The sequence below is a fragment of the Mobula birostris genome, chromosome 23 (assembly GCF_030028105.1).
Source record: "Mobula birostris isolate sMobBir1 chromosome 23, sMobBir1.hap1, whole genome shotgun sequence".
Lineage (NCBI taxonomy): Eukaryota > Metazoa > Chordata > Chondrichthyes > Myliobatiformes > Myliobatidae > Mobula > Mobula birostris.
In genome coordinates, this window is record NC_092392.1 from 47263794 (window position 1) to 47407972 (window position 144179).

The following is a 144179-nucleotide window of genomic DNA, read 5'->3' on the forward strand; positions in this document are numbered from 1 at the left end:
CTCTCAAGACAGGGCCGGGAAAAACCTAGGACAGGCCTGTTGCTCTCAAGACAGGACTGGGAAAACCTGGGACAGGCCTGATGCTCTTGAGACAGAGATGGAAAAACATGGGACAGTCCTGATGTTCTCAAGACAGGGCTGGGAAAAACCTGGGACAGTCCTGATGTTCTCAAGACAGGGCTGGGAAAAACCTGGGACAGTCCTGATGTTCTCAAGACAGGGCTGGAAAAACCTGGGATAGGCCTGACGCTCTCGAGACAGGGCTGGGAAAAACCTGGGACAGGCCTGATGCTCTCGAGAGAGAGGGATGAAAAAAAGGCTGGGAAAATCTAATGCTCTTGGGACAGGTCCAGAAAAAAAACCTGGGACAGGCCTGATGCTCTCGAGACAGATCTTGAAAAACCCTGGAGCAGACCTGATGTTCTCGAGACAGAGCTGGAAAAATCCTGGGGCAGGCCTGATATTCTGGAGACAGGGCTGAGGATAACCTGGGCAGATCTTATGATCTCCAGACAGGGCAGGGAAAAGATCTGATACTCTCTTGACAGGGCAGGAGCAGATCTGATACTCTCTTGACAGGGTAGAGAACAACCCGGGGCAGACCTGAATCTCTCGAGTCAGATCTGCAAAAGAACATGGGCAGACCTGATACTCTTGAGACAGGACTGGGACAGACCTGGAACCGGCCTGATGCTCTTGAGACAGGTCTGCGAAAAACCCAGGGAAGATCTGGTGCTCTCAAACCCCAGGGCACAACTAATGCTCACGAGACAGATCTTGGAAATACCCAAAGCAGACGGGGCTGGGACAATCCAGGGCAGACTATGTGCTCTCGAGACAGGGCTGGAAAAATGCAAGGTAGACCTGATACTTTCAAAACAGATCTGGGAAAAAACTGGGGCAGACCTTTACATTGTATGTCAATGATATGGATGAAGGAATTCATAGCTTTATAGCCAAGTTTGTGGATGATAGGTGGAGGGGCAGGTAGTGTTGAGGAAGCAGGGAGGCTGGAGAAGGACTTAGACCAATTATGAGAATGGGCAAATAAGTGGCAGATGCAATACAATGATAGGAAGGATATCACTTTAGTAGAAGGAATACAAGCAAAGACTATTTTCTTAATGGGGAGAAAATTCAGAAGTCCAAGGTACAAAGGGGCTTGGGAGTCCTTGTGCCGGATTCCCTAAGGTTAACTTACAAGTTGAGGAGGTTGTAAGGAAGGGAAGTGCAATGTTAGCGTTCATTTCGAGAAGACTAGAATAGAAAAGCAAAGATGTAAAAGTTGAAATTGTGCAGAGAAGGTTTAAAAGGACATTGCCGGGACTTGAAAAACTCAGTTACAGAGAAAGGTTGAATAGGTTAGGACTTTATTCCCTGGAGCGTAGAAGAATGAGGGGAGATTTGATAGAGGTATATAAAATTATGATGGGTATAGATAGAGTGAATGCAAGCAGGCTTTTTCCACTGAGGCAAGGGGACAAAAACACCAGAGGACATGGGTTAAGGGTGAAGGGGGAAAAGTTTAAAGGGAACATTGGGGGGGGGGGCGCTTCTTCACACAGAGAGTGGTGGGAGTGTGGAATGAGCTGCCAGACGAGGTGGTAAATATAGGTTCTTTTTTAACATTTAAGAATAAATTGGACAGATACATGGATGGGAGGTGTATGGAGGGATATGGTCCGTGTGCAGGTCAGTGGGACTAGGCAGAAAATGGTTCGGCACAGCCAAGAAGGGCCAAAAGACCTGTTTCTGTGCTGTAGTTTTTCTATGGTTTCTATGGTTTCTATGTAATACTAAGGGTTTAAACGGCACTGGTGAAGCTTCACTTCGAGTACTGTGAGCAGTTTTGGGCCCCTTTTTTTAAGAAAGGATGTGCTGACATTGGAGAGAATTCAGAGAAAGTTCACGAGAATGATTCCTGGAATTAAAGATTTATCGTATGAGGAAATTTTGATGGCTCTGGTCCTGTACTCACTGTACTTTAGGACTTAGAAGGATCTCATTGAAAACTTTTGAATGTTGAAAGGCCTTGAAAGAGTAGGTGTAGATACGATGTTTTCTATAGTGGAGGAGTCACCATGGAGGATAAACTACTCTTTGAAGATTGGGTAGTTACAGTATAAACCCTTTGAGTGTACCCATAACTATTTATATCGGATAGATTAAATAGGATTGAAGGTCTTTATGTTTAGAACTTTGTGGTCAGCAAGCCCAATACCATCACAATTGCTGCTACAAAACAACAAATTTTTCAATATATGCCACAATATAATCAGTTTTAAACCTGATTGTGTTTATGATTCTGATTTTGGTAGTCCTAGCTTGTAGCCTCCTCCCTGAAGACGGTGGGACAAACAGTCCATGACCAGGGCTGGTGGGGTCCCTCATGATATTCCTGGCCTTTTCCAGCACCTTTCTGCATACCAGTCCTTCATGGCAGGTCAGCTGGTGCTGGTGAAGCTCTGGGCAGTATTAATTACCCATTGCAGAGCTCACCCTGTCGACTGCAGTGCAGTTTCTGTACCACACAGTGATCCAGCATGTTAGGATGCTCTCAGTTGCACATCTGTAGAGGGCTGTGAGCATTGAAATGCATAGTTAAACTGTGAGCTATACACATACATAGCTGGACCATACTCATGGGCTGGGCTGCCATTGTGGTCCCCTGGATATATATGTGAACAGTGGGCAAAGAAGGAATGGTTAATCACCGCAATCCTGCATGATTTCTACATGACAGAACATATTTCAACCTTCACATCTGGCCCCATCAATTCTTCTGCAGCCATGTTGCTGGCTGTCTTAAACCCCAGAGTTTCCTCCCTGTGATACTTTCTTTAAATTGTTTCATAAATCTCACCTGTCTTGATGAGATGCTCACCTGTATGCTCACTTGCTTCATTAACTCCCATGTGTGAAGTGTTGTCCACAGGGGCTCCTGTGATGTTAATGGAAATTTACAAATGCAAGCTTGTATATTCCATCTTGCTGCTGTGTTAGAATCCTGGAACTCTCTCGTTCTTGAACTTCTGAACCCCTCTGAACTGCTGAGTTTATTTATTTACTTAGTTTATATACATATAAATTTTTACTTGCGAAGATTGTCTTTTGCACATTGGTTCATCGGATTTTGTTTGTGTGTAGTTTTTCATCGATTCTATTGTACTTCTTTGTTCTACTGTGAATGCCTGCTGGAAGATTAATCTCAGATTAGTATATGGTGAAATTACATACTTTGAGAACAAATTAACTTTGAACTTTTTGAACTTTGCCAGTATTTTGCTTGCATTGCTCAAGATTTCCAGCATCTGCAGAATCTTTTGTACCTATGTGGAGTACAGAATGTTTATAAGGATATGATAAGATCATTACAAAATCCAAGCACAGCATTCCCCATGAGGACACTGGGATTTAGAGCCAATGAATACAATATAATTCAGTGATCAGGCTGTCTACAGCACAATGAATCAATTATATTTAACCAACTCCAAGATAATTCTAGCCCTTCCATCTCAGTAAGCCCTCCATTTTTTCTGTTGTCCATGTGCTCATCTAAGAGTCTCTTAAATGTCCCTAATGTATCTGCCTCTACCACCAACTCTGTCAGTGTTTTCCGTGCACTTACCACTCTCTGTGTAAAATAGCTACTCTGATATCTCACTATATATTCCTCCAATCACTTTTAAATGACCTATTCATTTTATTTAGTGATACAGCGCACAGTTGGTCCTTCAGACCCTTCTAGCCGTGCTGCCCAGCAACCCCACAACGCCAATTAACCCTAACCTAACCACGGGACAATTTACAATGACCAATTAACCTACGCAATGTGTCTTTGGACTGCGGGAGGAAACCGGAGCACCCGGGGAAGAGCCTTGCATTCTTCGAGAGGATGTTCAGAGAATCCTTACAGAATGGCGCCGGAATTGAACTCCAGGTTTCCGAACTCCCCAAGCTGTAATACCATTTTGATAACCGCGATGCTACCATGGCACCAAAATTATCCCCCTCGTATTAGTCATTTCTGCCCTGGGAGAAAGGCGCTGGCTGTCCACTCTATCTATGCTTCTTATTATCTTATACACCTCTATCAAGTCACCTCTCATCCCCCAGATTCAACACACTTTTCATTCCTCTTCCCTCTGGGAGAAGGCTCAGGAGCTTGAAGACTCATATGGCCAGATTTGGGAACAGCTTCTTTCCAACTGTGATAAGACTGCTGAATGGATCCTGATCCAGATCTGGGCCATACCCTCCAAATATCCAGACCTGCCTCTCAGTTTTTTTGCACTACCTTACTTCCCATTTTTCTATTTTCTATTTATGATTTATAATTTAAATTTTTAATATGTACTAATTTTAACTATTTTCAGTATTTTTAATATTAAATCATCACAATTGCTGTGATGATTGTACGTTCTAGTACCAATTGTTTGGCGACAATAAAGTGTAAAGTATAAAGTATCAACATAACCCCACCCACCCCATCACCCAATATTCTAACATTCTCCCATACCTCTTGACCTCATGCCATCTTTTTGGTGAAATGTCCCCACTATTGGCCATGCAGTGCCAGGATATTGATCCAGAAACAACAATAGTTGGGCATCATTGTAGCATTGTGATTAACACAACGCCAGTGATCAGGGTTCAATTCCACCCGCCGTCTGTAAGAAGTTTGTATATTTTACCTGTGGCCATGTGGGTTTCTGGGGCAGCTTCGAATCAGAATCAGATTCAGATTTATTATCACTGATGCACGCCAGGAAATCTGTTTGGAGGCAGTAGTGCAGTGCAATACTTAAATTATATTATAATAAATATGTAATGCAGAAAGAAACAGTGAGGTAGCGTTCATGGGCTGATGGACCATTCAGAAATCTGATTGTGGAGGAAATGAAGCTGTTTGTGAATCATTGACTGTGGGCCTTCAGGCTCCTGTGCTCCTCCCTGATTGTAGTAATGAGAAGAGGCTATTTCTCAGATGTTGAGGATCCTTAGTAATGACAGTTGCCTTCCTGAGGTACTGACTATTGAACATGGTCAAGATGGCGCCAGCAAACAATGATTTCTCGGGTGACACCTTCCAGATAGTCAGCTACTTCACTTCTTTTATGTCTTCTACTTATCTGCTTTATCTTAATTGTGTTTCTGAAACTGTTGGAACCCGTGAGCTACAGTTCAAATTTTGATCGTGTGCCCCTGTGCTCTGCTGTCCCTGAGAAAATTCCAGGAGAGGAGCGCAAGCAGGAGCTTCCTTGAGGTGAAGTTCAGAGATGGGGCGCGGGGTCATGATCGACTCTATTTGTCTCCGATTACAGCATCAAGGAAGATTGAAACATCGAGGCGAATGCAGAGGAGAGCCGCTGTCTATGGGAGGTCGCACCTCTCTTTTCAGTGGTTGCTGTCTACGGAAAACCATGCTGCTGTGTTCAGTGGTCACTCTCTACAGAAACCCGCACCGCTGTGTCAAGTGGTGGCTCTCTGTAGAAGAGCTGTGTTCGAGCATAGGTCTTGTAGTTGATGGACGATGTTACAGAAATTGTAAGATTTATGTGTTTATTGATGTGGACTGTAGTGGTCTCCTTAAGTTTTCTGTATTTTCTTCCTTGCTGCTGATTGGCATGTTGGGAGTTGAGTGTTGGGTTTTGATGTCCTTGTTGTGGATTTCCAGGTGGGTGATATGTTAATTTGTTGTGTGAGGGAGGGTTTGGGGATTTGGGGTTTGCGAGTTTTTGTTTCTTTTTCTTTTTTGTGTGATGGTGGGGGTGGTTAATATCTTTTCTTTCAATGACTTCCATGGTTTTTCTATTACACAAAATAATCTGCAGATGCTGAGGTCAAAGCAACACTCACAACACGCTGGAGGAACTCAGCAGGTTGGGCAGCATCCGTGGAGATGATGATTCAACATTTCGGGCCGGAGCCCTTCGTCAGGACTGTAGAGGGAAGGAGCGGAGGCCCTTCGGTGGTGATGTCTGTTATTTGTCAAGTAGGGGACTATGCACAATTCTAATTTGATGGAGACAGACGTGAGAATACGGAGGAAAATCTGGAGAAACTTCTGACGTGCCCACTTCACTGCCGCTGTTACAGTGTGGTCCGGAATCTCCAGAGGAGAAGGCTTTGCTTGTTTCAGCGGCTGGGCAAAGTCACAGGCTTTGGTGGGGGATGGCGCTCGGGGGGGCTGTATCGGAGGGGCTGGTCAGAGGCTTGAAGTTTTCGGATGGACAGACGCAGTGTCGGCTGTGGTCAGGTGCTTCCAATGCATCGGAAGTTGTCGGTGCCTGGAGGTTTATGGCAGGGAGTTTCTCCCTTTGCAGCCTGCTATCTGGGACTCGTGAGTTGGTGGACTTGGGACTTTGAGACTGTTTTTTTACCGTGCCCATGGTCTGTTCTTTATCAAATTATGGTATTGTTTTGCACTGCTGTAACTATATGTTATAATTATGTGGTTCTATCAGTGTCAGTCTTTGGTTTGTCCTGTTTATCTGTGATATCACTCTGGAGGAACATTGTATCATTTCTTAATGCATGCATTTCTAAATGACTATAAACGAGGACTGAGTGCTCTCATAATCTAATCTAATCTAATCATGGCTTCCCTATAGCATTTCACTCCTGATCCGTCTAATTCCCTTTAACTGATGGCAACAAAGACTAGAGAGAAAGAGCGCAGAATGAAACCACCAGAGACGACCATGCAAACATGGGTGTGACAACTATTTCAAGGAGTTCATATTCATTTTTCTCAGAAAGCCAACAACCACTTGATATTCCTATCTCAACCCTGATTCTGAATGGATTGTAATTTGATGGGTGGGATCACACATGAGCACAGGATATACAACTGAGGAGCTGAGAATGATCCCAGTAACCCATAGCACACCTAAATAGTAGGTGTCAGTTTGCATCATTTTCTTTGGACGTTCGTCAAATCCCCCATGCCGCAAACCTCTAATGCTCCAGGCACTGGAAATGTTGGTATGCATTCTGAGGGCAAATCTACTCCAGGAATGGATATAGAACTAAATGTCGAAGAGGCGACAGATGGCAGTAGTGGGTTAAGTCAGGATGTCACAACTTCATCAGACCAAGATAATCACAATAGCAAAAACCCAAGCACGGTTAAATATAAAGGCTAAGCATCAGAGAGAGCCAGATTGAAACTGTTACTGTTGTCCATATATTTAAAAATATCATTACATAGGCATTTGTATGTTAATATGAAAAAGTTTTGAGTATATAATGGAATAATTTGAGTACAAGTGTTACATATTGTAGAGTGGCATAAAGTGTACACACATTCCAAAATTCCTGCTCTCTCCGAGAAATTATTATGGACAGTGCTAACCAGAAATATAAAGTTGGCTCATTGATACCTCCAAATGCATTATAATAAATGAAACAGAACTTAAAATTAATACAAACAAGAGAAACCCTGCAGGTGCTGGAAATCCAAGCAGTGTGCATAAGATGCTGGAGGAACTCAGCAGGCCAGGCAGCGTCTATGGAAAAGAGTACAGTCAATGTTTTGGGCCAAGACCTCTCAGCAGGACTGGAGAAAAAAAATCTTGAGGCAACTTTGTGTTGACAGTAATAGTACACAAGGTTTCATTCATTCCTCAGCTAACTCTAAATACCAGCTGTTTTTATGCAATGGGCTTGATATTTCTGGAAATCATTGAACACTGATAGACAGAGCTACAATAATTACATTGGAATTAGGCTCATAAATCTACAACAGAAGCTTGATTTAGTTTTTCTATGCTTCACATATTGGGACACATTCTGCAATTTTACATTCTTCATCCACTCTCCTGCTCTTTCTGGTGATCTGGGTGTTAATATGCTTATTAAGTTACATTTCCCCATCACCCTGTTTCACATTGTCTACTCACACTTGGTATACATACTAACTTATTGCCCATTATGCCATTGGCATTTAGGGCAGCAATGAAGGTCCTCCATCTTTGTCTGTCCTTGGCCACTGAGATGTAGAAGGATTCTTCATTGTCACTTCTGTAACAATTTTGTTTTACCAGTCAGGGTTGTCAGCCCTAGACTGAACCCCTGAACCTGGGGGACCAGGGGACCTCTTAGTCTGGCCTCTAGCCTTTGACCAGTTTGGCGTGGCTGGCCTAACCAAGAGCCAACACCTAAAGCCCTAATTCCAGCTAACATAGCTCTATGGGTCATTGAAGCACACAAGGTTGTGGACCCCTTGGAGGTGCACTTAGTATAGAATAAGTTATTTTAGTATTGGTTACTCAAACTTCGTTTAGAATAAGATATGGGAAATTGCATTGGATAAGGAAGCTACAGTCTGAAACAAGAACTTTACTAATGGAAGTTGTCAATAGCCTTTTGCTTTATTGCTTTATATTATGCAGCCTGTTTGAAGGATTTTTAAAAAAATATAATTCATGGCTTCCCGATAGCATTTCACTCCTTGAATCTGTTTACATTACAGTTTAGGGATGAAAAATTATAGTTTTGAAAAAACCCAATATATCAAACTTTGCTTAATGGAATATTAAAGGTATTACAGGATTTATTAAAAGTTACAATGATTTGGAAAAGCTTTAGGAGTCCAACAATATAATTGTTGATTATGATTTCCAATCTAATTGTTTTATGAAAAAAAAATTAGTTTCATGAAAGGACACTGCTTGGAATCTTTCTTTCAAAGTTTGGTGTAAGGCCCAGTTGGGATAATAGACAGCCTTCACACAGTGTGCCAAAAATGAGATAAAAAGTATACAAAGTATGCATTGTACAACAAGACTGTTATTTTTGGATGAGATGTGACTGATGCAGTTTCTTGGTGGCTAAAAAAGCAAGGCAAAAAAATTAATTCTAGAATCTCCTGGATTTGAGAATTACTTTCAGAAGTTCACAACAAAGCTGTAAACACATGTCAGTCCTTCAACATTTGGCAAATGTACTTTCCTTCAGTGCTGAGTTGAGGAATGACACTGGATTCCTGCTGGCTGAATTAAACCAAAACCATATAATTCACCTTCAAGCATTTGTGGTGGTAGCTTATGTTGAGGGCCACACAAAGAGCAACTAGGACCTTCCTCTTTGATGACTAAGTAAGGTCTGTGAGTGTACATGAATAAGACAGTTCTTATTTCAGTTGGGTACTCAATGGAAAACTTCTCACAAGAATGAAATTCTTAAACAGAAACATCACCTGGGTGTATAATACATGCTACTTTGCCAAGGAATATTCCAGGAGACGCAAATGTGGACTTGCCTGTTATTAAAGAAAGATATCCATTCCTGCATTATTTTCCAACTACCACAAACACTTTGGTGTCAGCAAAATACTAATGAAAGGTGCTCACCACCTTTAAGTAGAAAACCTAGCAACCAATTATACACAATTCAAGCCCATACAAGAGGCAGTGTAATCATCAGTTATTGTAATGTTGATTGGGAGGCAGGTATTGACCTGGATCCAGAGATTATTCCTCATCTCTTTTTAAAAGCAGCCAGGGCCAAAGTTCGACCTCATATCTGCAAGATGGCAATCCCTTCAGTGCAGAATTCCCTGTGCACCTCACTGGTGTGTCAGTGCCATTGCAGCAACACAAGATGTAGCACTATCGGAATGGGTGATGGCAGTGTGTCAAACAAAAGAAAGGGGGAAAAAGCATGAAATCAAAGTTAACGGGCTGGAAAGAATCCTCTGTAGCATCCACTATGCAATCTTCCACATCGCTTCCTTTTCTGTGCCAGACTCATTAGGCAATGTGTACAAATCCAGCAAGTCTTCGAAAGTACTGAACCTGAGCAGAAGTGAAAAGTTTGAAAACTAAGGTGGAATGATGTGTGAGTTTAAGTGATTCGTGGTACCTAAACACACGGCGTCATTTTAGTTGAGTTTAGTAAAGACAGCATAAGACAGTAAAGACATTGTTGCTGTTTCAGTAAGACCAGCCAGTCTGATGGATGTGTACAATAAAGGAGAAAACTATGGAAGCATCCATGGTCAATTCCTATCACAAGAACAAACCTACAAAGTCATGAGGACAAGGGAACGTGATTAGTCATCAATCCTCACAGCATAGCCAGGCTGCCTTCAAGTCTACGCTCGCTTTCAGCTCATTTCCAAAAATTCCATTCCCACAGTTATTCTCTCTCAGGTGCCCATTAACTCTTCCAATGCTCCAACCAATCTACTACACTAGGACAACTTAGACTGGCCAACCTGCAAATCTTTGGAATGTGGGAGCGCCCAGGGGAAACCCAGTTAAGCAATTAGAAGACAAATTATTAACCTATGAATTATCCTTAGCTTAACCAACCTAAACACAGAACGTATTTTCAAATGTTTTAATTCTCAGAATTTATGTTGTTATGTTTTCAGTTATTAAGAAGATAAGCAACTTGTTAAAATTAATGTTATGTGTCTTTCTCTTTCTTCATTTGCCTTGAATGTAAGATACATTCTCCAATTTTCCAGTGTTATTTATGAAAACACGTCCTTGTAAGATAATTGAAACCTAACTGACAGAAGCTATCTTGTAAGGAGAAGGGCATTAACTCATTTATAAATTATCATCAAAATTAGTTTTGTCTTTCTAACAGTGGAAAAAAAGTCAAGCCATAAATTTATTCCTTGAATAAAAATTTAGTCGGTCTACAGGGAGAAAGCTGAAAGGCCATTACAAAACTATTTGGACAAAGTTCTTGCAAAGAATCAAACTGTTGCTTAATGATTGTCTTTGCATATCTAAAGTCTACTTTCTAAAGCAAGTAGAATACTGGGTTAGGTTCATTTCCCTTTCCAAATAGTTCTAATGCCGAGAATAAATCATCTTATTCCAAAGGCAGAAGGGGAAAAAGAAACAGACTTTGTACGTTGATATAAAACAAATAAATTCAGGGCAGCAGTGTTGGAGCAGTTAGTGGAGTTGTTGTTTCACAATGCAATTGCGTTCAATCCTGTTCTTGGGTGTTGTCTGTCTTGAGTTTCTTTGTGGAGTTTGCATCTAACTACATGGGATCTTTCTGGGTGAAACGGCTTCCTCTTATGTCCCAAATACATGCGAGTTGGCAGGTTAACTGTTCACTGTAAGTTGCCCCCAATCTGGTAGGAAATGGGTGAAAATTGAAGAATCAGGGGGAGAGTTGAAGAGAACGTAACGTGAGGGAGAATTTTAAAAATGGGATGGAAGTAGAATTATTGTGATTGCGTATTATGGCATGGACTTGGTGGTCCAGACATCCAGCTTCCATGCTATATTTCACAATAAAACATAATCTAGCTAATCAATCATTTTGAGTTGGTCACCTGCTTGACTAAAAAAAACCTTCGTGACTCTAAAGAGGACGACTACTGCCTGGTGTCTCTGACATCCTCTATTATAAAGTGCTGTGAGAGGCTTGCACACATTAACTCCAGTCTCCCAGACAAACTTGAACCATTGCAATGTGTCTACCACCGAAACAGTTCTAAGGCAGACACCATCTTCCTGGCCTCACACTCATCACTCAAGCATCTGGACAGTTAGGACACTGATATTAGACTAGTATGTGACCACCTCAGATATCCTGTCTTTTACCCCCTCCAATTGGGCAGAAGATACATAAGCCTGAAAGTATATACCACCAGACTCAAGGACAACTTCTATCCAGCTGTCATAAAACTATTGAACAATCCCCTAGTATAATAAGATAGTCTCTTGATCTCACAATCTATCTCCATTCAGAAAGAGGGTAGATTTAGAAAACAATCAGGAGCCATAGGTGGGGTAATACAGTATGTGTTGTGATTTATATAAGGCCCATAAAGATGGGGCTTAAGAGCATATGAGCCGCAAGACCATGCTAGTCAATAATCATGGCAAGTGAGTCTCAAGGAATGGCCCTGGTAGGCAGGTTTACGAAGAGTTCAAATGTGTAATATTGGAACAATAGATAAGTCAATTTCTGAAGCTTGCTCTGCTCCTCACTTAGATCCTGGGTGATTTTTACCTTAGTTTCATTTATCACTCAAGGTCTCTTCTGAACTATGTACAGTTGCTGTTCATCATTTGTATGAAGAAATTCTTCTTGCTACTTTTCCAGAAAATTCCATTTTTAAAGTGCTTTTAATCAGTGACCTGTTTCCCAGCGTGTTTATCATGCAGGGTTTGGTAATTCGAGATATAAATGTTTTATTACAATCAGACAGGCTTCCTGCCAAATCTGCTGAACCCATGTCCTGCCCTACATACTCAACATTCTGCTACCTAAATCACAATTTGCATTTCCGGTCCTTTGTTACTCAATACAGTACTTACTCCCCAGTTTTGCAGGGGAAATGACTACACGACATAGTGCATTTTTAAGATTCAGTTCAAAATTTCTCACTTTTCTTTTGACCTGTATTGAACTGATTCAATTAAAGGTTTGAAATCTACCAGACCAAGCCACAAAGATCAGTTAACAAGATCCAGACTCTTCTTGATAGTGAACTCCATATGATGCATTTTAATTTCTTTCATTCTGATTGGACTCGATTGAATCAAATTAAAACGGTAATGGAATCTGAGTCATCCCTGTGTATGACCCAACATGACAAATTTCATTCAAGCCTATTAGCCATCACCAGAACACAGTGATAAGCAGAATTCCTAAACCCAAACAAATATAAAAAAAGAACAATTAATAAAACTATCTTAACTAGAAATAATGTTGATATGGATGGCAACTTTCCAGAAAATGTCCTGAAATGATGTAGATGTAAACAAATACTAAAAACCTGTGAATGATTATTACTTATTGTGTTTTGTAAAGCTGAAAAATGCACAGAAAAGATAACTCAAGAATCTCAATTTCCATTTGTTGTGAATCGGGTGGAATTCAGTAACGTTCCCAGGAACCCTACTAAGTTGGAACTTTGATATCAGGAATATCTGGAACAGAAGGAAGATCTAATAACAACTGGATCCTGAGGATCACAGAAGTTATCCAGTTTACAGCCCGTTTGCAGCATGGGTATTTTTTGCTAACTTTTTTATTAGTAATTTATTATTTGTCCATATAATGGACCAGCAGAGATGGAAAGGAGGGCTTTGATTTAATGCCCTGTTAAAAGACCTCACCTCAGACAGTGCAGCATTTCTTCAAGCCGCTGCTTTCAGTACAACATGCTAATTCTTCTATGTTCATTATGATATCTAAGCAAACAAATATAGGGATTGTTCCATAAAAAGGAATATTTCAACAAGAAACTCTTTCCAAACATACAAACTTTGCAAACTTTATGTCAAATGTGACAATGAGCAAGAATTATGTGCAAGTAGGACTGCTTTCCTTCATCCCTGAAACGGAGTATGAAAGAGCCATACTGAATTTGCCTGCCCAAAGCACATGAGGGTTTAACACTAAATGTCAAGCCCCGGAACAAAACAACGCATTACAGTAAAATGATACCCTAATATAACTGCTACCAGGCTATGTACAAAACCAAAGCTCAATTTGACAAAATGAGTCGTATACAGAAGAGATTTATGCCTTATTCTGCATATATTGGGAAACATATATTCCTGGACTCCAAGCCCTTATATTTACTCAGAATCAAAATTGGGTTTATTATTATGTTTGTGCATGACATGTTTTTTTTTGCTTTGCAGTCACAGCACAGTGTAAAGACATAAAATCACTATAAATTACGAAATAAAAAAATAATGCAACAAAAGAAGAATAAAGAGTTAGTGTTCATAAGTTTATCGACTGCTGAGAAATCTGGAGAGGAAGAAGTTGTTTCTGACTCATTAAGTGTGGGTGTTCAGGCTCCTGTACATCCTTCCTGATGATTGTAACAACAAGAGGGCATGTCCTGGTTGGTGAGTGTCCTTCTTATGGATGCTGCATTTTTTTCAGGCCCCGCCTCTTGATGATGTCCTTGGTGATGGGCGATGGCAGGGGAAGGGTGTGCCCATAATGCAGCTGGCTGAGTCTACAATCTTCTGCATTTTCTTGAAACCCTGTGCAATTGAACCTGCATACCAGGCTGTGACGTAATCAGTCAGAATACTCTCTACGTACTTCGACAGAAATTTGCGAGGGTCTTTGGTGACATCTGAATTTTAAGGTTTCAAGGTGCATTTATTATCAAAGAATTATACCACCTAGAGATTTGCTTGCTGACAGGTAGTCGCAAGGAACCCGACAGAACCCAATTAAAAAAATATATGACCAATCCCCCAGTGCCCACAGAGAAAGAGAAAATAAAACACAAAACAAATTATGCAAACAATAGAAGCAAGCAACAATAACAGCTTTTTGAACCAAATTGAGTCAGATCCAATTCCCTGGAGTAGGCCCAAAGCCTTCGTATTCAGTTCATCATATTACCAGGACAAATCGCCACAAAATTCGTAGACACGAAGCACAGCAGCCGGGGGGCAATCTCACTGCCTTAGTGTCATGGGGAGAGAAGCCCTCAGACTATCTAGGCCGGTGGTTAAATAGGCCGAACCTTGCATAAGGACCCGGGCCCTGCCACCGGCGAATCGACCCTAGCCTAGATTATGCAGCCAAAGGAGCCATTCCCAACTTCGCCAAGTCGGCTCAGTCCATAGTGATCAAACCTTGCCCAACTCTCAACACGCTGCCTTTCCCACTCCATTTGGACCAACATCTAGACTGTCTAGACAGCAGATTGTAGCTCACATTAAGACCCAAGCCTCGAACATGCTGCCCATCAATTCATGTCAGACCTGGATTTCAGTGTTGAAGAAGCCATTCTCAACCTCTCCAATTCTGCTCGGCGTTTAGCATGATCCACTCTTGTAGGTTAGTTGGATGGGCATCAGAACCCTTCTCCTCCCATCTTATCCCCTCCAAATCTTTCACTCCAGCCAGCACGGCTCCAACTCCAAGTGTGTCGACTTTGCAGCGCATCAGCAGGGCTCATCCCACAAATTAGTTTTGTGTTCACTCACTTCTTCATTGCTTGCGGTGATAGTTTACCACAATTTACTTTAAAAAAAGTTATTAATAATGTTTTTCTTTTCTTTTGAACTGCTAGTAAGCTATCACTCGTCTTCAGTAGTGCTATCTTAAACTGGAATCCCTCAAACTCTTAATGAAGTAGAGCAGTGGCATGTCCTCTTTGTAACTGCAACAGGGTGTTGGGCTCAGGACAAAGCCTCAGAGATGTTGACATCTAACAACTTAAAACTGCCCACCTTTTCCACTCGTTGACCTCTCAATGAGGACCTTTTCCACTCGTTAACCTCTCAATGAGGACCAGTATGTATTCAACCAAACTCCCCTTCTTGAAGTCAGCAATCAATTTCTTGGTCTTTTTGACGTTGACTGTGATTTGTTGTGGCGACACCACTCAATCAGTTGATCTATCTCAGCGCTGTGATGCCGTCTCATTGCCATCAGAGATTTTAGCAGCAATACTGATGTTCATCTGTGAATTTATAAATGGCACTTGAGCCGTGCTTAGCCAAAAGTCATGAATATAAATAAAGCATGAATCCTTAAGGTTCTCCTATGTTGATTGTCAGTGAGGAGGAGATGTTATCACCAATCCACACTGACTATGGTCTTCCAAAAAGGATTAGATTAGATTAGATTATGAAGACACGCAGTCCTCTTTTATTGTCATTTAGTAATGCATTCATTAAGAAATGATACAAGATTTCCTCCGGTGTGATATCACAAAATACCGGACAGACCAAGACGGAAAAAAACTAACAATACCACATAATTATAACATATAGTTACAACAGTGCAACAATACCATAACTTGATGAAGAAGTCCATGAGCACAGTAAAAAGTTCAAAGTCTCTCAAATATCCCACATCTCACGCAGACTGGAGAAGGAAGAAAAACTCTCTCTGCTAGTTAAGGATCTAGCTACAGAAAGAGTATAGAGGGCCAGGCTTAGAAGCTTGGTGATTTATGCTGAGGGGATGATGCAATTGAATGCTGACACTGGGACAGCCCGGTAGCATAGTGGTTAGCACAACACTTTACAGTACCAGCGACTTTCACTTCTTTCACTGTCCGTAAGGAATTTGTACGTTCTCCCCATTACCATGTGGGTTTGCTCTGGGTTCCTCTCACAGTCCAAAGACGTACCTGTGGTAGGTTAATTAGTCATTGTAGGTTGTCCTGTGATTAGAGTTGCTGGGTGGTGCATCTTGAATGGCTGATCCTGCGCTGCACCTCAATAAATAAATATATGTATGTTATTGATAAACAGCAGCCTGATGTATGTTTTGATGTTGTCTAGGTGCCCTAGAGCAGAATTACTGCAGATGCTGGCAACAATCTGTACTGTCATGCACATTCTGTCAATCTTTCTGTGTTAACTTCCACCTGATGTAGTCCTTCCAGTGCATCCTGATAAGTCAAAGCCACTCTTTCATGCCTGCTGCTCCTTCTGGTGGTTAGAAACACAATCAAGGTGAGTTCAATTTTTGAGATGTTTTTGGATGCACATAATAGAATAGGTGGCATGGTTTTCTTAAAGGGGGAGCTTGCCTGACAAATCTGTTGGAATTCTTTGAAGGGAAAACAGGATAGACAAAGGAAATATCATTCACATGAATTCCCAGAATGCCTTTGGCAAGGTGCCACACATGAAACTGCTGAACAAAGGAGCCCATGGTATTACAGATAAGATACTAACATGGACACAAACTTAGCTAATTACCAGAAGGAAAGAGTGAGAATAAAGGGAGTCTTTTCTTTAGGCTGCCAGTGACTGATGATGCTCCACAGATTCAGAGTTGGGTCGGCTACCCTTCCACTTATATGTTAATGATGGAATTGATGGTGTTCTGGCCAGGTTTGTTGATGGTACCAAAACTGTGGGCAGGTAGTGTTGCAGAGGCAGGGGGTCTGCAGAAGGACCAGGATAGGTGGTGTTGGATCGAATGATTTTGTGATACAGAGGTTCTTCAGACGTCAATAATGAGGCATCAATTTAGTGTATATGACTGTTTATTACAAGAACAATGAAGTCATTGTCGTCTTAGACTAAAAAAACTGCTCAGACTAGAGAGATTCAGAGTTCAAAGTAAACTTATTATCAAAGTACATATAGAACCCTGAGATGAATTTTCCTGCGGGCATACTCAATAAATCTATATAGAATAATAACCATCAGTGCTTTAAAAAGGATAGAGAGGGAGGAAAGAGGGGAGGAGGGGTGGCATTACTAGTCAGGGATACTATTACAGCTACAGAAAGGGTGGGTAATGTAGCAGGATCCTCTTTTGAGTCAGTATGGATGGAAGTCAGGAACAGGAAGGGAGCAGTTACTCTATTGGGGGTATTCTATAGGCCCTCTGCTAGCAGCAGAGATACAGAGGAGCAGATTGGGAGGCAGATTTTGGAAAGGTGCAAAAATAACTGGTCGTTATCATGGGTGACTTTAACTTCCCTAATAGTGATTGGCACCTGATTAGTTCCAAGGGTTTAGATGGGGCAGAGTTTGTTAAGTGTGTCCAGGACGGATTCTGTCACAGTATGTGGACAGGCTGACTAGGGGGAATGCCATACTAGATCTAGTACTAGGTAATGAACCGGGTCAGGTCACAGATCTCTCAGTGGGTGAGCATCTGGGGGACAGTGACCACCACTCCCTGGCCTTTAGCATTATCATGGAAAAGGATAGAATCAGAGAGGACAGGAAAATTTTTAATTGGGGAAGGGCAAATTATGAGGCTATAAGGCTAGAACTTGTGGGTGTGAATTGGGATGATGTTTTTGCTGGGAAATGTACTATGGACATGTGGTCGATGTTTAGCGATCTCTTGCAGGAAGTTAGGGATAAATTTGTCCCAGTGAGGAAGATAAAGAATGGTAGGGTGAAGGAACCATGGGTGACAAGTGAGGTGGAACATCTAGTCAGGTGGAAGAAGGCAGTTTAGGAAGCAGGGATCAGATGGGTCTATTGAGAAATATAGGGAGGCAAGAAAGGAGCTTAAGAAGGGGCTGAGAAGAGCAAGAAGGGGGCATGAGAAGGCCTTGGCGAGTAGGATAAAGGAAAACCTCAAGGCATTCTTCAACTATCTGAAGAAAATAAGGATGACAGGAGTGAAGGAAGGACCGATTAGAGATAAAGGTGGGAAGATGTGTCTGGAGGCTGTGGAAGTGGGCGAGGTCCTCAATGAATACTTCTCTTCTGTATTCACCAATGAGAGGGAACGATGATGGTGAGGACAATATGAGTGAGGTTGATGTTCTGGAGCATGTTGATATTAAGGGAGAGGAGGTGTTGGAGTTGTTAAAATACATTAGGATGGATAAGTCCCTGGGGCCTGACGGAATATTCACCAGGCTGCTCCACGAGGCGAGGGAAGAGATTACTGAGCCTCTGGCTAGGATCTTTATGTCCTCGTTGTGCACGGGAATGGTACCGGAGGATTGGAGGGAGGCGAGTGTTGACCCCTTGTTCAAAAAAGGTAGTAGGGATAGTCTGGGTAATTATAGACCAGTGAGCCTTACGTCAGTGGTGGGAAAACTGTTGGAAAAGATTCTTAGAGCTAGGATCTCTGGGCATTTAGAGAATCATGGTCTGATCAGGGACAGACAGCATGGTTTTGTGAAGGGCAGATCATGTCTAACAAGCCTGATAGAGTTCTTTGAGGAGGTGACCATGCAGATAGATGAGGGTAGTGCAGTGGATGTGATCTATATGAATTTTAGTAAGGCATTTGACAAGGTTCCACATGGTAGGCTTATTCAGAAAGTCAGAAAGCATGGGATCCAGGGAAGTTTGGCCAGGTGGATTCAGAATTGGCTTGCCTGCAGAAGGCAGAGGGTCATGGTAGAGGGAGTACATTTAGATTGAAGGATTGTGACTAGTGGTGTCCCACAAGGATCTGTTCTTGGGCCTCTACTTTTCGTGATTTTTATTAACGACCTGGATGTAGGGGTAGAAGGGTGGGTTGGCAAGTTTGCAGATGACACAAAGGTTGGTGGTGTTGTAGGTAGTGTAGTGGATTGTCAAAGATTGCAGAGAGACATTGATAGGATGCCGAAGTGGGCTGAGAAGTGGCAGATGGAGTTCAACCCGGAGAAGTGTGAGGTGGTACACTTTGGAAGTTCAGACTCCAAGGCAGAGTACAAAGTAAATGGCAGAATACTTGGTAGTGTGGAGGAGCAGAGAGATCTGGGGGTACATGTCCACAGATCCCTGAAAGTTGCCTCACAGATGGATAGGGTAGTTAAGAAAGCTTATGGGGTGTTAGCTTTCATAAGTCAAGGGATAGAGTTTAAGAGTCGTGATGTAATGATGCAGCTCTATAAAACTCTGGTTAGGCCACACTTGGAGTACTGTGTGCAGTTCTCATCGCCTCACTATAGGAAGGATGCGGAATGTGACAAGAATACACATAGATTAAGATGTTAGCTGTCCTGTGCTGGCACCAGTGGAATCAGCAGTTGGTCTGCCACCTGTCTTCAGGAGAGAGAGAGATAAGGAAAACAATGGAGCAGCATTTGGAGATGTGTAATGAAGGGAAGGAGAGCTGTCAAGAGCGGCTCCCCCTTTGAACCCTGAACTGTTTGAAGTGATGGACAGGCGATACCCCAGCAGGGAGATAAAAAGGGACAGGTTCGCTAAGGCAGGACACACACGACACCCGAGGTAACAAGACCCTGGATGCGGTGCGCCTCTCACAAGTCGGTGGGAAGTACCGGGCCATAAACGCACAGGGTGGAAAGGCACAATCGGCGGGAACCTGGTGTGTGTCCACCCTTGCCTGGGTGCCAGGTTCAGCGCAGGGAAGCGATCGTATCTGGAAACGGAGGGGTCACGGTCGGTGACCTCAGATGACATCACAAAGGACTCGCCCGAAAGCTGACTGCAAAGGTCTGTCTGGAAACCTTGAATATTCATTCGTTTGCTCTCTCTCTCCTTCCCCCCACTGTCCATCGCCACGGCAGCGATTACTGCGAACTGAACTGAACTAAATTGAACTGAATTTTGCATCACTTTGAAACTGGTCATTTACCCCTAGACAACGATAGAGCTTGATTGATCCTGTTATCTTAATTCTGTGTACATGTGTGTTTATCATTGCTGAACTGTTGCATTTATTATCCTTTTGATTAGAGTACTGTGTTGCTTGTTTCTTTAATAAAACTTTCTTAGTTCTAGTAATCCAGACTCCAACTAAGTGATCCATTTCTGCTGGTTTGGCAACCCAGTTACGGGGTACGTAACAGGAAGCATTGGAAAGGGTACAGAGGAGATTTACCAGGATGTTGCCTGGTTTCGAGAGTATGCATTATGATCAGAGATTAAGGGAGCTAGGGCTTTACTCTTTGGAAAGAAGGAGGATGAGAGGAGACATGATAGAGGTGTACAAGATAATAAGAGGAATAGATAGAGTGGATAGCCAGCGCCTCTTCCCCAGGGCACCACTGCTCAATACAAGAGGACATGGCTTTAAGGTAAGGGGTGGGAAGTTCAAGGGGGATATTTGAGGAAGGTTTTTTACTCAGAGAGTGGTTGGTGCGTGGAATGCACTGCCTGAGTCAGTGGTGGAGGCAGATACACTAGTGAAGTTGAAGAGACTACTAGACAGGTATATGGAGGAATTTAAGGTGGGGGCTTATATGGGAGGCAAGGTTTGAGGGTCGGCACAACATTGTGGGCCGAAGGGCCTGTACTGTGCTGTACTTTTCTATATGTTCTATAATAGAATCAATGAAAGACTGCACCAACTGTGCGTTCAGTGTGCAAAAAAACAACAATGTGCAAATTTAAAAAGAAAGAATAATAATAATTAATAAATAAGCAATAAGTATCAAGAACACGAGGTGATGAGTGCTTGAAAGTGAGTCCATAGGTTGCACGATCACTTCTGTGAAGTTGAATGAAGTTATCCCTTTTGGTCCTAGAGCCTGATGGTTGAGAGAGAATAATTATTCTTGAACCTGGTGGTGTGAGGCTCCTGTACCTTCTTCCTAAAAGCAGCAGCAAGAAGAGAGCATGACCTGGGGTTCCCTGATGATGGATGGTTCTTTCCTGCGACAGTGCTTCGTGCAGTTGTGCCCAGTGGTGGGAAGGGTTTCACCCATGATGGACTGGGATGTATCCACTACTAAAACTACAACTAGTTAACAAGATGTTTCAGTGATAAGGAACAATCTATGAAGTAATCAGGTTCAGTGGTGTGACGCAGACTGAAGAAAAACTGCTGGAAAATACAGAATCATCTAACTGTACTACAATTACTGAAAATTCACTGCACAATTACATACATACATGTGATTATATAGGAATTATAAACAAGCATAGTAAAGAAACAGAAGAAAAGTAATAATTCTGCTCTCTAATCCAACAACTGGAAGAATTGGCAAAATAGCAAATGTAAGGAAGTATATGGTCATGCGTGTTGATAGAAGGAATAAAGGTGTAGACTATTTTCTAAAGGGGGAGAGAATTCAAAAATTGGAGATATAAAGGGACTTGGGAGCTGTCGTGCAGGATTCCCTAAAAGTTAATTTGCAGGCAAGTGTGTATTAAGGAAGGCAAATTCAATGTCAGCATTCACTTTGAGAGGACAAGAATATAAAAACAATGATGCAATGCTGAGACTTTAAAAGCATTAGTCAAACCACAGTTAGTATTGGATATGGCTCAGAGGAGGTTTACGAGAATGTCCCAAGAATGAAAGGGTTAGCCTACGAGAAGTGTTTGATGGCTCTGGGCCTACATCTACTAGAGTGCAGAAGAAGAGGAACTGTTGCTACTAAACCATACTGAGCATTGAAAGGCCTGGATAGAGTAGATGTGGAGAGGGTGTTTCCTATAGTAAAACAGTCTAGAACCAGAGGGCACAACCTTGGAATAAAGTGACATCACTTTAGAAAAGAGATGAAGAGGAATTTATTTAGCTAGAGGGTGGTGAATTTATGGAATTCAGTGCTACAGAGTACTGTGGAGATCAGGTCATACTGGTTGACAGGTTCTTGATTAGTAAGGTTTTTCTTGTGAATGCTGCTTATATGTGTTGGCAGGTGTGTCCATGATACTGCTACAAGCAAATATATCATTGCACCTGTACATGTGTATACAGTAGCTGTTCATATGATATAAACTCGACTTTGACTTTACCTGTTCTCTCTGTCAAGGCACTGTGGTATAGATCAATATAAGAAATAGCAAGAAATTGTTGCAACAACAACAAAAAAATCAAACATATGAACATAACAGAATAGGGGCAGGGGTAAATCCATTAGTCTTTCAGAGCTGCCCACCGGTCAGTTTGTCATGGCTGATAATCCCTAGGGCCTCAACTGCTTCTCTGTGTTAAATCTATTTTAGCCAACATTTCCCCAATCTTTCAAAAATCTGCCTACTTCATATTTCATATTGCTCTACCGATCTAACCACCATAACACTCTGTGACATTAAACTCTAAAGATTCATCACCCTTAGTAAGAAGTCATTCTATGTACCAACACACATCAAAGTTGCTGGTGAACGCAGCAGCAGGCCAGGCAGCATCTCTAGGAAGAGGTACAGTCGACGTTTTGGGCCGAGACCCTTCGTCAGGACTAACTGAAGGAAGAGTTAGTAAGAGATTTGAAAGTGGGAGGGGGAGGGGGAGATCCAAAATGATCATTCTATGTACCTTAGGTTTAAATAGCAGCCCCCTTAAATTTGATTGTCACCCAAGTGAAAACATCCCACCATTTTCCCTGTCATGCCCCTTGCTCGCTCAGGACCTTAGTCATAGTTATAGAAAACTACAGCACAGAAGTAGGACCTTCAGCCCATCTAGTCCAAACTGAACCATTTAAACTGCCTAGTCTCGTCAACTGCACCCTGACCATAGCTTTCCATACCCTTCCCATCTACATACCTATCCAAACCTCTCTTAAACATTGAAATTAAAATCGCATCCACTCCTTACACTCACAGCTCATTCCACACTCCCACCATCCTCTGTCGGAAAAAGTTTCCCCTCATGCTCCCCCTTAAACATTTCACCTTTCACCCTTAATCCATGACCTCCAGTTGTACTTTCACCCAACCTCAATGGAAAAAACCTGATATGCTTCAGTAAGATCATTCTTCTAAACAGTAAGAATACAGAGTATTAATATTATCCTTGTCAACAGAAGCATTGGTCTGTTCTAAAAAACTACCCGTTGCTGACAAAGAACTATGATCTACTCCTCAAGGAGAATTTTGTGTGATCACAAGGTGCAATTTTTTTGTCTGTGTGCCAGAGAGGGAACATTTTTATGGATAATGTATTTTGTTCTGTCGTATCAAAATGACAAATGGGCATGGCATATTGCTACTGACATAAGCTTCTGAGCAGCCATGTGTGTAGTCTGAGGTTTTCTAGCCAAAGTGACCGCAGCATTTGACATTGTATTCTCCATTGGTCCAACAGCCAAATGCTTTCTTGCAAAACTGTTGCTCCCCTGGATTGTTAAATGAAACTCCAATCCCTAAATCTTAAAAAAACAAGAAAGATCAAAATCAGCAATGTTCTAAAACACCACAACAGGTCTTAAAAGAATTTTAATGTTTCACTATTAAGGCTTTAAGAAGCTCATGATTTTGAATGGGTATCTTGCATTTTCCTCAAATATTTTTCTACTTCTCTGTGTTTTTGTGTCTTCACGTGTGCGTATGTGTGTGTTCAGATGTGTGTCTGTATGTATGTGTATACATAATTACTTCTTTTTGTACCTCTGTATTCAGATGTGTGTTTCTATGTGTGTCTGAGTGTATTTTTGTGTATGTGTACATGCACGTGTGTGTTGGGCGTCTTTGTGCAAGTGAGTGTGTAGACATACGCATGCGTGCGTTGGCTCGTGTGTGGGAGCAGTGAGAAAGAAAGGAGGGTGTCATGTGAATCAGTGCTGATTGAATGAATGTGCGGAGTTTGTGCATGCGTGGTTTGGATCTGCGAGGAAGATTGTGCAGATGGGATAGAACAAACGTGTGCTTTGGGTGGCTGTATGGAAGGAGTGGTGAGGGTGAGGTGAAGCTTGAGCAGGCTTGGTGAAGATGAATGTGGAGGTAAATTGAGTACAAAAGATTTTGGGGAGAATAATGCTTGTATGCAGAGTTATTCAATGTATTGATGACCTTAAATGTAACAGCTTAAACTGTAGGTCAGTGATCTATTAAATGGTGTTGACATAAATGTGAGGCCAATGCAGAGAATAGATAAGATATAGTAGTCCAAGTAGAATGCTTCTGTGCTTAAGAACAGAAGGTAAGGAGTTGAGGGAATCAACAGGCACTGGTTGCAGCTTGGTGCTGAGAGAGAAAGTAAGTGAGGAACTAGTAAGCCATGGACACTACTGAGGGACTAGCAGAGATGCATGAACTCCAGGCCACCCCCTCACCTTAAAAGAATGAATTCTCAGCTATAAAGACAGCCAGGAAGGTGTGGACAGATCATATATGACCACACTGTCAGTAGGACACAGAGGAGGAGTGGTTGAGTTTGGAGAGAGAGGGAGAGGGAGAGGAAGGGAGGGAGAAGGATGGAGAGGGAGGGAGGGAGGGAGAGGAAGAGAGAGAGACAGAGAGATTGTAGTGTCAGCCATCATATTATTGTTTCCATATGTGATTCAAGATCTCAATCTAAAACATACCGCTAACTGCTTCACAGACGCTGTTTGTCCTGCTGAGTTCTTTCAACGTTCTGCTTGTTATTCCAAATTGCAGCACCTGAAGTCTCTTGTTTGAAGTAAATTATGTGTTATATAATTTAGTGGATTCTGGTTAATTAGACCATCAGTTAATTGAGGTGACCACTTATTTGGAACATTTCTTAAAGAATAAAAACTAGTCGAGAAAACAGCCAGGATTCCCTTTGTTTATTTGGAACACTATGCCACTTAATCAGGACTGTTGTCAAACTGCTTCTAACTAGTGTCAGTCATGCGCATTTGCATTTGTGTGGCCATTAGACACTACACTGTGCTTTGAGCAAATAATTTTTAAATAGCATCAGTTGTGTTGTGTTCGAAAAGCAGTGATTTTTGTCACTGATAGTTGCTGAGAAATAAGCAATAAGACAATTCAGTGTTTTTTTACTCTCTGTGGGTTCAAGCATTCAGGCTTTGAGATGCTAGAAATGGCCGGGACTGAAAAGTAAACAATTTCACTATTTCAACAAATTAGGAACTACGAGGAACTTGAAGATGACAATCATTTCAAATGTTCAGATGAAAAGGAAGATTTGAAAGATGAAATGTTGAAAACATTGTATGGAGGCAGTCCATGATCTGCAGTAGATGTCTGTGCTGATTTAGTTCATTTATAGTCAATCAAAAGGACACAGCAATGTACACTGGATGAGTTCCTCTGTCGATAACTCTGAGGAACTAATGCACAGTTTGAAAGTACTGTAGTAGTATTATTAGTAGTATTCTAATTTGTTCTGTATTTTATTTAAATACATAATTTGTTACTCAGTTAAACTGTAGTTTGTCTTTCTTACACTTTTTAACCATTTCTCTGAACTTCGGCTAATTAGATCAGCCACATAATGGGGCCAAAATATACAGGTCTATATATCCCAATTAACCGGAATCCACTGCACATGTCTATAAAGCAATGTGCAAACCAAATAATATGAAAATAGATAGCTTTGGAATTTTTTCTAAAAAGTTCAAAAAACTACAACACACGAAAGGTTAATGTGAACTCTTTCCCAGCCAGGTTGTCCTGCTGAACATTATTTTGGAAGTTGTATTTTACAATGATGTCTGTAGGACCCTTTTGAACTTCATTATTAGTCACAGTATCCTGAATGAGAAGATAGGTCAAGAATGAAGAATGGCTTCAAGAAAAGCTGTACACAAACAGGAACTAGGTGGCTCTGTCTAATGAATTTAAGTGACTGTGAGTCATATGAAGGAACCCATCTTTGAAAAACTGCAAAGTGTTTTTGGACCTTGGGGAACTGCAAAATGGGTGTTAAGTTTATATTGTTTCACTCTGTATGTTGATTTAACCAAATTATCTTTAATTTGTTTTTCTAAATATAATAAGTCCTTGAAAATGTTCCTTGAAGCACATTCCAGACTTTAGCAGGTCTGTTGTTAGTGTAGTTTAACCATTGAGGCAATAATGCAATGTGGTATAGTAACTTATATTCTCATTGATTTCTGACTTCAAGTTCAGCATAATGCAGATAACCACAGTGTTATGACTCCAACCCTCCGTTACTGACCCAGCCATTTACATGGAGAACTATAACTATGTGAAGAAACTGAGTTTCTCTTTCCTATTTCCTGTTTCCCACATTTGAATAGAAGAGATCGGATAAAAAGACTTGAATTTCTGAAGTACTTATCCAAAGTACCCCAGAGTTCCAAGGCACTTTACAGCCAATGACGCGATTCAGAATTGTAGTTAACAGCTGCAGTGTAGGAAGCATGGCAGCCAATTTATACACAGGAACTGGCCATTTACAGGAACTTTAGAGTAAACAGATAAATGGAGAGATAAATATTGGCCAGGAAAACGAGAAAGAATGCACTGCTCTTATTAAATAGCACCAGGAAATCTGTGTTCCAGAAAGGTTACAACTTTACTTCAAGCATGCAAAACCTCGGAAGTGCAGCAGTCTCTCACTGTTGCGTGGAAGATCAGATTTTCCTCTCAAGTCCTCACACTGGTGGTATGTACACATCTGTGTCAGATGTGCAGGTCAGAAACCAAAGTCTGAAGGTCTGAAACCAAAGTTTGAAGGTCTGAAACCAGAACCTCAGTAAAATAAAACTAAAACGCCATTCTTTGTTTCTTTTTTAAAACCCTTCTATGAAAATAATGTAATTAATTAATCCTGTTTGATAATAAATTCAACAGTTAAATTTTCTTGTGAGGATGTAAAGGCAGCTTTTCATCATTTAGTAATCTGATGCCAGACAATCAAGTGAAATTATACTGAGTGTTTTAGGTAACACCTGTGTTAATTCAGACTTTGGACAGCTGCAGTGTTGCGAACATCCAACAAATTCAAGGCAGGTATTTTTAATCCTTAATGCTAACATAATTTAGAAACTGCTAACTTGTCAGTATATTAACTTCCTAAATCAGTTTGCAGGTTTTGGCATGACCAGCATTATTGTCCACCTCTAATTGCCTTGGAGATGGTGCTGAGAGGGACCTGGAGGAGGGAACAAAATGTAAGGCTTCCAAGGAGGCTAAAGTAATTGGAAGAGCAGGTTGTCATGAGGGCATGGTGATTCTGCAACAGATACAGACAGGTTGCATGCTTGGCCAAAAGGTTGGCAAATGGAGCTGAGTGTGGGGAAATGTGAGGTCATGTACTTTGATAAGAAGAATCAAAAGGCAGATCATTATCTGAGAGACATTGCAAATGAGTGAATTTCAGAGGAATCTGGAGCATGAATTCAAGGGGGGGGGCGGTTGACATGGTAGATGCAAAAATGGAGAGATAAAACTATAAGATAAAGGGGTCTGTGCTTTAAAACAGAGGTGCATATAATGTCATTACTCAGATAATGAATCTCTGGAAGTCTCTGCCCCTGAAGGTTACAGAGGCCAGATGACTAGATATATCTAATTTGGAGAAAGTATTTGGAAGATTGAAGGATTGTGGGTTATGGGGAACTGGAAAGGTCAGCACAGATCCCATTGAATGGAAGGGCAGGCCTGAGGAGTCTGATGGCCCAGTCCTGCTCCTAGATTCCTGTATGCCCTTGTGCAAAGTAAGAAATATGAGAAAAATAGAATAAATTTCTTTAGTCTCTTTCAACTGATGCCATGAGGTTTATAGGACCAAGAGTCAGGGTGATGATTCAAAGTGATACACCTTCCCACCTGTATGCCACCATGCCCTCCCAGCTGGTGGGTCTGACTTGCTGGTGGAACAAAACATGCAGTGTCTGGCATGTCCATAAAGTGCAATTTTGTGAAATTTACTAAGTCAAATTGTCACTTAAGTAGTCTGTGAGACAGTTGCCCCAATATAGACACCATCCCAGACGTTTATGAAAAAGGCTTTGGAAAGTTGATGGGCTGGGAGTGACAATTTTCAAACTCAACAGCTAGATCAATTTCGAGGGGTCTGTGTAGTTTCATTCTTCCTTTGTTTCTATATAATACAGCAAGACTCCATTAATCCAGCATCCATTTGTACAAAATTTGTAATAATACAACATCTGGTACATTACATAATCCATAATGTGTTCCAAGGTCCAAAGTTCAGGCGGAGCTGCAGCCAAATTCGTAGCTCCAGGTCATAGCCAAGCCAGAGTCTGCACTGTGGAGCCAGTGCTTGGCCAGAGCCAGGATTTGGATCCAGAACATCAAGGATCAGGAATATGGGTTGGGTTATAGCTGGAGCCTGTGTGCAGAAACGTATGTTTCCTGCTCCTTTTAAACACATGGGTTCACTGTAAAAAATGTTCATGCTACTGTGTAACATGTAAAAATATGTGAAATAGAAATATGTTTTGGTATTAATTTGAGTCTACAGTCTGGAACCACTAAAATGCCAAGGATGGATTATCAGAGCTTTAATTAATACAGTAGAACTGAATGGATTACTGCACCTATCAGGAGGCAGTCAGGGCCTCCTTTCCCTCACACCAGGTTAGGAGTGAACCAGCATAGTAGTTATACTGAAGTTGGTGTCACACAGTTTCCTTCAGAGAATCTCACCATACTCTCTTTGGAATCACATTGGGATTCTACTTCAATTATACTATTCATTGTTGCATTGTCACCCATTAGAAACTGCTTTTTAACAACTCAAATACCCTAATTGAAAAATATCACCTATGGGCTTTAAGATAATAAAAATGACATTTACAAGATAATTCAATTTTCACACAAGTATTTATATTCATTTTTGATTTTCAGACCTCAATTAAAAAGGCAGAGAACATTTTTTAAAAAAATTATCAATCTTTGGGAGGCAAATAAGTCTGAAGAGACTCTATGTCAAATTACATTTTCTCTGTGTCAAGTTGTGAACAGTGCAACACTCTCACACACGGTGCCACAAGAATAATCTACAATCACTTAACTAACCGGCATTTCCAGTTCCAGAGTAATATTATTTGACATTTTATACATCCAAGGAGTCTTTCCCTTGTTCCTACATACTAATCACACTGGATAATTTATCACCAGCTGGTTACTGATGAACTTTGCTGAGTTTGCCCAGTAATGCCAGTCCTTAGATAACTTCTAGCAGTTATTTATCAGTCACTCCTTTAGACACCATAACCCATTTGCGACATCAATAAATTCAAATAGCTGTTTCTAGTTAATGAAAACGCTTACAATGTCATTTGGTACATAGCTACATAAAAATTCATGGTGACATGGCAAGGTAGGAGACTCACGCAGAACATTAACACAGGACAAATAGTCTCTGTTTTGTTCTGCAAGAGTACCATGCCACACCAATAGAATATATTTTAGTATTGAAAGAAATTACAGCCTCCTTATTTGCTTATTAATTGAGATACAGCTCGGAGTAGGTCCTTCAAGCTGCACCACCAGCAACCCCCAATTTAACACTAGCTTAATCATGGAACAATTTATAATGACCAATTAACTTGCTGACCAGTACATCTTTGGACTGTGGGAGGAAACCAGGGCATCCAGAGAAAACTCACGTGGACAAGAGGAGAACATACAAAACTGCTTACAGGCAGCGGCGAGGACTGAACCCAGGTTGTCTGAACTGATGATATAGAACTTAGAGGGGAACCTGCAGGTTGCCCCAAACATCTGCTGTCCTTGTCTGTCTTGGAGGTGGAGTTCATGGGTTTGGAAGGAACTGCTGAAGGAGCCTTGGTGAGAAACTGCAATATATCATGTACCTAGTACAGACCGTAGCTGTAGTCTGCTTTTGGTCAAGGGAAGAATGCTTAGGCTGATGGTTAGGATACTGGTCAAATGGACTGCTTTTCCCTGAATGGTGTTGAGTTTCTTGTATGTTGTTGGAGCTGCACTCTTCCAAGTAGAAAGTATTCAATCAAGCTCCAGATTTGTCTCATGTGGATCAGAAGGTGAGCCACTTACGAGGTGCTACCACTTACTGTTCATCAATGCATCAAAGGAAACAACAGAAAAAGACCTCCAGCAGATTATCCTTTAACTTCTACTTTTTAAGGCAACAGGTTCTTATTTCATGCTCACAATTTGGATTATGAGGGGTATCAATAGGGTAAATGCAGGCATGGTTTTTCCACTAAGTTTGGATGGAACTACGACTAGAGGTTATGGATTAAGGGTGAAAGGTGAAAAGTTTAAAGGGAACATGAAGGGAAACTTCTTTACTCAGAGGGTCGTGAGAGTGTAAGACAAACTACCAGCACAAGTGGAGCATGCAAGCTCGATTTCAACATTTGGAAAGTTTGGATAGCTACATGGATGGTAGGGGTATGGAGGCTATGGTCCCAATGCAGTTCAATGGGAGTAGGCAGTTTAAATGGTTCAGCACAGAATAGATGGGCCAAAGGGTCTGTTTCTATGCTGCATTTTTCTATTAGCAAATTCACTATTGATAATAATATATTGTTTAATTATTTACTCTGTATTAAGTAATTTAGTATTTAAATTGAAAATAAGATTCTTTATATTGTAAAATGTGGGTTTGCTTTTGTCATTCAATTCAATATAAATGAACTTCTGATGCCACCTAGTGGTGTGGTTTGTAAATTATATTTTAAAAAATTGTAAGGTTACAGACTCAGGACATTGATTCATTTTACACTTAAGCAAAATATTTTAAGGCTCATTTAATGAAGGCAAATTTTAAAGTTTTAATCATCATCAAATCTAATATATGGTTACCATCTAGTCAAAACATAGCTTAATCAATACTTTTTGGAAACAGTCAAGGACCTTCACCAGGACTGTCCTGAGAGCCTGATGGTCTCGGCCTGAAGTTAACTGTCCATTTCCCTCCACAGTTGTGTGCTGCTTTGGATTTCTTGCTTCTGCAGTCTCTTTAGTATCTCAAAAACTTTTTTGTAGAGTGAGCTATTGAAATACGTCATCTTAACACTTAGGATGAGAACTTCACTGTTAAAATGTCAGTTTTCGAGTTACTCCCTTTGTCGACAAAATAGTGAGAATTCTGTTAAATTACAAAGCTGGAATGTCATGATATGCTACTGGAGAGCATTATATCATTGTCAGACCATCAATCAGTGCTTTTAAACAACAATGAGCTGTGTTGTACTGACAGGTAGCTGGAGGTTTTGTTGAATGCGAACATCATTGAGTTCTGGATTGACATTTTGGTGCACTGGAGCATGGAAGTACACAACATGCTGGACATCAGGTACTGACACATGTCATCTCCTACTCTACTCCTGGAGTCTTCATGAAATCCAGTAGCAACCTGTAACTTATGGAGCAGGGGACACAGATACCAACTCGCATCGGCTTTACATTAGCCATACCTATCATTTATTTTTCTGTATGTTTACATTTGTTTTAAATTAACAGTACTTTAATGTGCTTTAAATCTGTTTGATTTTTAACTTTTCAACTGTTTCTAAAATGTCACTGTGGATCACTGACATTTAAAAATTTGAGTCCCAATGGTAGCACAAGCTGAGTCTATCAGGACCATGTTTCACCCTCTTCCTCTCACCTCTTCATACTGGCCATCTCCCTTCCATTATTTCAGGCAGATAAAGGGTCTCAGCCTGAAACATTGACTGTCCATTTCCTTCTGCAGATGCTGCCTGAATGCAGAAAATTGTTACTTGTTTTGTACTTGTTGTTCACATAGAAATCAAAAGGATGGTTAACTGGCTGGGTGTACACAGCTAGTCAGTCATGGATAGCTAACCATACATAAAGGAACACGAAAAATTAAACCAAAGTTCAATGGATAATTCAGTTATGAATTTTGTCTATTTTATATATTATTTTAAAACCACATTAAGTTCTCTGAACTCAAATCTTTTGAACCAAGAGAACACTATCAACTGCTGTACAAGACCATAAGATATTGGAGCAGAATTCGGCCATTCAGCCCATGGAGTCTTCTCTGTCAATTAATCACGGCTGGACAAGATTAAATATTATTTAACAATTGCATTGTTTTGATGTACTTTTGCACATGAACATTCTCACACCTACTACTAACCATGTGATAACTTGTCATTTTAAGAAAATTGGAACTGCTATGTACAACGCACCAACACAGTGCATATTGACTTCCAGTAAGATGGCCACACAGGTCCAGCAATTGGTGCAAATGTGCCTCTTAAACAGTTTTCTTGTGATTGCAAGACCCTGGTGCAAATGGGTAATACAGAATACTGCAAGTCCAGCTCATCGGTGAGACTGATGGCAGGCATGACCTCAGTTGTTGCTCAGATCAGGCCCTCAAGCCGTGGTGCAGCCCGTTACAGCTACCTGGGGAGGACTTGCGGGAGAGAACAGAGGTGCAGTGGGCACATTGGAATCTGTGCTGGGTTGGGTGGGTGGTCCCTGTAGGCTGGCTTTCCCATAAGCACTGCTGCCTTGAAAATAAGTTGGATTGCCTATGTCTGTTACAACCAAAGCAAGATCTTGCAACTGCTGAGAGAGTTGTTCTTGCAGAAACATGGCTTCAGGACAACATCCTGGAGAATGCCTCGTCAATCTTCGGGCAATTCCCCTCAGGGACTTGGGCTAATGTTTTTGTGACTGTACATGTACTTGTAACTATATATGCTGTGTACAACTGCATCTTATGCATTTTGCACTTTGGCTACAGGAACTATATTTCCTCTAGCTGTATGTATGTGTGTGGTTGAATAACAATTAAAATTGAACCTGGGAACAATTATACAATCAATAGTGAATTGGTACAGATAATTTCAGCTCTGCTTTTGAACTGTGTGCCTATTTTGAAATACCTTTAAGTTTCATTATCTAAACCTCAATTTAAAAATTTTTATACTTGCACCCTTATGATTGACCAGCTTAAATTTAAGAGCTAGGTAATTTGTTATTACTTACAGTACCAGCATTACATCTGTTTCTCACTACAGGTTAGCATCACATTTTTTGACTGTTTTGTGGCACGCTTAAGACCTTGAAAGATATAATGCTACACTGATTCAGTGAGTACAAGAGGAAACCCTCTTCACTGGTTCAAATAGACAAAAATTTCATGACACATCTGAAAAGGTGAATTGTCCTAGCTTTCTTGTGAAGATTTAATCCCCATCAAAAAGAACTTTAGATTTATGCATATGATCATCACAAGTAATAAATTGATTGCCATACTTGCCTCCAAATGACCTTAAGGAGGCACTGATTGGGAATATCTATATACCTTGAGAATGGGTGCATTGCAAAAGAAAGCTATGACCACATTCAATTAACTCAAAAGGCCATCTTAATATCCCCATACAACACACACAAAATGCTGGTGGAACGCAGCAGGCCAGGCAGCATCTCTAGGAAGAGGTACAGTCGACGTTTCAGGCAGAGACCCTTCGTCAGGACTAACTGAAAGAAGAGATAGTAAGAGATTTGAAAGTGGGAGGGGGAGGGGTAGATCCGAATAGATAGGAGAAGACAGGAGGGGGAGGGATGGAGCTAAGAGCTGGAAAGTTGATTGGCAAAGGGATACAAGGCTGGAAAAGGGAGAGGGTCATGGGATGGGAGGCCGAGGGAGAAAGAAAGGGGGAGGGGAGCATCAGAGGAAGATATAGTGAGAGGGTCAGAGGGAGAAAAAAAGAGAGAAAGTAAGGAAAAGTAAAAAAAAGGGGTAAGAAGGGCAGAAGGGGCATTAATGGAAGTTAGAGAAGTCAATGTACACACCATCAGGTTGGAGGCTACCCAGACGGAATATAAGGTGTTTTTCCTCCAACCTGAGTGTGGCTTCATCTTGACAGTAGAGGCGGCCATGGATAGACATATCAGAATGGGAAAGCAACGTGGAATTAAAATGTGTGGCCACTGGGAAATCCTGCTTACTCTGGCGGACAGAGCGTAGGTGTTCAGCGAAATGGTCTCCCAGTCTGCGTCAGGTCTCGCCAATATACAGAAGGCCGCACCGGGAGCACCGAACACAGTATATCACACCAGCCGACTCACAGGTGAAGCGTCTCCTCACCTGGAAGGACTGTCTGGTGCCCTGAATGGTGGTGAGGGAGGAAGTGTAATGGCATGTATAGCACTTGTCCCGCTTACAAGGATAAGTGCCGGGAGGGAGATCGGTGGGAAGGGATTGCAGGGGGGGGGAATGAATGGACAAGGGAGTTGCATAGGGAGCAATCCCTGCAGAAAGCAGAAAGGGGGAGGGAGGGAAAGATGTGCTTGGTGGTGGGGTCCTGTTGGAGGTGGCGGAAGTTACGGAGAATTATATGTTGGGCCCGGAGGCTGGTGGGGTGGTAGGTGAGGACACGGGGAACCCTATCCCTAGTGGGGTGGCGGAAGGATGGGGTGAAAGCAGATGTGTGTGAAATGGGAGAGATGCGTTTGAGAGCAGTTGATGATGGAGGAAGGGAAGCCGCTTTCTTTAAAAAAAAAGGAAGACATCTCCTTCGTCCTGGAATGAAAAGCCTCATCCTGAGTGCAGGTGCGGCAGAGACGGAGGAATTACGAGAAACAGATGGCATTTTTGCAAGAGATAGGGAGGGAAAAGGAATAGTAAAGGTAGCTGTGAGAGTCCATAGGCTGATAGCAGACATCAGTAGATAAGCTGTCTCCAGAGACAGAGACAGAAAGATTAAGAAAGGGGAGGGAGGTGTCAGAGATGGACCAGGTAAATTTGAGGGCAGGGTGAAAGTTGGAGGCACAGTTAATGAGGTCAATGAGCTCAGCATGCGTGCAGGAAGCAGTGCCAATGTAGCAAAGGAAAAGTGGGGGACGGATACCAGTATAGGCTTGGAACATGGATTGTTCCACAAAGCCAACAAAAAGGCAGGCATAGCTGGGACCCATACAGGTGCCCATGGCTACACCTTTAGTTTGGAGGAAGTGAGAGGAGCCAAAGGAGAAATTATTAAGGGTAAGGCCTAATTCCGCTAGATGGAGGAGAGTGGTGGTAGAGGGGAACTGATTAGGTCTGGAATCCAAAAAGAAGCAGAGAGCTTTGAGACCTTCCTGGTGGGGGATGGAGGTATATAGGGTCTGGACATCCATGGTGAAAATAAAGCAGTGGGGGTCAGGAAACTTAAAATCATTGAAAAAATTCAGAGCGTGAGAAGTGTCACGAACATAGGTGGGAAGGGATTGAACAAGGGGGGATAAAACAGTGTTGAGGTATGCAGAAATGAGTTCAGTGGGGCAGGAACAAGCTGAAGCAATAGGTCTACTTGGACAGGCAGGTTTGTAGATCTTGGGTAGGAGGTAGAAATGGGAAGTGTGGGGTGTGGCAACTATGAGGTTGGTGGCAGTGGATGAGAGATCCCCAGAGCTGATAAGGTTGGTGATGGTGTGGGAGACAATGGCCTGGTGCTCCTTAGCCAGGTCATGATTGAGGGGTAAATACGGAGGTATCAGCGAGTTGTCACTGTGTCTTGGCAAGGTAGAGGTCAGTACACCAGACTATAACAACACCTCCCTTATCGGCAGGTTTTATAGTAAGGTTAGGATTGGTGCGGAGGGAGTGGAGAGCAGAGCGGTCGGAAGGAGTGAGGTTGGAATTGGAATAAGGTGTGGTGAAGTTGAGATGGTTGGTGTCCCGTCGGCAGTTAAAAATAAAGAGGTCCAGAGCAGGCAGAAGACCAGAGTGGCGTGTCCCCATAATATACCCATTATTGGATAGGTGAATAAAATAGTGCTCAAGAAGAATGAAGGACAGAAAAATATTTAGAAGTCATAAATAGTTCCAATGGGCAGTTACTGGATTCAGCACTATAGACATCCATTTTCTTTCTGATCCCTTCAGCATTAAGTTCAAGATGTATTCTTGCAGGTACAATATTTCTATTGCTAAAACTTGCAGAGTATACTGGTGGTCAATAGGCAGGATATCTCAAAGTTCAAAGTAAATTTATAATCAAAGTATGTATATATTAGAGATTTTTTTTTCATACATTCACAGTAGGTACCAAAAAAAAACCCCACAATGGAATCAATTAAAGCTATACACATGAACAAAGGAGGATGTGCAAAAGACAAGCTATACAATCGCTATCCATCTATGCTAACCCAACCTTACTGTTTTTCGAGGGAGGTTACCAGGGAAATGGATGAAGGCAAGACAATGGATGTTGTCTACATGGACTTTATTAAGGCATTTGAAAGGTCCCACATGGGAGGTTGGCCAAGAAGGTTCAGTCGCTCTGCATTCAGGATGAGGTAGCAAATTGGGTTCACCCACAAAACCAAGGTCTAATCTAGAGAGTAGTTGTAGATGGTTATCACTCTGATTGGAGACCTGTGACTAGTGGTGTGCTGCGGTTATTGATGTTTGTCAGCTACATCAATGATCCGATGATAATATGGTTAACTGTAACAGCAAATTTACCAATGACACCAAGATTGAGGTGACAGTGGACGGGGAGTAAGGCCATCATAGCTTGCAGAAGGATTTGCATCAGCTGGAATTTAATGCAGACAAGTGCAAAGTTTTGCATTTCAGTAGGACCAAGCAGGATAGGTCTTACACAGTGACTAGCAGGGCACTAAAGTGTGTGATAGAACAAACGGATCTGGGAATACAGGTACACAATTTGTTGAAAGTGGCATCACAGGTAGATTGGGTAATAAAGTAAGCTTTTGCACATTGGCCTTCATAAATCAAAGTATCGAGAACAGAAGATGGGATGTTCTGATGAAGATGTACAAGATGTTGGCGAGGCCTAATTCAGAGTATTGTTTGCAGTTATGTCATCTATGTAAACAAGGTTGAAAGAGCACAGAGACAACTTACAAGTTTGTTGCAAGGTCTGGAGGACCCGAATTATAAGGGAAGATTGAATTGGTTAAAACTGCATTCTTTAGAATGTAGAAAATTGAGAAGAAATTTGAGAGATATACAAATTGAGAAGAGATTTGAGATACACACAAAATTATGAGGGGTATAAACAGGGTAAATGCAAGCAGGCCTTTTGCGCTCTGGGTGGGTGAACCAGAGTTCATTGCTTAAGGGTGGATAGATGAGAACTTTAAGGGGAACATTCTTCAGTCAGAAGGTCATGAGAGTGTGGAATGAGCTGCCAGTACAAGTGGTCTATGTGAGCTCGATTTCAATGTTTAAGAGAAGTTTGGATAGGTACATGGATAGTAGGGACATGGTGGGCTATGGTCCTGGAGTAGGCTTTCAGCATGGACTAGATGGGCCAAAAGAGCCTGTTTCTCTGCTGTACTTCTGTATGACACCAAATAATAGTAACAAGTAATACTGAAACATGAATTGTAGAATCCATAAGTCGTGGAGTAAGTTCAGTGTCGAAGTGAGTTATCCACGCTAGTTCAGGAACCCAATGATTGGAGGGTTATCACTGCTCCTGAACCTGGTGGTGTGGAACCTAAAGATCCTGTACCTCCTTCCCAACAGCAGCAGCAAGGAGAGAGCATGGCCTGGATGGTATGGGTCCTTGATGATGAGTGCTTCCTGTGGTAGCTCTTATTGTAGCTGTGCTCACTGGTGAAAAGCTTCTTATATCAAAAATCCATTTCTGATCAACTTCAGTTTTTACAAGTAACAATACGATTTGGATTAACATACCTATCCTTAACTTGTATAAGCAATGAAAGCTTGTTCATTCTGTGTGCAATATAATTTTTTCATGTGAACAATAAAAATGAATGGCTTATTACAACAATAATGTGCATACAATATTCAAACAGTTTTCAATGTTATAAACACTATAACAGAGCCAACAACCTGTCTCTGAATGTGAACAAAAGAGATGGTTGTTGACTGCAGGGGAGCACGGAGCATTGACGGCCCCTCCGTAGAGATAATTAAGAGCACCAAATTTCTTGGTGTTCACCTGGCGGAGAATCTCACCTGGTCCCTCAGCACCAGCTCCATAGCAAAGAAAGCCCAGCAGCGTCTCTACTCTCTGCGAAGGCTGAGAAAAGTCCATCTCCCATCCTACAGAGGATGTATCGAGAGCATCCTGAGCAGATGCATCACTGCCTGGTGTGGGAATTGCACTGTCTCGGATCGCAAGACCCTGCAGCGGATAGTGAGGTCAGCTGAGAAGATCATCGGGGTCTCTCCTCCTGCCATTATAGACATTTACACCACACGCTGCACCCATAAAGCCAACAGCATTATGAAGGACCCCACGCACCCCTCATACAAACTCTTCTCCCTCCTGCCATCTGGCAAAAGGTACTAAAGCATTCGGGCTCTCATGACCAGACTGTGCAACAGTTTCTTCCCCCATGCCATCAGACTCCTTAATACCCAGAGTCTAGACTGACATCCACATCATTTATTATATTGTAATTTGTCCTCTTCTATGTCTTGTTCATTATTTATTGTACTGCCCTGCACTGTTTTGTGTACTTTATGTAGTCCTGTGTAGGTCTGTAGTCTAGTGTAGTTTTTGTGTTGTCTTATGTAGTCTAGTGTAGCCTTGTGTTGTCTCACTTAGACTCGTGTAGTTTTGTGTTGTTTCATGTAGCACCACGGTCCAGGAGGAACGTTGTTTTGTTTTTACTGTGTACTGTACCAGCAGTTTATGGGCAAAATGACAATAAAAAGCGACTTGACTATTGGTCAGCAAATTAACTCTGGCTAGTAGAGCTATAATGGAGATCCATTAAATGAAAAACCATGGGAAATCCAAGTATATTACACATACAAATATTACTATTCATCCCAGAAGATAAATTACTAATGCATTTATTACATCAAAATTACAGAGGAAAGTACACCAGCAAATCCACTGCACCAAGTCCAAACAGAATTTCTAGAAAACTAATTTGTTTCATTGAAAAAATTGTACAAAATACATCCAAGTATCACTGAAGTAGAACTTTCCAGAATTACATTAAGCCAATAATTTTGAATGACAACTTGAAAGCAGTTCCTTGAATTACTTATATTAATAAATATATGAGGTGCTGGATTCCGAAAAGAAACTGCAATTGTAAAGCCCATTTAGGAAAAATGAGATCTGCCTTGATTATTCTTTACAAACTGACCCTTGATATGCACAATACTTCTCAAAGTCAACTATAACAGCACATGTAGTTCTATGAATGAAAATATATCTATATCAAAGTCATAGCACCTGGGATAATTTCTCTCAAAATGAATACATTTCAGAGAAATATTGACCAATGTTGTTGAAAGTATTCACAAAAAACAAGATAAATTCAACTTAATCGAGCAAAGAAAAATCATAAGGTTGAAAATCCACTCTGAAAGCCTTGGCAAATCCTTCTTCATCTTCTCGGCTATATTTACACTCTCGCCAATTTGCTTTATCAGGTATATTCAGGACAGCTTCACTTGCCAAAACTTCCCTGTTAGAAATTCAAAAACATTAAGTAAACTAACATGGTACAAGCATTAACGCTTAAAGATATCACTAGTGGATGTTGCATAATGTGTTAAGAGAAACAAAAGATGCACACAATTATTCCTTATCACATGTTGATTTACAAGCTACATATCTCCATAAATACATGCAATTCACATTTACTTAAGTCAAAGTTCAAAGTAAATTTATCAGCAATGTCTACATATATGTTATCATTTACTGTGATTCAATTTCTTGCAGGCATTTACAGAAAAATACAATAGAATTTTATGAAAAATATAAACAGAGACTGACAAACCACCGAAGTGGGAAAAATATACTGAGTACATGAGTTGCAAGGAGTCCTTGAAAGCGAATCTGTAGGTCATAGAACCAGATCTGAGTAGTATTGAATGAAGTTATCCTTGCTGGTTCAGGAGCCTGACGGTTGTAGGGTATTAACTGTTCCTAAACTCCAAGGTATGAGATCTGAGGTTTCAGAACTTCTGCCAGGACATAGCCTGGATGGTGGGAGTCTTTGATGATGGATGCTGCTTTCTGTGTCAACACTCCATGTAAATATACTCAATGGTGAGAAGGGCTTTACCTGTGACAGACTGGGCTGTATCCACTACTTTCTGTAGCCTTTTCTGATCCTGAGCATTGGTGTTTCTATGATTAGGCCATGATGCAACCAGCTAGGATAGTTTACACTGTGCATCTATAAAAGATTTTGGTGACAATGCTGAATCTACACAAACTTAAAAAAAAAGACTATCTGCCTTCTTTCTGATAACACTTAAATGTGGTCCCAAGACAGATTGCCTGACACCAAGGAATCTAAAGCTACCAGCCTGCAATGATAAATATATTTGTAAAATTTAATCAATATTGGTTTCAGTAGGCACGGAATTGAAGTATAAAAGCTGACTTCATTATAATCTTCTTTCTAAAACTAAGAATTTTATTTAAAACAAATGAGATAAACTTGTTTGATACCTGCTCTTAGAAATTACACAGACAATTAAGTTAGTTCCCTCATGCTTCTGTCTAATCTGTATTTGGTGTAAACTGGTTGGCCAATAGTTGGAAAATATATAATTATGCAGTCAATAAAGATAACAATCTCTTCCACTAAGTCAGTGAATTAAGACTGCAGTCAACTGGAGCACTGCTATAATGAGTAACTCTACCAAATAAGGAAAATGATTTAAAGGCACCTCAATGGCCTGAATGTTATGAAAAAAATATTAATTTCTTGTATGAATATTTGGAAGTTCAGGACTCTAAGCAAGTATTTGCTTGACACAGCAAATTCATTAAAAAATCTGTGCCAGGAGGGAATAAGCTCAAGGACAACTTTCCAGTGCTCTCAATGCAAGAAAATGTCACTATTCTCATTTTAAGCACTAACAATATGCACCTTAACATCGTAGGGTTATGCTTACCAAAAAAAAAAATCAATTTAAGTTGATTGAATAGCTTTTAAAATGTTGTTAGTATTCACAGATATGTGGAGTTTCCTCCCAGGAGGCCAAAGGGACTGATTAAAAGGCTCTCTAAGCTTTTGAGTACCGGGCTCATACAGCACCAAGCTCTCACTCCACTTCGTGATTCCATTGCACCTTGGAAGGCTTGCCAGTGTACAAGATATGGGCTCAGGTCAGCTGGGGAAGCACTGGAGGCAAATCTGGGCCCAAATACAGTGACAACATTAACAGCTTGCCATCAACGTCAAATTTTGGACAAATCAGTTTATCTGTGCAAGAAACTCTGCCATCCAAAGTCAAATGCCAAGCCCACACATTTTATGCAGTTTCATTAAAACACATCTATTCTTTCATGAACATTTAGGATGTATTTCTTTGTTGGTTTCATTTCAAATTCCATTTGAATGTGATCTCAGAAGTTACCTAGACAATAGGTTATTTTCTGAAAAAAAGATAGCCCAAACCACTATTTTGGTTTGAGTCCACTCCTGTAGGTTTCATGATTAGGTACTGTACAGATATCACTGAAGTACATTAAGCAAAACATTCACCAAAACCATAGACGCTCGAGACCAACAATCTACTCATCTTACCTTCCAAATTGCAAAGGAAACTGCTTCTTTATTCTGTGGAATAACTTCTCTCCACTGTCTAGTTCAACATAGAAATATGCCAATCCAGGCTGAATTATCTATATAAAATAAAAGGAGGGGAGAGAAGTACTTAAAAAGTATCACTGCAAACATTTCCCCAAATTATTTTAGGTTTATAGAAACCATGACTTTTGACAAACAAGTAACAATTTGATGAATGATGAATCAAACATTTTATCACTGAAGCCCTTCAAATAATTCATATCGATGGGTGTAACGGGTCTTAATGAAATAAAATGGAAGCCAATTTATTTCACTAAAAAGCATATATATTATCCCCATCAAGGCTGAGGCTTTTAAAATACAAAACTGACAGAAAATTGCTTCAATGGGATTTGTTTGCATTTTATAATCACCACTGAACTGAACATAGGATTGTTCAGCTGCAAGCTGTAGTACAAAATGCATTTTAATCACACATACACAGTTTATGATTAATAATTTAAGCAATTTTTAAAAAGATGTTATTACTCCTATACCATCTGAAACACCACAATAAATGATGCCCTGGGCTCCTGGCCTACGTCTTTCCCATTAAATCATAATTCATGCTTGCATAAATATGGTTTAGTGTCATAGTCTTCAGCCACTAATGTTCATGGATCTTCAGGAAACATTAGCTGCATACATAAATGCAGCATTAATGTTCCACAAAAGGTGGTGACAATGAGTCTCACAAAGCCACAGGTGCATTGGTCACAAATCACTGATATACTATTTGCACCTTTCATGACAGGTTATGAACATGATATAGAAGCTTCAATCTGAAACAGCTGCAATGATATTTGTTGCAGGTTTCTAAGAAAATAATCACGGCGATCTTCCAATAATTGTCATAGCTTTTTCCATGACTACATATACGATCCCAGATTTAATAGTGATAGCATGCTTTCAAAGTTAGACTTCAATAATAAATGTAAGCGCTCAGGAACTTTCTTTTAACTTACCAAATGTTATACAGTAGTTGGAAACAATTCTCAGAATAACAAAAAAAAAACAAAATGTGTTTTACATGTATTGTTTGTATTTTAATTGATAACATTCCAACTTTTTTAAAACAGGGCACAAATAACCAGGATCAGAGAAATCAAAATCAAGGTGGAGAGAAACTAATGACAGGGAAGGGTATGGATGGAGTTCAGAAGATGCAAAGGTTCAAAGCATGGTTCGTCAAAATCCAAACATTGATGATGCAAATCTAAAATGAAAAAATACTGGAAATACTCAGCAGGTCAGGATGCTTTTGTGGGAAGGGAAGCAGTTAACGTTTCAGGTGAAGATCTTTCATCAGATCTGAGAGGGAGGCAAAAGAAGCTCATTAGGCAATGCGGAGGAGAGCATCGCTGACAAGGCAAAACCACAGTGACCATGGGGATAAACCATAAACAAGATTATCTAGCTAATATAAATAAAAACACAGGTAAAAGAATGCAACCAAAAGTATTTTGGAAGCTACAAAATACGCAGCATGAAGATGTGCTCAATCAGTCAAAATGGACAAACCCTGCACTTCTGGATTTTAAAAAATAGGAATAAAAACCAACAAATTGAAATAATATCAAGTTACCTGAAGTTATAGATTTCAATAGCAAGCCTAGAAGGGTGCAATGTTCCCAGGCAGAAAATGAGCTGCTGTTGCTCAGGCTTGTGTTTAGCCTCATTATAGAAGTACAGGAAGCCACAGACCCATCCGTCACAGTGAAAGTGGGATGAGGAATTAAAGTGGCGGACAATGGAAAGCTCAGGATCCTCCTTGAAGACTGAATGCAAGTGATCACCCCTTCTCTAATTTAAACACTGCCATATTGAGAACACTGAATACAGAAGTGCCAGTGAATCACAGTTTAACCTGGAAAGATAGTTTGGGTCATTTGATGATGGGGAGGGGAGAGAAGGGTGAAAGGACAAGTGTTGCTTGCCTGCATTTATAAAGGAAAGTGCTGCAACAAGGGAGAGTGGACCAGGAAGTCAAAGAGAATAGCCTCTGCAAAATGCTGAAAAGGGGGAAGCTAGCGGAAGATGTGTTTGGAGGTGCAATCCCTTTGAATATGATCACATTGTTTGTGAAATAAGCCAGAGTAGCCACTGGAACCACTAGAGTTCAATGCAAGGTTAATTCACAATCAGACAAGTGATGGAGTACAGACACAGGGCATTTAGTCCACTGTCTGCACTGATCATTAGCATCCATTTTTACACTAGTCCTACCCTAGCCCATTGTATTGACATTTTAAATGAGATGGTCTTCACTGCATATTGTATACATTGGAATTAAATGAGATTTTACAGTGGTCAATTAACCTACTAATCCTCACATCTTTAGGACGCAAGTACAAACAAAAGCACTCAAAGGAAACCCATATGATCACAAGAAGGACACGAGAACTCAAAGACAAGTTTGAAAGTGGGTTGCTGGATTTGAGAGGCAGAAGTTAGACTAACTGCAGAATTGTGTCCTATTGCGAGCACATGAGAAAAGTCAGTTGTAGAGGGACATTATAATTAGGGCCCAAACAGTGCACACTGGTTTACAAAGCAGAGAGAAAAAAAATGCAAAGCAAAGTAACTAGGGTTAAAAAGCTGCTTGTGAGTTTGACAGACTAGTGCAGTTGAGGTTGCTCTCCTTTGAAGAGGGGAAAGTCAAGGGGGTCTAACATAGATATTTAAAATAATGAGAAGTCTGGGAAAAAAAGAAAAATTGCTTCACTGATGAATTGGTCAAGAACCACAGAATATATAATAGTTATTTAACAGAACTGAAAAAAATGACACGAGAAATTTATTTTTTGTGTGGTTGGTCGTAAAAAAAAAAGCACTACCAGCAGGAGTACGGAAGGCAAATCCATTTTTTTATTTTAAAGTCTCAAACCAAAAAGGAATTGAAAATCTATACCTCACCACACTGTGATCACAGGCACTACAACCCTTTATAGTAACATACACAAAAGTTGCTGGTGAACGTAGCAGGCCAGGCAGCCCTTTATAGTAAAGACTTTCTGAAAACTATGGGCAAGTTTTGATGGACTGGTTATGTATTAAATACAATTTATTTCTCAATGAGAAATAAGATGTTGCTTTTAACTTTAATATTTTAGTAATTTGTTCTTGGATTTACAAAAATTCCCTAAACTCACTTGCTTGAGATCTGAATGTTCAGGGATTTCCAAGAGCTCCATGTGTTGTTCCTCTGCTTGTACAATATAAGCTTCTTTAATTTCATCAGTAGTACAACACTGAGCAGGGACAGGAACTACCTGAATGGAAGCGAGAGGAAATGGGATTCTTCAATAATATTCGTAGTAAATGTTAAAAATCAAATATTTATACTAAAAGGTTAAGCATTTCAAATTTATCCACTAACTAATCTACAGTTTCAGAAAAAAATACATCATTGGGATCTTGATTCCCTCAGGAAAGCTTGTCGTCATACCAGATATAAAATATCTGGGATTATTTCAGACTTAAACTAATGAAAACAAAATGTATGAGAGGTAAAAAAAAAAGCTGAAGGAAAATGCTGACTTTGCATTCCTCAACTGCATTTTTTTCCTTTCAATATTATTATGTGTGGTAACTTTAGGATTGGTCTGGTACTTTGAAAACCAATCAGGTTAAGAGCAACCACAAAAACTGTTTTTTAGTAAATGTTTTTAAACAGTGCTTAAACATGGAAATGATTTTAATTTGTTCAATTTTGAAAATTTACAACTGCTTGCTTTAAATACAAAAGCAAGCTTGTTTTATTTTGCAAAAGAGTAATGAAGCTTTCTTCAAATATACTGGAAATTACCTGCAGCTGCAAATGCTGACTCCTGTAGTTCCTTTCAAACATTACAAACCTTTTCCCAATGCTCTTGTAAAACCTCTTCAAAGCCAATTTACACTTTTCAACTTCTTCAATGGCTTCTGAAGGAAGCTCCACTACAGACTGATAATGTCCAATGGGCAAAATAAGTACATGATCAGGAGATAAGCCACCTTTGGCAAGGGCAATATAACACTAAAAGATAAGAATTATTAAAATATACTCTTAATAAAACATGTAGTTGCTACAAAGTATTAATTATGCAGGTTTCTTTGCAAACAGAATCATCTTACACATGTCTGAAGTAAAGAATGCATGAACATGCTACCCACAGGTAATTTAATTAAAACTCCACTAGTAACAATTCTAACAGCAGGCATACAAACAGAAAGCAAGTGGGAAAGGAAATATGATTAAGGAGACAATAAACATTTTAAAATATTTATAACAAAATAGTAAATATACTGTATTTAACTTGTAAACACAAAATACTCTGCAGATGCTGGGGTCAAAGCAACTCTCACAACACGCTGGAGGAACTCAGCCGGTCGGGTAGCATCCGTGGAAAAGATCGGTCGACGTTTCAGGCCGGAAGCGTCCTGACGAAGGGTTCCGGCCCGAAACGTCGACCAATCTTTTCTACGGATGCTGCCCGACCGGCTGAGTTCCTCCAGCGTGTTGTGAGTGCTGTATTTAACTTGAGCAGCTTGGTATTTTGTTACTGGGTTCACTGATTTGTAATTACATTTGATAAATCTTAACAAGTGCTTACAAGGCAGGATAGAAAAAGGAAGCAATGAACTTGAGGAAATTGCTCCAGACTTGAACATTAGTTTCTCTGATGATTATCCATAATATAATGCAACATATTTTATACAATTACACTGCAGTTAGTCAGAATATCAAGATAGAACTGAGTTTAAACAACTTATATTTTTTAAAATATGTAGTCAGTCCTCATTATCCATTAATTTGCTTCCAAAAGTGCAATATTTACAGATTTGTTTTTCCTCATACACAAGTGCACTTTATAAAATATCAAACCAACCTCAAAGCCAGCATATATCACACCCTATGCCTCTTTCCTGTAGCATTTGCTCCCAGCCGTTCTTTCTTAGCCCGTTTTCAAGGGGCAATAGGTATTGGACCAAAGGATTGACCAGATGTCATACTCTACTTCCACCACCCCAAAAATATCGCCAGCGTTTGAGAAGAAATTGAGCACCACATAATCCCCTTGAGATTATGTAGATTTCAAAATTATCCCTTTAAAAGTACGTATGTGCAATTTTATGATATTTTATGTATTGTTAACTAGCATCATTTCCTTTTAGGTATTTGAACTTTAAATGTTTATTAGGCTGTATTAATGCTTTTAAAACATTATGCAGCCCATTTATTTGGACAGTGAATGGGTAGGAAGAGAGGGCCTTAATGATTTTTTTTTGTTTTCTTTACAAAGTTTATGCTCTAACCATTAGAGATGATAAGGACTGAGCATGCGCTACTTGAAAGAACTCTCCACCGGGTTTGCTTGTTGTGGAATCAAAGCATTTAAACTATCAGTAATATAACTGCAACTACAAGGCCAGCCCAAAATCACAATTCTATTTTGGTTGCTAGTGTATACTAGTAGTTCCAATGCCAAGTTTGCGCCTGAAGATTTGACGAATTGTACTATTAAATGGAAAAATGGTCTGAGCAAATATGGAAGCTCTTTACCAGACTGTAGAGTTAAAGAGATCAAATTGTTTTAAAACAAATGCAGGATTTTTTTTAAATCAGGGCAGGTATTCTAGTAACTGATGATTTTTGTTTCAGTGGCAGCTAAACCCAAAAGATTTGGGCAAAGGGCGTTGAAGCACTTTTGTAGTACTTACGTGCGTACCAATACTGATTATCAAGTGCTTTTCTACCTCAGGACTAGCAAGGCAAAACCAGCAAGGGCTTGTTGGCTTAGCTAAAAGAAAAAAAAAGAAAAATTTAACACTACCACATTAAGAACACATGCAAATGTATACACAGAGGGCATTTAGAAACTCAATGACAGACATCTTAATTACAAAGTTTATAAAATATACCATAATTCAGAGTGTTACAAAATCTTTATTGCTTCCCAAACATCTTTCACTGTCCTAATTATTTACCTATTTGAGAACACTGAAAGTGTTTAAAATGAGCTTTCATTAAAATTTGTAAATTTAATGTGCTATGGATAATCATCCTCAAGAGTACTAGGGCTTCACTATAGTTGCAATGAAGAATTTATCTGTGCAACACTTCCTCTTGTGATTACAACAATGAAGCCAAAAGGATTTAAAAAAAAACTTAGACCAGCTGCTATGTTGCATGTCACTTACTTTCCATGCTGGCTAAATATTGAACTAAGTGTACATGCCCTCCTGCTATAACATTATGAAGCTGCACCCAAGTCAGCAATGATTACCACTATAAGAATGTGGTCTAGCTATTCCTTTTAAGAATTTTGTCAGAAGGGGAAAAAAATGGATTTGGCAACCTTGTCTTTATGATTTAATTTTGGAGAACACAAGTTACAGTAAATACCCAATACTTTTTTTTAAAAATAAAGATGTAGACTACAAAGCATGTTTGGAAAAAAAAGATTTTTATTACTGCCAATGGATGAGATGAAAGAAAAAGTTTTGGATAAAAGCAGCAGATGTTAAGCATATCTTTCTTTGGAAAGTGTACCATTTTGATACTTCAAAATATTTTCCAACTTTAAAAGAAAACTATTAGCCTCGCTTATCAGTGGAACATCATGTTTTGCACATGCACAAGAGATAAAAATACCTCAGTCTCAGTATTTTATGTAGTCATTAATGTCCCCAATGGAGTAGACGAAGAAACTCCAACTCAAGGTCAAAATTTACACTTACGTGTCTTTCGGGGGTGTTTCGATTGATGAAATGGAGGCCCTCCTTCTCCAGAGGATCTTTTCTTTCCTTCTTGTTTGCCCAAGTCAAAGAAGAACTGAGCATCCTCCTATAAAATTAGGACAAGGATAGTAAGGATAATCAGGCAACATGGATAGCAAACTTTAAATTCAAGATCAGATAGAAATCAATACAAATCAATACAGTAAAGAAATAATGAGCCAGTGGAGTTTGGTCTTCCCAGTCTCGTCCTATGTTTCTCCATCACTCTGCAAAAATACTCAATAGTCAACTACTTTGAGAAAGCAGGGATATAATATTTTTGATGTCTGTAAAACAACATCTTAGCATTCACTTTCTACTAGCATATTTCACTATCCATCAGAAGACCACAAGAAAAAGGAGCAGAATTAGGCCAGTCAGCCCATTGAGTCTGCTCCAGCATTTCATCATTGCTGATCCATTTCCCTGTAACCACATTCACCTGCCTTCTCCCCATTGCCTTCATACCCTGACTAATCCAAAAATTATGAACCCCTGCCTTAAGTAAAGATTTGGCCTCCACAACCACTTGTGGCAACCAGTTCCACAGATTCACCACCCTCTAGCTAAGGAAATTCCACATCTGTTCTAAATGGACATCCCTCTATTCTGAGGCTGTGCCCTCTGGTCCTAGACTCTTCCACTACAGGAAACATCCTCTCCACATCTACTCTATCTATCCCTTTCAATATTCAATAGGTTTTAATGAAATCACCTCTCATTCTAAATTCCATCAATCGCTCCTCATACAATAAGCCCTTCATTCCCAGAATCATTCTTGTAAAACACATCTGAATCCTCTCCAATGTCAGAACATCCGAGTCTCGGCCCGAAACATCGACTATACCTCTTCCTAGAGATGTTGCCTGGCCTGCTGCGTTCACCAGCAACTTTTATGTGTGTTGCTGGAAATTCCAGCATCTGCAGATTTCCTCGTGTTTACACTACATCCAATGATTCTCCTTTGTCTATCCTGCTTGTCATTTCCTCAAAGAATTCGAGTAGATTTGTCAGGCAAGATTTGCCCAAGGAAACCATGCTGACTACAGCCTATTTTAACATACGTCTCCAAGTACCCCAAAACCACATCCTTAACAATTGACTCCAACATCTTCCCAACCACCAAGGTCAGGCCAACTGGCCTATAATTTCCTTTCTCCAGTCTTTCCTCCCTTCTTCAAGAATGGAGTGACATTTGCAATTTTCCAGTCCTCTGGAACCATTCCAGAATCTAGTGATTCTTGAAAGATCATTAGTAATGCCTTCACAATCTCTTCAGCCACCCTCCTTCAGAACCAGAAACTGCATCCAAAAACAGAAATCAGCAATCACTGACTGACCCTTCACTTCCTTCTGAGGTGGAGAAATCCAAAGATTAAACACACTAAAATTTTCTTCATTTCACCTCCAGGTGGCTAACTTTGGTGCTTCACAGACTGATTTAAGATTCCTTAGCCAAGGGAAATAGCCATTTTACCAAGTCCTTTAAGAATCTTGTATGCTTTAACTAAATTCACCTTTTTCTAAATTCCAGAAAATTGAGGCTCAAGTCTAACCAATTTCTCCTCAAATAACAGACCTGTCATGTTGGCTATAATCTGGTGTACTTTCACTGTACTCTATTGCAAGTATACCTAAAAAGGAGACCAAAACTGAATAATTATGTTTGGTGTGATTTTAGAGCCCTATATTGCAGCAAGCCATTTTTCCCCCCTCAAATTCCTACATTGGAATAAGAAGCAGCACATCGTTTCTTGTGCATGCTGTATCTTCCCGCTAGCTTTCAGCGATGGTGCACAAGGACACCAGAGTCACTTAAGTATCATTATCCCCAATCACCACTCAAAACAATTTTTTTCTACCTAATTTCCTCACACTTTTCCACATTATATTCCGCACGCCTCATTGTTTCCCATTCAGTCTGTCTAAAAGTTGCTGTAGTGCCTGCATCCTTACTACTAATCTTGTTCCCAAATCAGGGGTTTGCAACCTTTTTTGTACCACGGACCCTTACTATTAACCGAGCGATCTGGACCACTGTTCCCAATCAATTTTCTGCCACTTAGAAATATTACATCTGATTCCCTCAGTTAAATCACTGCTGCATGTAGATTGTTAATAGTGGAAACCCAAGAGCCAAATCCTGTGATAACACATTAGTCACAACCTGCTAACCTGAGACACATCCTTTTATTCCTGTTGTTCTCTCTCGGTTCACTCTCAATTTCTGCTTGCAATTGCTCAGAATTCCATGTATTCCAATTTTGTGCATCAATCTCTTCTGTAGGACCAAATCAAAGGTCTTCTGAAAATTCAAACATACCACATCTACTGGTTTGCCTACATCTTTACTACTAGATATATCCAAAAGGAACTACAATAAGTATTTCAAGCACGAGTTCCCCTTTTCTTATCTCCATGCTCATCCATTTTACAAAAAATTCCAGCATCTTCCCTATTATATCATCAGGCTACCAAATCACTAATTTCTTGATTTTGCTGGGACCATATTTCCTACACTTCAATCTTCAGGAATCATCCCCGAAACTATAGAATGGCGGCCACAACAAATATATCAGCTACTTGATTATTACAGAAAATTATAAAACCTTCACAACAAAGCTTTAGGAAACAGAATTCAACTTCTGACAAGCCTTCAATCACAGATATAGGCTCTAATCTTAAAACACATCAAGAGATCACCAGTCACATAATTTCTGAAACATTGACACTAATTCTATCCTGCAGCCATTACTTTAGCCAATTACAAAATGGGTCTGGATTTTTAGAACTCTTATTGGTCATGGCACATTTATAAAGCTGCAATTTTATTACATTCATTGCATTCCAATTGACTTTATAAATATGCAGCACAGATGCCTGAATTTTAGACAATTTTCTGTAACATTAACCTGTGTACAGTATCGTTGTGTGATTTTTGGGTTTAGGACATGCATATAGCAATTAACTTTGACTACCAGTCTTCATACCTGAAAATGCATTGCAGACTTAATTTGGAGTGCAGCTCTGAACAATGGGTTCCTAAAAGTTGTGAATCTCAGTCCAGACCATCCAATTTAAAATTAATTTGGATGTCTGTGGTGTGGGTGCTAATCAGGAGGTGTGAAGGTTTGAATGGAGTTTCAAAGAAAGCAATGCCCATATGTTGTAAATATGGAGCTGTCCTTTGATGTTTGGCACATAAAATATCAAGCCCCACATTGGGCAAGCGGGACCTGTCAACAGAAAGTGCCTCCACATGATGCCTGCTGTACCTCGTTTTGTCAAATAAAGAAGCAACTTTCTATCAGTAATTTTCTCTTGTTTTTTTCTTGTTTCATTCACGCAACAACGATCACATTAAAAACATTTTTCATGTATTGAATCATTTCCATTTTAAATGAACTTTAAAAAAAACTAATTTGATGCCAAAGATGGATTAAACTAATCAGCAATTTGCTCATGCATTACATTATAATAGGAAAAATCTATTAAAAATGACAAGAAAAACGCCAAGATCTAAAAAGATGAAATAATGGAATTTCACATCTGCATTCCAAGTAAATGAAGTTTGAGCAAGTTGAAAACAATTTTAACTCAAAATACAGAGAAGTCAGTAAACTATTATGATGCTAGAGTATGTAGCAAACTATAAATATATAAAGAAAGAATATATAGCCTTAGGGTTTTGAGGATGAGAAAAGTTTTAATTGCCACTAAAAGTAGGAACACATTTCACTGCCAAGAAGTTGTTTTTTAAACCACTGACAACTAAATACTTGATGTCTTTCAGGGCCTGCTACAGGGGAAACTGAAACTTATAGAGCTTAAGTTCTGGCAAAGGATAGAATAGATTATTTTTTTTCTATTGATACTGCCTGGCATGTTGTTCTTTTTTCCAGCATATTTTTGTTGTTTTTAACCTCAAGACCAGTTAATAGAACATTATTAGAAATAAAATGCTAAGAAGTATTTTCCCTATATACTTACTGGTGCAGGTTCCCCCAATTTTGCTTTTTGAAATTCTTTTGTCATTTTCTTGTATGGACTTTCTGTGACATCTTGAGGTTGTTTCACTAATTCAGTTGGATCCATGGAACTTAAGGGTATTATATTAAATGCATACAAGTACTGTGAAAGTAAAAATAAATAAGTAGTATGTTAATGCACTTTTGAGTATGTATAACCAAAAGATCAAATAGGTCACAAAAACAATTCAAACTAAAACCTATTCTAGCAATATTTTAACATTTAGGACAGTGATTTCTTTAAAGGATGCATTTATCACCCATACTCCGTCGCTTTAATGTCACCCCTCTGCAACTTCAATTCTCTATACTGATTATACTAAGCCCTTTTCATGCTTAGACAAATGATGACAGGACAATTTATTCTTTAACTTGACTAAAACCCATGAGTTTCCTTATTTTTGTCATCAGGATCATTATTTTCAGCCTCGCATGGCCAAGCCCATGATTCCTAACATGTGGAATGTGGCATTACGTTTATTAGAATTAAATACTATACATCCACTAATTTAGAAAAACAATGGGAAATGAACTTGCTGAAAACATTAAAAATATAACTGATAGTTTAGAAGTTTTCTATTAAAATTTAATTGTGCTAGTAAGTCAAGACCGAGTTTACTTGCCTTTTTCTTACTAGAATTGCTGATATTTGCCAGTGCTATGAACCTGGTAACGTGCTGTGCATTTTCTTGCAGTACCACATGGTTTCTAAATTAAAAAATAAAAAGTCCATTTGATCATAATTACTTTAAATACATGGAGAGCAAGTTCCAATTCCAAGTCATACAGACCAAGCTGTTTTTAGATTCAAGCATTGCTGTTTGCAGTGGATTACATTGGTTCAGGTCCTACAAGTTTCATTTACGCCACAAAACAAAAAGGAGCAGAATTACACATAGAAGTTGCTGGTGAACGCAGCAGGCCAGGCAGCATCTCTAGGAAGGGGTCTTCTTCCTCTTCCTAGAGATGCTGCCTGGCCTGCTGCGTTCACCAGCAACTTTTATGTGTGTTGCTTGAAATTCCAGCATCTGCAGATTTCTTCATGTAAGGAGCAGAGTTAGACCATTTAGCCTATTAAACCTGTTCCTCTATTCCAACATAGCTGATTTCCTACTCAACCTTGTACTTCTTGCTAATAAAGAACCTATCAATCTTCATTTAAAATATACTTGATGACTTGGCCTCCACAGCAGTCTGTGGCAACAAATTCCACAGAATCACCACATTCTGGCTAAAGTAATTCTTCCTGATCTCTGTTCTAAAGGGACATCCACTACCCTGGTCCTAAACGCTCCACTGTAGAAAGAATCTTCTCCACATCACTCTTTCTCTATGAGATCAATGAGATCTTCTAAACTCATTCTTCTAAACTTCAGCAAGTACAGGCTCAGAGCCATCAAATGCTCCTCACACATTAACCCTTTCACTCTTGGAATCATTCTCATGAACCTCTTCTGAACCTTTTCCAATGCCAGGACATCTTTTTTTTGGATAAGAGTCCCAAAACTGTCCACATACAGACTAGAAAAGACAAAAAAAAAAAGTTGTTCCATCACCCAACTACAAAGCTCAAAAAGATAGATGATTGAAAGTCAAGATCAGATACAGCAGTATTAATGCTACAATGCAAACTCGCAGCAATCTTTGACACTCAAAATGTTCATATAGCTAAAGGACCTGTATTGTTTTATTTCAGGCAGCAATGCACCAGGCTATTTGCCTTTAAGGATATGCACTGAATGTCAGGACAACCTTTTTGGCTACAATTGATAATCTGCAAATTTTATTCAAAATGCTAAATTTATGACTCACAGTTATGAGCTAATTTACATATTAGCAAATGGGAAACCCTCCCACAATGCATTGCACCTGTATGTTTTAGAACGTAATGAGTCCCGTTTCCCCCCCTCCCCCCACTTTCATTCTGCAGCTCTTTTAAATAGTGTAGTCGATGCAGTCATACTATCAGGACCTGGGTTTAATTAAAAGCTATACTCATTTGCAAGAATCCCTATTACCTTTGAATAACCCAATTTTAAATAATTTAAAACAATTTAGAAACTCATATCTAATAATTCACTGAACAAAGGGGTAATGGCGGTTAATTCAAAGTTGAAATAGTTTCATAAAGTACTACAGAACAGATGTTACAATATTTACACAAAAAGTTCTACTAGTTCGAACAAACAAAAAAAAAGTACACGTGATAAGTGATTATACCTGTAAGGTAATCTTTCATAATTAGCTCCTTCCAATGCAGCAAAATGATATCTGGGTTTTAGGGTAGATGCAAGATCTGCTATGGCAATGGAGCCGCATGATTTTGTGTCAATATCTTCCTGCAAAGATATTGACATAGTTACTCATTTTTTGTAAGAATCCCACATTATATTGACAGTTTACAAAACTTATATTAACATGTTTAAATTATTCTAACTTCGCTCAAATGTAACTCCAAAAATGTGAAAAAACTTGAAGGACATAAAAAAAAATTACTTGCTATAGTAAATACGATAATGTAGCATGCTCAGGACTTTGGTGGTGCAGAAATAGGCAAATTTTCCAGATAATTGGGTGTCATTCCTATTAAAATCAAAATACATTTTAAATTCACCTTTTTAAGACATTCCATATTATAGAATTATATATATATATATATTATATGGGGCATCCAGGGAGGGGCAGCAGGCTTGTCGTGTGCTGCCCACAGGCAGCTTGTCCACCTTTCTTCCCCACCAGCTCTCGCCTGTGGCTCCAAGTAACCGTTTGCATGCAACAGTGGCCACACCCAGGTACACCACTTCGACAGGCACACTAAACCAAGTGAGGGTAGAGGAGAAGGTCCAACCCCAGTGAGATAGGGATATCCCTACCTCAGCATGGGAAACCAGTTCTGGCAGACAGGGCGGATAAGATCAGCTACAAGATCCAACGGCCAAGGAGGTAGTGCTGCAACACTTCGCGGAGAACGAAGGGCATGACAAGGCACAGAAGGTGTCATGGCTATCCCCTGCAGCTGAGGAAGTCTCCAGTTGTGACAATTTTTGTACAATTGAACCAAGATTTTTGAGGCCAAGAGTGGAAATGCCCCAGTGCAACAGCTTTTTCCACTATAAAACTGTTCCTGCACAGGTTTACGTCATAGTTGAAAAACAATGGACAACGAACACATTATAAAACTGCACTCATGTAAACCTGGCAAGTTTCCCACACTACTATCAAATATCACAACCAAGCTAAACGTCAAAACATAAGCATTTTTCTATTACCAGAATCATGTGGCACAAAAACAGGCCTTTTGGCTCACCATGTCTATGCTGACCATTTGGTACACATGGAGTAACATGTACTATCACCATTTAATTGGACGTAGCCTATTTGACTTTAAGTGCTTGTCCAAATGCTTAAATGGTGTAAGATGACTTAAATTAGATTCCCATTGATTATCTTCGATCAATTCCTGCCTCTTCAATTTTACTAGTGCTGTGCCTCAAAATTTATGTTTGAATAATTTTCTTACTTAGGACAATACATTAACTGGCCTATAATAATCTGGTTAATTGCTGCTACATTTGCTGTCATCCAGTCAACTGAAACCTCACCGGTAGTCATAGATTTAGTTATATCCAGCAGGGTCCCAGCTATTGCACCACCCCCCCCCGCCCCTTGCAGCTTGAGATGCATGTAATTAGATCCTGAGAATTTATCCAACTTTTTGCAGCTAAAATATCCAATATTTAATCTTAACATGTTCTCTAGAATTTCACTATTTTAACTGAAATGTCCAACTAAAACGTCTTTTCACATGCACTTTCTAATTAAGTTCATTTAACATTATACCCCTGCATAGACTGCCCCTTTGGACCCTAAAGATACCCTTTCTTTTCCTGGTTACAGTCTTGCTCTCATCTCAGTCTCATCTGCCAAAGAAATTTTGTAGTTCAATTAGTATTTCTACTTCTATGCTCCTAGAGTGGTTCCTAAGGTTGTCATAGCTGGGGTGGTAGTGGGGATAAGCTCCCACTACCTATAAAGTGTTCCCAATGATGTGCAACTTGAACAGCCTCTGACAACCAAGTCCACCTCTTGCCCTTCACGTGTGGCTTAGCTACTAGGCCCGGCGGAACTGTTTCTACTGACAAAAGAAGGGGCAAAGGTGGACCACTGGCGCCTCAAAACCAGTTGCTTCGGGCAGGTGGGACTCGTCAGCCTGGGACAGCAGCCCACCTAGGAAAAGGAAAACTCTGAATTTAAACCTCTGCTGCCTTATGGCCATACCCACCAATAGGAAAGGCTTTTAGAGTAACCCCCCTGCCCCCCCCCAACCCAGGAAGAAAAGAACTCGGAGCCAGGGTCTCTAAAGCAGCTTGATGCTGATTACAACTTCACTATGGCGACCCCTGCAACGTCACTGGTGCCAAGTTGTACTGGCGCTTGTCCTTCTCATGGACTACAGCAGTGACGTGGAGAGGGGGAGCCTGCTACATTGATAACAGCCGGTTCTTCAAATCTTCCTGCCCAGGTTTGCGCCCTGGAGAGGACACAGTCCACCAGAGGCGCAAACCCACGATCCCCTGGGATCGACGGCTGCCTATTACTCCCAGAGCCTTCCCCATTTTCAGCACTCTATTCTTACAATGCTTCCTCTTTTATATGAGACCCTTTATATCCCTTGACATCCAGGGCTCCTTGGTCTTGCTATCTTTACCCTTCACAGGAATAGTTTAGCCCTAAATTCACACTATTTCACTTTTCAAAGGCTCACAATTCCCTAGTAGTAGATTTACTTGCAAGTAGTCACTCCCCATTTACATTTCTAGATTACACAAAATTGCTGAAATTTGTTTTCTTCCAATTTAGACTCAATTTCCTGACTACCTTTTCCCTTTCCATTATTAGTCTGGAATTTAAATAGTTATTGTCAAAGTCTTAAGCCACTGACTCTTCAATCACTTGTCCACTTCTGCCTGGGAATAGACGTGGCACTGGGCCATCCCTATTGTCTCATTTGAACAGCTTCTTAATTATCATCCCTCATCATCAGAATTTTACTGTTGGTATGAAATTTTCCTTAAATGTGAATTTGTCTAACGGTTTGAATCCACAAATTTAAAAACTAATTTTTACATGTACACCAAACAATTTTTAAAAAATAATTTATTATATTGTAAAAGCAATACTCGGTGCTGCTATGAAAATACTAAGTACACAAATACAACACAGGTTGACCACCAATTTTCCAGCACATTTGGTTCCTGAACCTTGCTGGACTAAAAGTCACACAATTACAATGGCAAAAATCGACCTTAGAAGCACAAAAAGATTATTAATTAAACAAAAATTAAGTGTAAATTTGTTAATTACGGTGCTTACAAAGACTGTTGCTTCTTAGTTACCTTTTTAAACGTTTCATCCAGGCAAAGTTCCAAGGAGGACCGATATTCTTGAGCAAACACGAGAAAATCTACATTTGCTGGAAATTCAAGCAACACACACAAAATGCTGGTGGAACGCAGCAGGTCAGGCAGCACTCAGGTTGGAGGAACAACACCTTATATTCTGTCTGAGTAGCCTCCAACCTGATGGTATGAACACTGATTTCTCTAACTTCCATTAATGCCCCTCCTCCCCTTCTTACCCCATCCCTATTTATTATTTATTTTTTCTTTTCTCTCTTTCCTTCTTACAATAACTCCTTGCCTGTTCTCCATCTTCCTCTGGTGCTCCTCTCCCCTTTTCTTTCTTCCAAGGCCTTCCGTCCCATGATACTCTCCCTTCTCCAGCCTTGTATCCCTTTTGCCAATCAACTTCCCAGCTCTTGGCTTCATCCCTCCCCCTCTTGTCTTCTCCTATCATTTCAGGTCTCCCCCCCGCCCCCTCAAATCTCTTACTATCTCTTCTTTCCGTTAGTCCTGATGAAAGGTCCCGACCCAAAACGTTGACTATACTTCTTCCCATAGAAGCTGCCTGGCCTGCTGCGTTCCACCAGCATTTTGTGCCAATATTCTAGCGGGCAGGTTTACTAGAGCTATTGGGGGTAGTTTAAATTAATATGGTAGGGGAACGGGAACCAGTATGATAAAGCTAAGGATGAGCCAGCAGGTTTACAAGTAGATGGTGGATGTAACATAAAGGCAAGGATGGACAAGCCGATGACAGGGTACAAATGCAGAAAGAGCAAAGAGGCAAATTGTACTACAAAGTCAAAATTCAAAAGGGCAAAAAAAATGCAGGACTAAAGGTGCTGTACTTAAATATGTGTAGCATTTGGAATAAGGTGGACGAACTCATGGCACAATTAGAGACTGGTCTGTATGATGTTGTGGACATCACTGAGTCACAGCTGAAAGGCGGCCATAGTTGGGAGCTTAGCATCAAAGGATATACTTTGTATTGAAAGAACAGGTAGGAAGGCATAGGCGGCGGTGTGGTTCTGCTGGTAAGAGATGGAACTACATCTTTAGAAAGAGGTGAGATAGGGTCAGAAAACAATGAATCTTTGTGTGTGGAGTTAGGAAGTACAAGGGCAAAACAAAAATTACGAAAGTCATATATAGGCCTCCAAACAGTAACCAAGGCATGGGGTTGAGATTGCAAAGGGAGCTGGAAACAGCACGTAAATAAGGGCAATGTCTCAACTGTAATGAGGTTTCAATATACAAGGTTGGAAAAATCAGGTTGATGTGGGATCACAAGAGATGGAATTTATTGAGATGGCTTTTAGAGCAGCTTGTGCTTGAGCCAACTAGGGGAAAGGCCATCTTAGATTCTGTGTTGTGTAATAACCCAGGTTTTATTAGTTCAATGTAAAGGAATCTTTATGAAGCAGATATCATAATATGAGTGAATTCATACTGCAATTTGAGAGGGAGAAGCACAAGTCTCATTTATCAGTTTCACAATGGAATAAAGAGAATTTTTTATTCTCTTTCGGGTAGATGGAGCTTGTCAGCCTGGAAAGGCAGTCCACCTAAAAGAAGCAAAACGCTGATTTTAAACCTCCGCTGCCTTGCAGCCATACCCACTCATGGGAAAGGCTTTGGGAGTAAACCCTGACGAAAAATCCGGGGTGGACTCCCTAAGGCAGTTCGATGTTGCCTTCAACCTCATTCTGGCAACTCCTGTGACGACACTGGTGCCAAGCTGTATCGGCCCTTGCCCTTCTCTTGGACAACATCAGTGTCGTGGAGAGGGGAGACTTGCTGCATGGGCAACTGCCGGTCTTCCATACAACCTTGCCCAGCCCTGCGCCCTGAAAACTTCCAGGTGCAGATTCATGGTCTTGCGAGACTAACAGATGCCACCACAAAAGAGAATTACAGAGGCATCAGAGAGGAGCTTGTCCAGGTGGACTGGAAGAGGATACTGGCAGGGATGACAGCAGAGCAGAGATGGCTGAAGTTTCTGAGAATATTTTATTAAGTGCAGGATAGATATGCCCTACAGAAGTAGTTCTCAAATGGCAGGGGTAGACAACTGTGACTGATGAGGGACATTAAGGACTAGATAAAAGCCAAGGAAAGGGCATACAAGGTAGAAAAAGTGAGTGGGAAGCTGGATGATTGGGAAGCTTTTAAAATCCAAAGGCAACTAAAAAGCTATAGGAAGGGAAATATGAGGGCAAACTAGCCAATAATATAAAGCAAATACTAACAGATCTTTCAGTTATATAAAGAGTAAAAGGGAGGTGAGAGTTGATATTGGACCACTGGAAAATGATGCTGGTGAGGTAGTAATGGGGGACAAAGAAATGGCAGATGAACTTAATGGGTACTTTGCATCTGTCTTCACTGTGGAAGACACAAAGCAGTGTGCCAGAGGTCCGTAAGTGTCAGGAAGCAGGACTGAGTGCCATTGCTATTACAAAGTATAAAGTACTGGGCAAACTCAAAAGTGTTAAAGTGGATAAGACACCTGGAGCAGATGGACTACATTCCAGAGTCCCTAGAGAGGTTGCTGAAAAGATAATAGATGCATTGGTTATGATTTTTCAATAATCACTTGATTCTGGCATGGTCCTGAAGGAATGGAAAATTGCAAATATCACTCCACTCTCTAAGAGAGGAAGGCAAAAGAAAAGAAATTATAGGCCAGTTAGCCCAATCTCAGTGGTTGGGAAAGTGTTGGAGTCCGTTATTGTCTGACAAATCTTATTTTGAGGAAGTAACAAGCAGTGTGGACAAAGAAGAGGCAGTGGATGTCACTTACTTGGATTTTCAGAAGGTACTGATAAAGTGTCACATGTGAGGCTGCTTAACAAGATAAAATTCTATGGCGTTACAGGAAAGATACTGGCATAGGTAGAGAAATGACTGACAGGAAGGAGGCAACAAGTGGGAATAAAGAGGACTTATCTAGTTGTCTGCCAGTGACTAGTGGTGTTCCTCAGGGGTCAATATTGGGACTACTACTTTTCACATTGTTTGTCAGTGATTTAGATAATGGAATTGCTGGCTTTGTGGCAAAGTTTGTGGATGATACAAAGACAGGTGGAAGGGTAGGTAGTGTTGAGGAAGCAATGCGATTGCAGCAGCAGTTAGACAAATTGGATGAATGGGCAAGAAAGTGGCAGATGGAATACAGTGTTAGGAAATGTATGATAATGCATTTTGGTAAAAGGAACAATAGTGCAGATTATCTAAATGGGGAGAAAGTTCAAACATCAGAGGTGCATAGGGACTTAGGAGTCCTCATGCACAACTCCCAGAAGGTTAGTTTACAGGTCAGGTCTGTGGTAAAGAAGGCAAATGCAATGTTGGCATCTATTTCATGGGGAATAGAATATAAAAGGAAGGAGACAATGCTGAGGTTTTATAAGACACTAGTCAGGCTGCACTTGGAGTAATGTCAATAGTTTTGGGTTCCATATCTCAGAAAAGAGGTGTTGTCATTGGAGAGAGTCCAGAGGAGGTTCACAAGGATGATTCCAGGAATGAAGGGGTTAACATATGAGGAGTATTTGGCAGCTTTGGGCCTGTGCTCACTGGAATTTAGGAGAATGCAGGGGGATCTCATTGAAACCTACCAAATGTTAAAAGGACTAGATAAGGTGGATACTGAAAGGATGTTTCCTATGGTGGGGATATCCAGAACTAGAGGGCACAGCCTCAAAATTGAGTGGTAACCTTTTAGAACAGGGGTAAGGAGGAATTTTTTTTTAGCCAGAGACGAGTGAATCTGTGGAATGCTCTGCCCAGGCTGCGGTGGAGGCCAAATCTGTGGGCATGTTTAAAGCAGACCCCGATAGTTTCCTAATTGGTCAGGACATCAAAGGATATGGCGAGAAGGCAGGTGTACGAGGTTGACTGGCATCCGGGACCAGCCATGATTCAATGGCAGAGCAGACTCGATGAGTGAATGGCCTATTTCTGCTCCGATGTCTCAAGGAAGTTGTTTCATGTGTTTTGATCTCTCTGTGTAATTTTTCTTGCATCAAATAAAAATTCATTAGCTCTTGTTCTGTCACAAAGGTACATTTATCTAACGCTTTGATTAAATCACTCCTCAATTAACTTGTCAATAGTAAATCTTTCAGTTTTATCATCATCGCTGCCATCTTTATCACTTGCAGAACAGCATTCAGAACATGGTCTGTAATTTCTGAGTCCATAAGGTGAAGCACAACAGGTCTTTTATCGTCAATAATCATCCACACAGGTAGATTTTCTTCATTAAGACTACTCTTTGAAAGCAGGACCTGTAATACTTTTTGCACGCAAGCAAATCATGAACAGCTACTTTCTCCTTTAGTACATGAAATTCTGTAAAATCATCATCAAGCTTTTCTTCAAGTGCATTACCAAACATCAAGGCAGGCCACAACATATGACAGCCACTCCTAAGTGTTGAACGTTCTCCCTTCTCCCACCCTCGAGCAATGAACCAAAGAACGTCCTTCATGTTGAATTCTTTAATAAATGCCTGTACAGAATTGCCAGCATTCACCTCATTTAACAGATGTTTCACGAAAAGTGAGCAATACTTGGCCTTGTAATATCATCTGAATTAAAAGAGGTGCCAAGCCAATAGTTTGCAGAAAAATCAGTGGTCAACCTGTAAATATTTTACTAAACTGGCCATTTCACTTCCTTAAATAAGTACGTAAAAATTGTAATGGTAATAAACTGACCAGACTGTTTCCATATCGCCACACTCCTTTTGGCCACTGTGATGTCAATAAGATATCAACACCCTTGAAACTGGAGCTGGCTGTTAATGATGTCTTCAATGTTGTCACATCACTAGAGGTAAAGCAGTAAGCAGGCGCCGGATCATTCTGGGCTTCAGTACCACTCAGGTAAACTATTTGTAAACCTGATGCTCCTGTAAAAATGCCTTTCCGACCTGGGGGTGGGGAGCATATAAAAGCTGAAGCAGCATCCTACCAATATAGCATTGAAAATATTTAGTACAACTTTTGATATCAAACATCTGTACACCGGATCATAAACTGCTAAACACTGTAAAGCATGCACATTACCAAAATATGGATAATTCAACTGACAAGAACATGGAACATACCTAAATATGTAATGTTTTCCGCCAGTTCACATCCATCTAAAGTGGGGAAATATTTTGTGGTTTCTTGAGAGTTGGCACCCAATATACAAGTTTGTATTGGAGCTGGAAAAAGGAAATCCATACATGTCAAGGAAGTATGACGCCAAAGGAACATTTTTATTCAACTGCACAGGGAAGAAAATTCATATCTACCCAGTTTCTGTATTTTGTTTGCACATTTAGTTCAAGTTGAAGCCCATCGGTAAAGTGTTAAACAAAACTTAAATGTATTAAAACACGGATGGAAATTATATTGGGAGTATGGTAAATCCACAGTAGCTCCAACAATACAGATTGGTTATGCAGAAGTGTTCCTCATAGTCATACTTTATTGATCCCGAGGCAAATTGGTTTTCGTTACAGTTGCACCATAAATAATTAAATAGTAATATGTAAATTATGCCAGGAAATAAGTCCAGAACCAGCCTATTGGCTCAGGGTGTCTGACCCTCCAAGGAAGGAGTTGTAAAGTTTGATGGCCACAGGCAGGAATGACTTCCTATGACGCTCCGTGTTGCATCTCGGTGGAATGAGTCTCTGGCTGAATGTACTCCTGTGCCCAAACAGTCCATTATGTAGTGGATGGGAAACAATGTCCAAGATGGCATGCAACTTGGACAGCATCCTCTTTTCAGACACCACCGTCAGAGTCCAGTTCCATCCCCACAACATCACTGGCCTTACGAATGAGTTTGTTGATTCTATTGGTGTCTGCTAGCCTCAGCCTGCTGCCCCAGCACACAACAGCAAACATGATCGCACTGGCCACCACAGACTCGTAGAACATCCTCAGCATCGTCCAACAGATGTTAAAGGACCTCAGTCTCCTCAGGAAATAGAGACGGCTCTGATCTTTCTTGTAGACAGCCTCAGTGTTCTTTGACCAGTCCAGTTTATTGTCAATTCGTATCCGCAGGTATTTGTAATCCTCCACCATGTCCACACTGACCCCCTGGATGGAAACAGGGGTCACTGGTGCCTTAGCCCTCCTCAGGTCTACCACCAGCTCCTTAGTCTTTTTCACATTAAGCTGCAGATAATTCTGCTCACACCATGTGACAAAGTTTCCTACCACAGCCCTGTACTCAGCCTCATCTCCCTTGCTGATGCATCCAACTATGGCAGAGTCATCCGAAAACTTCATCATAACTATAACACGCATAAATTCTCAGAGGTGTAGGCTTTTATATTTCCCTTTACTTCAACCATCGATCACATTCAGAGTGATAGAAATACACAACACAGGAACAGACCCTTTGGCTCACCTCCAGACTGAGAACCAACTATCCATTTACACAGATCCTACTTTTTTTTATTCTCATCAACTCTCCCAGTAAGATAATGTTATACAACAGTTCTAATATTTATGTTTCATATGGCAATGCTACTATCCTCCTTTGGTTTGTTCAAAGTTGTGCAGGATGAAAATGCTCTACAAATATTAATGCATTTTCTGTTGCAGAGATTTTCAAGTTCCAGAATACAGGCCCCATACTAATTGACGTTTTAACAAAATATATCTACAATGGGAGGTTTTTAAAATTTTCTGGCTGACAATAGATTCACCCGCACATTCATAAAATGCAGAGTTTATTGAACAGCTGAACCACCAAAAAAACTGCCCTAAATCAGACTGTAAAAATCAGCATGCAAAAGTTAAGTGTTAACAATTACTGCAGCAGAGTTTATTGAACAAGTCTGCATGAGGTGGCCAAGATAATTAAAGTGCTGCTAGCACCACATTTGTTATAAAGATTTTTGATTAAAAATATCTATTGTTAACAGATGGCCTGTCTACTATGACAAGCCCAAGTAGTGTGAATTCTATTTCCAACACCAAATGAATATTAAAAAGATATAAATAGTTACTCATTTACCTTTCTTGGCTCCAGATTTGTAATCTGCCCATTCTGATTCTGCCTCTGCAGTGGTTCCAAAAAAGTTTCCTACACACAGTAGCAGCTACAAATATAAAAATAAACAAGAAAAATAACATTTTTCTATGCCATCCAAAATGCTGATGTTAACAAATAAAAAGCTTTTGAACACCGTTCTTCATTATTTGTCATTTTTCATGAATTTACATTATCAATTTCTAGTCCACCAATTAAAAATTTTTCTTTTAAAAAAATTAAACAAGTTCAGAATTTTAATTCCACTTCTGGTACGCAAAAAGACAAACAAAAATATCATACTTATCAATAAAGTCTCATAACATGGTATATTTTAAGTCATTTTAAAGGGATGATAAATCCTAGATTATCAGCTTAAATCCAAACGTAATGTTCCAACATGCAATTTTTAAAAAGTGAAAGGAGATCAAAATAAGATTTTTCACTTAGTATAGCTGCTTTCTTTTTTTTATATATAAGAAATTATACTTTCAATGTAGAACCATGACCCCAGAACTGAAATCAACTTTACAAATAACATTAACCACAAGAGGCCAAATTGTGCTAAGCTTAAATATAATTCACATTTTTATCCATCACCAGCTTAGTTTGGAACAGAATTACAATAACTACACAATAGCCAAAGAGCTTGCTAATACACATAATATTTCAATTACTTTTAAAAGTGAAGTACAAGATCACTTGACAAAACCAGTTTATAGACAAAAATGTTCTCACATCAAAATCTCCACTTTTCTTTTGAATTGATCGTACTCTGTTAAACAATACATTCAATTTCCCTTCAACATCGCCACAAGCCAGTCTGAAAAGTCAAAGAAACGTACACCATTATGTTGTTAAAACCAACACAATCCCGTTATTAGATAAAACTAGAAGTCAATACATCAGCCAATTAATAACAAAAGACTGAAGAGGAAACAGTTATACATATTATTAGGATGCTAGGTGCAGCGAAAGCCGAGAGCCAAAAATATCATTTGCCTTGAAAGTTTAAATCTTTTTAGAAAGGTTTGAACCACACATCTCCCTATTAGAGACTAGAAAGTTTCCTTCAATATACACCGTATTACTGACTTGCCTGTCCCGAGATTGCAACATAATGAAAACTAGTTCCACATGTTTGAATCAAACTCTTATTCCATTATTAATCTGCTTGCAAGACCATAACAGACATAATGCCACATTTTCAAGAGACTATCCCATGAGCAATGACCAGGTAACTGAATTTCCTTAGCTTTTTGTCTCACAGTATTTCAAAGAAATTCCATCTGCCAACTAAACAGCCACCCAAAATCTATTTTTAATTCATAAAATTTGCAATTATACAAGACATTCACCTCTTGCCCTCTGATGGGGAAAAGTGTTTCAAATCTACCAAAAAAGATTAAGCTTATTGGGGCAATTTCTTATTCTAAGCATATTGTTATAATTACTAATAATGCTTACACTCACAAAAGTCATAATTTTCATTCCCAACACTAGAATGGGTAAAAGGATTTACGACACATGACACAGCCCTCCAATGGCATGCACTGTGGCCCTTCTCCACAGATTTGCAAGGCTGCATCATACACCAGCAGCATGTACTTCCCCCTCCTCGCAGTGTCAGTTGGCAGCATTCAGTTGCTAACCATGTCATTATACTGGAAAACCAACAAAGTGTCAGTGGACCGAAGTGCATCTTTCACACTGTTGATTTTCTAACAGCAGTTGATATTTGACCTGTATATGACCAGTTGATATATGGATCCCTGGGAATTATCCATGAGGTACAGACTTAAGCCACTGCTCACGATTAACCTTGCCAAAGATCTCTGCATCTCTTTCCAGAACTCTTAGCAATTTCACACTCTTGAAGATGTAGGAGAGTCTTACAAACATCACACCCATCAGTCAGCTTACAGTGAGATTAAGACTTCAGCTGTGCATTAAAGATCTGTGTTGAACTGCAGTGAAAGGCCCTTTTCACCACTAATAAGTTTGATACATGGTTTATAGCGTAGTACTAGGCATAGGCAGTATGCCTATTTACTTTGACAATTTTCTCAGAAAACCAATGACAGGGTTGAATATTCAACTTTTCTGAAAAGCCTGAAGTACACTACCTGCCTAATCAAGTCACAGTCAAAAATATATTTCTGCTGAAACTTTTCAGTGAGGGAATACTCCTCAGCAACATGACATAGCCAGTCTTCCATACCACTGGAACACAGGGAAAGTGAACAAGATTTATGCACATCTTGATGGAGTCGCACACAAAGCCATCAGGATAAAAGACTTTTTCTCTGGAAAACCGTTTTCTTTGCACATGGCATTCCAACACACATAATCCACTTTGGATTTCCTGATGTAATGGAAGTCAATTCAAGTCATGTAAGAACAAGAGATATGGACCATACCAGTGCTGCGCAGAGCAATATTGAGCAATATTACATCTGACGACATGGTTCCGACATGAAACTGGGAGAGAGTATCACTCCCAATTTCTCAAATGCCTTAATCTGAGAAATTATTTCTCAATTTCTTAAATCTTGGCTGTATGTTCCATCAGTTCTTCGTGTGTGCCCAAACTCCTTGCACTAACAGCAGACCATTCGTCCATCCAAATTTTCTATGGTCAGGGTGCTCTTATGCCCACATCACTCATGAGAAATTTGTCAAAATACTTAACACAACATACAAGACCAGACAGGGGGTACATTTGTCCAACTCCAGATGTTATGTTTTGTATCTGGCAACTTAACTGTGCTACAGACCAGTTGTCTGTGTACAGCAATCGTATCCAATTAAAGATTTTCTTCCTAAACCCCATTTTGGAGAGCACATTCATCCACTGACAAAATTAACTTCATCCAGAGTTCCAAACTTTTGTACAACTATAGTAAAGGCACATTTCAAGTTTCCCCTTTCGGTCTGGTTGTGCAGCATCTGAAGATGTAGGTGTCCCTCAGAGCATGTACGAAACACATTTAAAATGCACCTGGAAGCAGCTCGGGCCTTTCTTGAATGCGGTTAACGAGACAATACTTTATGTGTGTCAAAGCAAAACTGCCAATGTCTGAATATTTTTATGAATCAGACCAGAATCAATATTAATCATGGTACTTTTTAAAATTGCTTTTGCACAAAAAAGTGTTGTCAAACTCTTAAATAAAAAGGAAGAAAAGTTTACTACCAAACATAAAAATTTAACTTCTCTGGACAGCTGCATCAGAAAATGGATCTTTGTCATTCAATTAATAATTATATTTGTAAATGTGAATAGAAAAATATTTTGATTTATTTTACAAACTTAAAAAATTACAGAATCTGGCCCAAATTCAAATCAAATGGATAATAAAATGCAATTTCTTATTTCTATCAATACCATTTCATTTGGAACACTGCAGGCTGAAATTTCTGAGAGTAGGCCATTTTCCAACATTTACTGTGTTGTCAAATGGTGATGTATGCGAAATATTCAATAGAGATAGCACTAAAACAAAACATTTATTTACTTTCTTTACCATTGCTTTATTCACAAAAATAACTTTTCCCCATTTCAGTCTTTAAGGGACCGAAGTATAGCTAACGTGCATAATGCCTCAGGCATGCCACCCAACCTTCTCACAGAAAAACCTAACCATCAAATACACACAGCATCATTGGGCAGAACATTAAACTTTGTTTCTCTGCCCATAGAGGCTGCCTGACCTGCTGAATATTTCAAGTATTTTAATATATTTTTGAAAGACAGGATCTTTTTCACCCGGGAATCTAAGATACAAGAGATTAAGTTGATGCAAATTAAATTTAAAATACAAAATTTGTTCAATGCATGTCAAAAGTACTAACTTGGTAACAGGCTTCATATTTCATAACTATTTAGCACATTACTGAAGCATTAACATCCATTCTCCCTTGATGCAGCAACATAGCTACTACAGAATACCACGTCAGAATATTCTATTTTGCTTCAGAAACTGATGAAGCAAAAATGCACGTCATTAACATGTCCACATGCACATTACAGAAACATGCAATGATATTTTGGCAGACAAGGAGTAACAGAAGCATGCTTGCTTCCCTGAAGGCAAATGACAATACCATACCAACTGCAACTTCATACTCAAGCAATTCTACTGACCATGCTACTGAATCACTGGAATGCCAACCTGAATAACTCCAAATCAGGTAGAGTAGGTTGCATGGACGTTCTACATGAAATCTTAAACAATACAACTTCTATACACTGATAACCCACCTTGCTGCCTCCAACCACCCAACTACGAGGAATACCTACCTAAATTAGGTCCATCTGCCTAAAGCAGAACTTTCTGGTGGCCAAACATTTTAATTCCCATTCCAACATGTCGGTTCATGGCCTCCTCTTGTGCCAGGAAGTCACTTTCAGGGTGGAGGAGCAACACCTTATATTCTGTAGGGATAGCCTTCAATCTGATGGTATGAATATAGATTTCTCCTTCCAAAGGAAAAAAATTCCCTCCCCTCTTCTTCCATTTCCCACTCTGGCCTCTTACCTCTTCTCACCTCTCCCTGCTCCTTCTTTCCTTTCTCCTATGGCCCACTCTCCTCTATCAAATACCTTCTTCAGGCCTTTACTTTTCCCACCTACCTGGCTTCACCTATCACCTTCTTGCTATCCTCTCTCACTACCATCCCACCTTTATATTCTGACGATTTCCCCCTTCCTTTCCAGTCCTCATGAAGAGCCTCGAAACGTCGACCGTTTGTTCATTTCCACAGATGTTGCCTGACCTGCTGAGTTCCTCCATCATTTTGTGTGTTACAGAGGAATCACTCTGTTTAAAGATTAAACCATGTAAAATTTTTCTTTAAACACAATCACTCCTCACTAGCTCTGGTAGTAACAATACTAGACATTAATCCTCGAATCTTGGATCATGTTCCTATTTACAACATGCAAAATATAGATTATTTACGAGTGGGCGAATCCAGTGACTGGGGATGGGATAGAAAAGTAAAATGACTGGCCGCGTGGCCTACTGTCACCATGCTCTTAAAGCTCTTTGCACAAAAGTCACAGCCTGCCCGAACTTCGGAATTCAGGCAAATTAGAAGCCCGGAACCTCGCAACTAGTATCCCAAGCTAAAGCGTGAAGCCGTCGGAGCTTTACTTGGAACAGCAGCCCGGACCCCGGGCCCAAGCCGTCAGCTGCCCCTATGCTGCTGAAATACGGGTTGGTCATCAGACATTCCCGGCGGTGAATCTAACCCGGCCCCGCGAAAGCCCTGCCTCGCACGCCCCTCTAGCCGAGAGGCCTGGACTCGCACCCGCACACCCCTACCGCGGAGGGTACACGCTGACGCGGCGAAGGCCCGGGCTCGCACACCCCCTACCGCGGAGAGTAACACGCTGTCTCAGCGGCGAGCCACCCCCCAACCCTGCTCCCTGCGCACTCACATCCTCAGAGGCTTGGTGGACATGGCTCCCGCGGGCCCGGGTTCAAATTCTCAGCGGGCACGGCCGCCAACCCGCGGCATTGTGGGTAAACGCGTGGCGGGACTCGCCCCGGACTCGGGACTCGGGACGGGAGGGGAAACGGCGGTACCTGGGCAAGCAGATCTACTGCTGATTGTGCGGTCCGGATTTACAGCGTCCCTCTGTTTGCTTCAGTGTGGATCTCAAGAGCTATAAAGACCAGAACTGTTGTCAGAAGTACAATGGCGACGCTGTGCCGATGAAGCACCAGGCTTTGGTGCCAAGTAGGTGCCCAGGTTTTGATAGAGCTGCAGTCCTGGTATTGCAAAGATGTGGGCAAAGTATTCGACTGGGTATAGACGCAGGTAGAGGTATGGACAGACTTTAATCATCGACAGCCACTGAAACAACATCTGTTTCAAAGACTATTAGGTTCCATAATTAGTGTGTTATGTCAATATGTATAGCACAGTAATTAGTGTTTACACAAGTAAGTGCATTTTTCCCCTTAAGATTTTGGTCTAATAAACAGGTAACTGTAGTATCTGCACATTAATAAGACGTAAAGAGTTTATTGAACAACTGAATAACAACCCAAAAAAAATCCTAATTCAGACGGCAAGCAGCAGCACATGTGGGCAGGGATTGTGTCTGGATGCAGGTGTAGGTTTGTGCAGGGTCTGTGTACTTTGGGGCTTGTGAACAGCCTCAACCACCCAAGGTTGCATTCTCCAATTGTGTTTGTGTGGGACAACTGCACTCTTTCAGGTTTCCCTGGTGTCTGTCACAACATTTGCTTTCAGTCACCAAATCATTTTGATGCATCTCTGCGGCTGAAGATAATTAAACAAATCATGGTATTAGTTGTCATTGTGCAAGAAAGACACCCAAGGACAGCCATCCAGAAATTCCATTCCCCAGTTGCTATTTCTGTCCTGCACCTGTTCACTTTTCATGTCTGCACTTGATGGAAATAAAAGTGGATTCTTCAACAGTGCAGTGCTCTTGTATTGCGTACGATTTCTCCTAATGAACCAGCATTAGGATGATCCTTGCTCATCGATAGTCTGAATGGCATAGTCTGCCAGAAGGATTGTCACTGCACTTAAGGCTTCCGGTAACCATTGAGCACTCGTTCAAATTATAAATTGAAATGTTTTTGTTACAATTTCAAATTAATTGTTGAGACGCTTGGTATAAGTATATTCTTGGTACTGAGGCAAGAGACGTTGTTACTGCATATAATATGTACTTCATGTCAAGATTGTTTTAAGGTAATTTCCAGTACACCAGTGTAAAGTCGAACAGTATACCAGATACTCAAGGATGTCAGGAAAGAGGAGTGTGCGCAGTCACAATTACGACAGAGAAGGTACTCAGGAAGCTGAATAGTCTAAGGGTAGATAAATCTCCCGGACCAGATGGAATGCACCTTCATGTTCTGAAAGAAGTAGCTGTGAAGATTGCAGAGGCATTAACAATGATCTTTCAAAAGTCAATAGATTCTGGCATGGTTCCAGAAGACTGGAAAATTGTAAATGTCACTCCGCTATTCAAGAAGGGGGCAAGGAAGCAAAAAGGAAATTATAGACCTGTTAGCTTGACATCGGTGGTTGGGAAGTTGTTGGAGTTGACTGTCAAGGATGATGTTACAGAATATCTGGAGGCATATGACAAGATAGGCAGAACTCAGCATGGTTTCCTTAAAGGAAAATCCTGCCTGACAAACCTATTGCAATTCTTTGAGGAAATTACAAGTAGGCTAGACAAGGGAGATGCAGTGGATGTTGTGTATTTGGATTTTCAGAAAGCCTTTGACAAGGTACCGCACATGAGGCTGCTAAACAAGATAAGAGCCCATGGAATTACGGGAAAGTTACATACGTGGATAGAGCATTGGCTGATTGGCAGGAAACAGAGAGTGGAAATAAAGGGATCCCATTCTGGTTGGCTGCCGTTTACCAGTGGTTTTCCACAGGGATCAGTGTTGGGGCCGCTTCTTTTTACATTGTACATCAACGATTTGGATTATGGAATAGGCGGCTTTGTGGCTAAGTTCGCTGATGATACAAAGATAGGTGGAGGGGCCGGTAGTGCTGAGAAAATGGAGAATCTGCAGAGAGACTTGGATAGATTGGAAGAATGGGCAAAGAAGTGGCAAATGAATTACAATGTTGGAAAGCGTATGGTTATGCACCTTGGTAGAAGAAATAAACGGGAAGACTATTATTTAAATGGGGAGAGAATTCAAAGTTCTGAGATGCAATGGGACTTGGGAGTCCTCGTGCACGATACCCTTAAGGTTAACCTCCAGGTTGAGTCGGTGGTGAAGAAAGCGAATACAATGTTGGCATTCATTTCTAGAGGAATAGAGTATAGGAGCAGGGATGTGATGTTGAGGCTCTATAAGGCACTGGTAAGACCTCACTTGGAGTACTGTGTGCAGTTTTGGGCTCCTTATTTAAGAAAGGATGTGCTGACATTGGAGAGAGTACAGAGAAGATTCACTAGAATGATTCTGGGAATGAGAGGGTTAACATATGAGGAACGTTTGACTGCTCTTGGACTGTACTCCTTGGAGTTTAGAAGAATGAGGGGGGATCTCATAGAAACATTTTGAATGTTGAAAGGCATGGACAGAGTGGATGTGGCAAAGTTGTGTCCCATGGTGGGGGAGTCTAGTATGAGAGGGCATAACTTAAGGATTGAAGGGCGCCCATTCAGAACAGAGATGTGATGAAATTATTTTTAGCTAGAGGGTGGTGAATTTGTGGAATTTGTCGCCATGGTGGCAGTGGAGGCCAAGTCATTGGGTGTATTTAAGGCAAAGATTGATAGGTATCTGAGTAGCCAGGGCACCAAAGGTTATGGTGAGAAGGCGGGGGAGTGGGACTAAATGGGAGAATGAATCAGCTCATGATAAAATGGTGGAGCAGACTCGATGGGCCGAATGACCGACTTCTGCTCCTTTTGTCTTATGGTCTATGGAAATAACTGTTGCTCTGGATCCAATGCAGCACACACAAAAAAAAACTCAGTTAAGGAACACAATAATACAAAAATGCATATAAATACATGAGCCAGCTTATGTACATAGATTGATTGATTGATTGTATGCTAGGCACAGGAGTGTCTACATAAAGTGACTGACAGAAGTGATAAAGTAGTGGTTGTGGTGGGGTTGCATTTGGGGACGAGGTGTTGATCAGCCTTACTGCTTGGAAAAAGTAACGGTTTTTGAGTCTTGATCCTGGCATGGATGCTGCGTTATCCCTCCCTGATGCGAATATAGGGTTATCAGTGAACTGTTCTAGATCACTTTATGTAAATTGTATCTTCTAACATTGGCTACTGCATTTCATTCTGGGCATCTGTTATGAATCTTTGAAAATGTCATTATTCTGACATTTAGCAGTGCAATTACTAAAAATTTAAAGTACAAGATAAAATTTATTACCAGAGTACATAGATGTCACCACAGGCAACCCTGAGATTCTTTTTCTGTTGGCATACTTAGCAAATCTATAGAACAGTAACTAAACTGTTAACTGTAAACAAACTGCAAATGCAGACATAAATAGCAATAAATAACGAGCATGAAGTAACAATATAATAGTCCTTTAATGAATGTAGCGGTCCCTTTTTGTTCAAGAGCCTGATGGCAGAGGGGTAATAATTGTTCTTGAATCTGGTGGTGCAAATCCTGAGGTATCTGTACCTCCTACCTGATGGGAGCAGTGAGAAAAGAGCATGGTCTGGTCAGTGAGGATCTTTGATGATGGATGCTGCTTTTTTACAGCAATGTTTCATGTAGATGTGCTCAATGCTTGGGAGGTTTTACCTGGGATGTCCTCAGCAAATTCCACTACCTTTTGTAGGATTTACAGCTCAGAGGCATTGGTGTTCCCATGCAAAGCAGCCACTCAGCACACTTTCCACAAATCTATAGAAGTTTGTCAGCCGAATTTTTGCAAACTCCTGAGGAAGTAGATGCGCTGTCATGCTCTCTTCTCAATAATATTTATATGATGGGTCCAGGACAGGTCCTCTGAGATAGTGACACCCAGGAATTTAAAGTTACTGATCTTCTTCACCTCTGACCCTCTGATGATTACTGGGTCATGGACCTCTGGTTTCCCTCTCTTGAAGGCTACAATCAGTTCCTTGTTCTTTTTGACATTGAGTGAGATAACGTTATTATTACACCATTCAGTCAAATTTTCATTCTCCCTCTTGTATGCTGATTCATCACCCCCTTTGATATAGCCCACAACAGTGATGTCATCAGCAAATTTGCATATGGTGTTGGAGTTGTACTTAGCCACACAGTCATAGGTGTAAAGCGAGTAGAGCAGGGGCTAAGTACACATCCCTGCGGAGCTCCTGTGCTGAGGGAGATTGTGGAGGAGATAATTTTGCCAATTTGAACCGACTAGGGTTGACAAGTGAGGAAATCCAGGATACAGTTGCACAAGGGGATATTGAGGCCCAGGTTATGGAGGTTACTGATTAGTTTTGAGGGGATAGAAACCATAGAACCATAGAAACTACAGCACGGAAACACCTTTTGGCCCTTCTTGGCTGTGCCGAACCATTTTCTGCCTAGCTCACTGACCAGCACACGGACCATATCCCTCCATACACCTCCCATCCATGTATCTGTCCAATTTATTCTTAAATGTTAAAAAAGAACCCACATTTACCACATCGTCTGGCAGCTCATTCCATACTCCCACCACTCTCTGTGTGAAGAAGCCCCTCCTAATGTTCCCTTTAAACTTTTCCCCCCTCACCCTTAACCCATGTCCTCTGGTTTTTTTCTCCCCTTGCCTCAGTGGAAAAAGCCTGCTTGCATTCACTCTATCTATACCCATCATAATTTTATATACCTCTATCAAATCTCCCCTCATTCTTCTACGCTCCAGGGAATAAAGTCCTAACCTATTCAACCTTTCTCTGTAACTGAGTTTCTCAAGTCCCGGTAACATCCTTGTAAACCTTCTCTGTACTCTTTCAACCTTATTTATATCCTTCCTGTAATTTGGTGACCAAAACTGAACACAATACTCCAGATTCGGCCTCACCAATGCCTTATACAACCTCGTCATAACATTCCAGCTCTTATACTCAATACTTTGATTAATAAAGGCCAATGTACCAAAAGCTCTCTTTACGACCCTATCTACCTGTGACGCCACTTTTAGGGAATTTTGTATCTGTATTCCCAGATCCCTCTGTTCCACTGCACTCCTCAGTGCCTTACCATTAACCCTGTATGTTCTACCTTGGTTTGTCCTTCCAACGTGCAATACCTCACACTTGTCTGTATTAAACTCCATCTTCCATTTTTCAGCCCATTTTTCCAGCTGGTCCAAGTCTCTCTGCAGGCTCTGAAAACCTTCCTCTGTCTACTACACCTCCAATTTTTGTATCATCAGCAAATTTGCTGATCCAATTTACCACATTATCATCTAGGTCATTGATATAGATGACAAATAACAATGGACCCAGCACTGATCCCTGTGGCACACCACTAGTCACAGGCCTCCACTCGGAGAAGCAATTCTCTACTACCACGCTTTGGCTTCTTCCATTGAGCCAATGTCTAATCCAATTTATCACCTCTCCATGTATACCTAGCGACTGAATTTTCCTAACTAACCCCCCCCCATGCGGGACCTTGTCAAAGGCCTTACTGAAGTCCATGTAGACAATATCCACTGCCTTCCCTTCATCCACTTTCTTGGTAACCTCCTCAAAAAACTCCAATAGATTGGTCAAACATGACCTACCACGCACAAAGCCATGTTGACTCTCCCTAATAAGTCCCTGTCTATCCAAATGCTTGTAGATTCTGTCTCTTAGTACTCCCTCCAATAACTTACCTACTACCGACGCTAAACTTACTGGCCTATAATTTCCCGGATTACTTTTCGATCCTTTGTTAAACAACGGAACAAAATGAGCCACTCTCCAATCCTCCGGCACCTCACCTGTAGACAGCGACATTTTAAATATTTCTGCCAGAGCCCCTGCAATTTCAACACTAGTCTCCTTCAAGGTCCGAGGGAACACCCTGTCGGGTCCCGGGGATTTATCCACTTTAATTTTCCTCAAGACAGCAAGGGCTTCCTCCTTTTCGATCTGTACAGTTTCCATGATCTCACTACTTGTTTCCCTTAATTCCATAGACTTCATGCCAGTTTCCTTAGTAAATACAGACGCAAAAAACCTATTTAAGATCTCCCCCATTTCCTTTGGTTCCGCACATAGCCGTCCACTTTGATCTTCAAGAGGACCAATTTTATCCCTTACAATCCTTTTGCTCTTAATATACCTGTAAAAGCTCTTTGGATTATCCTTCACTTTGACTGCCAAGGCAACCTCATGTCTTCTTTTAGCACTCCTGATTTCTTTCTTAAGTATTTTCTTGCACTTCTTATACTCCTCAAGCACCTTATTTACTCCCTGCTTCCTATACATGTCATACAACTCCCTCTTCTTCTTTATCAGAGTTGCAATATCCCTTGAGAACCAAGGTTCCTTATTCCTATTCACTTTGCCTTTAATCCTGACAGGAACATACAAATTCTGCACTCTCAAAATTTCTCCTTTGAAGGCTTCCCACCTACCGATCACATCCTTGCCAGAGAACAACCTGTCCCAATCCACGCTTTTTAGATCCTTTCTCATTTCTTCAAATTTGGCCTTTTTCCAGTTAAGAACCTCAACCCTAGGACCAGATCTATCCTTGTCCATGATCAAGTTGAAACTAATGGTGTTATGATCACTGGAACCAAAGTGCTCCCCTACACAGACTTCTGTCACTTGTCCTAACTCGTTTCCTAACAGGAGATCCAATATTGCATCCCTTCTAGTTGGTCCCTCTATATATTGATTTAGAAAACTTTCCTGAACACATTTTACAAACTCTAAACCATCTAGGCCCCTAACAGTATGGGAGTCCCAATCAATATATGGAAAATTAAAATCCCCTACCACCACAACTTTATGTTTCCTGCAGTTGCCTGCTATCTCTCTGCAGATTTGCTCTTCCAATTCTCATTGACTATTGGGTGGTCTGTAATACAATCCCACTAATGTGGCCATACCTTTCCTGTTTCTCAGCTCCACCCACAAGGACTCAGTAGACAAGCCCTCTAATCTGTCCTGCCTGAGCACTGCTGTAATATTTTCCCTAACAAGCAATGCTACTCCCCCACCTTTCATTCCTCTGCCTTGATCACATCTGAAACATCAGAACCTTGGAACATTAAGCTGCCAGTCCTGCCCTTCCTGTAGCCAAGTTTCATTAATTGCTATAACGTCATAATTCCACGTGTCAATCCACGCCCTCAACTCATCCGCCTTCCCCGCAATACTCCCAGCATTGAAATATATACACCTCAGAAGATTTTTACCACCACTCACAACCTTTCTATTAGCGGATTTGCTTGAACTTTTAACATCATTTATTTTCACCCCAGCCACACTGTCAGCTCTGGCACTCTGGTTCCCATCCATGATATAACATGATGGTGTTAAATCCCACTCTGTTGATTAGATCTTGTGATTCAATCATGTTGCAGAAGAAATAAAGGTTTAAGCAAACCATCAGTTTAAAATTAATACAATACCGTGCAAAAGTCTTAGGCATATATAGCTAGGGTAATTATGGCTTTTAAACAGTACTGTAGTAATTTTATGTATTGCAATGAACTGCTGTCACAAAAAAAACCCTACATCATGAAAGCAAACTCAACATCATGAATGGCAGTGATGCTTCTCTACCAGATGAGCTCAGTGCCTTTTATGTTCACTTTGAAAGAGAGAATAAAATCTCAGGTATGAGGATCCCTGCAGCATCCGGTGATGCTATGACCTTTCAGGCCAACGTCAGGCCATCTTTCAAGTGGGTGAATCCTTGCAAGGCAGCAGGGCCAGATGGAGTACCCAGTAAGGCTCTGAAAATCTATGCCAACCAACTGGCTGGGGATATTCAAAGACATTTTCAGTCCCTCTCATTGCTATGGTCAGAAGTTACCACCTGCTTCAAAAGGACAATAACTATACTGGTGCCCAAGAAGAGCAGCATGAGCTGCCTTAACGACTATCATGCAGTAACACTCACAGCTACAGTGATGAACTTCCAGCTTTATTATTTTTATTTTTCTTTCAAGGTTCTTTTGAAGACCCTGACCTAGAGTTACAGGCTGACTTCGTTTCTTTGCGGGAATGGGACCCGATCTCGGGGTTTCAGGACCGGCCGATGTTTGGCATGCCAAGGGTTAGGCCTGAGAGGTGGCCTAATGTTCGGAAGCCTAAGATCTCGGGGGTCTGGAGACCGGCGGATCGAGAGTCGGTGTCACGGCAGGAGACTCGTGCATCGTCGGGGAGGCTGGAAAATCTTTCGCCGTGGGCCTGAAGACCTGAGATCTTTGCGATCTTCGGGCACAGAGCTCGTAAGAAGTGACAAAATGGACTTCTTAACATCATAAACCAGCAGGTTGTTGTTATGTCTCCCACTTGCTGTGAAAATGCCGGGGGTGGGGGGGAACAAACCACCCTCTCCCTTATTAGGGAGAGAAAGAACCTTTGGGTTGCTGAATGCTGGATGAATTGTGATAGTCTTTGGGGTAACTGCAAGGTCTGTGTCTTTGCTATCACTTAGCTCACACTTGTGCTCGGTAGTAGGTCCGCTTTTTGTTTTGCCGGTGGGGGAAGGGGGGATTGTTGCTCGCCGCCACTTACACACAGGAGGGGTGAGCTGGAGGGGGGGGGAGCTTTGGGGTTCTCACGTTTTACTGTTGTTCATTCTTGGGGCACTTCTCGGTTTTCATGGATGTTTTGCAAAGAAAAAGCATTTCAGGATGTATATTGTATACATTTCTCTGATGTTAAATTGAACCTTTGAAGAATGCCTACTGTGTTATTTCATTTTGGAAAGTCTGATTACCTGGATGTACTTCAGTACATGAGTACAGGCCGAGACTGAAGACCGTAGCACCAGTAGTGAGGACCAAAGAAGGTATGGACAAGGAATTACAGGACTGCTTTGAGTTGGACCGGACTGTATTCAAGGATTCATCTCTGAATCTGGATGATTATGCCGCAGTTGTTACAAACTTCATTAAAACCTGTGCATTCTCAAACCAAATGCCATGGATGAACCAGGAGGTCTGCTGAGGGCTACATCTATGACATTTAAGTCTGATGACCTAGGTCTGTACAAGAAAACTAGGTATGACTTGCAGTGGGTTATTTCAAGGGTGAATGGCCAATTCTGAGCAAGGCTGGAGGCGACATCAGAGGCACAACAACTCTGGCAGGTTCTGCAAGACATTGCTTCCTACAAAGCAAAACCAAGTACCATGAATGGCAGAGATGCTTCACTACCAGATGAAAATGCCTTCTATGCCCACTTCGAAAGGGAGAATATAACTAAAGCTATGAAAATCCCTGCTGCACCCAGTGATCCTGTGATCTCTATCTCGGAGGCCGATATTGGACTGTCTTTAAGGAGGGTGAAACTTTGCTAGGTGGCAGGCCCTGATACAGTACCTGGTAAGGCTCTGAAAACTTGTGCCAACCAACTGGCAGAAGTATTCAAGGGCATTTCAACCTCTCACTGCTACATTCAGAAGTTCCCACCTGCTTCAAAAAGGCAACAGTTAGACCAGTGCCTAAGAAAAATAGTGTGATCTGCCTTAATGACTATCACCCAGTAACACTCACATCTGTGGTGATGAACTGCTTTGAGAGGTTGGTCATGGCTAGAGTGAACTCCTGTCTCAGCAAGGACCTCGACCCATTGCAATTTGCCTATGGCCACAATAGGTCTACAGCAGATGCAATCTCAATGGCTCTTCACGTGGCCTTAGATCACCTGGACAAAACAAACACCTACGTATGTCAGGGTGCTGTTGATTGACTATAGCTCAGCATTTAACACTATCATTCCCTCAAGCTTGATTAATATGTTACAGAACCTGGGCCTCTGTACCTCCCTCTGCAATTGGATCCTCGATTTCCTAACCTGAAGACCACGATCTGCATGGATTGGTGATAACACCTCCACCTCGCTGACGATCAACACTGGCACACCTCTGAAGTGTGTGCTTAGCCCACTGCTCTACTCTCCCTATACCCATGACTGTGGCTAGGTATAGCTCAAATATCATCTATAAATTTGCTGATGATACGACCACTGTTGGTAGAGTCTCAGATGAGAGGGTGTACAGGAGCAAGATATACCAGCTAGTTGAGTGGTGTTGCAGCAAAAACCTTGTGCTCAGTGTCAGTGGTGGACTTCAGAAAGGGTAAGGTGAGGGAATATGAACCAATCCTCACTGAGGGTTCAGAATTGGAGAGAGTGAGGAATTTCAAGTTCCTGGGTGTCAGGATCTCTGAAGATCTAACTTAGTCCCAACATATGGATACAGCTGTAAAGATCAGAAGTAGAGTGTGTGACAATATCTCTGAGGACCTAACCTGGATGCAACATATTGATAAAGCTATGAAGAAGGCAAGACAGTGGCTATATTTCATTAAGAGTTTGAGGAGATTTTGTTTGTCAACTCAAACACTCAAGCGGTGCCTTCATTAAGGACCCCCACTACCCAGGACATGCCCTCTTCTCATTGTTACCATCAGGACGGAGGTACAGAAGCCTGAAAGCACACACTCAGTGATTCAGGAACAGCTTCTTCCCCTCTGCCATCGGATTTTTGAATGAATATTGAACCCACGTACACCATCTCACGACTTTTTTATTTCCACTTTGTACTATTTATTGTAACTTAACTATTTAATAGACCTATATATATTTATTGTAATTTGTTTTTTCTGTATTTATCATGTATTGTACTCTACTGCTGCCATAAAATTGTCAAATTGTGTGACATATGCTGGTGATATTAAATTTGTTCCTGATAAGTGAGTGATGATAATTCTGATTCTGATGTGGGTCTCATTTGTGGACTGAGAATGGGAAGTGGCAGGGAGAGGGGAATCATGGTTGGGAAAAGGGGAAGGGACAGGGAAGGAAATGGGAAGCAACAGAGAGACATTCTGTAATGATCAATAAACTAATTGTTTGGAATCAAATAACCTTGCCTGGTGTCTTAGGGCCGGATCTGTCTGCACCCGCTGCACCTCCCACACCCCTAGCATTCCTTCTCTGCCACCTATCCCACACCCCCCACCCCCCGCAGCTTTCCAGCCTCACCATTCCCAACATCCTTTGCTCCTGCCAGATTTATAAACTCGCTCTCCATATTGACAAATACGGTACTGTGCAAAAAGTCTTAGGTACTCTATGTGCCCAAGACCTTTGCACAGTACTGTATATCTGTACATGATGGGATGACCATCACAGAAGGATTCCTATCCCTGCAACACCTCACTGTGATAAAGGGAATTGGTTTCCCTCTATAAATCCCACTGGTGGAATTGTAAGATGCAAATGGAAATTTATTTCCTACCTCAGTGGTGGGGTTTTATTTTACTGCTAGTCACACTCATTCCCTCCCATTTGCACTTTTATAGTTGTATTCACTCTGCTTTTAGGTTCATTTAAAGTCCTTTAATGCTGCTGATACCTGGCAGTATCTTTAATGAACTGCAGTGATTGAATGTCCTTTGTAAAAACTAAAAAAGACACAAAAATAATTATTCTCTTCATTTTTTCTTGATTTGAAGATAATTTGTTAAGTAATGAAAGCTATATATGAGACACTGGGAAAATTGTGAATGTATTATATTTCTTTGTAAGGAAAAAATACTAAAAGCACTGAGTAGAAAGACTTGCAGAGTAGAAAAACGTTGTAATCTCCTGTTTAATTAAACTATTCTAACATGATCAATCACATTTTTCTAGCTACCATGCATATAAAAAAATACTTTTTCAAATCTGCTAATTCTTCACACATCAATAATGATATGACTGGCTGACTGTTTAAGATTACTAAAATACTTGACATTTTCCAGTGAATCAATTCTCTTTATGTTGGGATAAATGCCCAAAGCTAAAACAAACAGTGATCTAGATTTAGCTTCACATGGCAGGATTTCAAAGTTAGTAACAATGTCAACATCATGCAATGTGCCCTGCCCTCACTAGAATAAAACTACCACAAGCACAGTAGCTTCTAGAAGGTAGGCAGAGGTGACATTTGGAGCAGCTGGTGCAGTTCAAGCATTTCAGATATTGCTGAAGGGTATTTCTCAGATGACCTTCATTTTGTTTCTGGTTTAGAAATCCATTGCATGTTTTATAGTATAGTTATTGTATGGAGTAAATGCCTATAAAATTATGTCCTAAGGTGGCCACTTTTTTTTTTACAAATTAAGGATGCTGATATGGTGCAAATCATGCTGAATTAAATATTGGCTAAGGCAGCACCGGGTGAATAGCTAATGTTAGCTGGTATTGTACAGAGTAGGCAGATTGTAACATTGGTATACAATGCAGATAGGTATCTTAAGGCACAGTTGGATACATGCAAAATGGAACCCACTCACAAATCCACCAATCCTCCCTCATTCCCCCTTCCTACGTCAGCACTATTTGAAGTTGCTGCTTTATTTCCATAGGCTGCTGCTTTGATTGCACAAGTTTCTTTAAAGTTGTTAATCTGGATTCTGAAGGCTAAAGAATTGTTTTAGCTTTAAAGTTTCTGTACAAACCAATTGCTCATAGATGTATGTGTTTTGGTAGGTTTCGAATCCAGCATGCTTGGGAGAATGCACATAGTTCAGCCTGTTGAAAGAAAAGAGAGGAGAGAAGGTCTTTGGTTATCTTCAAGGTGACTCTATAAATTGAGCATCTCCAAACTAGAACTGGAGATACATATTAACAACACCCTGTTTGTCATTCTCTGTTGCCTAGGAGACATAATATCCTCTGTTCAAAGCGAATGAGTACATTTAATCCTCCTTTGTCAAACAACATCAGGTTTAACGACATAGAGCACTGGAAAGATGTCAGACTTCCTCTATGACGTTGAGTGCCATGGCTGAACACATGGCACATTGCTGGCCAAGATGGTGCCAGCATACAACACTCCCAAAGTCAACACCTTCCAGATGGCCCATGGAAATGTCTATTTTACTTCTTTTACATCTGTTGTTCATCTTACCTGTGTTTCTGGAACTGTTAGAGCCTGTGATTTACAGTCTGGAGATTGTACGAATGATCCAGCACTTCACAGTCTTCAAGAAGATTCTGGGGAGCGAGTGTGTACTTGGACTGCCTTGAGGTGAAGTGACCTCAAGATGCAGTGTGACCCAATGTTTGACTCCGTTTTGCCAATTAAAACATTGAGGAAGGTTGAGACATCAAGGCAAATGCCGAAGGCGAGCAAAAGTTCATTGCCAACTGTCTTCATTTTGATTGCTGTAGAGAAAGAGCCTGTGAGCAGCCTATTGTTGTGTGGTTCATTGTGGCGAGCGGGTAGGCCTCTGCACTCGTATGGTGTCTCTCCTTTCATTGACAAAGAAGATGTTACAGTGGTTCTGTGTTATGGATTGGATGATTGTGCTTATGGACTGAGAACTTTCTCAGACTTATGGTTTATATATTCTGTGTTTTTGGCCCATTTCTTGTCTGTTTTGTTGCAAGGGGAGGGTGTTTGGAGGTCGATATTCTTGTTTCATTTTGTGCAGGGAAGGGAGGTTTAGGGGTCAATATTCTTGTTCTATTTTTTGTGTGGGAGGTGGGTTTGATGTTTCTCTCTGAACGACTTTCATGTTCTTTCTTTGTTTCATGGCTATCTGCAGAAGACAAATCTCAGAGTTGCATATGGATACATACTTTGATAACAAATCAACCTTTGAACCTTTGGTGCCAAGTAAATGAGCTACAGCTTTATCCAAAGTGGATTTCACACCTTTGAATTCTGTTATCACCATAATAGATAGACCAATGCTTGATATCCTTACGGCGGTCATGTTGCCTTCACTCTTTGCAACTCCAAAGCTCTGAATCATCTTGTCAACCAAGAGATGGCGACTGGGGACATTAAGGATTATTTCCTAATACTCAGCCTATCCATATGCAGGCATTATACCTCACGTAAAACTACACAGCAAGAATATGATTGCTAAAATCATTGGCATGTTGAAACAATGTTAATGTTGCCTGGAGAAAGATTAATGGTAGATCTAATCAAGACATCCCTGAATAGTCAAGCTGACAATAAATAACTCATCCAATTGCAATATTTGTATTTGCCTTTTCATCTCCCTAAGCACCAATAAAGCTCACCTTTCCTCTGATGTTTATCATGATACTGACCATTTCATCACAATACAAAGTCAAAAGCGAACATAACTTAATTATTTCAAACCAAATTTGAAAATTAAGGCAAAAGGTGCTGCATAGAAAAATGATAATGTATCTCCCATGGTTACAGGCCGCTTATATCTCATGTTTCACCATTTGCAGATCTCGCCTCTGAGCTATCAGCTACATTGTAAGTGAACTTGCATTGTTAGCATAACATTTTACAACACTAGCAATCACGGTTCAGGTTCAACTCCTGCCACTGTCTGCAAGGAGTTTGTACATTCTCCCAGCGACCGCCTGCGTTTCCTCCGGGTACTCAGGTTTCCTCCCACATACCAAAGACATAAAGGTAGGGTTCATGAATTGTGTCGGCATGCTACATTGCCGCTGGAAGCATGGCGGCACTGTGTGCTGCCCCCAACACAATGCTCAGTCTGCGTGTTGTTCGCTGAAGCAAACAACACATTTCACTGTATGTTTCAATGTATATGAGACAAATAAAACAAATCTTTCCTGTTCTTTCTTTCCATTAGTATCTTAATTGGTGGCAGCAATCTCTAAATTGTGAGACAGTATTTCTGAATTTCACTGACTTCTTACCCTTTCACCACTGCTTCAAATGCTGGCAGCTCTTGACTGTCTGAAAGGAGAAAGGAATGGGGTGGCATCTGAGAAAGGGAGCAAAAGTAGGAGTTATAAGCTTAAGCCACTATAATTTGGAAGAGAAGTAGAATGTGAGAAAGTGGAACAGTTATGGAGAATACCACTGCCTTTCAGGTCAGCACCCCAACAATGGCCATTTCAATGATAGCTCATATTATCTCTTCCATCATGGTAAGGCACCTGGATATCCTACTGCCATGCACATTAACTATTTCTATGTATGCTTTACCCTGTAAGAGAGAGGCAAGTGTTTCAGAGCACAGTGTTCAGATATGATGTTCTTGTCAGCTTGCCACAGCGATGTAGCTACTATCGTGTAAAAGTTCTGAGATATAGTTGTGGAAATTAAAATAATGCTAGATGTGTGAAAATGTAGAGAAACTGAATAGTAGGCTTGAGTTTGTTTTATGGATACAAATTATTGGTAGATGAGTGATGGGAATGTGCACTAAGCTCTGCAGACATCCCACCCTGCAAAAACTCATTTCAGGGAGGTAGCATCACCACCCTGCCCCCACAACCCCATATCCACCCCCACACCCCAGTTGACCTCCAAGGGTTTATGTATACAGGACATTTGATTATGAAAGAACACAACAATTTATTTGATCACATATTGAAATTATTTACACACACACACATATATGTGTGTGTGTGTGTGTGTATATATATATATATATTGCTTGTTGAGTATTTTGTTGACAGTCTCAATGCTAATGCAAATAGCTTTTCTATTTCTTTTGCAAACTTTCCTTGTACTGTGATGTGGCTTGCTTGGCAGATTTGAGCATTTTGCCAGAAGTCTCAACCTCATAGCAGTCTGTGTCAATGAGTTTGTTAATTTTGTTTGCAAGACATCAGATTCACAAGTGTTTTGTGAGACAGCTGACTTCTGAATTCTGTCTTAATCTGATGCACCATGCTGAATGCCCTTTCTACATCACAATTAGAATTTAGCAACACCAAAAGCAGCTTCATCAACTGTCAGAGCTCTTTGAATCTCAACTGCCCTGTGCTCACAGATTTTCTTTTTTTGGAACACTCTTCCATGGCACTGCAGGACACTAAACTGAACTGATGGACAATGAAAGAGAGAGAGAGAGGTTGACTGTAAAGCCCGCCCACAGAGAAAACAGATAGGTCTACTTAGCACAAAGAGAGACCAATCAGGATGCTCTCTCTGTCAGTCTCTAGTTACGTCTGTCAGTCACTCTCTCTCTCTCTCTCTCTTTCTCTGTCTCTCTGTCTCTCTGTCTCTTCCTCTCCCCCTCCCTCTCCCTTGCTCGCTCTCAAAAAAAAATCCATTTCTGGGATATTGTATATAATTTGCGGGTGTCAGGGAGCCACTATCAATATGCGGGAGACTCTAGGAACTTCCGGGAGAGGTGGGATGTCTGGCTCTGTCAAACAGAAGAGTTATGAGACTGGTAGGATTTGTGGTAAGATAAGGCATCTGGTGGTTCATTGGGTCAGATCACACAGGATTTGCCCCACATGGAGAGTTATCTCTTGCACCAATCGCTCAACCACATGGCCCCTAATAACCACAGACCTTGGCTATAGTTTTCTTCCAGCAAAGTACCAACTAGGCTCAAGCAACTGTGAGGCCTAGCCCAAAGACGACTTTGATAACCTTTTGGTAGATTATAAAATCAAATCCTATCATTATTTCCAAATGTCTCCAACGATCAGAGACAATCCAGTGACCTCTGTAAGCAAGTTTGTACATTCCTTCCCGTGAGCACGTGGATTCCTCTTAGTGCTCTGGTCTCCTCCCACAGTACAAAGATATACCATTACTAGGTTAATTGGCCATTGTAAATGTCCTGTGATTGGGCTAGCTAGGGTCAAATCCATGCATTGCTGGGTAGTGTAGCCCAAAGGGCCAGAAGGGCCTATTTCACACTGTATCTCTAAATAAATAAATACATAAAATAAATAAGAAGTGGAAACATTCAAAGAAATTTAATAGCTAGAATGAGTAAAAGTTATTCATAAATAATAAATTCAAAAACACGGTTAAGGCATAATTTATTTAAAACAGTGACATAAAAGTTCCTGAAAACCAAGCCAATCACTTTTACTCATCTTTTTATTGTAAATTGACAACCTCATTGGTGCACCCAAGAAAGGCTATTGTAAAGCTAAGGGACCAGATATGTAGTGTCTTGCCACCACCCCAAAACACCTTGCTGAAGTTATTAGAGAATCTCCCTGATCTAACTTAATGCATGATGTATATGTTCATCTTGATGTGTACAGGTACAAATGTCCAGGACAGACTTAAGTATAAACTGCAACCAGAAGGAAATTCTCTACTGACCTGCTGACGAGTCATTAGCACTACATGATACACTGATGTTCTTGTGGTTGGGTAATGCTGGCCTCACCATTTAGAGATGAATGTTTTCCCCGTGCTACCTTCAAAGACTCTTCAATTTTACTCATAACTCTCCTTCTTCATAAATGCAAGCTTCCAAGTGAAGACATTTTACTTTGAAATTAATGTCCAATGCTCAGATATTGGAATTGTTTTATTATTGTCATATGTACTGAGTTACAGTGAAAAGATTGTCTTGCATACCATTTATACAGATCAATTAATTACACGGTGCATTGAGGTAGAACAAGGTAAAAGAATAAAAATGCAGAATAATGTGTAACGACTACAGAGGAAGCGCAGTGCAGGTAAACCATAAGATGCAATATCATGACGCGGTAGATTGTCAGGCCAAGAGTCTAACTTACCGTTCTAGGGATATATTTAGTATTCTTGTAATAATTTTTTTTAAACTGCTCACTCATCTTTCTTACTTTGCCTGTAGAGTGAACAGCCACCAAAGCATTTCAAGCTGTTATTCCTTGTCTAGGTAATTCACCAGAAACCATGGACAAAATTTTTCCACTGAAATGACAATATCCAAATAAGTAACATGAGCTATTTTGTAATTTTCTTTCTTTGCTCCTGGTTGTGCACAGTTTGGCTTCTATGTTTGTAGGGTAATTTGAAAGTACTTTGCTGTGAAGTAATTTTGGACTTGAATAAGCTGCAGTAACTGCAAGTCCCCCTTTTTCCCCTTCAATAGACTTAATGAAAGATTCACTTTAAAAATCTTATGAAAACCTTAATTCATTGGTGATAATGTTATGTTATATCTTTAGCCAGCATTTTCTATGAGTATTAACCAAACATTTCCTGTTATTTGTTAGCTTGCAGTTATTCACAGAGTTTCAAAGTTTCAATGGGATTTTTATGGTGAGTTGCTGTCCATAGGGACATCTGGAATCATTGTTTATCACCTGAAGTGATCAGGCCAGTGAATCGTATCAGCAGCTTTAGGCACAGAAAGAAAAAGAGACAGAAGTTAAGGCTGAATGAAAGAATAAACATAAGAAAAAATATTAAATGCTAAACAATAATTAACATCTGAAATAATGAAGCTACAAATTTGGAAGTTGGGAATTAATTCTTACTCTTCAATTTATTTTGTGCAAGTTGCAAGAAAAAGTTTGTGAGCTATTTACAATCACCTGCTTTTGCATTAATTACTCATAAAATATGGTCTAATCTTCATTTAAGTCATAATAATAGACAAACACAATCTTCCTAAACCAATAACACACAAACAATTGTACTTCTTCTTGTCAATACCGAGTACACCATTTAAATAACCACAGTCTAGGCTCAAAAAAGTGTGAGGCTCTGGTGTAATGCCTTCTACAAAACCTTTTTGGAGTCAGGTGTTTCAATCAATGAATGCTGAAGGAGATGAAAAAGGACCCAAGGGTAACAGCAAAAGACCTGCAGAAATCTCAAGAACTTGCTAAAGTCTCTGTTCATGTGTCCACTATAAGAAAAACACTGAACAAAATGGTGTTTATGGAAGGACACCATGGAGGAAACCACTGCTTTCCAAAAAAAAAACATTGCTGCACATCTCAAGTTTGTAAAAGACCACCTGGATATTCCAAATGTTTCTGGGACAATGTCCTGTGGACAGGAGAGACAAAAGTTGAACTTTTTGGCAAAAATGCACACCGCTATGTTTGGAGGAAAAAGTAAACTGTACACCAACAACAAAAGCTCATCCATCTGGAAGGAACATCATGCTTGGGGCTGCTTTGCTGTCTCGGGGCCTGAACAGATTGCAATCATTGAGGGAACAATGAATTCAAAATTGTATCAAGACATTTTACAGAAGGATGTCAGGGTGGCAGTCTGTCACATGAAGCTTGTTAGAAGTTGGATGACGCAACAAGACAATGAATCGAAACACAAGAGTAAATCAACAGCAGAATGGTCTGAAAAGAAGAAAACTTGTGTTTTGGAATGGCCAAGTCAGAGTCCAAGCCTTAAACCAATTGAGATGCTATGGCACAAACTGAAGAGGGCTGTTCATGCAAGGTATCCCAGAAATATTGATAAACTGAAACAATTTTGAATGGAGGAATGGTCTAAAATTTCTCCTCGCCATTATGCAAGTCTGAACAGTAGCTACAAGAAACATTTGGTGGAGGTTATTGCTGCTAAAGGAGGTTCTACCAGTTATTAAGTACAAGGGTTCACATACTTTTTCCAGCCTGGACTGTGGATGATATAACAATGTTCTCAATAAAGACTTGAAAAATACAATTGTGTGTTATTAGTTTAGGGAGATTGTGTTTGTCTATCATTGTGATTTAGATGAATATCAGAGCATGTTTTATGAGTAATTAATGCAGAATATCAGATAACTGCCAAGGGTTCACAAACTTTGTCTTGCCCTGTATCCACAATATCATACTGTTAATATAGCAATGGCAGTTCAGATGGCAAGATACCATTGTCGCATAGTTTATGGAGAAGCAGGCTTTATATAACAACTGGCAGATTTAACTGTACCTCTGGTTCACTGTAATGTTTGCACATTAATAACTGCAAATATCATCAATCTCAACAATATATTGGCAATGATATTATCATTATCTGTAGATATAATTTATTTTTATAAAACGTGACGTGGTATAATAAGTACATCAAGCTTGCAATATGAGTTTTAAATGCGCAATATGTAGTAAGATGAAACTATTGACAATTGAAATATATGCGCTAGTTAGGATTTCAGACACGCATTCCTCAATTTGATAACAGCAGGTCTTGCATTCCTGGATTATCAGATTGTTAGGCAAAAATCTCCTAACCCTCAATAAAACAATTCAAATTGTATTCATACATGTTTTTGCAAATTGAATCCATTGCATTGAAATAGATTGCAACATACGAATGAAAAGCATTCTGATAGTTAATATGTTAGGATGCGAGATATTACCAGTGAAGTTAAACAGCTTTCACTTCTGTGACTTCACATATATTGAAATTGTTTGAATGTCATTATTCTTTTCCTATCAAAATTAAAACTTTATTTTCAACTATTTAATAAAGATTTAATAAAGATAAAGACAAGGCATGTATTTTTGAAATGCCTTGCATTGGTGTCGGACTTCCAAAAGTGTTTTACAGCTAGAGAGGTCCCTTTGTAGTCACTTTTGTACTGTAAGAAATCTGTAACCAAAGTCAGTGATTGCACGGATCAAGCTTAAATCAATTAATATTTATAACAAGCACTGATCTACTTTTGAAGTAATAACTAACTTTTTAAAATTTAATCTCAAAGTAAAAATAAATTTGTAAGTAGTTCAAGCAGATTCTTGTGGTATCAGCTGTTCATTGCTTTTGATAAGTCACGACCATTTGTTGTACTGAGACTGAAGGATTCCTTTGCTCCCATCTTTCATCTCCAATTCAAGTTATATACCAAAGCCAAAACTGGGTAAGGTTTGTACATGCAAGTTAATGAATTTTCAACAGAACAATAAATTCTTTTAGAAATTTACTATTTTGTACAAAATAATCAAAGTTCAAAGTAAATTTATTATCAAAGTGGGTATATGTCATTCTGAGTCATTTTCCTTCTGGCATACATAATACAACATAGAAACACGATAGAATCACTGCAGACAAACAAAGACTGACAAACATACAATGTGCAAAAGAAGGCCAAATGCTAAATAAAACTTAGATACAACAATGTCTTACATGTTTTTCTTGGACAAAATAATGAGAGTGATTTCTTGAAATGCTTGCTATGGATTATTAGGGCGTTCATTTTCCTCTTCTGAAAGAAATCTATACAATACATGCGGAAAGAATTAGTAGTTGAACAGTTGACCTACATATTATATTAATAGTGTTGGCACCACAAGGATTTTCTTGACTGAAATAAAACTGATAACAAAATGTAACTTACTAGAGGAAGAACATTATTTTGTTTGAATGTGACAAACAATGCCATTGAGTATTTTAAATGCTAATGTGCATATGCTTTAATTTCTTTCAAAATAAAACTGTACAGTTTATGTATTGCCAGGATAAACATATTATAATGTTAGCACAAAGATAATGAAGTGTTTCCTGAGTTTAACTGAGGATTGTATGTCAGATGTTGATTGATTGCTAAAAATAAACTATGACATCCTTTCACGTCTTACAGCTAAAATTATTATCCAATCGGATGGTGGCTTCATTTGGTGTTTTATGATAAAAACCAGCACGAGTCCTTTCACCCTTAGCTTTGTTTCCCAACTAAGAGAAGTCTGATAAGTGCTAAGGAAGGTAAGAATGGTTCCAACATTTCTTACAAGTGAGAACTGGAGTTAATAACAAACAAATCTGTGCATTTAAAAAAAAGAAAGCTTTGGGAGTTCAAGGCTATCCATCCCATTGTTTCACAGTTATGAATGATAACAGATTAATATTTTCAGTCACTTACATTTTTCATGAATTTGAAAAATCACTAACACTATAGACATTAGATGTTTATAGTAAAACTTGTTTATGTGAGAAGCATGTATTATAGTACAATGCAATCCAATTAGTTAAAATACCTTTAAAGGAAAATTAAGTATCAGCATCTGAGAAAGTTAGTACTCTGGAAAAGTATAACAGATCACAATAGCAAGTAATGTGTCACAAATTCATTGTTAAATGATGAGCATTAAATAGTTTTTTTTGCAGGAAACGTTAACCTGTAGATTTTAATATAAAAGTAGATGTACTATATGGTTATAAAAGATGTGGTGAAGAGATGGCATCCAAACTAATATTTAACATATATCTTTTCTGCAGTTCTAGAGCTTTTTATAAACCAACTCAAGTACAGTACACCTTCTCCCACATATATTTCAATTTTGCAAAATATATCATTCGTGTATCTGTGCCTTGGAGTTCTGAAAAGGATTTTATGGTATTATTGCCTTGTGCAGAAACTGATCTAAATAGCAAGGTGCATACACAGCAATTTTGGGAACATGATTTTAAATTTATAAATCTAAAGATGGATGGTAGGAGTCCATTTTGCCTACTAGTTTGGAGATGTATGGTGAAGCAAGAATAGACTTTTTAGTTAAAACATTTACATAGTTGCTGTATTAGTGATATTAATGATCTATCTAACGAATACACCGATAAATATTTATACTTCTGAGTGAATGGTGAAATTAACTAAGTGCTTTACAGTACAAATTGATTTTTTTCTGAGTTCAGAAAAAGAGGGGACATCTACTTATACTAAAATCCTGCCACCCTCTGTAAGGAATTTGTACATTCTTCCCATGACCACGTACGTTTCCTCTGGGTGCTCTGGTGTCCTCCCATTGTCCAAAGATGTACCGGTCAGTAGGTTAATTGGTCATTGTAGGGTGTCCTGTGTTTAGGCTTGGATTAAATCAGGGGATCATGGAGTGGCATGGCTCGAAAAGCCAGAGAGGCCTATTCGGTGCTGTATCCTAATAAATAAATAAACACATTCTTCACTCCTCAAACAACACACAATCTGTATGTCGGCTGAATATCATCCTGCAATTTTGATACTTTTAACTTAACCTACAAGACAGGAAGGATCATAGGCCACTGATCGATATAGAGATTAAAGCTAGGAAAGCTAATAAAATGAGATTAGACTTTATCCTGTACATTTTCTGATGGTAAGGGTTAGGTTAAAATTCCCCCACCTCTCCCCATGCGTCAGCTGCAGTATCATTCCTTACAATGCAAATGCAACTTCTGGGCCTTTTAGGACATGGATCCAGTAAGCAGCTGAGCTGCTTAATCAGTAAGGTCCCAGTAAGATTTCAGCTGGGGCAAGAAAACATAACGTTTAGTCTCAAAGTTCATGTATTTGGCAAGATGTTGACCTTCAAAGGAGCCCTTCTGGATTCTATTCACTAACCTCTGTTGGAATGGTGTCACATGTAAACAACAATAGCAAAGGCCTCTGTCTGTAAAGGCGCATACCTACAGATAGCCTAATAAGGATAGACAAATATCTGTTCAATCTCATAGATGAAAAGTGAGTAATAGAACGACATATCAAACTAAATAAAGAGCAACTATGGACTGAGGGGAAAAATGAGGTGATAGATTAAATTGGTGAGATAAAATATGTAAATTTAAATGGAACAAGCAATTTTTCCAGTTGTGTTTAGAAAGTAGTTAAACTACTTGAGTGAGGAAGGTCCACTTTCAATCACCCTTTTGTAGCATTATCACACCAGTAGTTGTGGGACTACTGTTACTCACAGTGCCTCTGCATCCTATAGTTAGACTGTTACCTTTGTCGGAAGGATTCAGCTCAGCTACTGTGGTTTGGTGGTACAATTTTAAATATTTTGTGTCTAAGGCTCACAGAGGTAGTTTCCACTGTGGAGATGTTGGTGTGTGAGCATTGGATCCAGCAGGAGCACAGGCTTCTGACTTGCTTAAATTATTACAACACAGGAGGAAGTCATTTAGCCCTTCATGTTCATACTAGCTCCCAACAGAAGAATCTCGTCAGTCCCAATTCTCCCCCCCACCCCGCCATTATTTTCCATGGAACTTATTCTTTTTTTACATACTCATTAACTACCATTTTATGCTCATGCCACCTCCATACCCTAAGAGATGATTTAAAGTAGTCAAATCACCAACCTGCACATCCTTGGGACGTAAGTCTAAACTGAAGCACCCTACAGAAATCCATACATTCATGGAGAATATGCAGACAGTACCCAAGATCTCAAGAACTGTGAGACAGGAGCACTTCTAATGCTCCACCATGCTACGGTTCAGTATGGGGATATGATAGGGGGAAAAAACACAAAAGAAAAATGTTTCCATTTGCCTGCTATGTGACCTTTATATTTCTAACAATAGAAAGGAATTGACCAGCAGTTCCACACTGCCACTGACAGACTGAAGCTGACGGGCAGCAGCGTATGACTGCACAGGGGCTTCAGTCTTGGCTTCTGGCCATTGCTGCTATTGGAGCCAGTAGAATGTCGTACATCATGGTTTAGAAAAAGACACTGTTGCAAGTATGAGTATCAGAAACATGAATTTGGACTGACACAGTTCCGAATTATCCCAGAAATGCACATTTCTATACAAAGCATTAGGATGTAATATTGGTTCCTCTAAACAATGAAGTTACGACTAACAGGCAAAACAAGATGATAAACACGAGAAATTCTGAAGAAGCTGGAAATCCAGAGCAACAGACACAACATGCTGGAGAAACTCTGCAGATCAGGCAGTATCCATGGAAATGAATAAACAGTCGACGTTTCAAGCCAAAATCTTCCTTCAGGACTGGAAAGAAAGGGAGAAAATGCCAGAATAAAGAGGCGGGAGGAGGGGAAGTAGGATAGGTAGAAGATGATAGGTGAAGCCCGATGCTTAGGAAAGATAAAGGGATGGAGAGGAAGGAATCTGATAGGGGAGACAAGTGGAGCATAGGAAAAAGGGAGTGAGAAGGGGCACCAGGGAGAGGTGATAGGCAGGTGAGAAGATATACAGTAAGAAGCCAAAGTGGGGAATAGAAGAAGAAGGGAGGGAGAGGGAAACTTTTTTCTACTGGAAGGAGAAATTGATATTCATGCCATCAGGTTGGAAACAACTCAGACAGAATATAAAGTGGTGCACCTCCACCCTGAGGGGGAACTCATCGTGGCACAAGAGACAGCCAGGGGCCGACATATTGGAACAGGAATGGGAATTAAAATGTTTGACCACCAGGAAGTTCTGCTTGGCGAGAACGAGAAGATGATTAAAAAGGAAAGACTTGCATTGTTACAACCTCTCTTCCAAAAGAATTTCCAGCGAACAATGTTTGGTCACTGATAATAATAAAGAATATGTGACTGCTACCTTATCAACAACAGGCTGCCACAAACAGCAGTGTAACAATAGGAACAAAATGCTCCAGCATGGCGTGACATTCTATGTTTTAAGTGAATTTTATTCAACTTCTAATACCCAAATGTGACTGGACACTTTGTGTGCACGTAGTGCATTTGACATTTTGACACTGTTCCTCAAGTATGAGGACAGACTGCTGGGCATGTGCAGTGAAGTTAATTGGCTTCAAGCTTCTAAATATATGATGTACAAGAGTTTGATTGAGGCCTGTTGCAACGTTTCTAAGAATAAGACAGATAGGTTCCTTCTTTAATGATATTTTCCCTAGTGATTCCCTCCATCCCTCCTCTTCTCAAAACTTTGCTCCATCATCCCCTGATGACATTCCCACCTAGCTTCAGCGCGTGTAGATTTTTGCTTTAAGCTGCCCCATTACCACACCTGCCAGTCATCTGCCTCTTTATATCTGGCACAGCCCTCCATTATTTCCTGGAGTTACACTTTTATCTGCCTCTGTGCTCTTGATTGTTGTTGTTGTTGTTCCGCTCTGCACCTTGTGGTGCACTTGGCGGCAACCTTGCCGTTTCTGGAAAGCGTGCAAGGAGCTGGCTGGATTTGAACCTGGGACTACTCACTTCGAAGTCCGGTGCCGATGCCACTACACCACCACATCACCAGCCAGCCATACTCTTGACAGAGTTACCTAAAACAATATTAAGTCGTCTTTTAATACAACTTGACAGACACATTGGGTGGGGCAGGGAGGTGGGCACCAAAAGAATGCAATTCCAATAATATAATACTGATAACCTTGTGCTGATTTTGTGTTCAAAGTGTCTGAAATGAGCTGAAGCCCATAATCTCTGACTCCACACCACTGTGTTATCTATTCAGTAAAGAATGGAGCTGTCAATGGGCACGAATTTCTTCAGGGCTTCCCCCATTCTGCCATTGCCACTTCACCTCAAGAGCAGCAGAAACCCCATGGAGCAGGTGACTCTCCGTATTCAGTAAATGAACTCCACAGTCAATATTAGAAAGGACCACAACTGTTGAGGTGTTGAATGCCATTAATTATTTGTCACCTTCATTTTACACAAGAACACAGACCTAATTTTGAATAGTTATGCATTTATTTTTATACTAGATATCATCATTGGGTTAATTAATCACCAATAAATCATATTGTGTAGGCACGTGGCCAAGTGGTTAAGGCGTTCGTCTAGTGATTTGAAGGTCGCTAGTTTGAGCTTTGGCTGAGGCAGCGTGTTGTGTCCTTGAGCAAGGCACTAAACCACACATTGCTCTGCGACGACACTGGTGCCAAGCTGTATGGATCCTAATGCCCTTCTCTTGGACAACACTGGTGTCATGTAGAGGGGAGACTTGCAGCACAGGCAACTGCCAGTCTTCCATACAACCTTGCCCAGGCCTGCGCCCTGGAAACCTTCCAAGGCACAAATCCATGGTCTCATGAGACTAACGGATGCCTATAAGAAGAAGAAATCATATTATATTTGGGTTACATAAGAATCAGCAATTTTGTGCCTACTTTTGATACTGAGATGAATGCATTGTAAAGGTAAAGGATGGGGAAAGAAAGAAGAAAGTATTCATCTGAACAAGTGATAGAAAGTAAATATAGTACTGTGAAAAAGTCTTAGACTCATATATATAGCTAGGGTACATAAGAATTTTGCACAGTACTGTAGTAATATTATGTATTTCTTTGTACTGCTGCCACAAAAAAAAACAGATTTCATGACATAGTTGAGTGATGATAAACCCGATATGGGTCTCTATTGTAGACTGAGAGTGAGAAGGGGACAGGGAGAGGGGAATCATGGTTGGAAAAGAGGAAGGAAGAGGGGAGGGAACAGAAAGTACTAGAGAGACATTCTGTAATGATCAATTTACCAATTGTTTGAAATCAAATGACCTTGCCTGGTGTCTCAGGGCTGGGTGTGTCTGCACCTGAGCCACACTCCAACCCTGGCACTCCTTCTTCACCACCTGACCCATGCCCCTCCCGTGGCACTCCACCCTCACAATTCACAACATCCTTGCTCCTGCCAGGTTTACAAACTTGTTCTCCGCTTCATGTTGACAAATACTGTACTGTGCATAAGTCGTAGGCACCCTAGCTATACTTTCACACAGTACTGTAGCTCTCTACTTATACGTAAATAATTTAAAGTCTTTATTTTTATGCCTCATCAGATATGTACCACTGTTTACTAATCAATTCTGAAGTCATTACAGTTTTGTACCAGAATCACGAAGCTCCAGTATGGATTTGTAGCAACCAGCTGCATTAAAATAACATGTTATTATATAGCAGATGTTCCCCTTTACAGGGTGCAGGTTTAATGCAACTACATCTAAAGTTCCTGGCTCTCAGCAATGCTATTGAGTTGAAAGATCACTGTATACAATCAGAGGAAGAAAGGAAACTAAATTCTGTCAGGGAAATGAAAATACACTGAAGACTGACATGCATATAAAAATGTGAAACAGATTATAATCTGAGATAATGGGGGTGCGAAGGAAGAAAAAACAGATAAGAAAAATTAATAGTTAAGGGGAGTATAAGACAGAATAATGGTGATTGGAAACTTGGTCATTATTACTTACTGAGATGTTACAATCTCTTTGCAAGTATTTCTTTTTTCTAATCATGTTAGTGTGAAATAAAAAGGTAAACTTCACCATGAACTAACATCACTGTTTACTGTTCTAGGTTTAAAGACCCTACTCCAAAATGTCTGACCAGTAAGTTTTATATTTCTCAGATTCTTATTTTGTAATCCGAAGATCAAGAGTTGAAATACTAATACTCAGTTCCATTTTCTAGAGTATTTCTTTACAAAAAGAATCGTGTTCATTCTTTCTCAAACTCAGAAAGTCATGTCAAAAATTACACTAATAATTATGTTTTGGTTTTTTGATGCAAGTTATATCAGAATAATGTTTTTTTTTGCAAAGCTGATAGACAATATCCTCCAAAAGATTGGTGATTTCGCATTTCACTGAACAATTTTATTGCAACATTGTGCTGCAAGTGATTTTACTCTCTTTGTGATATGTGTATTTAGCATATGATGGGCTCGGAATTCATCATTTAATGGCTGATGATTGCCCTCTAAACAATGTCATCTATCTACCATGTAAAACGTTTTGGTGTTTGATAAATCCTGCAGAGTGGCCTTTTAAACCAGGAGTCGGCAACCTTTTTGCCTCTGTGGACCAGATCGCATATTAATGAGCGGACAGTGGGCCAGATAAATGCCATAAAAAACTTGAAATATGGGACTTATCCATTTAAATACATCTAGTTACGTTTTGCCTCAAATTAATGAATAATGCATGCTAGAAAATAATTTGTACTTAACCAAGGATGCCAATTAGTAATCAAAGAACTCAGTTTAGTTGCAATTTATTTCAATCAAGACATCTTTTGAATCTATTAAAAGGACAGAAAGAATCTTTAAACATAAAATGTATGAACATGATGCATTGAATGGTGGTAAATTAATATAATAAAAAAGAAAATTTTAATGCAAACAGTCGATATATCAATGTGAAACTTGATGTTGTTTGTTGCTTGGAAGCTCCTCAATATTGGGTGTCAGACTTGTTGATGCCAAGAGCAAGACATTATCCAGACGGGCATCAGTCAATCTTGTTCTCAAATGGTTCCTGGTGTGCTTCATTTTTGAAAATAATTGCTCACACAGATAAGTGCTGCCAAACAATGATGCCATCTTATTTTCATGGTCCACTAAGTTAGGATACTTTCCACTTGGATGAATATATATTTCTATAGAAGCCAAGTACTGACACATTTTCAGAATGAAATTTCGATCTCAATATCAATTCTATCTGAAAAATTTATGATGCAGTGTCCACTTCCACATCAAATGGAGTAGCAAGCAACTTGAACTCATTTGCATGCAAGCGAAAATCAGCAAAACGGAATGAAAACTCTTTTATCAATTTTTGGACCATATTCACAAAAATGCCTGGATCTTGTACTTTACTTTTTTGAAAAGTGGGAAAATGTGTCCAAGCGTCTTGGAAATTTCGGCACTTGGTGTCTACTTTCCTGCGTTTTGCATTCATTGCCATTGGAATTTTTTTCTTCGATTTTATTTTGAAACTTGAGTTATTCAACAAGTATCGTAGCACATGTAAATATCTGGATATTTAGCTTGGATTTCTTGTTAAAACACAGTGACACTGTTTCTGTTTACAAATTTGAACGATCCCATCTGAAAACCTGCGCGTGCACGGAGAGTATCTAATACATATTAATAAGGTAGTCTGCCTTCCCGTCATTCGTATATACCAGTGTTTGGTTTGGAACAAAACGGAACCTGGGGCCAGTGTAACAAGACGCCATGCATGTCCATCAATGTGGTCGCATGAAACATTCAGAATAAGGAAAAATCGCTCGCGGGCCGGATAAGCATAGTATCCCAATATTTGCTCACGGGCCGATCAAAATACCTTCGCAGGCCGGATCTGGCCCGTGGGCCACAGGTTGCCTACCCCTGTTTTAAACTTACATTTCACTTTAAAAATGGTTCGACTCGTGGCTATGCCTGGTGTGTGCAAGAATTAAGGTAGCCAAATATGTATCGAAAGGAGATTTTAAGAGGCCAAACATTGTCAATGTTTGTTGACCAAACTTTGTCAATAGTCTGGTCCATGGTAAGAGCATGTATTTCTCATAACTTGGAAGAACAAATGTAAGACTAATCCATATCTTTTGAACATTTGCCCAAATCACCATATAAGTGAGCAGTTAAACAAAGTTATGAATAGAAATTTGAGTGATTAGGATCACCTTTATATTTTTGCTATATTTGAAATACTATGTATTTGGAATACTCCAATTATGATGTATTCTCTAATGCACATATTTTCTTTCTCTCTCTTTCTCTTTTAGGGAAGAGGTAAGGTATATTAACAAACTTCAAGGTTTTCTCCATAGCAATTGTATTTTTGATTATCCGCATGTTTTAATATCCAATTTGAATCAGTTTGGATGGCCTACCTGATAATTGTCCTTTTGATACTTTAGCAGTATGAAGAAGAAGAAGTTATTGAGGAAACGGAAGAGGCGGAAGAGGAAATTGAACCTGAGCCAGAGCCCGAACCCGAGCCAGAGCCTGAACCCGAGCCTGAGCCACCAAAGCCAGCGCCTCCTAGGCGTTTTGTTCCAAGCTCAAGATTTCACCCTGAGCTTATCGCTAAGGTAAATAGCCTGTTTTTCATTTCTTCCTCAACAAAATAGTCTTGCTTTTTCCATCAGTTTCCTATTTCTCATAACTTTGGTTGGATTATATTTCAGGGGGCAATATTTATTTAGCGACTACTTGTTAAAGTCCCTAAAACTCAATACAGATTCAGAAAAAGAAATATACTTCATCTAGTCCTGCCCTAGAGCTGCAGCCTATAATTTTTGTTACAGTTTCCATGGTAAAGATATGTTAGGAAGACTTCTGGTGTAGTGATATTTACTCTCTGCACAACACCACAATGGTACCAAGAGAAACCCTGTGAAGATTTTCATCCTATGATTCGTCGCAAGAAATATTGTTAGACTAAGATTACATGCTGAGTCAGGAAATGCTCGTGCATTTTTTAACTATTTATATATGGAGTGCCTACAGGTGGGAATCATGATAGGGGCCTTCATCGTAGACTTGGATGGTAATGGGCTAATTTGTGGCAATGGAGGTGGGTAGGGGTTTGCTGCATTGAGTTCTGGAGGGTACAGGGGGAACAACAAATAATAAGTAATTAAGGAACTTACCTTACTGGGAACTCAGTTTTTCACTGCATTATGAAGTCATTGTTATCTTAGGAATGCCAAGCAGTAACTGCTCCTGGAACAACTTGCCTAATTTTCTCTACATTACCCTGACAGAAATAGTAACAGGAAATAATACCACCCTATGCATGATTGACACAAAAATCATATCAAACTTGAAAATGTCTGGGGGATTTGTGCCCAGACACACCTGGTTAAATATTGGAAATGGAACTGTTCAACCTGTAATTTGATACAATCCTATTGCACTCAGAGAAAATTAATTTGCAGTCGCATTGCAAAAAAAAGAGGCTAACTTTTGCTTTGTATTTATTGAGGTCATAGTGATGAAATGAAAGAAATTCAAGAGAGTAGTTTTAAACAAGTAGTTCAAAGTTTAAAGTTCAAAGTAAATTTATTATCAAAATACCTTGAGATTCACTTTCTTGCAGGCATTTACAGGAAAGAAAAGTAATACTACAATAGAATTTATGAAAATCTGTACATGAAAAAGATTGACAAACAACCAATGTGCAAAAGAAGACAAATTGTTCAAATAAAAAGTAAATAAATAATATTGAGATCAAGAGTTGTAGAGTCCTTGAAAGTAAATCTGCAGGTTGTGGAATCAATTTACACAGTGAACTGTGGTAGTAGTTAGTGGTTAGTGAATAGTGTTTAGCATGTGTATCTTATTACCATATGATGAAGATGGGACAAACAGCATAATGCAATTAGGAAAATTCTGGATACATTCATGAAGGGATTAAAGAAATGTAAGGTTATGCTGATGAGCAGAGGAGAAGAGAATTGAGAGGAACAAAGAGCTGAATCGCATTTTTAATAAATTAATTTTTTTGATTTTTGCGCTAACAAAATATTACATCTCATCATTAGACAGCTCACTTTTTAAGATATACAAGTACTTCTAAGTATGTTCATCCCTTTCAAAATGCTTCACATTCGGAATGTAAATTATTTTGTCATTTTGGAAGTAAATTCACTGATGCCAAACTCTCAGTAGAAATGAGTTCAAGGTGAAGAATTGACACTGTTTGCTAGCTCTCTTTAATCTCATTTTCGAATTTGGCTGTCCGTTGGATGCATGATTAAATGTACTTATCAAATTATCTATACCTGACAGCACTAAAATTTTGTTTTCCTTCTCAATAACAGAAAAGTAGCAAGATCTCGGCATCTCGCAAACTCCACCTGAAGGTAATGTAACTTCTTTTGTTTCTTACTCTGTTAATCTAGAAAATACTTATGGAAGTTCAACCTTGCATTAATTTTACATTGTGAATTATTAAACATGCTTACACAGATCCTAATGCTTGCCAAAGCCAAAGAAGACCTGGAAAAAGAAATCGAGGAAAGGAGTGAAGAGAAAGAAAAATTCCTAGCAGAACGTGTACCTCCCCTCAACCTCAATGGCCTTTCCATAACTGAATTGCAAGTAAGGGCTTTTTACATATTTGTTCTATTTAAGCAAGGAAATGGAAAGTCTACAATATTGTTAAGATTTATTTAAGAAATAAAGATCTGTAATTTTCCAGAAAACCTTCATTGAGCAACTATTAAAATGAACATTTTAGGCCATGCAAAAATAGGGAAGATGCAAGATGCCCAACAGGAGCTCCATTGCCACAGACCACTTTGATATCATATTAACATGTTAACAGTTAGGGAAACTTTCCAGCTTTGGTTTCTTTAAAATCAGCAGTTAACTTGGGAATAGAATAAATACATGGTTTGTAAGTAGGAAGGGATGTCCAGAACAACAGCCAAACTTTTCATTGTGGAGCTAGACTAGGAAATGGTTTAAAAATATTTCAGCAGTGGGTTCTCTATTTAAGAGTGTATCCGTTACCTGATACTACAAAACTACATTAAGTAACATTCCTTCCATCTAAATTGTAAAGGACCTTGAAATGCTTGATGATCCTCTTTAAAAGGCTGTGGGGAAGGAGATGAATGATAATGCACAGTTTGAATTTTAATCCCTGTTTCAATGTGTGAAATAACTTAAAGTTTTATTTTGCTTTGGAAAGAGAAGTCTCCACTTCAAGATATATTAATTGAGTATCAAAATGTTAGTATTTGTTGGAATACTGCATTAAGTGGTTAAGGAAAATAGTTGATCAAATCAAATCTGGTGAATGTCTTCAAGATGATGCAGAGCTATGATGAAATAAATAGTTCTGGTCTGTTTTCGCTGCAATAAGGGGCTTGACTTATAACGGTCTTAAAAAGAACAAAATGTGACCTTTGAAATGGTCCTTAACAGCAGGGATAATTAGACAGTGGAATCTTCCATTGATGGAGGTGGAACCAGTTGAATTTCAGAAACCAGCTGGTATTTCTGAATGAGGCAAGTTCTCACAGACAAATTATATTAAGGAGTATTTAAGAAGTATTTAGAGGATACTTCTGCAAAAGAATTACAGTTTGACTGATAATGATTTTGTAAAAAATTAAAGAAAGTGAAAAGTGAAATCAGATCAAGTGGCATATGTGAAAATATTTATTCAACCTCCTATTCTGCAGAATTTGTGCAAAGAACTGCATCAAAGAATTGAGATTGTTGATGAAGAAAGGTACGACATTGAGTTCAAAGCTGGAAAGAACAGTTATGAGGTACATCACCAATTTGACGTTTTAAACTATGTTTTCAACTGTACTGTGGATCAATTACCTTTAACATTTTATACACAATTTTCTCTGAACAGATTCATGATCTGTCCCTGAAAATTCTTGATCTTCGAGGGAAGTTTAAGCGACCTCCTTTACGTAGGGTCCGTGTTTCAGCTGATGCTATGTTGCGTGCTTTGTTGGGATCCAAGCACAAAGTATCTATGGATCTGAGAGCCAACCTAAAGTCAGTCAAAAAGGATGATACAGAAAAGGTAATAATTAAATAACATCTCTATATTTCCACATTGGGATTTCATAATATTTATTTTCTGCATCAGTGTTTATGTGCGAAATATTCAGACATGGAATAATTCATCACTCTTAATTGTCAGGCATAGAAGTTCCATTAATATTAACGCCAAGCATGTTTAATAAGTACATTTATTAATATTGAAAAGTCATTTTGTGATTATTTTGTGACTGAGTGTCCTCATAGTCTAATCTAATCTAATCTAATCATGCCTTTTGCAACAAATAATAACTCAGGATATAAGATAACAGTGATATAGATACATGCACAGTTAAGCATTGCATTCCAAATGACATCCTTGATCCGTCATAGACTGCCTTGTAACATTCAACAGTAATAAATGAATTAATAAGAATTTCAATTATTTATTTAAAAAAAGCATTTAAGTGTGGTATCATAGAGAATGATGTCCTGTTCATGGTATTTAGGCCATAAATGCAATTTAATGACCTCTCCTGGTAAAATATACTTTTAAGTTGAGTTCAGTTCCTTGAAATAATTACGGGTGACTTTTCATCTCAATCTTATATGCACATCCCGATCTGCATTTCACACTTGGTAAAAAAAATCTGTAAAATAATTTAAATTTGGTTAAAAATTATAACCTAGTCCATTGCATGTGAGAATGAGTCTCTGCTTTAGCTTGCATGATGACATCATTGTTATTGGATGTGAGTGGTCATTTGCAAGTAGCGCCTGACAGGAATTGACATTAGGAAGGGGGACTCTGTGTTACAGAGACTGCAGGATCCTAGGTGGAGGGTTCTCCTTGAGGTCACTCATAGGCACTTGTGCTTCACTGTGCACTGTGCATTTCCAGCAGTGGGGGAGTCTAGGACCAGAGGGCACAGCCTCAGAACACAGGCATCACTTTGGAACAGAGATGAGGAGAATTTATCTTAGCTAGATGATTGTGAATCTATGAAGTTTATTGCTACAAATGACTTGTGGAGGCGATATAAATTGGGTATATTTAAAATGGAGGTTGATAGGTTCTTAATTCGTAAGGATGTCAAAGTTACAAAGTCTATAGTACTCTCAGTGGGAGAGTCTTAAGACAAGAGGTCACAGACTCAGAATAGAGGGGTGTCCTTTTATAAAGGAAATGAGGAGGAATTTCTTTAGCCAGAGAGTGGTGAATCTGTGGAATTCATTGCCACAGGCAATGTGGAGGCCAAGTCTTTATGTGTATTTAAGGTAGAGGTTGATAGATACTTGATTGGTCAGGATATGAGGGGTTATGGGGAGAAGGCAGGAGATTGGGGCTGAGAGGGAAATTGGATCAGTCATGATGAAATGGTGGAGCAGACCCAATGGACTAAATGGCCTAATTCTGCTCCTATATCTTATGGTCTTATGGCTCAGTGAGAAAGCAGAAGAATAGAGTTAAGAGAGAAAATAAATCAGCCATGATTGAATAGTGGAGCAGACTTGATGGGCCGAATGGCCTAATTTTGCCCCTAATTCATATGGTCTTATGGTCATTGATGTACTGTACAGAGGCAGGAATGCAGTGAAGGTCAGATGAGCGTACATGTGACGGCTTGCTCTTCCCCTGGTCTGACTATTGAGGTGAAGGAAGTTATGTAATTTGCTGTGTCAAGGAACAAAAGTACTTCATACCAGATCCTTTAGTTTGACACCATCTATTCCTGATGCAACCCATTCATTTGAATGGGCTTACTGACCTTCATTAAAAAGATATGTTTTGTTTATTTTTGTTTATTTCACTATGTTTAATGCATTATTTATACAGTTTAAAACTAACTTTTAATTTTCTTAGTTATTTATTTTTTCAACTGTTTCCAAATGTTCCAAGTCATCAGAGACATTTGTAAGTCATGAAGAAGCCTTCTTAACTTCTGCTTTGTCAGAGGCCAAAGGAACAGCTGAGGGCAGGGCCTTCCTTTCTGCCAGCTGTGGCCTGGTCTCCACCCACAATTGGCTGTACCCCACAGGCTGGTTGTGGTCGTGATGTCAGCTATGCAGTGGGAACAACACAATAGCAAACATTTAGTTCAGCCACAAGGATCTGCATGATCAAGCCTATTAAGGATGGTAGATTCTCTTTTAGAGGAATTGGCTTTTCCTGCATTTAGAATCCTGGAGTCATACAGCATAGAAACAGACCTTGCGGTGCAACTGGGCCATGCCGAGCGAGATTCCCATCTAAGCTAGATCCTATTTGCCTTAATTCGGCGTATATCCCTCTCAAACTTTCCTATCCATGTACCAGTTCAAATATCTTTTGTTGTTAATGTACCTGCCTCAACTACTTCCTCTGGCAGCTCATTCTCGAGGCGAAAAAGTTGCCCCATCCATTTCTATTCAATCTATCTCCTCCCACTTTAGACCTGTGCCTTCTATTGCTTGATCCCCCAACACTGGTCCTAAGCAACTTCAAGCTTTCATGAGAACTAAAATGAACCAGACTGGTAGGATGGATTTAGTCATCAATCATCTTTTTTTCAGACCATGTAATTCCATTCCCATAGTTACATTTCAAAGAGTTTTAATGGCCTCATTAGATGGTGGTGGGTTCATTATCCAAAATAAATGGGTTTGACTATTGGTCACGGTGTATAAGAGATGTTCAATATAATAGCACCTATTTCACACTATTACGTATAAAGAATTTCTGCCCTGAACAGTTTTGCAATGTGTTTAAGCATGTTCTTTATCTTGATTCTAAACAGATACCACTTATTCTAAATGTGCACTGTTTTGCGAACTCTCTGCAGGAACGCAATGTTGAAGTAAGCGACTGGCGTAAGAATGTGGCAGCCAAGTCAGGCATGGAAGGCAGGAAGAAGATGTTTGATGCTGCCAGTACCCAGTGAGTTTTTCCTTATTTGATGCACCTTAATCCCTAAAATTTCAATATCAGAAATATTTTATAATTTGATTTTAATGAAAATAATTATTAATACTTTGCTTTTCTGCAGGTAATTCACATGGAATATTGCAAGTTCAATGAAAGCATAAACCAGTCGCTTTACTCTTTACTCTGCAGTGTTTCGTTTATCAGTTTTCTGACACGGTAAAATACTTTGATTAATTGTTTTCAATTTCTCTATCATCCTACTGAATTTCAGGTGCAGTATTAAACTTCTTGCAACTATGGTGACTACAGATAGGAAATGATAAACTTTCACATGATCTGTTTAAAGTTACTTGCTTCCCTGTTAACTAAAAATGAGAAGTAAAACAATTCCTTTTAACCGGTTAATGTCACTGTCTCATTTTTATTATTGGACTTTGAATTTCTCAACCAGCTATCAATTAATTGCTCTTAGCACTATGGTAATGCTTCAATGGGATAATGGACTATTAGTTCGATGGTTTGGTACTGGCACACATGTTCATGTCCCACTATTACAAATCTGGTGAAATTAAAGACTTGTCTCAGTAACTACAGAGTTACCAGATTTTTCACACCTTCTAAATGAAAAGGTGAAAGAAAACCCAATGTCTCAAGGACAAGAGATTCTGCAGATGCTGGAAATCCAAAGCAACTCACACACAAAGCAGGAGGATCTCATAGGTCAGGCAGCATTGATGGAGGGGATCTGAGGGTCTTGGCCCAAAACGTCAACTGTTTATTCCTCTCCATGGATGCTGCCTGTCCTGCTGAGTTCTTTCAGCTTCCTGTACCTGCTTCAATGTCTTAAGCGTGCGCAAGTCATTCAAGCCATCTTCCATTGTATACTAATGATTTGTGATTATTGGTATAGAATGAAGAAAAGTTAATTCAGAATAATGCTATACCTGTGCCAATAATAGCTTTATTCATTGCACCACACCTAGGGAAAAATAATTTTCATTAAACATAGTCAGAGAACTGGAGATTCTATTGGAAAGGGAATGGTAAATGCAATGATTCCACACATAAAATGCTGGAGGAACTAGGCAGGCAAGGGAACATCTATGGAAAAGAGTAAACAGTTGACGCTTCAGGCCGAGACCCTTCATCAGGACTGAAAAAAAGAGATTAGAAGTCGGAGTAAGAGGGTGAAGGGAGAGGAGGGAGATGTATAAGGTAGTAGATGATAGGTGAAACTAGGGAGTGGTGAAGTAAAGAGCTGGGAAGTTGATTGGTGAAAGAGATAAAGGGCTGGAGAAGGGGGAATCTGACAGGAGAGGATAGAAGGCCATGGAAGAAAGAGAAGGGGGTGGAGCACCAGAGGGAAGCGATGGGCCAACAAGGAGATACAGTGAGAGAGGGGAATGGAGAAGGAGGAGGTTGGGGTAGCGGGGGGAGTGTCAACTACCAGACATTAGAGAAATTGATGTTCATGCCTTCAGGTAGGAGGCTACCCAGACAGAATATAAAGCGTTGCTCCTCCATTCTGAGTGTGGCCTCAATGCAGCAGTAGAGGAGACCATGAACTGATATGTTGGAATGGGAACAGGAAGTTGAAATGAAATGGGTGGCCACCGGGAGATCCTGCTTTTTAGGCTCATCACCTCTTGTGCTCCTCCCCCCCCCCTTTCTCCCATGGCCTTCTGTCCTCTCTTATAAGATTCCCCCTTCTCCAGCCCTTTATCTCTTTCACCAATCAACTTCCTAGCTCTTTAATTCACCCCTCCCCCTCTCAGTTTCACCTACTACCTTGTATTTCTTCCTCCCCTCCCCCCACCTGACCTCTGACCTCATCTCTTTTATCCCAGTCCTGATGAAGGGTCTCAGCCCCAAACATCAACTGTTTACTCTTTGCCATAGACGTTGCTTGGCCTGGTGAGTTCCTCCAGCATTTTGTGTGTGTTACCTTGATTTCCAGCGTCTGCAGATTTTCTCGTTCGTGACTTGACGATGATTCCACACCATACAACATTTAAGATTTTAATTAGCTATTGAATCTCCCTGGCTTCATTCAACTTTTGGAACTAGGTCCCTTGCAATCTACGTAATCCACAGATCCTTGGACAACTGCCTTTGAACTGGCATCAGTGAAGCAACCACTGCTGAAGAGGAAAGGCATGAGATGGTTGGGCCTAGAAATCACATCACACTTCCAGACAGCATTGCAATCCAACCTAATGCTGCTGTTGAAAGTTAACTGATAAAAAAAGAACTTCAGGGATAAGACTCACAGGACATTACCAATTTCCATATGATGTTACTATTTAAGTATTGCAAGGGTTTGCAATGGACAGACTATAGCAAGGCAGATGCTATCACTGCAAGCACCATACCACCATACACACAAACACTCGTCCAACTTCAGGGAAGTGTCACTATAGCATGAACAGATGCTCTGGTGGTGATGGTGTGGACTGAGAGTCAATGGGGAACTGAACAGGTTGGCACATAGCACTACACCAGGTATGCTTTTGTGCAGGACCAAAACAAAGTGCTGAAGGCAGAAGCAAACTAGGAAGGTCAACATACAGAAATAAGCACAGTTTCTGAGTGCCAAAGTGGCCGATGAACAGCTAGGCCAGTCTTCCAGCCTCTATGGCAATGGAATTGGAATTGGTTTATTATTGTCACTTGAATAGCTTGTCTTGAATACTGTTCATTCTGATCAAATCATTGCGCAGTGCATTAGGCAGAATAAACTAACAGCTATAGAGAAGGTGCAGTGCAGGTAAACAATCAGCTGCACAATCGTAACAACGTAGATTATGAGGTCAAGTGTCTGGGGGAAAATTAGATGAAGAGTTTTTCCTTTGAGTCTGGAAGCTGGGTATCTTTGTTAAAGTGAGAGAAAGCAAGAAGCCTTGAGATATGGCAGAGATCAGCAACAGCAGACTGGATTGAGCTTGAGACAAACTCTGACCCTGACCTCCATGGGCAAACCAGCCAAAGCACTCATCAAATTGTATTTGAGGCTAGTGTTACATTTCAGAAAGTGGAAATCTCACTCTAGGTGGATTCTGCACGTTGCACCATAATTAACACCATGTGGGGAAGTTTCAAGCCATGAAGGAGGTAAGAAGGTAAAATGAAAATCTCAGCAAAAGGTAAGACAACGAATTTCCAAACATTCATTGAAACCTGCTGAAAAGCTTTTTAAATTTTATTTATTGACATGCAGCATGGAGAAAGACCTTATGCCCCTTTGAGCCATGACACCCAGTAATCCCCCAACTTAATCCTAGCCTAATCACAGAACTATTCACAATGACCAATTAATCTACCAATTGGTACGTCTTTGGAATGTAGGAGGAAACCCACGTGGTCATGGGGAGAACATACGATCTCCTTACAGGCAGCACTGGGAATTGAACCCAGGTCGCTGGTACTGTAAAGCACTGTGCTGAACACTACACTACCGTGCCACCCCAAAGGCTTTGCAAAGGGCTAACCCAGTTTTGAATGTGTAGAGGACTTCCCGTCGAAACAAAACTCAGAACTATCAATTGGGTCTTGTGCCAACCACAGCTCAATGGATAACATTCTGGTGGTGAGTTCAGAGGGACCTACGTATCCTTATTCATGAAGGTTAGCGTGCAGGTACAGCAAGTAATTCAAAAGACAAATGGTATGTTACGGTATACTGCATGAAGATTTGAGTATAAGAGTAAAGGCATCTTACTGAAACAATCTAAGACATTGATGAGACCACATCTGAAATATTTATGTTCAGGATTGGTCTCCTGACCCAAGAAAGAACACGTCTTAAAGGAGATAAATTGGTTTATTATTTTGCTGCGTAGCATCCATACAGATGATTTCATCACGTCAGTGCACTGAGGTAGTACAGGGTAAAACAATAACAGACTGCGGAATAAAGCGTCACAGTTACAGAGAAAGTGCAGTGCAGGTAGAAAACCAGATGCAAGCCATAATGAAGTACAGAGACAATTCCCCAGACTGGTTTCTGGGAGGGTGGATTTATCAAACTGGGAAAGATTAAGAGCACGAGAAACGATTACATTGAAGTGTCCAAATTTCTTCTGGAGTATGACAGGGGAGATGCAATAATGATGGTTTCCCTGCGACAGTATCTAGAAACAAGGGCTTACAGTTTTAGATTTCTGAACGGACAATAAAGCAACCCATGAACACTTCCTCACGATTATTGCTCTTGTTTTGCACTGTACTTATTTAATTTAACATTTTAATCTACATCTTATTGTAATTTATAGCTTTTTTAGTACATATTGCACTGTATCGCTTTTGCAAAACAACAATTTTCATTACATATGTCACTGATATTAAACCTGATTCTGAGAATGAGAATAAACAGTTGGTAATTCAGCAATGAGTAAAATTTGTTCATATAAAGGACAATGAATCTTTGGAACTTTTTATTTATTACTTACTTTAATCAGAGATACAGTGTGGAATATGCCCTTCTGGCCCTTTGAAGAGCACAGCCCAGCAACACATGACAACCCTGATTTAACCCTAACCTAATTATGGGACAATTTACATTGCCCAATTAATCTATTAACCAGTATGAATTTGGACTATGGGAGGAAGCCAAAGCACCGAGAGAAAACCTACATTTTCCACAGGGAGGACATACAGACTCCTTACAGAGGATGCTGGGATTGGACTCTGAACACCAACACCCTGAGCTGTAATAGCATCACGCTAACTGCTACGCCACCAGGGTGTCTTGTTTCTGTTTAAGCTTCTGATAGAGTGGATACGGAGACGGTATTTCTCCTGGCTGGGGAGTCTCAAACCAGAGGCTGCTGTCTCAGAGGGAAGGAGTGTCCATTAGTGATGGAGATAAGAAGAAATCTCTTCACCCTGCGGTCATGAATCTTCAGAAATGAGCTGAAAATAGTCAGCAGAGAGACTGATAGATTTGGCAATCTTAAGTGAGTCAAGATACATGCAGTTAGTGCAGGGGAGTCCAAGATAAGTTACGATCTCAGTAAAAAGTAGAACAGGCACAAGGGGCTGGATGGTTAACTCCTACTTGTTTCTTTGGTTCTTTTGTAATCCCCTCTAGAAGAAAGTGAACAAAAAATCTTGGCTGCCACATGAGTTCAAAATGAAGGGAATGAAGCAAAGTAACTTTCTGGGTGAGATTTTAAAGCCAATCCCCACTCTCAAGCCTTTGTGAAGAAGGGGAGATATTACTAATGTCCTGGCCAGCAGTTATTCCACATTCACATTCCCAAAATAGATGATTTAGTTATTATCATATTACTATAAATGGCAGCTTGCTGATAGAGTCTAAATGGCTGCCTTATTTCGTATGCTACACGATGACTTTTTTTTAAAAAGAAGTAGTTCATTATCTATAAGCGTTGAGGAATGTTGTGTTAGCTGTTCTTCAGTACCCACGTCTTTTTTCTCCCTTGTTCCAATAGAAAAGGTTTGGAATGTTCTAAATATAATTATACCATTTTAGGGACTAACTAGAGTCCTCTCATTTCAGTTTATTTTAAGCCTGACAGGTGTTTTACAATTGGCCACACATGGCAGAACCTCAGGAAGTGTGTTTACATGTAATGCTTCTATAAACCCAAGATATTTGGGAGGAATGCAGAATCTGCCACAAAGGCATTTTGGACAGACTTACAACAGATGCACAAAGAAAGAGCACTATTGTCATCACGTAAAGGCCATCTAGTGAAGAGTGTGCATGTTTGGTGATTTTCTCGGTACGATCACCATCAGTCGGAATAAAGATCAGGACATCCTTCAGGAGTTGCATCAGTCTCCTGCCAATGCTTTGACAGCAGATCTGTAGAATGCCTAGGCAAACGAAACCCTTGTCACATCCAGAATTTATGGCTTACGTTGTAACGTTCAGACAATATTCAAACTCCTCCCCCTTGTGAGCTGTATGCTTTCTATCAATTTCATAGGAAGTCTTTCCATGGTATATTCTGATTCTCAATCAATAAGATACTAAATAGTAGAATATTGATTAACCCTTCCATCTCCACTAATCAGTCCTGTATGTCTGCCTGCACTACATAGCAATCTTAACCCCTTATCTCAGCCTTGGCAGAGCAGGAGACAGCATATCCCATGAAATGTTGGGTGATATACTGTAGGTGTGGATAACAAAGGGTAATTAAAGCAATCCATTTTCTTAACTCATAAAATGACTCAGGTAAGAATTATTTAAGTAGCAGAGGATTATCTTAAACTGAACACTACATTACACAATTTTGTGGTGTATATTCAACACATTACAAATGGTGAGCTCCTTTTGAAATAAAATAGAAACACAGAAAACCTACAGCACAATACAGGCCCTTCAGCCCACAAAGCTGTGCTGAACATGTATTTACTTTAGAAATTACCTAGGGTTGGCCGGCTGGTGGCGCAATGACATCGGCGCCAAACCCGGGAGCAGAGGTTCCCGGGTTCGAAACCAGTCGGGTCCGCTCCCGAGTACGCTTTCCATCTGTGCCAGGGTTGAGTGTCGAGATCGCAACTCGACCTCATAAAATAAAGAGAAAAATACTGCGAAAATGTCTGTGTGAGGAGTGGCGCACCACACAGTCTCTCTTTGGCTCCGTGCCTTGCAAAAGCCATGAAAAAGACATCATCACACATGCACGCACGCAGACGCACATGCACAGACGCACACGCACGCAGGCACACGCCAAAAAAAAGGAAATTACCTAGGGTTACCCACCCATTTTTCTAAGCTCCATGTACCTATCCAGGAGTCTCTGAAAAGACCCTATTGTATCCACCTCCACCACCGTCGCTGGCAGCCCATTCCACTCATTCACCACTCTCTGTGTAAAAAACTTACCCCTGACATCTCCTCTGTACCTGCTTCCAAGCACCTTAAAGCTATGGCCTTTCATGCTAGCCATTTCAGCCCTGGAAAAAAGCTTCTGACTATTCACATGATCAATGCCTCTCATCATCTAATACACCTCTGTCAGGTCACCTCTCATTCTCCGTTGCTCCAAGGAGAAAAGGCTGAGTTCACTCAACCTATTCTCATAAGGCATGCTCCCCAATCCAGGCAACATCCTTGTAAATCTCCTCTGCACCCTTTCTATGGTTTTCACACCCTTCCTGTAATGAGGCGACCAGAACTGAGCACAGTACTCCAAGTGGGGTCTGACCAGGGTCCTATATAGCTGCAACATTACCTCTCGGCTCCTAAACTCAATCTCCCGATTGATGAAGGCCAATGCACCGTATGCTTTCTTAACCATAGAGCCAACCTGCACAGCAGCTTTGAGTGTCCTATGGACTTGGACCCCAAGATCCCTCTGATCCTCCACATTGCCTAGAGTCTTACCATTAATACGACATTCTGCCATCATGTTTGACCTACCAAAATGAACCACTTCATACTTATCTGGGTGGAACTCCATCTGCCACTTCTCAGCCAAGTTTTGCATCCTATCAATGTCCCGCTGTAACCTCTGACAGCCCTCCACACTATCCACAACATTCCCAACTTTTGTGTCATTTTTTAAAAATGACTCACATTATAAGAGGAAGGTTCACAAAATTTCTTATAATTCCTTAATGACATGGACACGATTTGGAGGATCAGCAGGAATGTGGAATGAAGATAGCAAATCTTGAAACCCACCCTGATACAGAGAAAGCACAAGCAGCAGCACCAAAAATCAGGTTTGAACCCAACAGTCGTGAGGCAGCAAAATTAAATAGCATGCCATTGTGCTGCACCTACAGTGATACTTCCCAAATGCCATCTGTATTGATGACATAGAACCATGGAACATTACAGCACAGAAACAGGCCTTTTGCCCCTTCTTGGCTGTGCCGAACCATTTTTCTGCCTAGTCCCACTGACCTGCACCTGGACCATACCCCTCCATACACCTCTCATCCATGTACCTGTCCAAGTTTTTCTTAAATGTTAAAAGTGAGCCTACATTTACCACTTCATCTGGCAGCTCATTCCACACTCCCACCACTCTCTGTGTGAAGAAGCCCCCCCCCCAATGTTCCCTTTAAACTTTTCCCCCCTCACCCTTAACCCATGTCCTCTGGTTTTTTTCTCCCCCGGCCTCAGTGGAAAAAAGCCTGCTTGCATTCACTCTATCTATACCCACCATAATTTTATATACCTCTATCAAATCTCCCCTCATTCTTCTACGCTCCAGGGAATAAAGTCCCAACCTATTCAACCTTTCTCTGTAACTCAGTTTCTCAAGTCCCGGCAATTTCCTTGTAAACCTTCTCTGCACTCTTTTAACCTTATTAATATCCTTCCTGTAATTTGGTGACCAAAACTGCACACAATACTCCAAATTCGGCCTCACCAGTGCCTTATACAACCTCATCATAACATTCCAACTCTTATACTCAATACTTTGATTTATAAAGGCCAATGTACCAAAAGCTCTCTTTACGACCCTATCTACCTGCAATGCCAATTTTAGGGAATTTTGTATCTGTATTCCCAGATCCCTCTGTTCTACTGCACTCCTCAGTGCCCGACCATTTACCTTGTATGTTCTACCTTGGTTTGTCCTTCCAAAGTGCAATACCTCACACCTGTCTGTATTAAACTCATCTGCCATTTTTTAGCCCATTTTTCCAGCTGGTCCAAATCCCTCTGCAAGCTTTGAAAGCCTTCCTCACTGTCCACTACACCTCCAATCTTTGTATCATCAGCAAATTTTCTGATCCAATTTACCACATTATCATCCAGATCATTGATATAGATGACAAATGACAATGGACCTAGCATTGATCCCTGTGGCACACCACTAGTCACAGGCCTCCGCTCAGAGAAGCAATCCTCCATTATCACTCTCTGGCTTCTTCCATTGAGCCAATGTCTAATCCAATTTACTACCTCTCCGTGTACACCAAGCGACTGAATCTTCCTAACTAACCTCCCATGCGGGACCTTGTCAAAGGCCTTACTGAAGTCCATGTAGACAACAACCACTGCCTTCCCTTCATCCACTTTCCTGGTAACCTCCTTGAAAAACTCTAGTATTTAGATTTAGGTTATGAGGACACTCAGTCCTCATTTATTGTCATTTAGAAATGCATGCATTAAGAAATGATACAATGTTCCTCCAGAGTGATATCACAAAAAAACAGAACAAACCAAAGACTAACACTGTCAAGACCAAATAACTATAACATATAGTTACGGCAGTGCAAAGCAATACCATAATTTGATAAAGAACAGACCATGGGCACGGTAAAAAGAGTCTCAAAGTTCCAATCGACTCCTGATAGTCCTGATAACAGGTGGCAAAAGGGAGAAACGCTCCCTGCCATAAATCTCCAGGTGCCGACAACTGCTGATGCATTGGAAGCAGCCGACCACAGCCGACTCTGAGTCCGTCCGAAAACTTCGAGCCTCCAACCAGCCCCTGCGATACAGCCTCCTGAGCACCATCCTCTGCCGAGCGCTTCAATCCCGCCCCAGCCACTGAGCAACAAGCAAAGCCGAGGACTCGGGGCCTTCTCCTCTGGAGATCCTGGATCACACAGTAGCAGCGGCAGCGAAGAAGGCATTTCAGAAGTTTCGCCAGATGTTCCTCCGTTCTCTCACATCTGTGTCCATCAAATCAGGATTGTGCAAGGCACCCCACTTGACAGATTACAGATATCATTCACTGGAGTGGCCGCTGCGCACTGCATCACGCCGCCATCTTCTCCTCCTCGATTTGTTAAACATGACCTACCACGCACAAAGCCATGTTGACTCTCCCTAATAAGTCCCTGTCTATCCAAATACTTATAGATCTTATCTCTTAGTACTCCTTCAATAATTTACCTACTACCGACGTCAAATTTACCAGCTTATAATTTCCTGGATTACTTTTAGAGCCTTTTTTAAACAACAGAACAACATGAGCTATCCTCCAATCCTCTGGCACCTCACCCGTAGATACCGACATTTTAAATATATCTTCCAGGGCCCCTGCAATTTCAACACTAGTCTCCTTCAAGGTCTGAGGGAATACCTTGTCAGGTCCTGGGGATCTATCTACTCTGATTTGCCTCAAGATAGCAAGCACCTCCTCCTCTTCAATCTGTATAGGTTCCATGACCTCACTACTTGTTTGCCTTATTTCTATTGACTCCATGCCAGTTTCCTCAGTAAGTACAGACACAAAAAACCCATTTAAGATCTCCCCCATTTCTTTTGGTTCCATACATAGCCAACCACTCTGATCTTCAAGAGGACCAATTTTATCCCTTACTATCCTTTTGCTCTTAATATAACTGTAGAAGCTCTTTGGATTATCCTTCACCTTGACTACCAAAGCAACCTCATGTCTTCTTTTTGCCCTCCTGATTTCTTTCTTAAATATTTCCTTGCACTTTTTATAGTCCTCAAGCACCATATTTGCTCCCTGTTTCCTATACATGTCATACATCTCTCTCTTCTTCTTAATCAGAGTTCCAATATCCTTTGAGAACCAAGGTTCCTTATTCTTATTCACTTTGCCTTTAATCCTGACAGGAACATACAAACTCTTCACTCTCAAAATTTCTCCTTTGAAGGCCTCCCACTTACCAATCACATCCTTGCCAGAGAACAACCTGTCCCAATCCACTCTGATTTCTTCAAATTTGGCCTTTTTCCAGCTTAGAACCTCAACCTGAGGACCAGATCTATCTTTATCCACAATCAAGTTGAAACTAATGGTGTTTGAATCACTGGAACCAAAATGTTCCCCTGCACACACTTCTGTCACCTGTCCTAACTCGTTTCCTAATAGGAGATCTAATATTGCATCCTCTCTAGTTGGTACCTCTGTATATTGATTTAGAAAACTTTTCTGAACACATTTTACAAACTCTAACCTGTCTAGACCTTTAACAGTATGGGAATCCCAATCAATATGTGGAAAATTATAATTAGTACCACATCAAAGCCACTAAATAAAATAACAGAGTTATGAACCCTTGCTTTAAACACATTATTGTCACACTTTGCTTTCTTTATGGGAGGGAGAGCCTGCCTCTTGCGCCGTGACCCACAGGAGACAGAACAATCCTGTTCACGTGATCTCTCGATATCAGGTGATTCATATGTCACAACCTATTGGTCCAACAGAAGTTGGTAGATAATTAGGAGGCACCATGTTGTCTCAATCATAGACTCACAGAGTCATAGAAAAGTATAGCACAAAAACAGGCCCTTCAGCTGTCTAGTCCACGTAGAACTATTTAAATAGCCTAGACCCATTCACCTGCCCTCGGACCATAGCCCTCGATACCCCTACTGTCCATGTACCTATGCAAACTTCCCTTAAACTTTGAAATCAAGCTTGCATACACCACTTGCACTGGCAGCTCGCTCCACACTCTCACCACCCTCTGAGTGAAGATGTTTTCCCTTGTATTCCCCTTAATCTTTTCAATTTTCACCCTTAGCCCATGACCTATGGTTGTAATCCCACCCAACCTCTGTGGAGAAAACCTTCTTGCATTTACCCTATCTATGCTCCTCATAATTCTGTATACCTCTACAAAAGTATGATTTAAATATCTCTTCTCGGTAGGATCCCTGGAATTTCTGCCCTTGTCTCCCACAGAATCCGAGGGAACACCTCATCAGGCCCTGGAGATTTATCCACCCTAATTTGCCTCAAGACAGAAGACACCTTCTCCTCTGTAATCTGTATGGGATCCATGACCTTGCTGCTGCTTTGCCTCACTTCTCTAGACTCAGTGCCCATTTCCCAAGTAAATACAGGTGCAAATAATCCATTTAAGATGTTCCCCCATCTTCTTTCGCTCCATGCATGGATTACCATTCTGATCTTCAAGAGGACCAATCTTACCCCTAGCAACACATACAAAATGCTGGTGGAACGCAGCAGGCCAGGCAGCATCTATAGGAAGAAGTACAGTCGACGTTTTAGGCTGAGACCCTTCATCAGGACTAACTGAAAGAAGAGATAGTAAGAGATTTGAAAGTGGGAGGGGGAGGGAGAGATCCAAAATGATAGGAGAAGACAGGAGGGGGAGGGATGGAGCCAAGGGCTGGACAGTTGATTGACAAAAGGGATATTTCCGACACCTGCCTCCCCTTTCTAGATCTTTCTGTCTCTACCTCTGGAGACAGCATATCTACTGATGTCTACTATAAGCCTACTGACTCTCACAGCTATCTGGACTATTCCTCTTCTCACCCTGTCTCTTACAAAAATGCCATCCCCTTCTCACAATTCCTCTGTCTCCTCCGCATCTGCCCTCAGGATGAGGCTTTTCATTCCAGGATGAAGGAGATGTCCTCCTTTTTTAAAGAAAGGGGCTTCCCTTCCTCCACCATTAGCTCTGCTCTCAAATGCATCTCTCCCATTTCACGCACATCTGCTCTCACCCCATCCTCCCGCCACCCCACTAGGAATAGGGTTCCCCTGGTCCTCACCTATCACCCCACCAGCCTCCGGGTCCAACATATAATTCTCCGTAACTTCTGCCACCTCCAATGGGATCCCACCACTAAGCACATCTTTCCCTCTACCCCCCCCCCCCCGCTTTCCACAGGGATCGCTCCCTACGCGACTCCCTCGTCCATTCGTCCCCCCATCCCTCCCCGCTGATCTCCCTCCCAGCACTTATCCTTGTAAGCGGAACAAGTGCTACACCTGCCCTTACACCTCCTCCCTCACTACCATTCAGGGCCCCAGACAGTCCTTCCAGGTGAGGCGACACTTCACCTGTGAGTTGGCTGGGGTGATATACTGCGTCTGGTGCTCCCGATGTGGTCTTCTATATATTGACAAGACCGGCGCAGACTGGAAGACTGTTTCACTGAACACCTATGCTCTGTCCACCAGAGAAAGCAGGATCTCCCAGTGGCCACACATTTTAATTCCACGTCCCATTCCCATTCTGATATGTCTATCCACGGCCTCCCCTACTGTAAAGATGAAGCCACACTCAGGTTGGAGGAACAACACCTTATATTCTGCAAACACGAGGAAATCTACAGATGCTGGAATTTCAAGCAACACACATAAAAGTTGCTGGTGAATGCAGCAGGCCAGGCAGCATCTATAGGAAGAGGTACAGCTATGTTTCAGGCCGAGACCCTTCGTCAGGACTAACTGAAAGAAGAGCTAGTAAGAGATTTGAAAGTGGGAGGGGGAGGGGGAGATCCAAAATGATAGGAGAAGGTAGGAGGGGGAGGGATGGAGCCAAGAGCTGGACAGTTGATTGGCAAAGAGGATATGAGAGGATCATGGGACGGGAGGCCTAGGGAGAAAGAAAGGGGGAGGGGTGAAGCCCAGAGGATGGGGAAGGAGTATAGTGAGAAGGACACTATAGCTGGAATTGATTGAGCTCCAACGGTTGCGCACAAAGAACTTGGACCTTGATAAGTCTTGGCGCCTTTTTTTCATTACTTCCTTTTCTGTATCATATTTATATTAATGTCATAGACTTAGTAATATCTATAAAGTGTAGTTGGTAAAACGTATTGGGTGTGCTGGCTGATGATTGATGTTTGGGATTGATTCGGGCGGCAACCGACTCCGTAGGAAGCATTGAGGCAGGTGCTGGGGGGGATTTCCCTTAGACATATATGAGCCAATATAACTGAACATTATACAGTAATGTATACTTCTAACCCAGTAGGGCACATGACTTGGAGGATAACCCACAGGTGTTTATAAGCTGTTATTGCTCTTGAGCTTCTTGGTGATAGTGATTAGTCCAGTTGAGTTTGTGATCAGTAGTGACCCTGGGGATATTGATGATGGGAGTTGTTAAAGTAATTTTGATGGATATTCACTTCCTAGGCCCCTTTCTCATGTTTTGCAAGACTTGCTTTCTAAACAGAGTAGCCACCACTGGTAAGGTGACAAATAGTTGTAAGTAAACTTACAACGAAGTTGTTTGACTTCTGGTCATAGATAGAAATCAATCTTCAGATTTTTTTAAATGTAGGTGGAAAGCAGTAATCAGCTTGAAGTTAAAAGAAGTACTGTCTATGGAACAGCTTTTCAAATAACCTCTGTATATAGCTGACATTTTGTCTGTGAGAAGTAAGATGTTTATTGCTGCTTGACAGTGCAGTATAAAACAAAGAATTATTTAATTTGCCTTGTTTTAAACAGACAAGCTGACTCTAAATTGCTTAGTTCAAGGAAACTTGCAGAACAGTTGGATAATATTATTTAGCACAGCGGTCCCCAACCACCGGGCCACAAAGCATGTGCTACTGGGCCGTGAGGAAACGATATGAGTCAGCTGTACCTTTCCTCATTCCCTGTCACACACTGTTGAACTTGAACATAGGGTTGCCAACTGCCCTGTATTTGCCGGGACATCCCGTATATTGGGCTAAATTGGTTTGTTCCGTATTTCCCCCGCTAAGGTAGAGCATTCCTATGAAACCTTTTGTGCCGAAAAGTCGTGAAGCGAAGAAGCAATTACCATTAATTTATATGGGAAATTTTTTTGAGCATTCCCAGACCCAAAAAATAACCTAATAAATCATACCAAATATCACATAAAACCGAAAATAAATAATACTAACATATAGTAAAAGCAGGAATGATATGATAAATACACAGCCTATATAAAGTAGAAATAATGTATGTACAGTATAGTTGGGAAGATGAAGGCAAAACCGATTTGCGGTGAAAAAAATCAGCACGTACCCGTATGCGCACATCTCATGCACGTGTCACGCATGCACACACAAGTGCCCGCGCAAGGCTTCATGGTCATGGTAGTCTTTCCTGGGGTAAAGTGTCCTGGGATTTGACTGTACTTTTGTCCCTTATTTGGGAGTGAGAAAGTTGGCAACCCTAACTGTAAAAGACATGTTGAGGTGAGTTTAACCCTACTTGAACACCACCCCCGGTCGGCCGATCCACAAGAATATTGTCAATATTAAGCCAGTGCGCGGTGCAAAAAAGGTTGGGGACCCCTGATTTAGCATATCAAATAACTGATATGTTTTTAGTTGGAAGTTTTATGTACTCAGGGAAGTTAGCTTTACAATATTAATTGTGAACTGTGAACATTAAGCTGAGATCTATTTCTCCAAGGTGCTTTTAGACCGTCTGAGGAAATATGTAAGTGTGAAGACACCCAAGTGGTAGAAAAAGGGTATAGATGCAGAGAGAAGTTCAAGCTTATTGGGAGTGGTTGAAGAACATCAAGAATAATGATAGGAAGATGGGGTGACTGGGGTCTATTCCTCTGGATTTGGTTTCTGTGATGGATGATACGTTCATCTCCATTATTGGTATGTATTTTTAGTTTATAAGTATTGTACCCATGTTTTTGAAATCCTTTGTGTTTTAGAAATGGTTTGTAAATTGGAAATGTTTTATAAGATAGATGTCCCCTGTGAGTTTTAAATGTGTTTTTTAAGAACACTGCTTAGATTTAAATGTGTAACACTGAAAATGTGTATCACGTTGTTAGCTGGGAATATCTTCGCCTTCGTAGGGAGGGGTGACCCATTCCCAAACAGTGAAAATTGGCAGCTAAAATTCGCTGTGGAGAATGAACAGGGCAGTAAACTGGTCTTTGAAGATTGGGTAGTTACAGCATAACCTCCAATTAGTGAGAGAACTTGTGGCTATTTATATCTGATAGGGCTTAAAGTCTTTTTTTGATTTCAGAACTTTGCAGTAACCAAATCTAATACCATCACATAATGCCATTGAATGACAAGGGTAGGTGGTTGAACTCTCTCTTGTCAGAGATTATCATTGCCTGTCACTTGCCACTAGTCAGCTCATGCCTGACTGTAGTCTGGGTTTTCATGCTCCATAGGCTGATAGGTTGTGATTGATATTGAACATTCTGTAACCTTTAGCAAACAGCCCAACTTCTAGAGCTAAAAGAAGGCGAGTGATGAGGCAGCTGAAAAGTATTGGGCTGAAGACAGTACCCTGTAGAATTCTTACAGCAATATCCTGGGGTGGAGATGATCACCTTCTGACAACCACAGTCATCTTGCTTTAGAACCATAGAACCATAGAAACGACAGCACAGAAACAGGCCCTTTGGCCCTTCTTGGCTGTGCTGAACCATTTTCTGCCTAGTCCCACTGACCTGCACACGGACCATATCCCTCCAAACACCTCCCATCCATGTATCTGTCCAATTTATTCTTAAATGTTAAAAAAGAACCCACATTTACCACCTCATCTGGCAGCTCATTCCATACTCCCACCACTCTCTGTGTGAATAAGCCCCCACTAATGTTCCCTTTAAACTTTTCCCCCCTCACCCTTAACCCATGTCCTCTGGTTTTCTTCTCCCCCTGCCTCAGTGGAAAAAGCCTGCTTGCATTCACTCTATCTATACCCATCATAATTTTATATACCTCTATCAAATCTCCCCTCATTCTTCTACACTCCAGGGAATAAAGTCCTAACCTATTCAACCTTTCTCTGTAACTGAGTTTCTCAAGTCCCGGCAACATCCTTGTAAACCTTCTCTGCACTCTTTCAACCTTATTTATATCCTTCCTGTAATTTGGTGACCAAAACTGCACACAATACTCCAGATTTGGCCTCACCAATGCCTCATACAACCTCGTCATAACATTCCAGCTCTTATACTCAATACTACGATTAATAAAGGCCAATGTACCAAAAGCTCTCTTTACGACCCTATCTACCTGTGACGACAGTTTTAGGGAATTTTGTATCTGTATTCCCAGATCCCTCTGTTCCACTGCACTCCTCAGTGCCTTACCATTAACCCTGTATGTTCTACGTTGGTTTGTCCTTCCAACGTGCAATACCTCACACTTGTCAGTATTAAACTCCATCTGCCATTTTTAAGCCCATTTTTCCAGCTGGTCCAAGTCCCTCTGCAGGCTCTGAAAACCTTCCTCACTTTCTACTACATCTCCAATCTTTGTATCATCAGCAAACTTGCTGATCCAATTTACCACATTATCATCCAGATCATTGATATAGATGACAAATAACAATGGACCCAGCACCGATCCCTGTGGCACACCACTAGTCACAGGCCTCCACTCAGAGAAGCAATTTTCTACCACCACTCTCTTCTTCCATCGAGCCAATGTCCAATCCAATTTACCACCTCTCCATGTATACCTAGCGACTGAATTTTCCTAACTAACCTCCCATGCGGGACCTTGTCAAAGGCCTTACTGAAGTCTATGTAGACAATATCCACTGCCTTCCCTTCATCCATTTTCCTGGTAACCTCCTCGAAAAACTCCAACAGATTGGTCAAACATGACCTACCATGCACAAAGCCATGTTGACTCTCCCTCATAAGCCCCTGTCTATCCAAATGCTTATAGATTCTGTCTCTTAGTACTCCCTCCAATAACTTACCTACTACTGACGTTAAACTCACCGGCCTATAATTTCCCGGATTACTGTTCGATCCTTTTTTAAACAACGGAACAAAATGAGCCACTCTCCAATCCTCCGGCACTTCACCCGTAGACAGCGACATTTTAAATACTTCTGCCAGGGCCCCCGCAATTTCAACACTAGTCTCCTTCAAGGTCCGAGGGAACACCCTGTCAGGTCCCGGGGATTTATCCACTTTAATTTTCCTCAAGACAGCAAGCACCTCCTCCTTTTCAACCTGTACAGTTGCCATGGTCTCACTACTTGATTCCTTCAATTCCATCGATTTCATGCCAGCTTCCTTAGTAAATACAGACGCAAAAAACCTATTTAAAATCTCGCAACACACATCAAAGTTGCTGGTGAATGCAGCAGGCCAAGCAGCATCTGTAGGAAGAGGTGCAGTCGACATTTCAGGCCGAGACCCTTCGTCAGGACTAACTGAAGGAAGAGTGAGTAAGGGATTTGAAAGTTGGAGGGGGAGGGGGAGATCCAAAATGATAGGAGAAGACAGGAGGGGGAGGGATAAAGCCAAGAGCTGGACAGGTGATAGGCAAAAGGGGATACGAGAGGATCATGGGACAGGAGGTATGGGAAGAAAGACAAGGGGGGGGGACCCAGAGGATGGGCAAGAGGTATATTCAGAGGGACAGAGGGAGAAAAAGGAGAGTGAGAGAAAGAATGTGTGCATAAAAATAAGTAACAGATGGGGTACGAGGGGGAAGTGGGGCCTAGAGGAAGTTAGAGAAGTCGATGTTCATGCCATCAGGTTGGAGGCTACCCAGGCGGAATATAAGGTGTTGTTCCTCCAACCTGAGTGTGTCTTCATCTTTACAGTAGAGGAGGCCGTGGAAAGACATGTCAGAATAGGAATGGGATGTGGAATTAAAATGTGTGGCCACTGGGAGATCCTGCTTTCTCTGGCGGACAGAGCGTAGATGTTCAGCAAAGCGGTCTCCCAGTCTGCGTCGTGTCTCGCCAATATATAAAAGGCCACTTCGGGAGCACCGGATGCAGTATATCACCCCAGTCGACTCACAGGTGAAGTGTTGCCTCACCTAGAAGGACTGTTTGGGGCCCTGAATGGTGGTAAGGGAGGAAGTGTAAGGGCATGTGTAGCACTTGTTCCACTTACACGGATAAGTGCCAGGGGGAGATCAGTAGGGAGGGATGGGGGGACGAATGGACAAGGGAGTTGTGTAGGGAGCGATCCCTGCGGAATGCGGGGGGGGGGGGAGGGAAAGATGTACTTAGTGGTGGGATCCCGTTGGAGGTGGCGGAAGTTACGGAGAATAATATGTTGGACCGGAGGCTGGTGGGGTGGTAGGTGAGGACCAGGGGAACCCTATTCCTAGTGGGGTGGTGGGAGGATGGAGTGAGAGCAGATGTACGTGAAATGGGGGAGATGCGTTTAAGAGCAGAGTTGATAGTGGAGGAAGGGAAGCCCCTTTCTTTAAAAAAGGAAGACATCTCCCCGTCCTAGAATGAAAAGCCTCATCCTGAGAGCAGATGCGGCGGAGACGGAGGAATTGCGAGAAGGGGATGGCGTTTTTGCAAGAGACAGGGTGAGAAGAGGAATAGTCCAGATAGCTGTGAGAATCAGTAGGCTTATAGTAGACATCAGTGGATAAGCTGTCTCCAGAGACAGAGACAGAAAGATCTAGAAAGGGGAGGGAGGTGTCAGAAATGGACCAGGTAAACTTGAGGGCAGGGTGAAAGTTGGAGGCAAAGTTAATAAAGTCAACAAGTTCTGCATGCGTGCAGGAAGCAGCGCCAATGCAGTCGTTGATGTAGCGAAGGAAAAGTTGGGGACAGATACCAGAATAGGCACAGAACATAGATTGTTCCACAAACCCAACAAAAAGGCAGGCATAGCTAGGACCCATACGGGTGCCCATAGCTACACCTTTAGTTTGGAGGAAGTGGGAGGAGCCAAAGGAGAAATTATTAAGAGTAAGGACTAATTCCGCTAGAAATTCTTTTTCTATTTAAAATCTCCCCCATTTCCTTTGGTTCCGCACAAAGCCGACCACTCTGATCTTCAAGAGGACCAATTTTATCCCTTACAATCCTTTTGCTCTTAATATACTTGTAAAAGCTCTTTGAATTATCCTTCACTTTGACTGCCAAGGCAACCTCATGTCTTCTTTTTGCCCTCTTGATTTCTTTCTTAAGTATTTTCTTGCACTTCTTATACTCCTCAAGCACCTGATTTACCCCCTGTTTCCTATACATTTCATACAACTCCCTCTTCTTCTTTATCAGAGTTGCAATATCCCTTGAGAACCAAGGTTCCTTATTCCTATTCAATTCGTCTTTAATCCTGACAGGAACATACAAATTCTGCACTCTCAAAATTTCCCCTTTGAAGGCTTCCCACCTACCAATCACATCTTGCCAGAGAACAACCTGTCCCAATCCACGCTTTTTAGATCCTTTCTCATTTCTTCAAATTTGGCCTTCTTCCAGTTCAGAACCTCAACCCTAGGACCAGATCTATCCTTGTCCATGATCAAATTGAAACTAATGGCGTTATGATCACTGGAACCAAAGTGCTCCCCTACACAGACTTCCGTCACTTGCCCTAATTCGTTTCCTAACAGGAGATCCAATATTGCATACCCTCTAGTTGGTCCCTCTACTGTAAATCACTACTGATTTAGAAAAACTTTCCTGAACACATTTTACAAACTCTAAATCTTCTAGACCCCTAACAGTATGGGAGTCCCAATCAATGTATGGAAAATTAAAATCCCCTACCACCACAACTTTATGTTTCCTGCAGTTGTCTGCTATCTCTCTGCAGATTTGCTCTTCCAAGTCTCGTTGACTATTGGGTGGTCTGTAACACAATCCCACTAACGTGGCCATACCTTTCCTGTTTCTCAGCTCCACCCATAAGGACTCAGTAGCTTTGTGCGAAGTCTAATTCCAGGCATTGCAATGTTTTCCCTTTAATTTGCATTGGCTTTACCAGCGTGCCTCGATGCCACATTAGGTCAAATGCTGCCTTGATCACAAGGGCTCTCACCTCACCTTCAGAATTCTGCTTCTTGGTCCACATTTAGATCAAGGCTCTGATGATGTCTACAGCTGAGTGATCCCGGCTAAACCCAAATGGGGCATCAGTAGGTCATTGCTTTTAATGTGACTGCTTTAGTAACCTGATCCAGGACACGTGAAAAATATTTCCATAAATTTAGCAGTAGCACCGTGCCAGTTTAGCTGCAGAATGTTTCTCAGCTCAAACTCATATATGCTCTGCCAATTTTAAACATGATACATGAGTCCCAGTTTTAACCTCGTTGTCTTTTGGATAAGATATTATAACCACTACCTAGAAAATATATTAGAAAAGGCACATGGCACCGAAATTTAACAAATAAATGGTGCATAAAACACAATATTGTGCATTTTTTGTGATATTTGTGCATACTGTATTGAAATTGGACTATTTCCTGTCATGACTTAACGTAATACAGTTTCTATTTCCCTCTTAAGCCACATGCTAGTGAGGCCAAAAGTAGGAAGATCATACAGCTTAACACGTGGCTAAGAAGTTGGTGTAGGAGGGAGGGCATGAGATTTTTGGATCATTTGGCTCTCTTCCAGGGAAGGAGAGACCTGTATAGAAGAGATAGTTTGCAACTGAACTGAAGGGGGACTAATAACCTAGGGGGAAGATTTGCTAGTGCTGCACGGGGCCGAGGGTGTTAAACTGAAGTTTCAGGGGGAAGGCAACCATTGTGTCATTACAGATAGTGGAAAGGTTGTGGAGACAGATTTTTTTAAGACCTCAGACAGAGTTAGGAAGCAAATTTGAGCATGGAGCGACCAATGATCTGAGCTGTGTAAATTTCAATGCAAGAAGTATTGTAGGAAAGGCAGATGAACTCTGAGCATGAATCACTACATGGAATTATGATATTGTAGCTATTACTGAGACTTGGTTGCAGGAGGGGTAGGTCAATATTCTGGGGTTCCATTGATTTCAGTGAGACAGAGCAGGAGGGATGGTGTTTTACCAGTCAGGGAAAATGTCACAGTAGTGCTCAGTCAGTACAGACTGGAGAACTCATCTAGTGAGGCTCTGTGGGTGGAACTGAGGAATAAGAAAGGTACAACCATATTAATGGGGTTATATTATAGACCACTCAACAGTTAGCGGGGCTCAGAGGAACAAATTTGTAGAGAAATTGCAGGATGTTACAAGAAACATAAGATTGTTATAGTAGGTGATTTTAACTTTCTATATGTTGACTGGAACTCCCACACTGTAAAATGACTGGATGGGATGGAAATATGTTCAGGAAAGTTTCCTTAATCAGTACATATTAGTCCCTGTGAGACAGTGTGTAATACTTGATCTCCTATCAGGGAATGAGACAGGACAGGTGTTAAAAATTTGTGAAGGGGAACATTTTGCATCAAGTGATCATGGTGGCATTAGTTTCAAAGTAAATATGGAAAAGGATAGGACTTGTGTATTGGTTGAGATTCCAAATTGAAAAAAATTGGAAAATTGATCTGGCAAGTATGTATTGGGACAGGCTGATTTCTGGCAAAGCAGTACTTGATAAGTGGAAGGCCTTCAAAAGTAAAAATTTGAGAGTACAAAGCTTGTACGTGACTGCCAGAATAAAAGGTAAAGATAAAAGATTTAGAGTGCCTTGGTTTTCAAGAGATATTGAGGCCATGGTTTAGAAAAAAAAAGAGGTGCATAGCAGGTATAGGCAGGTAGAAGCAAATGAGGTGCTTATGGAGTAAAAGAAATGCAAGAGTGCACTTAAGAAAGAAATCAAGAGAGCTAAAAGAAGGCATGAGGTTGCTCTAGAATACAAAGTGAAGGAGAACCCTAAGGGATTCTACAGATATATTAAGAGCAAGAAGACTGCTAGGGGCATATAATAGCGGCCTTCTATATTTTGGTGAGACCCGTCGCATACTGGGAGACCGTTACACTGAACACCTACTCTCTGCTAGGGCATCTCTTTCTGGTCTGCATCCACTGTGACATGTTCCTTTCAGATCCACTTGAGCTCTCCTCTATGTTTTCCCTTTCAGGTCCACCTGAGCCACTGATTTGCCAGTGAAGCTCATAAAAATACCCTTCAAGTATGTTGTTCAAAGTTCAAGGTACATTTTATAATCAAAGTACATGCTGTATATGTCACCATATACAATCCTGTCATTCATTTTCTTGTGAGAATACTCAATAAATTTATAGAATAATAATCAATGAAAGACCACAAAACCAGGGCACTCAACCAGAGTGCCGAAGACAACAAACTCTGCAAATACAAAAAGAAGAACTAATAATAATAAATTAATAAGCAATAAATATTGAGATCATCATGTGAGTCCTAATGGGGCAAGAAAAGTTGAGTGAAGTTATCCCCTTTGGTTCAAAAGCATGATATTTGAGGGGCAGTAACTGTTCCGAACCTGGTGGTGTGAGTCCTGAGGCTCTTGTACCTTCTTCCTGATGGCATCAGTGAGAAGAAGCATGTCCTGGATGGTGGGGGTCCCTGAAGATGGATGCTGCTTTCCTGCAACAATGTTTCCTGAGCTCAATGCTCAGGAGTGCTTCGCCTGTGATGGACCAAGTTGTATCCACTACCCTTTCCTCTATTTCCCATTCAAGTGCATTGATCTTTCCATAACAGGCTCTGATGTTGGTAAATGTGAGGTCATGCATTTTGGAAGGAAAAATGAAAGAGCAGATTATTACTTAAATGGTAAAAAAAGAATTGCAGCATGCTGCTGTGTAGGTGGACTTGTGCATGAATCACAAAGGGTTGGTTTGTAGCTGCAGTAGGGTATCAAGATGTCATGGTCCGGTCCGCGAAGTCCGCATTCCAAGAGCCCAAGCCTCGAAGACCCCCGCAGCCAAGCTCCAAGAGCCCAAGCCTCCCAGCACCCCTATTGTTACACAAGAGGGCAAATGGAATGTTGGCCTTCATTAGTAGCGGGATTGATTTTGAGAGCAGGGAAGTTATGCTGCAACTGTACAGGGTACTGATAAGACTGCACCTGGAGCACTGCGTGCAGTTCTGGTCTCCTTACTTGAAGAAGGATATACTGGCTTTGAAGGTAGTGCAGAGGAGGTTCACCAGGTTACTTCCAGAGATGAGGGGTTAGACTATGAGGAGAGATTGAGTCACCTGGGACTGTAATCATTGGAATTTAGAAGAATGAGAGGTGATCTTATAGAAACACATAAAATTATGAAAGACAGGAGCAGGAAAGTTGTTTCCACTGGTAGGTGAGGCTAAAACTAAGGGACATAGACTCAAGATTTGGGGGAGTAGAATTAAGATGGAGATGAGGAGGAACTGTTTTTTCCAGAGAGTGGTGAATCTGTGGAATTCTCTTCCCAATGAAGCAGTGGAGGCTACCTCAATAAAAATATTTTAGACAATGTTGGATAGATTTTTGCATAGTAGGGTAATTAAGGGTTATGGGGAAAAGGCAGGTGGCTGGAGATGACTCCATGGCCAGATCAACCATAATCTTATTGAATGGCACAGCAGGTTTGACAGGCTAGGTGGCCTGCTCCTTCTATTTCTTATGTTCTTAAGATGCAACCATTCAATATACTCTCCACTACACATCTATAGAGGTTTGCCAGAGTTTTAGATGTCATGCTGAATCTTTGCAAACTCTTATGTGCTGAGCCCAGGACTAGTCCTCTGAAATAATAACTCATAGGAATTTAAAGTTGCTAACCCTCTGATCCTCCATTGAGGACTGGGTCATTGACCTCTGGTTTCTTTCTCCTGAAGACTATAATCAGCTCTTTAGTCTTGCTGATACTGCATAAGAGGTTATTGTTATGACACTACTCATCCAGAATTTCAATCTCCCTCCTTTATGCTGATTCATAACCATCTTAGATTCAGCAAACTTGACTATGGCATTGGAATTGTGCTTAGCCACATAGTCATATGTGTAAAGTGAGTAGAGCAGGGGCTGAGCACACAGCCTCCTGGTGCACGTTTACAGATGGAGATTGTGGAGGAGGTGTTGTTGCCAACATCTGAACTGAACTGACTGGGGTCTGCAAGTGAAGAAATCTAGGATTCAATTGCACAAGAAGGTATTGAGACTGTTGAAGGGTTTGTAACACAATCAGAATTGGAATCAGAATAGGGGTTAATATCACTGGCATATGTTGTGAAATTTGTTAAATTTGCTGCTGCAGTACAATGCAATACATGATAATAGAGAGAAGAAAACTATTATGAATATAAAGAGTTAAATTAAACAATAGTGCAAAAAATGGAATTAAAAAATCATGGGTTCAAGGTCTGTTTAGGAATCTGACGGCAGAGGGGAAAAAGCTGTTCCTGAATTGCTGAGTGTGTGCCTTCAGGGCTTCTCTACCTCCTTCCTCATGGTGGTAATGAGAAGAGGACATGTCCTGGGTGGTGGGAGTCCTTAATGATGGACGTCTTCTTTCTGAGGGACCGTTCAATCAAAATCATCTTATTACATGTGTTCTAATGATTTGGCAGTTTCTTCAATTCTCACTGATAATTTGTTTTTTAAGTATGACCTTTTACTGGAGTTGGGTGAACCTGGAGTCCTTTACCTTCCCACACCATAATCCCAAATATTTCTCAACTTCCAGAATTTATTGAAGGCTCTCATTACTTTTACTGAGATCAACAAGGTCTGGGTCCCCACTGTGAATAATTTTAGTAGCATGGTTCAGAGTGTGAACTCTATATTGTGTCAACAGTGATTTTAACTCTGAGACCACTGACGCACAGGAGTTTCTCTGAAATATCAGTCACTCCTGCACAGGTCTGCAGTGGCAGCTGAATCCTATGGATGTTTGTTGTATTGTTTTAATTTGCAATTACTAAATTAACCACCAGGCTTTCCTCTTATGACTGCATTTCCCTGATTTGGGAAATTTGGGTTTATGGTAGGATATCATGCCTTTAGTATTTATTTTAAATTTTTATGATTAATTTGCAGAACCAAAATATTCCTGCACAATGACAGATATTCTGCAGTACTGTAAATTCAATGCAGTTTCTAGGTACATTTACAGTGTGATTGACTCATGTGCAACTTGCAGATCATCATATTAAAACAGATGCAGTATGGGGGGGGGTCACAGTAGTTTAAAAGTACAGACCACTAATAGTAATATTCAGCTGACGTTCTGCAGGGGTTGGTGTTGGAACCACTTCTTTTTACGTTGTATGTCAATGATTTAGATGATGGAATCGATGGCTTTGTAGTCAAGTTTGCAGACAATCCCCCAAGAGGACCACAACTTTGTCGTGCTTTCAAGGCTTGCATGCCTCGATGACCCGGAGAGCTATGTTGACTAGAGTCAGAGGTTTATTATTTAGCTGTTGGTAGGGTCACCCATGCCAAACGGATCAAAGAGTAGAGGACAGACTAAGAGTGGTCCACCAGTCCTCCCGGTTCAAGAGTTTAGCTCAGGGCTTGCAACCCTGACTGGTTTACGGAAAGAGCAATGAAGAATCCTTCTACATCTGAGTGAGACAGCATTCCTGATTTGCCACCCAGAAACTGCATGACTGACAGTTGTGAAAACCGAGAAGGAGCAACTGACGGGGTGAAGGGAGGAATGAACATGTCCAGAGATGGAGGATCTTCATTGCTGCCCTAAATGCCAGCGGCATAACAAGCAGTAAGTTGCGGATGATATCAAGATGGGTGGAGGGGCTGGTAGTGTTGAAGAAGCAGGGAGGCTGCAGAGGACTTGGACAGATTAGGAGAACAGGCAAAGAAGTGGCAAAATGGAATACAGTTTAAGGACACATATGGTCATGCACTTTGGTAGAAGATTTAAAAGCATTGGCTATTTTCCAAACGGGGAGGAAATTCAAAAAACCAAGATGCAAGGGGACTTAGGAGTCCTTCTGCAGGATTTTCTGAAGGTTAATTTGCAGGTTGAGTTGGTAGTGAGGAAGGCAAATGCAACGTTAGCATTCATTTTGAGTTGACTAGAATATAAAAGCAAGGATGTAATGCTGATGTTTTATAAGGCACCGGTGATGCCTCACTTAGAGTATTGTGAGCAGTTCTGGGCCCCTTATTTACAAAAGGATGTGCTGACATTGGAGAGGGTTCAGAAGAGGTTCATGAGAATGATTCTGGAAACGAAAGGGTTATCATATGAAAAGCATTTGAATGCATTAGGCCAGTATTCAATGGAATTTAAAAGAATGAGGGAGACCTCATTGGAACTGATTGACTATTGAAAGGCCTTGATCTAGTGGATATGGAAAGGGTGTTTTCTCTAGCGGCTGTGTCTAGGACCAGAAGGCATGGCTTCAGAATACAGGGATGTCCATTTAGAAATGAGATGCAGAGGAATTTCTTTAGCCAGAGGGTGGTGAATCTGTGGAGGCCAGATCATTGGGTGTATTTAAGGTGGAGGTTGATGGGTTCCTGATTAGCCAGGGCATGAAAGGTTACAGGGAGAAGGCAGAAGAATGGGGTTGAGGGGGAAATGGATCAGCCATAATGGAGTAGACTCGATGGGCCGAATGGACTAATTCAGCTCCTTTGTCTTATGGTCTATGATATTTTGTAAGAACATTCTATCAAAGTATTAACCTACTGTTAGAAGGCAGTCACGTGTAGTCTGACATGTCTTAAAGTCATAGGTCCAGTTGTGGCAACAATGGTCTTAATCAGCATCAATTACTTTAAGTACAAACTTCGTCTGAAATGCAATGAGCATGATCAAACTTCTTAGTTAATCTGTACTTTTGATACTGTGACCAATTTATTGCCTCTGCCTCCATAAGAACATTCCCAGTGAAGAGTGTGAAAATAAGTTCATCTCAAAAATATTTTAACAGATTGTTCAAATCAATAACAAACTGTAGAGATGCCTGAAATTTTTGGAAGAATTGCATATCAATCCTTTTATAACTCTATGTACTGTAAATATAAATATTCTGCTTGAACCTGGACTGACCTCAGGCTTTTTAATCTGTGAAAATGTATGGGTCATCTGTGGTATTTCATTTCATTAATCAGATAAACAGCTGGAGAGTTACGCTGAATTTAATTTGGGAAAAATCCGGCAGTGAGCTCCTGGCAAATTCAGAGTCTCCACATCCATGTGTCCTTATACATGAAGGCCTGAGCAGTGGAATTCCAGGACTGGTGGCGGAAAGGCATTTCCCAAAAAAGTCAGGCCTATGTGTCTGAGTGGTATGCCTGCAAAAACCGAACAGCTGGGGTCATGTGGAAGGTCTGAGGTACAGTAGTGAGAACTAGAACAATGTTTTATGTGAGGCTGGGGTGTTAGTATTAATCTCAGGCATGAGTCCAACCTGATTCAGCTTGGTGTGTGGGTAAGATCTAAAGATCAAGCCAGCTTGTTCTGTATGGTCATGATTTCTCTTGCACTTGATTTATACTGCTCCCTTTTTTACTGCAATTATCCATGATTTGATATCTATCTTCTATAGATAAACTCCCTATTTTCACCCATTGCCACATTCCATTTCTAGTTTCACATTTGTTTCTTTTTGCACATGTTGCATGTGTTTTCCTTCAGTTCATCTCTCTTTGGGCCACTGCGCTCTTCTTGAACCTGAATTATTAATTTACTGGACTGCACTCTCTTATGTATTAAAAGACCCTCTCAGTGAAGTTTCCCCAAGGTCAAGTAGGTTAAATTATAGCCTCTGTGGTAAACTTGGAAGGTAGTCTAATGGTATAATTTTCTTCTCAGCACATTGTACAGCTAGTAACAATATATATGTGCAGGAAATAAATTTATGAGTGTTATTCATAAATGTATTTATTGGATATGACTGTTAGAAGCTGGAAATATGAGGGCATGAGATAAACAAGTTGCAGTGTCCAACACCAATGCTGACTTCATTGCCAAAGCAGCATGTTCAGGATTCAACATGGTTTAATGTCATTTCCAGTACACTAGTGTAAAGGAGAACAAAATAATTGCTACTCCTGCTCCAATGCAGCACAAAGAAAACACAATAAAATAAAGTACACAATAATAATAAAACACAATAAATATAATTAAATAAGATAGCTTTATACATATAGATTAATTGTGTGTATATAAAGTGATGCTAGGTACAGGAGTGCCTGACCATAAGGAAACAACGTAATGGTGGTTGGGAGTGTTGGGGTGGGTGTTAGTTGTTGATGGTGTTAATCAGCCTTACTGCTTGAGGACAGTAACTGATTTTTGAGTTTGGTGATCCTGGCATGGACGCTATGTAGCCTCCTCCCTGAAAGAAATGAGACAAACAGACCAAGAACAGGGTGGGTGGGATCCTTCATGATGTTACTGGCTCCTTTCTGGCACCTTTCTGTTCATATGCCATTGATTAGGCTGATGCCAGAGATGTGTTCTCCCATGGCAACCCCACTACAATTTGAGGTGACGTATAAGCTGCTTGGTAAAGGTAATAGGCTCCATCTGGTGAACCATAAGACCATAAGACATAGGAGCAGAATTTGGCCATTCAGCCCATTGAGTCTGCTCTGTCATTCCATCATGGCTGGATTTATTATGAATCTCATTCCCATTCACCTGCCTTCTCCCCTTAACCTTTGACACCTTTACTAATCCAGAACGTATCAACTCTGCTTTAAATACTTGACTGCCACAGCTGTCTGCGGCAGTGCATTCCACAGATTCGCCATGCTCTAGTTAAAGAAATTCCTCTCCATCCCTGTTCTAAAGGCCAGTCTAAGTATTTACAAAATGCCTCTTTTTTTTTATTCCTGTGGTAAGTTATGAATTCTTAGTGGTTTGCGAGGTCAAAATCTTTTGTCAGACAACAGGACCTTTAAGTTCTCATGACCTTGACTGACCTGACGTTTGTGCATCCATGCATGCAAGTGTCAGTGTGTAAGTGGGGATGGGGGTTGTTGGTACAATGCTACACTAGATGTCACTTTCACTTTGTTCTGGTAAAACTACCATGGTGTGCCAGTGAACACATCAGCATGTAGAAGGTGTTAGAGGATTCCTGGTTAGGTGTTGCAAGTTGGCCCAGGCAGTGGTAACACTATTTCACAACTGCATTGTCTCATTGCAAAGCACAACAGCAATATCCACAAAGTAACACGTTCAGTCAGAGGCAGTCTGTACTGTAGCTCCTGTACACATTCACAGACACACAGCACACTTGGACATCACATCTGTAAAACCTCTGGGAGAACTTCACATCTGCACTGTGCTGGTATTCAGGGCCTTGGCGAGACTGCCCCTTCTGTCCAGTCTACAGGTTTGGTGGCTTTAACTAAAAGGATATCCTCACCCCTCAGGCTGGGTGAGAACCAGTCAGAAGCCTTTGGTTTGGGGTGAAAGGTGAAATAGTTAAGGGGAATCTGAGGGGGAACTTCTTCACACCATCATGGACATCTTCAATAGGAGATGCCTCAAGAGGATATCCATCATTAAGGACCTTCGCCATCCAGGACATGCCCTCTTTTCATTGCTACCATAAGGGAGGAGGAACAGGAGCCTGAAGATGCACACTCAATGTTTTAGGAACAGCTTCTTCCTCTCCACCATAGATTTCTGAATGGACAATGAACCCACGAACCCTATTTGCGCTACTTTTTTTTATATAGGCACCGAATTCCTGACTGCAGATAACACTTTTTTTTACTTATTACACTGTACTGCCACACCTTTTCCTAAGTACATCTGGGGCATAAGCCGCTGAGAGTAGCTTTCCAGAGCCCTCTGTCCTGGGCTTTCAGTCTTTCAAGGTTTGGCCCATCGAAGATCATTCCTCTTCCAGGGATAAGGGCTTTGGAGCTTCTACTGCTGTTTCTACGGCACTGGGTTTTTATGGGATGGGGCTGTTAGCCCCAAGCCCAACCCTCCTTCGTTTGTAGCCGAGTTTGGCCGTCCATGGCCGAGTTACTGTGGCAAAGCAGCAAATTTCGTGACACTTGTGATGATAAAGCTGATTCTGATTCTCAGGGGGTAGTGTGGGTGTGGAACAAGCTGCCAGCAGAAGTGATAGATGCCAGTTCAAGTGTAACATTTAAGAGAGGTTTGGATAGGTACAATAATGAGAGCGTATGGAGGGGTGTGGTCTGGGTGCAGATAGATGGGATTAGGCAGAAAACCAGGCTGGCAGGAATTAAATGGGCCATAGGGCCTGTTTCTGTGCTGTAGTGCTGTGTGACTGTGACCCCACTGCAGGGAAACCCACAGCCCAAGCACGGGGGCATCTATAAGCAAACAATGGTGAAATCTATAAGCCCAGCACTGCTTGGAGAGAGATTCATCAGTCCTCCCTGCTTCCCTCTGGCAAACGAGAATGAAATGCAATTGCATCCTCTGAATAGAGGTCGCCAGTGATCGGCATTGTGCAATCGTCGCCAGTAAATGCAGGACATTGCAAATATATCCAGCTCCAGCTGAAAGCAATGCAGCTTGTAAAAGTTCATGGCCGCAGTGACCTTGATGGCCTCCAGCATTGCAGTTGCCTCATGTTCTGAGCCTGGAATTCCCGCTGGAGTCGAAGGCACGCTCCAGAGGGCATGCCCCCACCGGCATTTCTGGCTTTCACGCACTGGGCCCTGCAGGAGCTCAGAGAGGAGAACTGTGCCCTGAACTCCTTGGGCAGTCCTTCTCTTTCTTCTGCTCCTCCACATCTCTGCTCAATATGCCTCCTACCTATCCCCCACTCATGGTTATATCCAAAATAGTTGATGGACACAAGAGGCCCAAAATCCTGATAATGTCTAACCTGTCATGCATATCCTGTAGACTTCTGGGGGAAAAAAAAAAGTTGAGGAAGACCCAGAGGGTGAAACACCTGTAGAATCACAGAAAAAAACCAACAGAGATCAGTCAGCAACTAATTTGCAAGCAGCTGATCCTTTTATTAGGCACTAGGATAGGGTGGGATGGACTGGGCAGGGTGGTGGGGGCAGGAAAAGTTGTGTACTGCTGCCATGAGGAAAGGAAGGAGCCTTAACTGAAATGTTGAGTTTGTAAGTGGTAGCCTGGCATCAATACATTATTATGAAATGTCATAAACACAAGAGGTTCTGTAGATACTGGAAATCTAGAGTAACACATGTACAAAATGATGGAGGAACTCAGCAGGTCAGTCAGCATCTATGGAGAGGAATAAACAGCGGACATTTCGGGCTGAGAACCTTCATCTTGACCAGATGCTGCCTGACCTGCTGAGGTGTGTGTGTGTGTGTGTGTGTGTGTGTGTGTGTGTGTGTGTGTGAGATGATGCACTTCCAGTAACTATAAGCACAAATGGAGACATTAACATGACTTTATGTTCCACTGCACAACTGAACAGCATTAGTAGCATCCAAGAAACACATTCCACCAAAGCAAGTTTTGCACCCTACGATTTACCAGTCTAGATGCAAAATTTGCGCACTCCCCCCCCCCCCACTCCTCCCAGAATAATGGTACAATGTCATCTTATCCTATCATGAGGCACATCGATTTAGTCAAGGTGGGTCACTATAATGACAAGAATTTCAATATAAAGTGTACGAAACATTATTTTAAAGCCACTTTCGTGCAGCTGTTATAAACTGCAGTATGTTATTCTATCTATAAACACACAGGGCAAGAATACATAGCCTTGAAAGTCACCATGAGAGCTGAAAGACACATTGTTTTTTTTTGCCCAGTTGGCATTCAGAACATGTTTTGGCTGGACATCGGAAGGCTAGGATTAACACCTGTTGTCTCTTTATTAAAAGCTCAGCACTGATTAAAAGGAAAGAACTAAAGCAGCCTGATTGTTTCGATACAAATCAATCGGCACTTTCCACACTCGTCCAAAAAATGTAAAGACCCAACCATAACAGCAGACACTTGTCCACGTACGAACCCTGTACATCATGGTCGAGGAATTTATCACCTCATGATCCTGAAATTAACAAGGTAGTTTAAATATTTTTTATATTTATGTTATCTGGAATTCCCTGCCAATAATGGAAATGAGAACAATAACAGTCAGTACCATCAAAAGGGAACTGGAGAGGCGTTAGAGGAGGGATGATTTGCATGGCTCTGGGGCGAGAGCATTGGAATTACCCTACTTAAGAGCTGGCATGGAATTGAAGGGCCAACTGGCTTCCTCCTGTGTCATAACAATTCTATGATCCCTCACCATGCAGAGTATCCATGATAATTTTGACGGTGGACCACCATTTACAAAATCTGTGGTATCTAACTGCTGAGACAGTGTGTGCTGCTGAATCAAGCCTACGCAAAAGATGCGGTGGACCACTGCAGAGGTGAAAGAAAACCGACATTGAGGGCTGGGAGCAGCTCTGACAGTGGGGGCGTAGAGCGTGGAAGCCTAAAAAAGAGGTTGTGGTGTTTGCGGGTACAAGGCAAGGGTCTACTGCTGCCAGCAAGTGCTGGAATATCCCTAGTTGCTTGTCAGGGCAATGAGAAGGGATGGAATCACCACTGATTCAGGGGGTGATATATCATTCAGAGTTAAGGCAGGAATTGCTGGTCAGCAAGCTTTGAAGTGGTTGCTGGGTTGGCAAGTCAGAGAGAGGTCAATGAATTTGTAGGCATTTCACTGCTCGTTTGGAAGTCAGCTTTGGGCTGCAGGTTGTGAAGTTAATGTGAGTCCATCACAGGGGTTGGTTGAGGTGGGGGGGGGCGGGGGCATGCAGGGTTCGCTAAGTTAGGAGCCTAGAACTAGTAATCTTGAGTCAGCTTATAAGGTCGTGGTCCTGTGATTCAGGAGAGCAGATGAGTTCCCTGTTTCAGGTTTTCACAACCTACTCAGGGTAAACCATACGGTCCTAGATGTGCTATGTTAGTGCTCTTCAGAACTACTGGCACTAATTTCTCTCAGCTATTCTCCAGTTGCCCGCAGCATGTGATTACTATCATAATATGCACTTAGTCCAATGTGGAAGGTCATCCAAAACAGAGACTTAACTTGCAGTTCATATTTCCCATTGTCATGCTTTTCTTCCATCCTTGCCCTTTAAAATGCTTCGTTAGCAGTCAGTACTCATTCTCCTCAACCAATCTGTTTTATCCTATCTCAGTATAGGTTTTTACTTACTCCTTCCCCAGCTCTGCTTTGAAAGCTTTAAACCCTCAATTTCCCCACCCTCCCTCCCCAATTGTAGAGAATTGCCACTGACCTGAAGTGTTGACTGATTTTTCACAGTTGTTGCTTGAGTGACTGAGTGCTTCAAACGTGTCAGCCTTTCTTTCATATTCCAGCATTCATAGAATTTCCTGGGGGGGGGCGCGATTCAACCCAGAAGTAATCATAATTGAAGTCTTCTCTGGAAAATGCCATTTCATACACTGGGAGAATGATTATCAGTGGAACATACAGCAATCAGTCCATTTCTCTGCAAGCTTGAATCTGACTGATACCGGCTAGCTGCACTAGGTGGTGGTCTATTCCATAAAGTCGTTGTTAACTGCAAAATGACGAACTAAATCTTGGTTGACTCATACATATTTTCCCTGCTTCTGATTTAAAACATTCCTCTATGGTCTTAAGCAAGTTGGATCTTGTTTCAAAATTGCTTCTTATTTTTGTTTGCCAGGTGGTCAGGTTTAACCTTAGATACATTGAATGGTTTGAAATCATTGTCTTTAGTTGAACTTTTGTTTCATTTCCTATGGAACAAAAATGACAGGTTCATAAAGAAATAGGAATAACATCATTAATAAATGGAGTTAACATTAATAACTCTGTGAATAATCTACTAATTATAAATGGAGTTGATAACTTAATGTGAGAGTAGCTCTGAGTGCAGTGTTTATTTTTTCCTCACTGTCAAACTAAACCAATCTGAATTGAACAATCCTCCAAGTTCACTAGTGAAATCTTGTAACTCTTCTAAAATATTCTTGTTTAATCCTGAGGTACTCTAAATGAAATACTGCCTGGGACAAATGTTTGCAACACCCCTTTGCCCAGCCTGATACTATTCATAGCACCACGTAGACTAATTAAAAATGCGTGACAACAAACAATGCATCTGTCCAAACCATCTGCAAGTCATAGTCCAGGCCACGCTATAACTCAGCCCTCGCTCTGACTGATGGTTGGCATCATTGTGCTTTTACACCCATCGGCCACCCAGTTTGAATTTGCTCGCTGAACTATGTGTCAATATTTATCTCACTTTGGATCTTAAAAGCATATGACTGCAATAATGAACTTGTTATATTTGACTTCTATTTCCGAATTTTACATGTGGGATAAATATGGTCATGCAAAGAATGGGAAATGTTTATAATGATTCATCAGGCTTGCAGCTGAACCAAAATATCAATGGAATTATTTGGGTGCATTTCCTTGTCTTTAGTGACTGTTGTCTTTTACTTCTATTTTTGTTTTGCATACTAAACTATTATATCTTTAATGGAAGTAGATGCAGATGTCATCTTAGCAAATCATTCAGATGAAAGGCATAACTATATGAATTTAAAATACAAACATGAGGAATTCTGCAGATGGAGGAACAACACCTTATATTCCATCTGGGTAGCCTCCAACCTGATGGCATGCACATTGACTTCTCTAACCCCATCCCTTATTTATTTATTATTAATATATATTTTTTCTTCCTTTCCCCTTTTCTTCTCTCTTTTTTCTCCCTCTGTCCCTCTCACTATAACTCCTTGCCCATCCTCTAGGTTCCCCCTGCCCTTTCTTTCTCCTTAGGCCTCCCATCCCATGATCCTTGCCCTTCTCCAGCCTCGTATCCCTTTTGCCAGTCAACTTTCCAGCTCCATCCCTCCCCCTCCTGTCTTCTCCTATCATTTCAGATCTCCCCCTCCCCCTCCCACTTTCAAATCTCTTACTATCTCTTCTTTCAGTTAGTCCTGACGAAGGGTCTCGGCCCGAAATGTCGACTGTACCTCTTCCTAGAGATGCTGCCTGGCCTGCAGCGTTCACCAGCATTTTTTATGTGTGTTGCTTGAATTTAAAATGAATGGAATTTAGATCTATGAATGTCAAGGATGCTGATTCTTAGGAATTGAATGTATCACTATAGCAATGAGACCTCCAGGGAGAGTATACCATTTATCTTGTGCCTTTACACCTTAAGGCACTGGGAAGAACATTCAAAGCAAGAGACGGGTTTTATTTCACACACCAACCTTTATTGCCCCTTTTTACAAAATGGCGAGACCCTTAACAGTGTTGCTGAGCAAAGATCAAGGGGTCGAAGTTCATAGCTCCTTGGAAGTGGCTACCCAAGTCGATAGGGTGGTTCAGAAGGCTCATGGAATGCTTGCTTTTAGTAGTTAAGTCATTAAGTTCAAAAATCAAGAGGTTATGGTGCAACCATCTATAAGTTTGCTGAGGGGTACTGTATACAGTTCTGGTCACCCCATTATAGGAAGGATTTTGAGGCTTTGGAGAGGGTGCAGAAGAGGTTTACCAGAATACTGCCTTGTTTCGAGAGCTATCATGTGCTATCATGAAAGGCTGGACAAACTTGAGTTGTTTTCTCTGTAGCAGCAGAGGCTGACGGGAGATCTGATGGAGATTTATAAGACCATGAGAGGCAGAGAAAGAGTAGACAGCGAATATCTTTATCCCAGGATAGAAATATATAATACTAGAGGGCATGCATTGAAGCGGGATAGGTTCAAAGGGGATGTGAGGGGTAAATTTGTTACTCAAAGTGGTGGATGCCTTGAATGCTCTGCTTGATACGATGGTAGAGACAAATACATTAGATTATGAAGACACGCAGTCCTCTTTTATTGTCATTTAGTAATGCATGCATTAAGAAATGATACAATATTTCCTCTGGTGTGATATCACAAAACACAGGACAAACCAAGACTGGAAAAACTGACAAAACCACATAATTATAACGTATAGTTACAACAGTGCAACAATACCATAACTTGATGAAGAAGTCCATGTGCACAGTAAAAAGTTCAAAGTCTCTCAAATGTCCCACATCTCACACAGACGGAAGAAGGAAGAAAAACTCTCCCTGCCATGCCCGACCACAATCCGTCTGAGTCATCCGAAAACTTCGAGCCTCCGAATCAGCTCTCTGACACCGAGTACTGAGCGCCATCTCTGTCCGAATGAATTGACCTCAATCTCGGTCACCAACAGCAGGCAAAGCCAGGGATTTTGAGGCCTTCCCTCCGGAAGATTCCCGACCGCGCAGTAACGAAAGCAGCGAACGAGCGTTTCAGAAATTTCTCCAGATGTTCCTCTGTGCTTTCACATCTGTCTCCATCAAATCAGAATTGTCCACGGCCCCTATTTAACAGATACGATATAATTTTTCACCGGAGGGCTGCGCATGCACGGTGCGCTGCTCTCTCTTCTCCCGTCATAAGAGGCTTTATGAGACATTTAGATAGGCACATGAATATGAGGAAGATGTAGGGATATGGACATTGTGAAGGTAGAAGGGATTAGTTTTTGTTTTTTTAAAATTTACTTTTAGCTGGTTTGGCACAACATTTTGGGTTAAAGGGCCTGTTCTTGTGAGGTTCTGTTCTATGCCTTATTCTCTATGTTCTATGTTCTATTCCCTCACCTTTCTGTGCTGAATGATTTGCTCAAATTATAAATTGATATCCTCAAAAATGAAAACAAGGAATTGAGACATCCTTTTAAATAAAAACCATTAATGTGATATTCTCCCATTGAAAATATTACAAGCAGGCGCACACTTTATCAGATGATAACTCTTGCTTTACCAAGGTTAGAGTGCTGTCTCCAAAACAGATAAGAGAGAATGAGGGTGGGGAGTTAAATAGGGAAGAAGACGAGAAATTAAATGAGAGGAGGAATTTGGGGGAAGTAG

At 40.7% G+C, this 144179-nt stretch overlaps 2 protein-coding genes and 1 long non-coding RNA gene across 3 annotated transcripts; 2 read left to right on the forward strand and 1 right to left on the reverse strand.

Annotated features, from left to right (window-relative positions):
* Positions 1-38772: 38772 nt before the first annotated feature.
* cwf19l1 (CWF19 like cell cycle control factor 1) lies at positions 38773-70311 on the reverse strand. The gene is made up of 14 exons (XM_072241668.1): positions 70208-70311; positions 65500-65584; positions 64747-64831; positions 62831-62932; positions 62439-62653; positions 54530-54648; positions 52933-53017; positions 52272-52412; positions 48243-48348; positions 47223-47302; positions 45328-45537; positions 44672-44791; positions 41478-41575; positions 38773-39398 (listed from the first exon to the last, which is right to left on the reverse strand). The coding sequence occupies exons 1-14, from the start codon at positions 70228-70230 to the stop codon at positions 39254-39256; spliced, it is 1614 nt and encodes a 537-aa protein (XP_072097769.1). The 5' UTR covers positions 70231-70311; the 3' UTR covers positions 38773-39253.
* LOC140186911 (uncharacterized) lies at positions 70304-98213 on the forward strand. Its single transcript, XR_011882962.1, has 3 exons — positions 70304-70596; positions 91706-91827; positions 98132-98213. It is a non-coding gene; the product is annotated as an uncharacterized lncRNA (long non-coding RNA).
* A 2395-nt stretch (positions 98214-100608) lies between these two features.
* Positions 100609-107374, forward strand: LOC140186910 (troponin I, slow skeletal muscle-like). The gene is made up of 7 exons (XM_072241670.1): positions 100609-100651; positions 102386-102427; positions 102534-102665; positions 103757-103846; positions 103939-104115; positions 106895-106989; positions 107099-107374. Exons 3-7 carry the CDS (start codon positions 102540-102542, stop codon positions 107100-107102), a joined length of 492 nt encoding a protein of 163 aa, XP_072097771.1. The 5' UTR covers positions 100609-100651; positions 102386-102427; positions 102534-102539; the 3' UTR covers positions 107103-107374.
* Positions 107375-144179: the final 36805 nt, after the last annotated feature.

Coding starts and splice junctions, on each gene's coding strand:
- LOC140186910 (XM_072241670.1), top strand. CDS start 102,540: ATGCTTGCCAAAGCCAAAGAAGACCTGGAAAAAGAAATCGAGGAAAGG. Junction 102,666..103,756: donor TTTCCATAACTGAATTGCAA/GTAAGGGCTTTT, acceptor CCTATTCTGCAG/AATTTGTGCAAAGAACTGCA. Junction 103,847..103,938: donor CTGGAAAGAACAGTTATGAG/GTACATCACCAA, acceptor TTCTCTGAACAG/ATTCATGATCTGTCCCTGAA.
- cwf19l1 (XM_072241668.1), bottom strand. CDS start 70,230: ATGTCCACCAAGCCTCTGAGGAT. Junction 53,018..54,529: donor TATGAAAGATTACCTTACAG/GTATAATCACTT, acceptor TTTTTAATTTAG/AAACCATGTGGTACTGCAAG. Junction 52,413..52,932: donor GCAATTCTAGTAAGAAAAAG/GCAAGTAAACTC, acceptor TTACTTTCACAG/TACTTGTATGCATTTAATAT.